This window comes from Staurois parvus, unplaced genomic scaffold (assembly GCF_062004578.1).
Source record: "Staurois parvus isolate SC_StPar_1 unplaced genomic scaffold, SC_StPar_1.0 ptg000893l, whole genome shotgun sequence".
Taxonomy (NCBI): Eukaryota; Metazoa; Chordata; class Amphibia; order Anura; family Ranidae; genus Staurois; species Staurois parvus.
In genome coordinates this window covers 637,704-781,882 of record NW_028318689.1, presented here as the reverse complement: position 1 = coordinate 781,882, position 144,179 = coordinate 637,704, and the positions used below count along the sequence as shown (strand labels likewise).

The window sequence follows — 144,179 nt, the reverse complement described above, 5'->3', positions numbered from 1 at the left end:
GGGATACAATTATTACTGGGGGGATAATACCATTTTATTATAGCAGGATACAATTATTACTGGGGGGTTAATAACATTTTATTATAGAGGGGATACAATTATTACTGGGGGGATAATAACATTTTATTATAGAGGGGATACAATTATTACTGGGGGGATAATACCATTTTATTATAGCAGGATACAATTATTACTGGGGGGTTAATAACATTTTATTATAGGAGGATACAATTATTACTGGGGGGGTTAATAACATTTTATTATAGAGGGGATACAATTATTACTGGGGGGGTAATAACATTTTATAATAGAGAGGATACAATTATTACTGGGGGGATAATAAGATGTTATTATAGGGGGGATACAATTATTACTGGGGGGATAATATCATTTTATAATAGAGGGGATACAATTATTACTGGGGGGATAATATCATTTTATTATAGAGGGGATACAATTATTACTGGGGGGATAATAACATTTTATTATAGAGGGGATACAATTATTACTGGGGGGATAATAACATTTTATAATAGAGGGGATACAACTATTACTGGGGGGATAATAAGATTTTATTATAGGGGGATACAATTATTACTGGGGGGATAATAACATTTTATTATAGGAGGATACAATTATTACTGGGGGGATAATAAGATTTTATTATAGAGGGGATACAATTATTACTGGGGGGATAATAACATTTTATTATAGAGGGGATACAATTATTACTGGGGGGATAATAACATTTTATTATAGAGGGGATACAATTATTACTGGGGGGGATAATAACATTTTATTATAGGGGGGATACAATTATTACTGGGGGGATAATAACATTTTATTATAGAGGGGATACAATTATTACTGGGGGGATAATAACATTTTATTATAGGGGGATACAATTATTACTGGGGGGATAATAACATTTTATTATAGGGGGATACAATTATTACTGGGGGGGTAATAACATTTTATTATAGAGGGGATACAATTATTACTGGGGGGATAATAACATTTTATTATAGAGGGATACAATTATTACTGGGGGGATAATAAGATTTTATTATAGAGGGATACAATTATTACTGGGGGGATAATAAGATTTTATTATAGGGGGATACAATTATTATTTGGGGGGATAATAACATTTTATTATAGGGGGATACAATTATTATTTGGGGGGATAATAACATTTTATTATAGAGGGGATACAATTATTACTGGGGGGATAATAACATTTTATTATAGGGGGATACAATTATTACTGGGGGGATAATAACATTTTATTATAGAGGGGATACAATTATTACTGGGGGGATAATAAGATTTTATTATAGAGGGGATACAATTATTATTGGGGGGATAATAACATTTTATTATAGAGGGGATACAATTATTACTGGGGGGATAATAAGATTTTATTATAGAGGGGATACAATTATTACTGGGGGGATAATAACATTTTATAATAGAGGGGATACAATTATTACTGGGGGGGATAATAACATTTTATTATAGCAGGATAAAATTATTACTGGGGGGTTAATAACATTTTATTATAGGAGGATACAATTATTACTGGGGGGATAATAACATTTTATTATAGAGGGGATAAAATTATTACTGGGGGGGGGTAATAACATTTTATAATAGAGAGGATACAATTATTACTGGGGGGTTAATAACATTTTATTATAGGAGGATACAATTATTACTGGGGGGATAATAACATTTTATTATAGAGGGGATACAATTCTTACTGGGGGGATAATAAGATTTTATTATAGAGGGGGTACAATTATTATTGGGGGGATAATAACATTTTATTATAGAGGGGATACAATTATTACTGGGGGGATAATAACATTTTATTATAGAGGGGATACAATTATTACTGGGGGGATAATAACATTTTATTATAGAGGGATAAAATTATTACTGGGGGGATAATAACATTTTATAATAGAGGGGATACAATTATTACTGGGGGGGGTAATAAGATTTTATTATAGGGGGATACAATTATTACTGGGGGGATAATAACATTTTATTATAGAGGGATACAATTATTACTGGGGGGATAATAAGATGTTATTATAGGGGGGATACAATTATTACTGGGGGATAATAACATTTTATTATAGCAGGATAAAATTATTACTGGGGGGTTAATAACATTTTATTATAGGAGGATACAATTATTACTGGGGGGATAATAACATTTTATTATAGAGGGGATACAATTATTACTGGGGGGGGTAATAACATTTTATAATAGAGAGGATACAATTATTACTGGGGGGGATAATAAGATTTTATTATAGAGGGGATACAATTATTACTGGGGGGATAATAAGATTTTATTATAGAGGGGATACAATTATTACTGGGGGGATAATAACATTTTATTATAGAGGGGATACAATTATTACTGGGGGGATAATAACATTTTATAATAGAGGGGATACAATTATTACTGGGGGGATAATACCATTTTATTATAGCAGGATAAAATTATTACTGGGGGGTTAATAACATTTTATTATAGGAGGATACAATTATTACTGGGGGGATAATAACATTTTATTATAGAGGGGATACAATTATTACTGGGGGGATAATAACATTTTATTATAGAGGGGATACAATTATTACTGGGGGGATAAGAACATTTTATTATAGGGGGATACAATTATTACTGGAGGGATAATAACATTTTATTATAGCAGGATACAATTATTACTGGGGGGTTAATAACATTTTATTATAGGAGGATACAATTATTGCTGGGGGGTTAATAACATTTTATTATAGAGGGGATACAATTATTACTGGGGGGATAATAACATTTTATTATAGCAGGATACAATTATTACTGGGGGGTTAATAACATTTTATTTTAGGAGGATACAATTATTACTGGGGGGTTAATAACATTTTATTATAGAGGGATACAATTATTACTGGGGGGATAATAAGATTTTATTATAGAGGGGATACAATTATTACTGGGGGGATAATAACATTTTATTATAGGGGGATACAATTATTACTGGGGGGATAATAAGATGTTATTATAGGGGGGATACAATTATTACTGGGGGGATAATAACATTTTATTATAGAGGGGATACAATTATTACTGGGGGGATAATAACATTTTATAATAGAGGGGATACAATTATTACTGGGGGGATAATAACATTTTATTATAGAGGGGATACAATTATTACTGGGGGGATAATAACATTTTATTATAGAGGGGATACAATTATTACTGGGGGGATAATAACATTTTATTATAGGGGGATACAACTATTACTGGGGGGATAATAACATTTTATTATAGGAGGATACAATTATTACTGGGGGGATAATAACATTTTATTATAGGGGGATACAATTATTACTGGGGGGATAATAACATTTTATTATAGGAGGATACAATTATTACTGGGGGGATAATAAGATTTTATTATAGAGGGGATACAATTATTACTGGGGGGATAATAACATTTTATTATAGGGGGATACAATTATTACTGGGGGGATAATAACATTTTATTATAGAGGGATACAATTATTACTGAGGGGATAATAAGATGTTATTATAGGGGGGATACAATTATTACTGGGGGGATAATAACATTTTATTATAGAGGGGATACAATTATTACTGGGGGGATAATATCATTTTATTATAGAGGGGATACAATTATTACTGGGGGGATAATAAGATTTTATTATAGGGGGATACAATTATTACTGGGGGGATAATAACATTTTATTATAGGAGGATACAATTATTACTGGGGGGATAATAACATTTTATTATAGAGGGGATACAATTATTACTGGGGGGATAATAAGATTTTATTATAGAGGGGGTACAATTATTATTGGGGGATAATAACATTTTATTATAGGGGGATACAATTATTACTGGGGGGATAATAACATTTTATTATAGGAGGATACAATTATTACTGGGGGGATAATAACATTTTATTATAGAGGGGATACAATTATTACTGGGGGGGTAATAACATTTTATAATAGAAAGGATACAATTATTACTGGGGGGATAATAAGATTTTATTATAGGGGGATACAATTATTACTGGGGGGATAATAACATTTTATAATAGAGGGATACAATTATTACTGGGGGGATAATAACATTTTATTATAGAGGGGATACAATTATTACTGGGGGGATAATAACATTTTATTATAGAGGGGATACAATTATTACTGGGGGGGATAATAACATTTTATAATAGAGGGGATACAATTATTACTGGGGGGATAATAAGATTTTATAATAGAGGGGATACAATTATTACTGGGGGGATAATAAGATTTTATTATAGGGGGATACAATTATTACTGGGGGGATAATAACATTTTATTATAGAGGGGATACAATTATTACTGGGGGGATAATAACATTTTATTATAGAGGGGATACAATTATTACTGGGGGGATAATAACATTTTATTATAGAGGGGATACAATTATTACTGGGGGGGATAATAACATTTTATAATAGAGGGGATACAATTATTACTGGGGGGATAATAAGATTTTATAATAGAGGGGATACAATTATTACTGGGGGGATAATAAGATTTTATTATAGGGGGATACAATTATTACTGGGGGGATAATAACATTTTATTATAGAGGGGATACAATTATTACTGGGGGGATAATAACATTTTATTATAGAGGGGATACAATTATTACTGGGGGGATAATAACATTTTATTATAGGGGGGATACAATTATTACTGGGGGGATAATAACATTTTATTATAGAGGGGATACAATTATTACTGGGGGGATAATAAGATTTTATTATAGAGAGGATACAATTATTACTGGGGGGATAATAACATTTTATTATAGAGGGGATACAATTATTACTGGGGGGATATTAACATTTTATAATAGAGGGGATACAATTATTACTGGGGGGATAATAACATTTTATTATAGCAGGATACAATTATTACTGGGGGTTTAATAACATTTTATTATAGAGGGGATACAATTATTACTGGGGGGGTAATAACATTTTATAATAGAGGGGATACAACTATTACTGGGGGGATAATAAGATTTTTTTATAGAGGGGATACAATTATTACTGGGGGGATAATAACATTTTATTATAGAGGGATACAATTATTACTGGGGGGATAATAAGATGTTATTATAGGGGGGATACAATTATTACTGGGGGGATAATAACATTTTATAATAGAGGGGATACAATTATTACTGGGGGGATAATAAGATGTTATTATAGAGGGGATACAATTATTACTGGGGGGATAATATCATTTTATTATAGAGGGGATACAATTATTACTGGGGGGATAATAAGATGTTATTATAGGGGGGATACAATTATTACTGGGGGGATAATAACATTTTATAATAGAGGGGATACAATTATTACTGGGGGGATAATAAGATTTTATTATAGGGGGATACAATTATTACTGGGGGGATAATAACATTTTATTATAGGAGGATACAATTATTACTGGGGGGATAATAAGATTTTATTATAGAGGGGATACAATTATTACTGGGGGGATAATAACATTTTATTATAGAGGGGATACAATTATTACTGGGGGGATAATAACATTTTATTATAGAGGGGATACAATTATTACTGGGGGGATAATAACATTTTATTATAGGGGGGATACAATTATTACTGGGGGGATAATAACATTTTATTATAGAGGGGATACAATTATTACTGGGGGGATAATAACATTTTATTATAGAGGGGATACAATTATTACTGGGGGGATAATAACATTTTATTATAGAGGGGATACAATTATTACTGGGGGGATAATAACATTTTATTATAGAGGGGATACAATTATTACTGGGGGGGATAATAACATTTTATAATAGAGGGGATACAATTATTACTGGGGGGATAATAAGATTTTATAATAGAGGGGATACAATTATTACTGGGGGGATAATAAGATTTTATTATAGGGGGATACAATTATTACTGGGGGGATAATAACATTTTATTATAGGAGGATACAATTATTACTGGGGGGATAATAACATTTTATTATAGAGGGGATACAATTATTACTGGGGGGATAATAACATTTTATTATAGAGGGGATACAATTATTACTGGGGGGATAATAACATTTTATTATAGGGGGGATACAATTATTACTGGGGGGATAATAACATTTTATTATAGAGGGGATACAATTATTACTGGGGGGATAATAAGATTTTATTATAGAGAGGATACAATTATTACTGGGGGGATAATAACATTTTATTATAGAGGGGATACAATTATTACTGGGGGGATATTAACATTTTATTATAGAGAGGATACAATTATTACTGGGGGGATAATAACATTTTATAATAGAGGGGATACAATTATTACTGGGGGGATAATAACATTTTATTATAGCAGGATACAATTATTACTGGGGGTTTAATAACATTTTATTATAGAGGGGATACAATTATTACTGGGGGGGTAATAACATTTTATAATAGAGGGGATACAACTATTACTGGGGGGATAATAAGATTTTTTTATAGAGGGGATACAATTATTACTGGGGGGATAATAACATTTTATTATAGAGGGATACAATTATTACTGGGGGGATAATAAGATGTTATTATAGGGGGGATACAATTATTACTGGGGGGATAATAACATTTTATAATAGAGGGGATACAATTATTACTGGGGGGATAATATCATTTTATTATAGAGGGGATACAATTATTACTGGGGGGATAATAAGATGTTATTATAGGGGGGATACAATTATTACTGGGGGGATAATAACATTTTATAATAGAGGGGATACAATTATTACTGGGGGGATAATAAGATTTTATTATAGGAGGATACAATTATTACTGGGGGGATAATAACATTTTATTATAGGAGGATACAATTATTACTGGGGGGATAATAAGATTTTATTATAGAGGGGATACAATTATTACTGGGGGGATAATAACATTTTATTATAGAGGGGATACAATTATTACTGGGGGGATAATAACATTTTATTATAGAGGGGATACATTTATTACTGGGGGGATAATAACATTTTATTATAGAGGGGATACAATTATTACTGGGGGGATAATAACATTTTATTATAGAGGGGATACAATTATTACTGGGGGGATAATAACATTTTATTATAGAGGGGATACAATTATTACTGGGGGGATAATAACATTTTATTATAGGGGGATACAATTATTACTGGGGGGATAATAACATTTTATTATAGAGGGATACAATTATTACTGGGGGGATAATAAGATTTTATTATAGGGGGATACAATTATTACTGGGGGGATAATAAGATTTTATTATAGGGGGATACAATTATTACTGGGGGGATAATAACATTTTATTATAGAGGGGATACAATTATTACTGGGGGGATAATAAGATTTTATTATAGAGGGGATACAATTATTATTGGGGGGATAATAACATTTTATTATAGAGGGGATACAATTATTACTGGGGGGATAATAACATTTTATTATAGAGGGGATACAATTATTACTGGGGGGATAATAACATTTTATTATAGCAGGATAAAATTATTACTGTGGGGTTAATAACATTTTATTATAGGAGGATACAATTATTACTGGGGGGATAATAACATTTTATTATAGAGGGGATACAATTCTTACTGGGGGGATAATAAGATTTTATTATAGAGGGGGTACAATTATTATTGGGGGGATAATAACATTTTATTATAGAGGGGATACAATTATTACTGGGGGGATAATAACATTTTATTATAGAGGGGATACAATTATTACTGGGGGGATAATAACATTTTATTATAGAGGGGATACAATTATTACTGGGGGGATAATAACATTTTATAATAGAGGGGATACAATTATTACTGGGGGGATAATACCATTTTATTATAGCAGGATAAAATTATTACTGGGGGGTTAATAACATTTTATTATAGCAGGATACAATTATTACTGGGGGGATAATAACATTTTATTATAGGAGGATACAATTATTACTGGGGGGATAATAACATTTTATTATAGAGGGGATACAATTATTACTGGGGGGGGTAATAACATTTTATAATAGAGAGGATACAATTATTACTGGGGGGGATAATAAGATTTTATTATAGAGGGGATACAATTATTACTGGGGGGATAATAAGATTTTATTATAGAGGGGGTACAATTATTATTGGGGGGATAATAACATTTTATTATAGAGGGGATACAATTATTACTGGGGGGATAATAACATTTTATTATAGAGGGGATACAATTATTACTGGGGGGATAAGAACAATTTATTATAGGGGGATACAATTATTACTGGGGGGTTAATAACATTTTATTATAGGAGGATACAATTATTACTGGGGGGATAATAACATTTTATTATAGAGGGGATACAATTATTACTGGGGGGTTAATAACATTTTATTATAGAGGGGATACAATTATTACTGGGGGGATAATAACATTTTATTATAGGGGGATACAATTATTACTGGGGGGATAATAAGATTTTATTATAGAGGGGATACAATTATTACTGGGGGGATAATAAGATGTTATTATAGAGGGGATACAATTATTACTGGGGGGATAATAACATTTTATAATAGAGGGGATACAATTATTACTGGGGGGATAATAACATTTTATTATAGGGGGGATACAATTATTACTGGGGGGATAATAACATTTTATTATAGGAGGATACAATTATTACTGGGGGGATAATAACATTTTATTATAGGAGGATACAATTATTACTGGGGGGATAATAACATTTTATTATAGGAGGATACAATTATTACTGGGGGGATAATAACATTTTATTATAGGAGGATACAATTATTACTGGGGGGATAATAACATTTTATTATAGAGGGGATACAATTATTACTGGGGGGATAATAACATTTTATTATAGGGGAATACAATTATTACTGGGGGGATAATAACATTTTATTATAGGGGGATACAATTATTACTGGGGGGATAATAACATTTTATTATAGAGGGGATACAATTATTACTGGGGGGATAATAACATTTTATTATAGAGGGGATACAATTATTACTGGGGGGATAATAAGATTTTATTATAGAGGGGATACAATTATTACTGGGGGGATAATAACATTTTATTATAGGGGGATACAATTATTACTGGGGGGATAATAACATTTTATTATAGAGGGATACAATTATTACTGGGGGGATAATAAGATGTTATTATAGGGGGGATACAATTATTACTGGGGGGATAATAACATTTTATTATAGAGGGGATACAATTATTACTGGGGGGATAACATTTTATAATAGAGGGGATACAATTATTACTGGGGGGATAATATCATTTTATTATAGAGGGGATACAATTATTACTGGGGGGATAATAAGATTTTATTATAGGGGGATACAATTATTACTGGGGGGATAATAACATTTTATTATAGAGGGGATACAATTATTACTGGGGGGATAATAACATTTTATTATAGAGGGGATACAATTATTACTGGGGGGATAATAACATTTTATTATAGAGGGGATACAATTATTACTGGGGGGATAATAACATTTTATTATAGGGGGATACAATTATTACTGGGGGGATAATAACATTTTATTATAGGAGGATACAATTATTACTGGGGGGATAATAACATTTTATTATAGAGGGATACAATTATTACTGGGGGGATAATAAGATGTTATTATAGGGGGGATACAATTATTACTGGGGGGATAATAACATTTTATTATAGAGGGGATACAATTATTACTGGGGGGATAATATCATTTTATTATAGAGGGGATACAACTATTACTGGGGGGATAATAACATTTTATTATAGGGGGGATACAATTATTACTGGGGGGATAATAACATTTTATTATAGAGGGGATACAATTATTACTGGGGGGATAATAACATTTTATTATAGAGGGGATACAATTATTACTGGGGGGATAATAAGATTTTATTATAGAGGGGATACAATTATTACTGGGGGGATAATAACATTTTATTATAGGGGGGATACAACTATTACTGGGGGGATAATAACATTTTATTATAGAGGGGATACAATTATTACTGGGGGGATAATAAGATTTTATTATAGAGGGGATACAATTATTACTGGGGGGATAATAACATTTTATTATAGAGGGGATACAATTATTACTGGGGGGATAATAAGATTTTATTATAGGGGGGATACAATTATTACTGGGGGGATAATAACATTTTATTATAGGGGGATACAACTATTACTGGGGGATAATAACATTTTATTATAGAGGGGATACAATTATTACTGGGGGGATAATAAGATTTTATTATAGAGGGGATACAATTATTACTGGGGGGATAATAACATTTTATTATAGAGGGGATACAACTATTACTGGGGGGATAATAACATTTTATTATAGGAGGATACAATTATTACTGGGGGGATAAGAACATTTTATTATAGGAGGATACAATTATTACTGGGGGGATAATAACCTTTTATTATAGAGGGATACAATTATTACTGGGGGGAAAATAACATTTTATTATAGAGGGGATACAATTATTACTGGGGGGATAATAAGATTTTATTATAGGGGGATAAAACTATTACTGGGGGATAATAAGATTTTATTATAGGGGGATACAATTATTACTGGGGGGATAATAAGATTTTATTATAGGGGGATACAATTATTACTGGGGGGATAATAAGATTTATAATAGAGGGGATACAACTATTACTGGGGGGATAATAACATTTTATAATAGAGGGGATACAATTATTACTGGGGGGATAATAACATTTTATTATAGAGGGGATACAATTATTACTGGGGGGATAATAGGATGTTATTATAGGAGGATACAATTATTACTGGGGGGATAATAACATTTTATTATAGAGGGGATACAATTATTACTGGGGGGATAATAACATTTTATTATAGAGGGGATACAATTATTACTGGGGGGATAATAGGATGTTATTATAGGAGGATACAATTATTACTGGGGGGATAATAACATTTTATTATAGAGGGGATACAATTATTACTGGGGGGATAATAGGATGTTATTATAGGAGGATACAATTATTACTGGGGGGATAAGAACATTTTATTATAGAGGGATACAATTATTACTGGGGGGATAATAACATTTTATTATAGAGGGATACAATTATTACTGGGGGGATAATAAGATTTTATTATAGGAGGATACAATTATTACTGGGGGGATAATAACATTTTATTATAGAGGGATACAATTATTACTGGGGGGATAATAAGATTTTATTATAGAGGGGATACAATTATTACTGGGGGGATAATAAGATTTTATTATAGCAGGATACAATTATTACTGGGGAGATAATAAGATTTTATTATAGAAGGATACAATTATTACTGGGGGGATAATAAGATTTTATTATAGAGGGATACAATTATTACTGGGGGGATAATAAGATTTTATTATAGAGGGGATACAATTATTACTGGGGGGATAATAAGATTTTATTATAGAGGGATACAATTATTACTGGGGGGATAATAAGATTTTATTATAGAGGGATACAATTATTACTGGGGGGATAATAACATTTTATTATAGGAGGATACAATTATTACTGGGGGGATAATAACCTTTTATTATAGAGGGGATACAATTATTACTGGGGGGATAATAATATTTTATTATAGAGGGGATACAACTATTACTGGGGGGATAATAACATTTTATTATAGGGGGATACAATTATTACTGGGGGGATAAGAACATTTTATTATAGGAGGATACAATTATTACTGGGGGGATAATAACCTTTTATTATAGAGGGGATACAATTATTACTGGGGGGATAATAAGATTTTATAATAGAGGGGATACAATTATTACTGGGGGGATAAGAACATTTTATTTTAGGGGGATACAATTATTACTGGGGGGATAATAAGATTTTATTATAGGAGGATACAATTATTACTGGGGGGATAATAACATTTTATTATAGAGGGATACAATTATTACTGGGGGGATAATAAGATTTTATAATAGAGGGGATACAATTATTACTGGGGGGATAATAACATTTTATTATAGAGGGGATACAATTATTACTGGGGGGATAATAACATTTTATTATAGAGGGGATACAATTATTACTGGGGGGATAATAACATTTTATTATAGGGGGATACAATTATTACTGGGGGGATAATAACATTTTATTATAGAGGGATACAATTATTACTGGGGGGATAATAAGATGTTATTATAGGGGGGATACAATTATTACTGGGGGGATAATAACATTTTATTATAGAGGGGATACAATTATTACTGGGGGGATAATATCATTTTATTATAGAGGGGATACAACTATTACTGGGGGGATAATAACATTTTATTATAGGGGGGATACAATTATTACTGGGGGGATAATAACATTTTATTATAGAGGGGATACAATTATTACTGGGGGGATAATAACATTTTATTATAGAGGGGATACAATTATTACTGGGGGGATAATAAGATTTTATTATAGAGGGGATACAATTATTACTGGGGGGATAATAACATTTTATTATAGGGGGGATACAACTATTACTGGGGGGATAATAACATTTTATTATAGAGGGGATACAATTATTACTGGGGGGATAATAAGATTTTATTATAGAGGGGATACAATTATTACTGGGGGGATAATAACATTTTATTATAGAGGGGATACAATTATTACTGGGGGGATAATAAGATTTTATTATAGGGGGGATACAATTATTACTGGGGGGATAATAACATTTTATTATAGGGGGATACAACTATTACTGGGGGATAATAACATTTTATTATAGAGGGGATACAATTATTACTGGGGGGATAATAAGATTTTATTATAGAGGGGATACAATTATTACTGGGGGGATAATAACATTTTATTATAGAGGGGATACAACTATTACTGGGGGGATAATAACATTTTATTATAGGAGGATACAATTATTACTGGGGGGATAAGAACATTTTATTATAGGAGGATACAATTATTACTGGGGGGATAATAACCTTTTATTATAGAGGGATACAATTATTACTGGGGGGAAAATAACATTTTATTATAGAGGGGATACAATTATTACTGGGGGGATAATAAGATTTTATTATAGGGGGATAAAACTATTACTGGGGGATAATAAGATTTTATTATAGGGGGATACAATTATTACTGGGGGGATAATAAGATTTTATTATAGGGGGATACAATTATTACTGGGGGGATAATAAGATTTATAATAGAGGGGATACAACTATTACTGGGGGGATAATAACATTTTATAATAGAGGGGATACAATTATTACTGGGGGGATAATAACATTTTATTATAGAGGGGATACAATTATTACTGGGGGGATAATAGGATGTTATTATAGGAGGATACAATTATTACTGGGGGGATAATAACATTTTATTATAGAGGGGATACAATTATTACTGGGGGGATAATAACATTTTATTATAGAGGGGATACAATTATTACTGGGGGGATAATAGGATGTTATTATAGGAGGATACAATTATTACTGGGGGGATAATAACATTTTATTATAGAGGGGATACAATTATTACTGGGGGGATAATAGGATGTTATTATAGGAGGATACAATTATTACTGGGGGGATAAGAACATTTTATTATAGAGGGATACAATTATTACTGGGGGGATAATAACATTTTATTATAGAGGGATACAATTATTACTGGGGGGATAATAAGATTTTATTATAGGAGGATACAATTATTACTGGGGGGATAATAACATTTTATTATAGAGGGATACAATTATTACTGGGGGGATAATAAGATTTTATTATAGAGGGGATACAATTATTACTGGGGGGATAATAAGATTTTATTATAGCAGGATACAATTATTACTGGGGAGATAATAAGATTTTATTATAGAAGGATACAATTATTACTGGGGGGATAATAAGATTTTATTATAGAGGGATACAATTATTACTGGGGGGATAATAAGATTTTATTATAGAGGGGATACAATTATTACTGGGGGGATAATAAGATTTTATTATAGAGGGATACAATTATTACTGGGGGGATAATAAGATTTTATTATAGAGGGATACAATTATTACTGGGGGGATAATAACATTTTATTATAGGAGGATACAATTATTACTGGGGGGATAATAACCTTTTATTATAGAGGGGATACAATTATTACTGGGGGGATAATAATATTTTATTATAGAGGGGATACAACTATTACTGGGGGGATAATAACATTTTATTATAGGGGGATACAATTATTACTGGGGGGATAAGAACATTTTATTATAGGAGGATACAATTATTACTGGGGGGATAATAACCTTTTATTATAGAGGGGATACAATTATTACTGGGGGGATAATAAGATTTTATAATAGAGGGGATACAATTATTACTGGGGGGATAAGAACATTTTATTTTAGGGGGATACAATTATTACTGGGGGGATAATAAGATTTTATTATAGGAGGATACAATTATTACTGGGGGGATAATAACATTTTATTATAGAGGGATACAATTATTACTGGGGGGATAATAAGATTTTATAATAGAGGGGATACAATTATTACTGGGGGGATAAGAACATTTTATTATAGGGGGATACAATTATTACTGGGGGGATAATAACATTTTATTATAGAGGGGATACAATTATTACTGGGGGGATAATAACATTTTATTATAGAGGGGATACAATTATTACTGGGGGGATAATAACATTTTATTATAGAGGGGATACAATTATTACTGGGGGATAATAACATTTTATTATAGAGGGGATACAATTATTACTGGGGGGATAATAAGATTTTATTATAGGGGGATACAATTATTACTGGGGGGATAATAACATTTTATTATAGGGGGATACAATTATTACTGGGGGGATAATAACATTTTATTATAGGGGGATACAATTATTACTGGGGGGGATAATAACATTTTATTATCGAGGGGATACAATTATTACTGGGGGGATAATAAGATTTTATTATAGAGGGGATACAATTATTACTGGGGGGATAATAACATTTTATTATAGGGGGGATACAATTATTACTGGGGGGATAATAACATTTTATTATAAGGGGGATACAATTATTACTGGGGGGATAATAAGATTTTATTATAGAGGGGATACAATTATTACTGGGGGGATAATAAGATTTTATTATAGGGGGATACAATTATTACTGGGGGGGATAATAATATTTTATTTTAGAGGGGATACAATTATTACTGGGGGGATAATAACATTTTATTATAGAGGGGATACAATTATTACTGGGGGGATAATAACATTTTATTATAGAGGGGATGCAATTATTACTGGGGGGATAATAACATTTTATTATAGGGGGATACAACTATTACTGGGGGGATAATAAGATTTTATTATAGGGGGATACAATTATTACTGGGGGGATAATAACATTTTATTATAGGGGGATACAACTATTACTGGGGGGATAATAAGATTTTATAATAGAGGGGATACAATTATTACTGGGGGGATAATAACATTTTATTATAGAGGGGATACAATTATTACTGGGGGGATAAGAACATTTTATTATAGGGGGATACAATTATTACTGGGGGGATAATAAGATTTTATTATAGGGGGATACAATTATTACTGGGGGGATAATAAGATTTTATTATAGAGGGGATACAATTATTACTGGGGGGATAATAAGATTTTATTATAGAGGGGATACAATTATTACTGGGGGGATAATAAGATTTTATTATAGAGGGGATACAATTATTACTGGGGGGATAATAAGATTTTATTATAGGGGGGATACAATTATTACTGGGGGGATAATAACATTTTATTATAGAGGGGATACAATTATTACTGGGGGGATAATAAGATTTTATTATAGGGGGATACAACTATTACTGGGGGGATAATATGATTTTATTATAGGAGGATACAATTATTACTGGGGGGATAATAACATTTTATTATAGAGGGGATACAATTATTACTGGGGGGGATAATAACATTTTATTATAGAGGGGATACAATTATTACTGGGGGATAATAAGATTTTATTACCCCAATTATTACCCGAGGGGGATAGTAAGATTTTATTATGGGGGGATACAATTATTACTGGGGGGATAATAAGATTTTATTATGGGGGGATACAATTATTACTGGGGGATAATAAGATTTTATTACCCATAATATTACCTGAGGGGGATAGTAAGATTTTATTATAGGGGGATACAATTATTATTGGGAAATAAAAATTATTTTATTTTAGAGAGGATACAATTATTACTGGGTAGATAATAGAATGTTATTATAAAGGGGATACAATTTTTTTTGGGGGGGCAACAATATTTTATTATAGAGGGGATGCAATTCTAATTGGGGGGTAATAGAGTTTTATTATAGAGGGGTTATAATGAATTCTGTGGGAATAATAGGATTTTATTATACGACAGGTACAATTATTACTGGAGGTATAGTAGAATTTTATTAAAGGGAATTCAAAATTTTCCCCACACTGTACACCTCAGAATCCTAATCTTCTCTTGTCTGAGGGAGGTGGCCTGAGTGTACCTGAGGACAGATCTATGCTGCAATATATGCTCACAGACGTGTAGGAGCCGCTACAGGAGTCCTTGCCCTGTTCTGGCCGATGGGGAGGTAGTGAGGGAGGGATTAAACGGCCAGAGAGCCCATTCAGAGCCTCTCTCTCTACTTCCCATGCTCCTGACAAGGATAAAGGGGGCGACTGGGGGGGGGGGGGTTACATCGCTACAATCCCACTACAAACACATACACTATATTGCCAAAATTATTGGCCCTGTCCTCCAAATCATGTGATTCAGGTGTTCCAATCCCCTCCAAATCATGTGATTCAGGTGTTTCAATCCCCTCCATGGACACAGGTGTAAACAATCAAGCCCCTAGGCATGCAGACTGCTTCTACAAACATTGGTGAAAGAATGGGTCGCTCTCAGGAGCTCAGTGACTCCAAGCGTGGTCCCGTGATAGGTGGCCACCTGTGCAATAAGTCCATCCGTGACATTTCCTGGCTACTAAATATTCCACGCTCAACTGTTAGTGGGATTATAACAAAGTGGAAGCAACTGGGAACAACAGCATCTCAGCCACCAAGTGGTGGGCCACGTCACATGACAGGGCGGGGTCAGCGCATGCTGAAGCGCACAGTGCGCAGAAGTCACTAACTGTCTGCAGAGTCAATAGCTAAAGACCTCCAAACTTGGTGTGGCCTTCAGATGACTCCAACAACAGTGTGTAGAGAGCTTCATGGAATGGGTTTCCATGGCTGAGCAGCTGCATCCAAGCCTTCCATCCCCAAGTGCAATGCAAAGCGTCAGATGCCGTGGTGTAAAGCACGCCACCACTGGACTCTAGAGCAGTGGAGACATGTTATCTGGAGGGACCAACCACGCTTCTCTGTCTGACAATCCTATGGACGTGTCTGTGCTTGGTGGTTGCCAGGAGAACAGTACTTGCCTGACTGCATTGTGCCAAGTGTAAAGTTTGGTGGAGGGGGGATTATGGTGTGGGGTTCTATTTCAGGGGTTGGGCTTGGCCCCTTTGTTCCAGTGAAGGGAACTCTTAAGGCATCAGCATACCAAGACATTTTGTACAATTTCATGCTCCCAACTTTGTGGGAAGAGTTTGGGGATGGCCCCTTCCTGTTCCAACATGACTGCTCACCAGTGCACAAATCAAGGTGAATAAAGACATGGAGGAACCAGTCTGGGGTGGAGGAACTTGACCTCAACCTGATAGATCACCTTTTGGGTTGAATGAGAGTGGAGACTATGAGCCAGGCCTCCTTCCCCGACATCAGTGCCTGACCTGACAAATGTGCTTCTGGAAGAATGGTCCAACCTTCCCATAGACACCCTCCTAAACCTTGTGGACGGCCTTCCCAGAAGAGTTAAAGCTGGAATAGCTGCAAAGGGCGGGCCAACTCAATATTGAACCCTACGGACTAAGACTGGGGCTCCATTAAAGTTCATGTGCATGGAAAGGCCGGCCAACCAATACTTGGAGCAATATAGTATATAAACAATCATACAAATAAATAAATCTGCTGATGAGTCTTTCACCTCACCCCTGATGCTGGACGCTGTTTGGTGATTTCTCTAAAACAAGAAAATATACACATGAAAATGATCAAAACATACTGACTGTTCACATAAATACGTGAAACGATCGACATCCTTTCTCATTCTTGGCCTTGAAGTGGCAATGTGTACAGAGAAGAGTCCTCCAATGGTCACATCTCCTGGCTGGTAATACTCATATTCAAACAACGGCTGTTGAGGAAAGAAAGCACAGACAGGATGGTGAACATCATATGTAGATGGCATGAGATGATTTCCTTGTAAGACAGACACGATCTCAGAGAGGACAATGAACATCAGAAATCTGTCCATGACAGAGAACAATCACCGATAGCTGTGTGTGTCCTCCGCACTGGAAGGATCATCTCCAGCACTTTATATACAATATCTGACACTGATTTACCCTCTAAGAGAAATGTCTGAGGAAAACTATTACAGGAACATAATTCTCAGTATGCAAAATAAAATCTTTATTTAAATAAATAATAATATCAATCCTCTGGTTGCTTCAAGCTGAAGGTTTAACCGATTATTGGCATACAAATGTGAGATATCTCTGTGAATGGTGAGGCACGGTGAGGCACGAAAATGGGAGCTGTACAACAATTACTCTATGAACCATCTTGTGACTCCATTCATTTGTATTGGCACCCCAACCCATAGCCTACAGCCCATAGCCCACAATAATATTTTCTTTCTTTCCCTTTCCTGACATCCCATAATACTTCGCGGACATTCTTTTTGTAGGTGGTTGCCTCTTCAGTGGGAGCTGGAGCAGTTTTTTTTTTAGCAAACAGTTTTTGCCTGTTAAGAGAGACTTCTGCATAGAGAAAGGAGTAGAAAGGTGTGTCACCTTGTGGGAGAAGTTTTCCCTTCTGATATCTACACTGATCTCCAAACTTCCCAATACCTCCAGAATGAGCAGAGCTTTGACCCTAGTCAGGCTTGTTGTTGCGCTAGGATCCTTCAGGTTTGATTTCAAACTGTCCTATCAACCAGGAGCCAGGAATACTAAACATAATGTCCTATCCCAATCCTTCAAGTAACAAAATGAGGAGCCACGACTAGTCTTTGTTATTTGACCCATCTCAAATATTGAAAGATACACTAATATGCTTAAATCAACTTTCCCCTGGAAAAACGTTTATATGCCAAGGACCAGAGTATCCACTATGTTGGGGTCATTTCTCTGAGCTGGCTGGGCATTATCCGTATAATTAGGGATGAGCTGAATGGTATGAACATTCCTTCAGTGGAAATTCCTCCAGCAAGCATCCCATTATGCATTGCCAAAGCTGACATTGGCCAAAGTCTGCGCATTTGAACGTTGGCCATTGATAGTTTTGACAGTACAAAAAATGGCCACTGCCCCAGTCTATAACTCTCCTTTACAGCAAGGAACACATGGACGGGCGACGTCAAAAAAAGAGAAAAAGTTCCCAGCTCAACTTGCCAGCCAGCTTGTAAACAAACCAAGTTAACCAAATTTTTTGTACTGTTGAATTGTTTGGGGGGGGGGGGGGGGGGCGCACTGGACACGTTAGCTGCTATTGTGCTACATGCTGGGTGTCCGGTGCACTCCTGTTCCTTTAAGGTGGGGTGGGGTCCCTCAAGATCACCTGCCCTTGGTCTATACATTAAAAACACGTGCCTCTACTATGGGGGACTCTCAAAATTTGTAGAGTTAGGATTACAGAACATCGGGGTGCCATGACGAGGCTCTGTATCTTACGTATGTATTTGCAAATATGTGCTAACTAAACCCCTGTTTTTAACGCATACTGCTAGACGGGTTAATTTGGTTTGTTTGCAGGTTGGCTGGCAAGTTGAGCTGGAACTTTTTCTCTTTTTTTGACACTGATAGTTTTGACCTAAGCTGCAGCCTACACCATAAAAGGTTGCTCTCCCAGCCTTATTTTTTTTTCTTTGTTTCTGTTTTGTTCTTTGTGTTTGAGCTTTATTTTTTGGGGAGTTTTATTTTGTTAGGGTCTTTATTCATTCATTTCTTATTTTTACAGACTCAGCAGCAGTAACAGCAAGATAATGCTGCTTAAGTCACCACAAGAGGTGCTCTTATTTTCGACAGAGCATGTCACATTATTGAGGTGTTTAGTCCACCAAAGCACCACAGTTTATGGTGCGAACAAGCACCACTCCCCCCTTTACAATCATGCCCACAGGGAGAGGTGCGGTTCTCCATTTTGCGCCAAACGTCTACATTTTGGTATTGCTCTTAAACTAATATGCCATCACCTGAGGGGGGGGGGGGTGTAGTAATCATGCATACAAGAGCCAGGTATGGCTCTCACTGTATTAAGAAGTCTTCATGTACCCCTCATTCCCCCTCCCTCAGGAATGCGTTCAGTATAGCTGTCTATGCCATCCTTTTCCCAAATAAGGCAATAGGCTTGTCTGTTGTAAGAAGATACCAATTGATTTTTGTAGAAAAGAAGCTGTTATGCTTTGTGTGTAGTCAGAGAAGTGGGGACTGTCTGCGTTTTAACATCTAGCAGACCGAGAGAAAGCGAAGTCTCCTGCGATGAACCAACAGAACTAGCAGTCGAGACCAGAAATCCCTTTTAAGCTCATGAAACTTGAAGCTGCTTAAAACCAAGGCTGACTGGCAAGTACTTTAACCCTTTAAACTCTTTTCTGTTATGTTTGCTGTGCTGTTGTGCTCTGTATATTTATATATATATATTGGTTACATCTTCTTTTTGTAAATATTTTTACTGCACCCTTTTAACCTTTTGGTAATAAATCTTACTTTCTGAAATCGTTGAACTGTTTCTATAGCTCTTGAATGTGACTTATGAATTCCTGCCACTGAAGAGCGCTACTATGAGTGTTTAACCCTTTGTATAACCGGTCTGTAGAGATATCAGTATACTGTCGATTAACCAATCATCCTAGTGTATTGCTGAGTTTCCTCTCTTTCTCTGTACAAAAAGGAGGTGGTGGCAGTGTAAAGGGTTAATTGCGTAATTAACCTGACCCAGTAACAATCACATTCAGGCTGCTGGTACATTGATTGTGGTCCAATTAGCTGGAAAATCGTTGTGCAGGGTGCAGTTGGGTGTGGCATTGTTACGCACGTGACATCGCGGTTTTAGATTGGCTAGTCCTTTGGTCACAAGTTTGGTGAGAAGGTCTGGGGTCTGACTCCGCGCCCGTCTCCCCCCCCCCCGCCCCCCACAGCTTTTGAAATAACCTTTAAATAATGGTAGGGAATATGCCCCACATTATTAACATCATGTATGGCAGGCCTAGAGGGAAAGGCAAAAGTTTCTATGTGGCGATAAGGGAGTGAGCAATCTTTGTGTCCACAGGCCAAAGCGGTGGCCATGGACGAGGTAAATAATCTGAAGGTAGGGCACATTTTCCTTTATTTTTTAGATGCTGGGTTTGCTTTACAGCCAGAGCATGTGGAGGAATTGGTGGAGTGGCTAACCAAGCCTTTATTATCCTTCTCTTCTATCACTCAGGTAAAGACTAGCTCATAGTATCACACAGCTTCCAAAGTGCCCTATTCTGCCTTCCCTTCCCCATCTACTCCTGCCATGCCATGTCAAATGTGATGAAGGAGTCTACTGAATTATTTGAGCATAGCTTGAGGCACTTACTGCAAGAGGATGTGGAGCAAATAATGGGCTCAGATGTTGAGGAGGAGAGTAACCTAGGTAGTGGGGACACCAGGCTAGGAGAGGCAATTGGCAGTGATCTTCCAGCAGCTGTTGGCTCCAGTTATGAGGAGGCAGGGGATGATGATGAGGTCTCTGAAAGTACCTTGGTGCTCAATAGAGCAGAGGCAGAAGCACAACCCTAGCAAGGCAGGATGTCATCCAGGGGCAGCTCGAAGAGAAGTGAAGGGAGAAGCTGGCCTGGCAAAGCTTCATGGCGGCAGGGCACTGTTGTAACCTGGTCTGCTCCCCACAGCTAATTTATGTGGGTATTTTTTAACACGTGTGCAGCAGACCACACCATAGCTATTTGCAGTCTCTTCCTCCTGTGTATCAAGTGTGGCAATATCATTGGCCATTTTGGTACCACATGTACGAAAAGAAATACTTACCGTTCAGCTCATTGGCAACAGCATCAGAATGCTATTCATCAGGAAAAGGGCCTCACATCTCCTGCTCCCCCTTTCAGCTGCTCCATTTCCACCTCTACACCCAGTATACATGATTCCATCTCAACAGCCTCCAGTGAGAGGGAAGATGGTATTTTAAGGGATGTCAGAGGTCTGCCTATGGATCCTTCAGTGAGGAAGAGGGTCTACATGAAACAGTACGGACTGCAATCTTGCTCTGCTTGTGCCAATCCCACCCCACTAGCTGTGGCATTGAGCAGACAAGTTGTGCTGCCCAAGCTGATTGAATGGAAAAAGAAAATAATCCCGTAACCACCCTAATGTCCAACACCTAAATGCCAGCTTCGCCAAATTACTGGCTATACAACTCCTGCCTTTCCAGCTGGTGGACTCTGCCCCCTTTTAGGTATTTGCATCTTGTGCTTTACCAAAGTGGCAGGTTCTCAGATGCCATTTCTTTGCCTGCCCTTCATCATCATGCGTACTCCAGCAAGTATAGACAGGGGCGCTATATATCATTTATGGCCCACTGGGTGACTCTGCTGGAAGTCAGGAAGGATGCAGGGCAGGACGCATCATTGGAATCTGTTCAGCCACCCCACATCCTTACAGATGCTGGTGATGGTTCCAGAGCTATCCACTCCACCTCCTCCTACTCTTCCTCCTCATTGCCTTCTCCACTGAGTCATCCTCTGATCCACCAGACCACCTAAAACATTCAGAAGGCTATTCTACAGTTCAGGCTAAAAGATACCTGAATGTGACCCACCTGGCTATTATGCCAGGCTGCTATTAAGTATCAATTAGAACTAGAGCTCCCCCTAGCAACCTAGGAGGGTGCTACACAAATGATTTTATTACTGGGTACTGAGAATTGACCACTGGCTGGAGCTTGCCCAATATGAAAATGAGCTGCAGAGCTGCCCTGCAGCAACCATGCTCTCTAAATGAGCATCGAGTGCAGCAGAGGGCTTTTTGACAGACAAAAGAATACATCTGTCAAAGGACACTGGCCGGATGACATTTGAGAAAATGAACCAGTCTTGGGCAAGCAGCAGCTACAGATGCTTCTGATCAAATAGTTGTTTACTAAAACAAAGGCACTGATATACTCTGCTCAAAAAAATGAAAGTCAGACTTTGTAATCAGAGTCTAGTATCAAGTCAGTTAAACTCCTGGGATATGGATCTGGTCAGGGAAGTAGCAGAAGGGATTGATAATCAGTTTCATCTGCTTTGGTGTTAGTGAAATTAACAACAGGTGCACTAGATGGGCAACAATGAGACAAACCCCAAAACAGGAATGGTTTTAACGGGGAGGACACTGACATTTTTTCCCTGCTCATCTTTTCTGTTTTTCGCTAGCTTTGCATTTGGCTAGGGTCAGTGTCACTACTGGTAGCATGAGGCCATACCTGGACCCTACAGAGGTTGCAAAGGCAGTCCAACTCCTCCAGGATGGCACATCAATACCTGCCATTGCCAGAAGGTTTGTTGTGTCTCCCAGCACAGTCTCAAGAGCATGGAGGAGATTCCAGGAGACAGGCAGTTGCTCTAGTAGAGATGGACAGGGCCATAGAAGGTCCTTAACCCATCAGCAGGACCAGTCTCTGCTCCTTTGTGCAAGGAGGAACAGGATGAGCCCTGCCAGAGCCCTACAAAATGACCTCCAGCAGGCCACTGGTGTGAATGTCTCTGACCAAACAATAAAAAACAGACTTCATGAGGGTGGCCTGAGGGCCCAACGTCCTCTAGTGGGCCCTGTGCTCACTGCCCGGCACCATAGAGCTGGATTGGCATTTGCCATTGAACACCAGGATTGGCAGGTCCACTACTGGTACCCTGTGCTTTTCACAGATGAGAGTAGGTTCACCCTGAGCACATGTGACAGACGTGAAAGGGTCTGGAGGAGCAGTGGACTCGCCTGCTGCATAATTTTTTCACTTTGATTTTCGGGGTATCTTTGAATTCAGTCCTCTGTAGGTCAATCATTTTCATTTCCATCAAACAATGGGGCATCCTTACGTAACTCACCCATCACCCCGTCCATGTCAGTATAGAGATCCAGCAGGAGATTTCTCCCCATTGGGATCTGATGGGTTTTCAAAGTGTTCCTTCCACTGTATATATACGTGTGCAGGGTGGCACTCAGGCACAAAACCACGTTTTAAAACGGGTTCCGCGCTCCCGACGATTTCGCCGGCAGGGGGCGCGCGCGCGCTCCCGCCAGCCTGCGGGTGACACCATTCGATCCCGGAGGGATCAATTAGATTTCAGCCAGTGATGTCTGGCTGAAATCAGATGATCGGTCAGATGATCGGTCCCTGTCCTATCCTGTCCTGTGTTGACATTTACACAGGACATGATATGATGTCATTCTTCTCTGCCTGGACACATTCCGTTCCAGACAGAGAAGAAGACATACAAACAGTGAGTAAAACAGCACATACCCACAGTTAGAACACACCTAGGACACATTTAACCCCCTGATCGCCCCCCCCCCAGTTAACCCCTTCACTGCCCTGTCACCAGTGTCACTGATCAGTGAATCGATTTTTACTGATCACTGTATCAGTGTCGCTGGCGACTTCCGATAGTGTTAGCGCCCCTCCCACATAGCGCCAGATTGCCCGCCAGTACACCAGTAATCCCGTTTAACCCCTTAATCCCCCCCCAGTTAACCCCTTCACTGCCCTGTCACCAGTGTCACTGATCAGTGAACCGACTTTTACTGATCACTGTATCAGTGTCGCTGGCGACTTCCGATAGTGTTAGCGCCCCTCCCAGATAGCGCCAGATTGCCCGCCAGTACACCAGTAATCCCGTTTAACCCCTTGATCACCCCCCCCCCCCCAGTTAACCCCTTCACTGCCCTGTCACCAGTGTTACTGATCAGTGAACAGATTTTTACTGATCACTGTATTAGTGTCACTGGTGACTTCCGATAGTGTTAGCGCCCCTCCCATATAGCGCCAGTTTGCCCGCTAATGCACCAGATTTTTTTTTACCAAAAACATGGAGCAGAATACATTTTGGCTTAAATTTATGACTAACTTTGAGTTTACAATATATTTTTTATAGCTGAAAGTAGAAAATATTTTTTTTTTTCAAAATTTTTTGTGTTTTTTTTGTTTATAGAGCAAAAAAAAAAAGCGCACAGGTTTTAAAATACCACCAAAAGAAAGTTCTATTTGTGTGAAAAAAAGGACGTAAATTTTGTTTGGGTACAGCATTGCATGACCGCGCAATTATCATTTGAATTAGTGCAGCGCTGTATAGCAAAAAAAGGCATAAATTGCAGTATCTATACCATAGATTGTAGATGCTATAACTGTCACACAAAGCAATCAATATACACTTATTGGGATTTTTTTACCAAAAACATGGAGCAGAATACATTTTGGCTTAAATTTATGACTAACTTTGAGTTTACGATATATTTTTTATAGCTGAAAGTAGAAAATATTGGTTTTTTTCAATATTTTTGTGTTTTTTTTGTTTATAGCGCAAAAAATAAAAAGCGCACAGATGATAAAATACCATCAAAAGAAAGCTCTATTTGTGTGAAAAAAAGGACGTAAATTTCGTTTGGGTACAGCATTGCATGACCGCGCAATTATCATTTGAATTAGTGCAGCGCCAAACAGCAAAAAAAGGCGTGGTCATTAAGGGGGGTAAATCCTCAGGAGCTCAAGTGGTTAATTTTTTTGAGCCGTGTATAATTTCCAATTGTAAAAATGCCTGCATGCTCTATCCCTACAAAATTGCAAACAGTCCACACTAGTTATAAACAAGTGCAGTGCTTAAAATTAATAATAATAAATAGATGCAAAGTCCATATAATAAATGAGTAAAAAAAGTGATTAAAACCATAAATAATTAATAGTTCATATAGGTGACTTAATCGTGCTCGTATAATCCTGATTGCTCTAGTCGGTGCTTGTGCTTTCATAAATGGAAGAAATACGCACTCACCGGATGCACAGTTATAATGCGCTTTATAAAATATATCCTAGTGTTGTCAGAGGATCATCAGGGCCAGGTCAGGTGTAGAAATAGCTCCCTCTCAGGGTGGATGGATCCTGGGACTTTAAGTGATGATCCAGGGGTGTCCAGAGTTCCCCTTAGGGGATGGGTGGGTGCAGCTCACAAGGTTAACAGGAGGCTCTCTCTCTGGAGGCTTGAGAATGGTACTGGGCGTCTAGTGAATCAGTACTACACAGGGGAGTCAAGATAGAAAAGTGCCCATAGTGTAGTATATTTAAAATTGTTTATTAGGGGTTAACGATGCATCCAAATTGTATAAAAGAAACAAGGTATCAGATACTGGACTAACTAAAGATGGCTGCTGGAGCTCCACGATGCTCCGACGGCGTGATGTAAAGGTGTAATTGGCTCCTACTTACGCGTTTCGTGCACCAGCACGTCTTCAGAGGGGACGCGCTGGTGCACGAAACACGTAAGGAGGAGCCAATTATGCCACGATGTCATGCCGTCTGAGCATCGTGGCGCTCCGGCATATTTACTCGTGGACGGTTAGTCCAGGTATCTGATACCTTGTTTGTTTTATACAATTTGGATGCATCTTTAACCCTCCTGTTAACCTTGTGAGCTGCACCCACCCATCCCCAAAGGGGAACTCTGGACACCCCTGGATCATCACTTAAAATCCCAGGATCCATCCACCCTAAAAGGGAGCTATTTCTACACCTGACCTGGCCCTGATAATCCTCTGATGGCACCAGGATATATTTTATAACGCGCATTATAACTGCATATCCGGTGAGCGCGCATTTCTTCCGTTTATGAAAGCACAAGCACCGACTAGAGCAATCAGGATTATACAAGCACGATTAAGTCACTGTCATGTTTCACATGACTGTCATGTTGACTGTCATATACCTTTAAATGTTATTAGTGTTTTGTCTCTGCTCCTCAATTTCCTTTAGTTTAGCTAATGTTGCATAGATAGCCCTCCCCCCTTCCCTGAGATGCATTGCAGTAAGCCTCATGGCATGGAGCAGGAAACAGCATGTTCTTTTCACCTATCGAATGTCATTATTGTAAGATTCTCTCTGTTTATGGAATAAACTTCACAAGATCTACAAGATGTCATTCTCATTGAGTCACTGACTGTGGTATCCAGCTGAGGTTGAAGTTATCGCTATCTCATCACAACTGTAAGTTACAGAGATCACACTATCAATGCTTAGATTGGAGTCAACAGAACAGTCACCTATATGAACTATTATGGTTTTAATCAATTTTTTTTTACTCATTTATTATATGGACTTTGCACCTATTTATTATTATTAATGTTAAGTGCTGCACTTGTTTATATTTAGTGTCTTTTTAAGGCTTTATCTGGATACCTTTGTGCACATCTGCTGAAATTTTTATTTGGGTTTTAGTGCGCTCACACATACCTACAACTCGCGGTCCACACTAGTTAGCTGTGTTACTAAGCTGTATGCTTGTTCTATCCTCAGTGCCCAAAAAAGCACTGTTTTTTTTTCAAATGCTACATGTCTACTCAAGCTGTTGGAAATTGTGTTGTCCAAAAAGGTTTCCTTGTTGTGGTGCAAACCAGTATGATATTTCCATCCTCAAATTGTAAAAAAATAATTCTGTTTTGTTTTCTTTTCTCGATGCTAAATGCCTGCTCCAGCTATCAGAAATTGTGGCCTGTCTAAACAGGCTTTCTAGCTGTGGCACAAACCTGTGTGCTAATTCCCTCTTCAATGTCCAAAAAAGATTATACTATTTAATTTTTTTTTCCAGATGCTGCAATATATGCCTGCACAAACTCTCAGGAATTGCAGCCTTTCCAAACAGGGTTTTAAAGCTGTGGTGCAAACCTGCATGCTATTTCCATCTTTAATTTCCAAAAAGACGCTAAGATTTTTTGTCATGGATGCAAAATGCTTGCACAGTCTATCATAAATTGTGGTCTGTTTAAACATGCTTTCTAGCTTTGGTGCAAACTCGTATGTTATTAACATTCTCAGAGTCCAAAATTTACAGTGTTTTATTTTTGTCCTGTTGATAATATATACACAGTATATATGCTGAAGCTCTCAGAAAGTGTGGCCTGTACAAACAGGCTTTTTAGCTGTAGTGCAGACATGTATGCTAATGCCATTGCTAGTGTCCAAAAAACTACAATATTTATTTTTCCAGATCCTAAATGCCTGCTAAAGCTTTGGTCTGTCCAAACAGGATTTCTAGCTGTGGTGCAAATTTGAATGCTATTGCCGTCCTCATACTTTGTACCACAAACCTCAAATTTGAGGTGCAAACCTGTATGCTATTTCAAGCTGTCAGAAATTTCAGCCTATAAAAACAGGCTTTCTAGCTGTGGTGCATACCTGTATGTTATTTCTATTCATAGTGTCCAATGTGTGAGCGAGCAGACACACCTAGCTCCAGCTCCTGCCATCCTCGCTGATTAGCCTCCTCAGTCTCAGGGTTTTACCCTTCATTCTACTCAGCAGGCTTCTCTACACTGCTCTAGTTCTTCCCAAGCCAGGCAGAGGAGAATTGGGCAGGAAATCTGTATCCTCCGAACCGTGGATCCCAGTGCCGGTGACATATGGTTGTCTTACCTGCCACTCCTACACAGGCAGCCTCAGTAGCAGTGCAGACAGAGCAGTGGATGGCTGCAGCCATGGATCCTGTACCAGACTGTCCTCCCCCTTCAGCCGATCCAGAGATGCCAGAGGACCAGGTGACTGCTACAATCCTGGCAGCCATGGAAGCCAGTAAGTCCTCTCTGATGACTAGAATAGACTCTTTGGCACAAGAATGTGGGCTGATCTGGCAGGACCTGGATATATTCCAGGGCCTTCTTACTGCTGTGGAATCCCACATATCTGAGGTTGAAAACACCATGGCCTTCACTGCCCAGATTCTGGCTGACCTCCACAAAGTCAAAGTCCTTAAGGTCCGCTCAGAGGACTATGAAAACAACGTCCTGGTGGTTGACCTCCCGGAGGGGGCTGAGGACTCCAACCCATCAGTATTTGTGGAGGTCTTCTTTAAACAACTGCTGGGCCTACAGCATGTGTCCCCAGTGTATTTGGTGGAGCAGGCTCGCAGAGTTCCTATGGGATCCAGGCCTTCTGGTTCTACACCAAGATCATTTATATTCTTTTTCCTCAACTTTAGAGATCGGGATGCAATACTGGCTGAGGCTTAGGGCGTCACCTCACTGGTCAGGGGTCTCCTGCTTGTCGTTAAGGGGGACCCTGAAGCTGGTATATAAATGCTGAGGCTATTTTATATTCCATTTTTTCTTTATATGTTTTATTGTATTTACTGTTGCACTGCAGTCATTTTATACTGTTGATTTCTAAGTGCTCTTAAAATTCAATAAAAAGAATAACAAAAAAAAAAAAAAAATAGACACTAGTTTACATTGTCCTGATGCTAAATATTTCAGAAATTGTGGCCTGTTTATTTTTTTATTTTTATTTATTAAAGGTACTTATAACGCCGTCAATTTAGGCAGCGCTTTACATATATTGTACATTCACATCAGTCCCTAACCTTCAAGGAGCGAACACTCTAAGGTCAGTAACTCACATTCATACATACACAGGAGCCAAATAACCTACCAGCATGTCTTTGGATTGTTGGAGGAAACCGGAGTACCTAGAGGAAACCCACGCAACCACAGGGAGAGCATGCAAATTCCAGGCAGGTGGTGCCGTGGTTGGGATTCTAACCGATGACCCTATTACTGTTTGAAAAGGGTTTTTAGCTGTAGTGCAAACCTGTATACAGTATTTCCATCCTTAGTGCCCAAAGAAAATATATTTTTTTTCCAATGCAAAATGCCTGCTTAGAGGATAAATTCACCTTTTAGTAAATAATACACGCACATTTTTTTGCAGGTAGAAACATATGCATTTATTATTTTTGTCTGCAGAAGCCTGAAAAGCGTTGCACTAGTGATCATGCTTTGAAGATTTATTAACATGGGGGGGCAAAGTGGGTGGAGTTTGATCGAATAAAAACAAGCTGTTATAACTAAAAAATCAAAACAGCACAAATACAAATGTTAGCAGCACAAACCAGCACAAGCACGGCACTAACTAACCAGCCCAGTTTTGTATTTTATTTGCTGTTGTAGGGGGGGAGGGGGGCCGAGTGCCCCTTGGTGACCTTTAATACGTTGTTAATAATGAAAAAACGATATATGACAGTAGAGAGTTAAGGAGCGTTAAATGGTACAAACACGGCACTAACTAACCAGCTCGGTTTTGTGTCTTTTTGGCTGTTGTGGGGAGGACCTTTAGGGACCTTTATTAAATGGTAGTAACACAAAAATGATAAACAATTGTTACATAGTTACATAGTTTGGCTAAAAAAAGACAAAAGTCCATCCAGCTCAACCATTAAAAAAAAAAGATATAATCCTATACCCACAGTTGATCCAGAGGAAGGCAAAAAACCCAGCAAAGCACGGTCCAATTTGTTACATAGTTACATAGTTAGTTTGGCTAAAAAAAGACAAAAGTCCATCCAGTTCAATCGTTAAAAAAAAAAAAATAATCCTCCACCCACAATAGATTCAGAGGAAGGCAATAAAACCCAGCAAAGCACGATCCAATTTGCTCCTGCAGGGGAAAAAATTCCTTCCTGATCCCCCGAGAGGCAATCGGATATTCCCGGGATCAACTTTCCCTATAAATGTTCTATCCAGTTATATTCTGTGTATCCAAGAAAGAATCCAGGACTTTCCTACAGCAATCCACTGAGCTGGCCACAACCAACTCTGGAGGGAGTCTATTCCACATTATCACAGCTCTCACTGTGAAGAAACCTTTCCGTGTTTGGAGATGACATTTCTTTTCCTCCAGACGTAAAGAGCGCCCCCTTGTCCTCTGTGATGACCTCAAGGTGATAGAATGGAGAGTTAGGTGGCACAAACCAGCACAGACGTGGCACTAACCAATAAGTCTGGTTTCATGTCTTTTGGCTGTTGTAGGGGGCTGGGTGACGTCATCATCTGGAAAAAAAACAATTTCTAATATCTTAAAAATAAAAGCAGCACAAACTTAAATTTTTATGGCACAAAACAGCACAAACCTAGCACTAAAGAAGCACACTGAAGTTTTTATATGTGCTGATTGTAGGGGGGCCGCTGAGCTGTGTAATATTGGGGAGGCATTTTATTTGAGAGTGGCAGTTGTGGAACATAATTTTCTTGTGTTTGAGCACTTTATTCAGCGCAAATATTTGTTAGCGAGAAAGAAATGCCCGTAGCAAAAAAGAAAGAAGAAATGGCGCAGGGCATACATGACTAGGTCCAGAATGGGGAAGGAGGAACAGAAAGGGTTAAGGCAGATCCAAGGGGTTTGTTTTGATAGTGGGGGTATTTGGTTGGTGGAAGGTTGAGAGTAGGTGGGGTTTCCTGCACCTTAGGGTGGGAGGTTCTGTGAGGGGGCGCCAGTTGAGCTGGAAGTCAGGAGTGAGAGCTTCCCTCCCGCCCTCCCTGTTTTTGGTGAGTATTGGGTCCCTCCAGGTAAAGGGGGGTTATGTTGGTTCGCGAGCGGTTGTTGGTCTTTGGAGGCGGTTCTTATCTTGGAAGGTAAAAACAATGGTGTGGGACCCATCCGTGGTATGGTGTGCCCGGGAACATTCCAGTTAACCAAGGTTTAACTGGAAGGTGGTGGTGCTGCACTGCGGACGGTATGGTTGTCTCCGAGCTGGTTGGTTGCGGCTGGAGGCCTAGTGTATATGGTTGTCCGCAGGTGCATTTTGGATTGTTTGGGGGTGCCTTCGAAGACCAACAACAATTCTTTGGGTTTCTGTTATAAGGAATGGTTGGTGTATTTAAATTTGTGTTGTTAATAAAAGGCCATGTTGGCCATTTACTCCAAAAATTGGTGTCATGTGTTTTGTAAGTATAATGGGTTAAGGGGAAGGGGGTTGGTGCGGAACGGTAATGGTGGTAATGGGGAAGTGGACGAGCCTATCTCTGGTGCAATAGTCAAGATATATGTCTATGTCCAGGGCTTTTTTTCTGTTGTAACATGGCGGAACGCCGTTACGCCACCTCCGGCAGCCCTCTCCTCTGCAGCCGTTCAGCTAACACAGAAGCCGGTCCAGGAAGTTTTCTGTCCCAATCACTTCCTCCGCCGGCATCTGTGTGCTGCTTTATACTGGAGGGGACCTGGCTGTTCCTAGTGAGGGGGATATCATCTACCTGAGCAGGTGTCCGTCATCAGTGAAGATTCCTGGCTTCAAATAACAAAAGCCTTTTGGCCCTTTGAGGGTCGCATCAAGGAGGTTAGGGGGCATTTTAGCCACATACGGATTATTTCCATCAGTGGTGATGCACACCCACAATATCACCTGAAAGTTTTTGGTGTATATGCACCTATTTGGACTTGGTTGTTTTAAGTTTTTTTATTTTTTCATTTTTTTTTTATGTTTATGGAGTATTATATGTTCACTTTTTTTATGTGTTTGCTCATAAATATACTTTTTATATGTGTGTTTTTTGGCACTATTGTATTTAATTGATCCCACATTTTATGTCACTATTTACTTTTTGGCTTAATTTAGCCATTATTTGTCACGATCGGCGTGATATTGTTGATCCCAGTTAGGGGTTCACGTTCTCATTTTCACCATCATTTGCATGAATTTATTGATCCCTATTTAGGGATTCACGCTTATTTGTGTTATATTTTATTTTGTGTATGATCCTATTTTGGACAGTGGGGGTATTGGTTCCTGTTTTTTTATACCAGGCGTGATCTCTTTTTCACTTGAGATCCCCAGAGAGGATCAATCCACTGATTTTTTTGTCACATATATATATTTATGTCACTTTGTTTGTTTTTGCCATATTGTTATTTTTATTATTACGGTAGCGCAGCATCATTTTGGTTTCATTAGTTTTTATTTCCCCATGGTATACGGTAAGGTGGGCGGCAAAGTGGCTTAGTGGTTAGCATGTCTGCTGTGCAGTAGATGGGTCATGGGTTCAATTTCCAACCATGGTGCCTCCTGCATGGAGTTTGCATGTTCTCCCTGTGCTTGCATGGGTTTCCTCCAGGTACTCTGGTTTCCTCCCACACTCCAAAGACATGCTGGTAGGTTAATTGGCTCCTGTCTAAATTGTCCTAGTTTCATTCCTGGCCATGTGGGATCTCCTGCATGGTGGGGGTTGGGGAAAGACCTGGCAACCTACCCTGTAAAATAAATGCTAAGAGAATTCATGGAAAAAGTTGCTTACGAGTGACGGTCCATGCAATCACCGAGGGTCGGATACGACTGAATGGATAGAGAGAGAGATGTATGGTTAGGTGCTAGCAGCTCCCACTCACCTAATAGCAGCGCAGGAGATCTTCATTATTTTTGTATGCTAGTGCCGGCATCCAAGGCATGTGCCCCACACCTGTTTGGGTGCCCCGGGACCGGGTCTGTGTTCATTTACTGGGGAACTCCAGAGGCCACTTTCTGGAGAGTTGACTGGGGAGGGTGGGTTCCTGCACCTATTCTCTGGAAAAAAAAGCCCTGTCTATGTCACACTAGGCGTGTATGTTTGTAGGATTAGAAAGTTTAGACCAGGGGCGGACTGACAACTCAAGGGGCCCCCGGGGCAATAGGAGATAATGGGGCCCCTGTGTCCCTGCCCACACTCAAGCCCCACCTACATATTGCAGCTCAGCTGCGTAGAGGGGACCTTTAACTATCTACCGCAGCTTAGCCTGTCTGGACGTTCTTGGCTTCTTTCTGTAGAAGCTGCTGGGTATTTCTAGCTTTAAAGATGGCTGCCACGTGGCTGCCATCTTTATGACACAACCAGGAGTGTCTTATGGAAGAAGTGGGCCTGTGTGGAAAATCATAATATGGGCCTTAATGACAGAGAAAGAAGTGCTGCACACTGCAGCAAAAATTCGGTATGGTTTTCGGGGGCTGGTTACATAGATTCCTGATGATTGAGAGGTTAATTGACTCATGTGGGCCTTCGGCTCCAACTCAGATCCTTCCTGTCAGGAAACATGGAATATCTACTGACAGAACACCCACTGAGAACCTGAAATATGACAGAAACTCCGATTAGAATCTAAGAGGGGAAGAGGAAGTGGGAACTGGAGATAAGTATAGAAGGGGGAGAGAGAGAGATGGGAAAGTGGAAAGAGGCGGGGGGAGGGAATGGAAGTGAGAAGAGGAAGGAGTGAGCTAGAGGAAGGTGAGAGAGAGAAATAACGGGGGAGTGAGAGAGAGGGGGGGTGTGAGAGAAAGGGGGTGTGAGAGGGGGTGAGAGAGAGGGTGTGTGTGAGAGGGGATGAGAGAGAGGGGGGGGTGTGAGAGAGAGAAAGGGTGAGAGAGAGAGAGGGGGGTGAGGGGGGGTGAGAGAGAGGGTGTGTGTGAGAGAGAGTGGTGAGAGAGAGAGGGTGTGTGAGCGGGGGTGAGAGAGAGAGAGAGGGGGGTGAGAGAGAGAGAGAGGGGGGTGAGAGAGAAGGGTTGAGAATGAGAGAGGGGGTGAGAGGGTGTGGATGAGATAAAGAGGGGGCTAGAGAGGGGGTAAGAGGAGGTATACATAGTGTCCCCCATCCTCAAGGCACACATGGGGTTCCCCATTATAAATTGCAGAGTACATGGTCATCCTCAGGTCACAGAGCGGACACAGAACCCCCACTTAGGGCAGAAAGGGGACCCACAATTGTAAAGCACAATAAACCCCAATTCTCAGGTCAGACAGTTTGCCCCTCATTTCATGGTGTACAGAGCCTCCATTCCCAGGTCATACAGGGGGTTCCTCAATATAAAATATACTGAGCTCCCCATCCTGAGGTCACACAGCGGTCTCAATATAAGGAGTGCAGCCCCCCATTCACATGACGGGATCCTTCATTATGAGTACACTGCCCCCACTCAGGACACACTGGGCCCCCATTATATCAAATACAGTGCTCCCCCATACACACTGGGTCTCCCACATGTTTCATCACTGTACCCCCCTGCACACATGTTCCATCACTGTACCCCCCTGCACACATGTTCCATCACTGTACCCCCCTGCACACATGTTCCATCACTGTACCCTCTCTGCACACATGTTCCATCGCTGTACCCCCCTGAACACATGTTCCATCGCTGTACCCCCCTGCACACATGTTCCATCGCTGTACCCCCTACACACATGTTCCATCGCTGTACCCCCTCTGCACACATGTTCCATCGCTGTACCCCCCTGCACACATGTTCCATCGCTGTACCCCCTCTGCACACATGTTCCATCACTGTACCCCCCTGCACACATGTTCCATCACTGTACCCCCCTGCACACATGTTCCATCACTGTACCCTCTCTGCACACATGTTCCATCGCTGTACCCCCCTGAACACATGTTCCATCGCTGTACCCCCCTGCACACATGTTCCATCGCTGTACCCCCTACACACATGTTCCATCGCTGTACCCCCTCTGCACACATGTTCCATCGCTGTACCCCCCTGCACACATGTTCCATCGCTGTACCCCCCTGCACACATGTTCCATTGCTGTACCCCCTCTGCACACATGTTCCATCGCTGTACCCCCCTGCACACGTTCCATCATTGTACCCCCTCTGCACACATGTTCCATCGCTGTACCCCCTGCACACATGTTCCATCACTGTACCCCCTCTGCACACATGTTCCATCGCTGTACCCCCCGCACACATGTTCCATCGCTATACCCCCCGCACACATGTTCCATCGCTGTACCTCCCTGCACACATGTTCCATCGCTGTACCCCCCTGCACACATGTTCCATCGCTGTACCCCATCTGCACACATGTTCCATCGTTGTACCCCCTACACACATGTTCCATCGCTGTACCCTCTCTGCACACATGTTCCATCGCTGTGCCCCCTGCACACATGTTCCAACGTTGTACCCCCTCTGCACACGTTCCATCACTGTACCCCCTCTGCACACGTTCCATCACTGTACCCCCCTGCACACATGTTCCATCGCTGTACCCCCCTGCACACATGTTCCATCGCTGTACCCCCCTGCACACATGTTCCATCGCTGTACCCCCCTGCACACATGTTCCATCGCTGTACCCCCCTGCACACATGTTCCATCGCTGTACCCCCCTGCACACATGTTCCATCGCTGTACCCCCCTGCACACGTTCCATCATTGTACCCCCTCTGCACACATGTTCCATCACTGTACCCTCTCTGCACACATGTTCCATCACTGTACCCTCTCTGCACACATGTTCCATCACTGTACCCTCTCTGCACACATGTTCCATCATTGTACCCCCTCTGCACACATGTTCCATCACTGTACCCTCTCTGCACACATGTTCCATCACTGTACCCCCTCTGCACACATATTCATCATGGATGGTATACAGGGCTCAGTGTAAACTATGACAGAGGGGCTACTGGCTCTCACCCTCCTCTCTCACCCCCCTCGCTCCACCATTCTCTAGGCAGCATATTGTACTTCCCACACAGCTAGAACTTTAGGAGGCAGCAGGTGCAGCACTGAGTGACAGGGCAGCAGACCAATCGGCTTCCTCTGCATTCAGGCGAATCAGCAGCCAGGCATCCTGCTGGGAGGCGGGACTATGATCATAGCGGTGTAGGAGGGGCTTTTGGCGATGCTGTCCTCCTCACTGAGTAGTGATATAATGTGAGCGAGTCACATGCACAGCCTACCTTCTGGCGGCGCTGCTGAGCCCATGCCGACCCCACCCAGAGTCCTCTCGCTTGTTCGGGAAGTGTCCTCCTTTCTGGCTCTCTCAACCCTCTCTCCTCTCAGGATCAGACCCAGAGTTGGCTTACTCCATCCATCCCACCCTGTCCATTCAGGAGCCTCTCAGTCCGCCTCTGCACCCTACCTTCTTTCAAAAATCATATAAACAAGTTTTCTATACGCTACACTGCTCAAAAAGTAGGGGTTGGTGCTATTCCTCCATAACTCATCCCCCGTAGAAGTGCACCAGGTTTTTTGTGACCCAGAGAGTAGGTTTATTATCATTAAGGGCTCCCTTTTAGGTCATGAACTTACGATAGCCAATGTTTATGCGCCAAATTCAGCTCAAGCGCCCTCTTTCTCAAATTATTTTGACACTCTTGATAAATTTCTGTCCCCCCATCTACTGGTGGGAGGAGACTTTAACTTGGTGGCCAACCCTTTGATAGATAGACGCTCCTCTTCACCGTCTTCTCTGGCCTTCTCAAAGTCCCTTATGAAACATCTGGATTCGTTCCAATTGATTGATTCCTGGAGAGCTCACAATGTGGGGGTGTAACGTACATGTAAGATTTGAGTAGCTGAGATGTGATCTATAGAAATATGACGATGTAGATTTAGCTCATTCTATGTTAATATAAGATGTGTTCAGAATTAAGTCAGAGACATATGGTCACCAATTAGCATCTGAAGGGACAGAGCATCCTCTAGACTGGAGGTGACTCCTGGATGCCAATAAGATTTGTCACCTTCTGGAAATCTGGAAGAAAAAGGCTCTAGACAGTTCAGCTTCATGATACAGTGGGAGACCAGAGGTGGTTCCGATGTGTCTGGGAGCTTTGACGTATATCAGCAGATCAAAGGAATATATTTCATCTCTCATAAAAGCTAAAATATTAGTTGCAGAGAGATTAAAATACTTCCTTCTGATTGGGCACACTGTAGGCTACATCTGCATGCAAAACTGTATTTGTAGCCTATGCAGAATCCCAGAGAAATGCAGAAAGCGATTATATGGTGCCTGATTGTGACTAGAGATGAGCGAATCGAAGTATCCGAAGTGGAATTCGAGTCGAATATCGGAAAAATTTCGATTCGTGCCGAATCCGAAAAATAGCCTAATTCGGACGCGCGAATCGAAATTTTTCAGAAAATGGCGGCTGACATGTGCGGCGACGGAGCGGGGATGCCTGGGAAGGCGCGCAGACAAGGCGCGCTGACCCATAATGCATTCCTCAACTACATGTGATCGCATCAGCCTATCAGCAGCCAGCCAGCCAGCACTGTGTAATGGTCGAGCTATAAATAGCGGCCATTTTGGAATTCTTCATTTGCCTGCAGTTATTGAACAGAGGCAGACCGCTCTGTACTAGGGACAGGGACAGAGTTAGGGCCACAGAAACGATAATTGGGGACAGAGAAAAGTTACTTAGGGACAGAGAACCATTACTCAGGGACACAGACTTGTTAATGAGGGCCACAGAATCGTTATTTAGGGACAAAGAAACGCTAGTTAGGGCCACAGAATTCATAATCAGGGACAGACAGAATTGTTACTCAGTGCCAGAGAATTGTTACTTAGGGCCACAGAAACGTTATTAGGGCCACAGAATTGTTACTCAGGGACAGACAGAATTGTTACTGAGTGCCAGAGAATTGTTACTCAGGGACAGACAGAATTGTTACTGAGTGCCAGAGAATTGTTACTTAGGGCCACAGAAACTTTACTTAGGGCCACAGAATTTTTACTCAGGGACAGACAGAATTGTTACTGAGTGCCAGAGAATTGTTACTCAGGGACAGACAGAATTGTTACTGAGTGCCAGAGAATTGTTACTTAGGGCCACAGAAACTTTACTTAGGGCCACAGAATTGTTACTCGCACAGACACAGAATTGTTACTCGCACAGACACAGAATTGTTACTGAAGGCCACAGAACTGTTACTTAGGGCCACAGAATTGTTACTCGCACAGACACAGAATTGTTACTCGCACAGACACAGAACTGTTACTGAGGGCCACAGAACTGTTACTTAGGGCCACAGAATTGTTACTCGCACAGACACAGAATTGTTACTCAGGGCCACAGAACTGTTACTTAGGGACAAAGAAACGCTAGTTAGGGCCACAGAATTCATACTCAGGGACAGACAGAATTGTTACGGAGTGCCAGAGAATTGTTACTCTGGGCCACAGAAACTTTACTTAGGGCCACAGAATTTTTACTCAGGGACAGACAGAATTGTTACTGAGTGCCAGAGAATTGTTACTCAGGGACAGACAGAATTGTTACTGAGTGCCAGAGAATTGTTACTCAGGGACAGACAGAATTGTTACGGAGTGCCAGAGAATTGTTACTCAGGGCCACAGAAACTTTACTTAGGGCCACAGAATTTTTACTCAGGGACAGACAGAATTGTTACTGAGTGCCAGAGAATTGTTACTCAGGGACAGACAGAATTGTTACGGAGTGCCAGAGAATTGTTACTTAGGGCCACAGAAACTTTACTTAGGGCCACAGAATTGTTACTCGCACAGACACAGAATTGTTACTCGCACAGACACAGAACTGTTACTGAGGGCCACAGAAACTTTACTTAGGGACAAAGAAACGCTAGTTAGGGCCACGGAATTCATACTCAGGGACAGACAGAATTGTTACGGAGTGCCAGAGAATTGTTACTCAGGGCCACAGAAACTTTACTTAGGGCCACAGAATTTTTACTCAGGGACAGACAGAATTGTTACTGAGTGCCAGAGAATTGTTACTTAGGGCCACAGAAACTTTTAATTAGGGCCACAGAATTTTTACTCAGGGACAGACAGAATTGTTACTGAGTGCCAGAGAATTGTTACTCAGGGACAGACAGAATTGTTACTGAGTGCCAGAGAATTGTTACTTAGGGCCACAGAAACTTTACTTAGGGCCACAGAATTTTTACTCAGGGACAGACAGAATTGTTACTGAGTGCCAGAGAATTGTTACTCAGGGACAGACAGAATTGTTACTGAGTGCCAGAGAATTGTTACTCAGGGCCCCAGAAACTTTACTTAGGGCCACAGAATTTTTACTCAGGGACAGACAGAATTGTTACTGAGTGCCAGAGAATTGTTACTCAGGGACAGACAGAATTGTTACTGAGTGCCAGAGAATTGTTACTTAGGGCCACAGAAACTTTACTTAGGGCCACAGAATTGTTACTCGCACAGACACAGAATTGTTACTCGCACAGACACAGAATTGTTACTGAAGGCCACAGAACTGTTACTTAGGGCCACAGAATTGTTACTCGCACAGACACAGAATTGTTACTCGCACAGACACAGAACTGTTACTGAGGGCCACAGAACTGTTACTTAGGGCCACAGAATTGTTACTCGCACAGACACAGAATTGTTACTCAGGGCCACAGAACTGTTACTTAGGGACAAAGAAACGCTAGTTAGGGCCACAGAATTCATACTCAGGGACAGACAGAATTGTTACGGAGTGCCAGAGAATTGTTACTCTGGGCCACAGAAACTTTACTTAGGGTCACAGAATTTTTACTCAGGGACAGACAGAATTGTTACTGAGTGCCAGAGAATTGTTACTCAGGGACAGACAGAATTGTTACGGAGTGCCAGAGAATTGTTACTCAGGGCCACAGAAACTTTACTTAGGGCCACAGAATTTTTACTCAGGGACAGACAGAATTGTTACTGAGTGCCAGAGAATTGTTACTCAGGGACAGACAGAATTGTTACGGAGTGCCAGAGAATTGTTACTCAGGGACAGACAGAATTGTTACTGAGTGCCAGAGAATTGTTACTTAGGGCCACAGAAACTTTAATTAGGGCCACAGAATTTTTACTCAGGGACAGACAGAATTGTTACTGAGTGCCAGAGAATTGTTACTCAGGGACAGACAGAATTGTTACCGAGTGCCAGAGAATTGTTACTCAGGGACAGACAGAATTGTTACTGAGTGCCAGAGAATTGTTACTTAGGGCCACAGAAACTTTAATTAGGGCCACAGAATTTTTACTCAGGGACAGACAGAATTGTTACTGAGTGCCAGAGAATTGTTACTCAGGGACAGACAGAATTGTTACGGAGTGCCAGAGAATTGTTACTCAGGGCCACAGAAACTTTACTTAGGGCCAGAGAATTTTTACTCAGGGACAGACAGAATTGTTACTGAGTGCCAGAGAATTGTTACTCAGGGACAGACAGAATTGTTACGGAGTGCCAGAGAATTGTTACTCAGGGCCACAGAAACTTTACTTAGGGCCACAGAATTTTTACTCAGGGACAGACAGAATTGTTACTGAGTGCCAGAGAATTGTTACTCAGGGACAGACAGAATTGTTACGGAGTGCCAGAGAATTATTACTCAGGGACAGACAGAATTGTTACTGAGTGCCAGAGAATTGTTACTTAGGGCCACAGAAACTTTACTTAGGGCCACAGAATTGTTACTCGCACAGACACAGAATTGTTACTCGCACAGACACAGAATTGTTACTGAGGGCCACAGAACTGTTACTTGGGGCCACAGAAACGTTAATCAGGGACACAGAATTGTTACTGAGGGCCACAGAACTGTTACTTAGGGCCACAGAATTGTTACTCGCACAGACACAGAATTGTTACTCAGGGACACAGAATTGTTACTCAGGGACACATAATCGTTTAATTAAAGAGTATGTCAGACAACATGCAGAGGAGTGGCAGAGGAGGCAATGTTTTAGGAGCGAGCAGACGTGGCAGCAGAGGAAGGGGTCGAGGCAGCACTATTCGCAGCCAGAGGCCAGTGCTCCCGGTGTCATCCAGCGGTCGTGTCTCCACCGACAACCCTGCCGTCGTCGATTGGTTGGCTCGGTCGTCTTCCTCTTCCCAGGTCACCTCTGACACCTACAGCCAACGGTCGGTGGGTACGTCAGACACAACCGTTAGTTGGCATGGCCCGGGACCAAGCCCACTGAAATCACGTGTCCTCTACCTGCCCCTGTCCTTTGGTGTTCCCTCACCAAGCGAAGTATCGCATGCTGTGGGCTCAGCCCCACTGTACAGTGAGGAAGAGCTAACAGAGGGCGGTCAGGAACGGGGGGAGACATCCGCCTTTTCAGCAGCCAGGCGAAGAAGTAGTGGCGAGGAGAGTGGCTCGGTAGCCGGTCTAGAGACAGGTCTGTCTCCTGACCCAGACGCAGCCGAGGGGGCTAGTAGTGAGGCGGAGACCCTACTTGATGATGAGGAGGTTGATCGCACTTGGCAGCCTCGTCGTCATCAGGCAATTTCTTCCGCATCATCAGGAGAAGAGGGTGGCAGCTTGGCAGCGAGCAAAACAGTCGGTGGGTTGCCCAGGAGACAGCAGCAGGGTCGCAGCAGTGTCAGTGGAGCCAAACGTCCACGGAGTAGAGCACCAGCTCCACTGCAGCCTACCACCACGGCCAGTAGTGGTGCCGGTGTGCACGGAGGAAGCAGCAGTCAGCCAGTGAGGAGTATCGGGGGCAAAGTTTCCTACTCGGCGGTGTGGCAATTTTTCGTCAAGCCGCCCGAGGAAGTAAACGTAGCCGTATGTCGACTATGTGGCCAGAAAGTCAAGCGTGGCCAGGGGGCCCATGTTGGGACTACAGCGTTGCGGCAGCATATGCAGCGTCGCCATTTGGTGGCCTGGGAAAACCGTGATAAAGATACGGCGGTTCTGCCCGCCCCAGCCCCCGCTCCATCACCCGCTCCGTTACTTGCTCCGTCACCCGACGTCAATCGCCCTCCATCAGCCAGTCAAGGCTCCAACACCTCTGCTGAGGGGAGTTGTCGCTCGTTGGCATCTTCCGCTCGTTCAGATGCTCCTTCTCCTGCTACTCCTCTTCACGGATTCCGTCAGCAGTCTTTCTTGGAATCCGTTTCCAAGAGACAACAGTTTGCGAGCACGCACCCGACGGTGCAAAAGCTGAACGTCCTCCTGTCCAAGTTGCTGGTGCTGCAGTCCCTCCCTTTCCAAGTGGTGGACTCAGCACCTTTCAGAGAAATGATGGCTTGTGCCGCGCCGCGGTGGAGAGTGCCAAGCCGTCATTTCTTCGCCAAAAAGGCAGTGCCAGCCCTGCATTCACATGTAGAAGAGATGGTGGGCCAGTCTTTGAGCATGTCGGTCTCTGCCAAAGTGCACGGCAGCGCCGACGTGTGGAGCTGTAACTATGGTCAGGGACAGTACATGTCATTTACGGCCCACTGGGTGAACGTGGTGCCGTCACAGCCGCACCAGCAACTTGGACAGGTCACGCCGCTTTTGCCTCCACGTTTGCACGTCCTTGGTCCGGCAAAGATGTCCGCCTCTACCACCTCTTCTTCCGCCGTGTCCTCAGCCGCCACCCCCGTGCCAAGTCCCATTACCCGACCGGCATATCACATGTGCAGGGCGCAACGGTGTCACGCTGTTCTGCACCTGGTATGCCTTGGCGAACGTAGTCACACAGGGGAGGAACTTCTGAGTGTAATGAACAGAGAAATCGACAGATGGCTGTCTCCGCGCAAACTGAAAATCGGAACCATGTTGACCGACAACGGAAAGAACATGGTGTCTGCTCTGCGTCAAGGAAGGTTGTGCCATGCGCCATGCATGGCTCACGTGTTCAATCTGGTTGTCAAGCGGTTCTTAAAATCCACCATCCCACTGCAAGACATCCTTAAAATGTCACGTAAACTTTGCATGCATTTCAGCCATTCCTACACCGCAAAGCACACCCTCCTTGAGCTGCAGCGGCAGAACGGAATTCCACAGCATCGCCTGATCTGCGACGTTGCAACAAGGTGGAATTCAACCCTAAACATGTTAGACCGCCTTTACGAACAGCGAAAGGCCATCACCGATTTCCTGATGTTACAAGCGGATAAAGGTACTCCCCTGTGTAACTTCGATGTCAGCCATTGGCAGCTCATGCGTGACACCTGCCGCTTGCTCAGGCCCTTTGAGGAGGCCACGCTATTCGTGAGTCGGCAGGACTATGGGATGAACGACGTCATTCCTCTGTTGCACGTCCTTGAACAAATGCTGTTAACAATGGCTGGTCAGGGTGCGGTAGACGTGGCGCACAGATCTCAACGCCACATGACCCCTGTGGGGGCAGGACAGGAAGAAGAGGAGGAGGTAGAGGAGGACATTTGTGCTCAGGAATTATTGAGTGAAATGGGTGGTTTTTCCACTCAGCGGACAGGAGTGGAGGAGCAGGAGCATCTGGTAGAGGAGGAGGAGGAGGAGACAGAGGACCCAGACGCACCGTGGCAGTATGCTGTGGAGATGGAGGCAGGGAGTCCCTCGCATTCCTTGGCACAAATGGCCCATAGCATGCTCGGTTGCTTGCGTAGCGACAGCCGAATAATAACCATCAGACAGAGGGATGACTTTTGGCTGTCCACCTTGTTGGACCCTCGCTACCGTTCCAAAATGGTGGCCTTTTTCACACCTGCTGAGAGGGAGGCCAAAATAACGTACTATAAAAACCACCTATGTAGTCAGTTGGTCTCTGCCTTTGTGCGCCAACGTCCATCCTCAGACACTGTGGGCCCTGTGCGCTCGCGTTCCGCTGCCATGGCAGCAGGGGAGGGGTGGGGTGGTAGGAGCAGTGGCAGCTCCACCAGCAGCGGCTGCCTCAGTCTGCAGTCGATGATGAGTAGCTTTCTTCACCAGCGCAGTGAGGAAACTACTAACCAGCCGCAGCAGCAGCAGCAGCATCAGGTGGACCTGGAGCAGGACCTCAAACAACAGGCTTGGGCCTACTTGGACAGCACCCTGCCAACCGAGGTAGACAATCCCCTTGACTACTGGGCAACGAAACTTGACCTTTGGCCCCAACTAGCTGAATTTGCCCTTGAAAGGCTGTCATGCCCGGCCAGTAGCGTGGCATCGGAGCGCGTGTTTAGTGCGGCAGGAGGTATTGTAACTCCGCGGAGGACACGACTGTCCACCCAAAGTGTGGAGAGACTCACGTTTGTGAAAATGAATCAGGTGTGGATTAGTCTGGATTTCAAACCACCAGTTCCTGACACAACTGACTAAATCCGCCATGAATCATGCCTCAAACATGTGCCACTTTGAGGTCTCCTCACACACTGCTGGTGTGTTGAATTTTTTGACATAGGGTGCTGGCAGATTATGGGCCTCCTATAGCTGCTGCCAGGCCCCTAATCTGCCATAGGCCCCTATATACCGCTTCCTCATGCTGCTGCCAGGTCCAGAGTCTCTCATGGGTCCCTGTACGGCCTCCCATTGCTGCTGTCTCCATCGCCACACTCTGCCATGTGCCACTTTCAGGTCTCCTCACACACTGCTGGTGTGTAGAATTTTTTGACATAGGGTGCTGGCAGATTATGGGCCTCCCATAGCTGCTGCCAGGCCCCTAATCTGCCATGGGCCCCTATATACCGCCTCCTCATGCTGCTGCCAGGTCCACAGTGTCTCATGCCATGTGCCACTTTCAGGTCTCCTCACACTGCTGGTGTGTTGAATTTTTTGACATAGGGTGCTGGCAGATTATGGGCCTCCTATAGCTGCTGCCAGGCCCCTAATCTGCCATAGGCCCCTATATACCGCTTCCTCATGCTGCTGCCAGGTCCAGAGTCTGTCATGGGTCCCTGTACGGCCTCCCATTGCTGCTGTCTCCATCGCCACACTCTGCCATGTGCCACTTTCAGGTCTCCTCACACACTGCTGGTGTGTAGAATTTTTTGACATAGGGTGCTGGCAGATTATGGGCCTCCCATAGCTGCTGCCAGGCCCCTAATCTGCCATGGGCCCCTATATACCGCCTCCTCATGCTGCTGCCAGGTCCACAGTGTCTCATGCCATGTGCCACTTTCAGGTCTCCTCACACTGCTGGTGTGTTGAATTTTTTGACATAGGGTGCTGGCAGATTATGGGCCTCCTATAGCTGCTGCCAGGCCCCTAATCTGCCATAGGCCCCTATATACCGCTTCCTCATGCTGCTGCCAGGTCCAGAGTCTGTCATGGGTCCCTGTACGGCCTCCCATTGCTGCTGTCTCCATCGCCACACTCTGCCATGTGCCACTTTCAGGTCTCCTCACACTGCTGGTGTGTAGAATTTTTTGACATAGGGTGCTGGCAGATTATGGGCCTCCCATAGCTGCTGCCAGGCCCCTAATCTGCCATAGGCCCCTATATACCGCTTCCTCATGCTGCTGCCAGGTCCAGAGTCTCTCATGGGTCCCTGTACGGCCTCCCATTGCTGCTGTCTCCATCGCCACACTCTGCCATGTGCCACTTTCAGGTCTCCTCACACACTGCTGGTGTGTAGAATTTTTTGACATAGGGTGTTGGCAGATTACGGGCCTCCCATTGCTGCTGCCAGGCCCCTAATCTGCCATAGGCCCCTATATACCGCTTCCTCATGCTGCTGCCAGGTCCAGAGTCTCTCATGGGTCCCTGTACGGCCTCCCATTGCTGCTGTCTCCATCGCCACACTCTGCCATGTGCCACTTTCAGGTCTCACACACTGCTGGTGTGTAGAATTTTTTGACATAGGGTGCTGGCAGATTACGGGCCTCCCATAGCTGCTGCCAGGCCCCTAATCTGCCATAGGCCCCTATATACCGCCTCCTCATGCTGCTGCCAGGTCCAGAGTCTGTCATGGGTCCCTGTACGGCCTCCCATTGCTGCTGTCTCCATCGCCACACTCTGCCATGTGCCACTTTCAGGTCTCCTCACACACTGCTGGTGTGTAGAATTTTTTGACATAGGGTGCTGGCAGATTATGGGCCTCCCATAGCTGCTGCCAGGCCCCTAATCTGCCATGGGCCCCTATATACCGCCTCCTCATGCTGCTGCCAGGTCCACAGTGTCTCATGCCATGTGCCACTTTCAGGTCTCCTCACACTGCTGGTGTGTTGAATTTTTTGACATAGGGTGCTGGCAGATTATGGGCCTCCTATAGCTGCTGCCAGGCCCCTAATCTGCCATAGGCCCCTATATACCGCTTCCTCATGCTGCTGCCAGGTCCAGAGTCTGTCATGGGTCCCTGTACGGCCTCCCATTGCTGCTGTCTCCATCGCCACACTCTGCCATGTGCCACTTTCAGGTCTCCTCACACACTGCTGGTGTGTAGAATTTTTTGACATAGGGTGTTGGCAGATTACGGGCCTCCCATTGCTGCTGCCAGGCCCCTAATCTGCCATAGGCCCCTATATACCGCTTCCTCATGCTGCTGCCAGGTCCAGAGTCTCTCATGGGTCCCTGTACGGCCTCCCATTGCTGCTGTCTCCATCGCCACACTCTGCCATGTGCCACTTTCAGGTCTCACACACTGCTGGTGTGTAGAATTTTTTGACATAGGGTGCTGGCAGATTACGGGCCTCCCATAGCTGCTGCCAGGCCCCTAATCTGCCATAGGCCCCTATATACCGCCTCCTCATGCTGCTGCCAGGTCCAGAGTCTGTCATGGGTCCCTGTACGGCCTCCCATTGCTGCTGTCTCCATCGCCACACTCTGCCATGTGCCACTTTCAGGTCTCCTCACACACTGCTGGTGTGTAGAATTTTTTGACATAGGGTGCTGGCAGATTATGGGCCTCCCATAGCTGCTGCCAGGCCCCTAATCTGCCATGGGCCCCTATATACCGCCTCCTCATGCTGCTGCCAGGTCCACAGTGTCTCATGCCATGTGCCACTTTCAGGTCTCCTCACACTGCTGGTGTGTTGAATTTTTTGACATAGGGTGCTGGCAGATTATGGGCCTCCTATAGCTGCTGCCAGGCCCCTAATCTGCCATAGGCCCCTATATACCGCTTCCTCATGCTGCTGCCAGGTCCAGAGTCTGTCATGGGTCCCTGTACGGCCTCCCATTGCTGCTGTCTCCATCGCCACACTCTGCCATGTGCCACTTTCAGGTCTCCTCACACACTGCTGGTGTGTAGAATTTTTTGACATAGGGTGCTGGCAGATTATGGGCCTCCCATAGCTGCTGCCAGGCCCCTAATCTGCCATAGGCCCCTATATACCGCCTCCTCATGCTGCTGCCAGGTCCAGAGTCTCTCATGGGTCCCTGTACGGCCTCCCATTGCTGCTGTCTCCATCGCCACACTCTGCCATGTGCCACTTTCAGGTCTCCTCACACTGCTGGTGTGTAGAATTTTTTGACATAGGGTGCTGGCAGATTACGGGCCTCCCATTGCTGCTGCCAGGCCCCTAATCTGCCATGGGCCCCTATACCGCCTCCTCATGCTGCTGCCAAGTCCAGAGTGTGTCATGGGTCCCTGTACGGCCTCCCATTGCTGCTGTCTCCATAGCCACACTCTGCCATGTGCCACTTTCAGGTCTCCTCACACTGCTGGTGTGTTGAATTTTTTGACATAGGGTGCTGGCAGATTACGGGCCTCCCATTGCTGCTGCCAGGCACGTAATCTGCCATGGGCCCCCGTACCGACTCCTCATGCTGTGACGTTGCAACAAGGTGGAATTCAACCCTACATATGTTAGACCGCCTTTACGAACAGCGAAAGGCCATCACCGATTTCCTGATGTTAAAAGCGGATAAAGGTACTCCCTGTGTAACTTAGATGTCAGCCATTGGCAGCTCATGCGTGACACCTGCGCTTGCTCAGGCCCTTTGAGGAGGCCACGCTATTCGTGAGTCGGCAGGACTATGGGATGAACGACGTCATTCCTCTGTTGCACGTCCTGGAACAAATGCTGTTAACAATGGCTGGTCAGGGTGCGGTAGACGTGGCGCACAGATCTCAACGCCACATGACCCCTGTGGGGGCAGGACAGGAAGAAGAGGAGGAGGTAGAGGAGGACATTGGTGCTCAGGAATTATTGAGTGAAATGGGTGGTTTTTCCACTCAGCGGACAGGAGTGGAGGAGCAGGAGCATCTGGTAGAGGAGGAGGAGGAGGAGACAGAGGACCCAGACGCACCGTGGCAGTATGCTGTGGAGATGGAGGCAGGGAGTCCCTCGCATTCCTTGGCACAAATGGCCCATAGCATGCTCGGTTGCTTGCGTAGCGACAGCCGAATAATAACCATCAGACAGAGGGATGACTTTTGGCTGTCCACCTTGTTGGACCCTCGCTACCGTTCAAAAATGGTGGCCTTTTTCACACCTGCTGAGAGGGAGGCCAAAATAACGTACTATAAAAACCACCTATGTAGTCAGCTGGTCTCTGCCTGTCTGCGCCAACGTCCATCCTCAGACACTGTGGGCCCTGTGCGCTCGCGTTCCGCTGCCATGGCAGCAGGGGAGGGGTGGGGTGGTAGGAGCAGTGGCAGCTCCACCAGCAGCGGCTGCCTCAGTCTGCAGTCGATGATGAGTAGCTTTCTTCACCAGCGCAGTGAGGAAACTACTAACCAGCCGTAGCAGCAGCAGCAGCATCAGGTGGACCTGGAGCAGGACCTCAAACAACAGGCTTAGGCCTACTTGGACAGCACCCTGCCAACCGAGGTAGACAATCCCCTTGACTACTGGGCAACGAAACTTGACCTTTGGCCCCAACTAGCTGAATTTGCCCTTGAAAGGCTGTCATGCCCGGCCAGTAGCGTGGCATCGGAGCGCGTGTTTAGTGCGGCAGGAGGTATTGCAACTCCGCGGAGGACACGACTGTCCACCCAAAGTGTGGAGAGACTGACGTTTGTGAAAATGAATCAGGCGTGGATTAGTCTGGATTTCAAACCACCAGTTCCTGACACAACTGACTAAATCCGCCATGAATCATGCCCCAAACATGTGCCACTTTCAGGTCTCCTCACACTGCTGGTGTGTTCCATTTTTTGTCATAGGGTGCTGGCAGATTACGGGCCTCCCATAGCTGCTGCCAAGCCCCTAATCTGCCATGGGCCCCTATACCGCCTCCTCATGCTGCTGCCAAGTCCAGAGTCTCTCATGGGTCCCTGTACGGCCTCCCATTGCTGCTGTCTCCATCGCCACACTCTGCCATGTGCCACTTTCAGGTATCCTCACACTGCTGGTGTATTCCATTTTTTGTCATAGGGTGCTGGCAGATTACGGGCCTCCCATAGCTGCTGCCAGGCCCCTAATCTGCCATGGGCCCCTATACCGCCTCCTCATGCTGCTGCCAGGTCCAGAGTCTCTCATGGGTCCCTGTACGGCCTCCCATTGCTGCTGTCTCCATCGCCACACTCTGCCATGTGCCACTTTCAGGTCTCCTCACACTGCTGGTGGGTTCCATTTTTTGTCATAGGGTGCTGGCAGATTACGGGCCTCCCATAGCTGCTGCCAGGCCCCTAATCTGCCATGGGCCCCTGTTGTCGCTTGTTGGCATATTCCGCACGTTCAGATGCTCCTTCTCCTGCTACTCCTCTTCACGGATTCCGTCAGCAGTCTTTCTTGGAATCCGTTTCCAAGAGACAACAGTTTGCGAGCACGCACCAGACGGTGCAGAAACTGAACGTCCTCCTGTCCAAGTTGCTGCTGCCAGGCTCGTAATCTGTCATGCGCCCCTGTACCGCCTCCTCATGCTGCTGCCAGGTCCAGAGTGTGTCATGGGCCCCCGTACCGACTCCAAATGCTGCTGCCAGGCCCGTAATCTGTCATGGGCCCCTGTACCGCCTCCCCATGCTGCTGCCACGTCCAGATTGTGTCATGGGTCCCTGTACGGCCTCCCATTGCTGCTGCCAGGCCTGTAATCTGCCATGGGCCCCCGTACCGACTCCTCATGCTGCTGCCAGGCCCGTAATCTGCCATGGGCCCCTGTACCGCCTCCTCATGCTGCTGCCAGGTCCAGAGTGTGTCATGGGTCCCTGTACGGCCTCCCATTGCTGCTGTCTCTATCGCCACACTCTGCCATGTGCCACTTTCAGGTCTCCTCACACTGCTGGTGGTTTTCATTTTTGTCATAGGGTGCTGTATGGCCTCCCATTGCTGCTGCCTCCACCGCCACACTGTGGCTCCACACTCTGGTTTTGGCCCCGTGACTGCCCAAATGAGTGAAGTGTGCGGTGATTCTAAGATCGACGGCACTCATCTGCATGTCATACTGCCTGACAGTATTATTTCTCTTCCCCAGCAGACTCCAAGGGCATTTAAATTAAAGGTACAGTGTTCAGCACTAATATTAAGTCTCTCTGAAGCCTAGAAACACCCTTTTTTAAGTTAAATTCACAGCGAATATATTCGACTCGAATCGAAATTTTTCTACGAATTCGCCGAATCAGTCGAATCGAATTTTTGAATACTTCGCTCATCTCTAATTGTGACAGCTGAACAGTGATTGGTACTGTCGTGGTTGGACTGATGCGCTGGTGTCAGAAATTCAATCCCTGACTTGGTGATTCAAACCATTCCTGGTCCAATCGACTTTGGGCATTTCAGTACCCAGAACGTCCTGTGGGCTGGTACAGGAACACCCCCCAGAGTTGATTGGCCAAGGGCTAATGTCTAGCCTACGTCCATATTCCCATAAACTGAGGACCCTGAGATATAGACAGGGTGATTTGTATGGAGCCGATTCTGTTGACTGACGGATTTTGGACTTTTTCTGACTTGCTCCAGTCACAATATAACTCTTGGTAAAAGTTTTATTTCTGTTTTTATTCCCTTTTATTTTATAGTGAATAGTCTGTGTGTCTTCTTGTATTTTTTGTATTTTCTGTACCTTTTTATGCTTTGTACATATTTTATGCACCGCCCACTTTCGGGATATTAAATCATAAAATTAATAAGTGACTTCTGGGTACTTAAGCTCGGGCTCATATCTCCGGAGAGATTAGATTGTATTGTATTGTATTGTATTTTAGTGCATTTATATGCTCGGTCAAGTTCATTGCCAATCTGTATGCATTTGCACTGTGTGTTGGCAGATTGCATGCAGATTGTAAAGGCAACAGATCTGCCAGACGGAGATCTGTGTGTGTGTGGTGTCCCAGCAGACCAGTCTGCAGATAAAACTGTTGGGTGGTGGCAAGCTACCGTTTGTGGTGTGTCTGGTGTGGGGGTGTGTGGACAGTAGAAGAGTGATTAACTCCGGGGTTCTAGCTTGTAGGATAGCTGGAGGAATCCTAAAAGGGTGTGCCGATTGCTAGGCTGCTCCTCAACCCTTAGTGTGCACCAGATTGTATATAAGATTCGTATCTGCCTGTGTGTGGTCAGCCAGCTGCATTGGAGTGCAGTCTCCCTCTAGTAGTGGCCAGAGGTAGTGCGGGCTGTGAAAATGTATCACGGCTGGTCTTATATATATTCAGATTAAGTCCCCCTTATTCCCTCTTACCCCAAGTCACGGCTGCACGTGCACGCTTCGGTTAGCTAGTCGCTGTGGGAGTGTGTGTGTGGGGTGGATCTGTGACAGGGGGCCAGGGACTATACCTTCTATTCCCATCCACGTAACTCTTATGGATTACATATATTGCTCTCTGATCCTTTTGGCCAACTCTATGAAAGCTGGTATACATTTATGTACCTGGTCGGATCACAATATTGTGGCATTCTCTATCACCTTTATAGGACTAGCGTGTCCTCCTTATTCCTGGCGGCTGAATGACTCTATGCTCACAGACTCCACCTCCAGACAGGAGGTGACTACATCAATCCAAGAGTATTTTCAGTTGAACAACACGCCTGATACCTCCCCGGCTACGCTGTGGGAGGCTCACAAAGCGGTCCTTCATGGCCGCCTTATCTCTATGGCAGCCTCCGGGAATAGGGACAGCTGGAAACAGATTCAGACACTCACCAGGGAATTGGAAACGCTTTATAGAACTCATATAGGTAACCTGGTCCTGATGAATAAGGGCATCATTTCACAAAAGCGCTTGGAATTGAATACCCTATTATCTTATAAAACCAAAAAAGCCTTGCGCTGGTCTACGGCATCCTTTTTGTTACATAGCAATTCGGCATCAACCGTGTTCGCTCGTAAACTTAACCACTCAATCCGTCCCACACACATATATAAATTACATAACAAACAGGGCAATGTCTCCTCTTTACCCCATGAAGTTTTGAATATTTATTTACTACAGGTACTTATATAGGGCTGTCAATGTACATAGTGCTTTACATATATATTGTACATTCACATCAGTCCCTAACCCTCAAGGGGGGTACAATCTAAAGTCCCTAACTCACATTCATACATACACATACTAGGTTCAATTTAGACAGGAGCCAATTAACCTACCAGCATGTCTTTGGAGTGTGGGAGGAAACCAGAGTACCCGGAGGAAACCCAAGCAGGCACAGGAAGAACATGCAAACTCCAGGCAGGTGGTGCCATGGCTGGAATTCTAACCAACGACCCGAGTACTGCCAGGTGGAAGTGCTAACCATTTAGCCACTGTGCTGTCCATACTTTTGAAGATTTTGAAGAGTTTTACTGCTCCCTGTTGGCTGCTCCCCGGGTGGAGTTCCCTCCCCATGCTGCCTCTTGGCTGGATTCTATACCTCTTCCAGCTCTTACACCCTCTCAGATTTCAACCCTTAATGCCCCTTGTTTATTGGAGGAAATTACTCGAGTAATTAGCACATTGAAAAATTCCACGGCCCCAGGCCCTGATAGGTTCTCGGCCAGTTATTATAAACATTTTGCTCCTCTTCTAGCCCCGTCTTTGATGTCTATGTTTAATGAGGTTCTGCAAGGGGGTAGGTTTCCTGATGAGATGCTTTTGGCCAATATGTCACTGTTGCCCAAACCCTTAAAGGATCACCTTTTACCACAAAGCTATAGGCCCGTTTCTGTCATGAATAATGATTTATAGATCTTAAGCTGAGTCGTAGCAGATAGATTAGCCCCAATTATTTTTTCATTGATGTCATCTGACCAATCGGGATTCATCCCTAACAGGATTATTACAGAGAATATACATCTCACTTTAGATGTTATCCAAGATGCTGATTTATTTTTTGTTGATGAGTCTTAGACAGTAATATGGACTTTGATAGTGTCCTTTGGCCTTATTTGTTTTCACTATTACAGCATTTGGGATTAAGTGATGAATTTCTCTCTGGGGTACGGGCCTTATCAGGCCACATGCCTTCAACATGGGAGGGTGCTTTGGGGTAAGGGGCTCCCTCCCCCAAAGCATCTTGTCCCCATGTTGATGAGGACAAGGGCTTCTTCCCCACAACCCTGGCCTGGTGGTTGTGGGGGTATGGGGGGTAAGTTATCAGAACCTGGAAGCCCCCTTTAACAAGGGGGTCCCCAGATACTGGCCCCCATATGTGAATGAGCATAGTACCGCTACTCATTCACACAAAAAAAGAGTAGTGTAACTAAAGACAGGAGCCAGCTAAATTCTAACTCTGGTCCTAGACTCCAGGGCTAGATATCAGAAAACCAATATGAAGGTGTTCAGGCCAGTACTGTATTTTAGGAAAGGAGTTATTTCTGAGTTTAAATAAACTAGTACATTTATCACTTGAGGGGGCCTCTTCATTTATTTCATGAAAATGGGTTAACATGATTCTTTTTGTTCCATTACTAATAAACCTCACTACAGGGGTCCAAGGATGTCTTAGTGATGTATAATGTAGATGCCACCAGAAAAACAGCAGTCCCCTTCTCCAGTTGCCATTTTGGTGAAGGCCATATTGGAATCATCATCCTCCATTTATACACCTTTACCCTAAGTGTGGGCCTTCAGAATTAAGCAAAGCCTCCGACTATCCACCTCATTCACAGTAAATCACTGAATGGCCAGAACCAGGGCTATTGCTCCTTCCCTCCCCTATAGACAATTCACCAAACTTTTTTAGACATCAACAAACTCTGGGCAAACTTTAAAAGATTTAATCATTACTATCTCTAATAATATTATTCCTTTTATTTCTTTACAATATTTGTATGAAACAGATTCTATATAGCCAACAACATGTTAGGTCAAACAATGTTTATAAAGAATATTATTTAACTGTTGAAATAACAATTAGTTTATAAGAACGTTTTCCGCAGAATACATTTTCTGGAGTTGAGATCGGGTATAATCAGCAGAATATACATCTTTGGAAAAAATATACAGCCTAATATTCCGACACTGGAAGCCAATATGGCAAATATCTCCACAGCCACCATGTATTTCCCTCTGGTGCTCAGATAGGCCGGGATCATGGCAATCCAGACACTGCAGAACACCAGCATGCTGAAGGTGATGTACTTGGCCTCATTAAAACTGTCCGGTAATGTCCTCACCATGAAAGCCAGAACAAAACTCACAGCTGCCAGAAACCCCATATAACCCAACATAGAGTAAAACCCAATGACTGACCCTTCATTACACTGAATGATGATCTTCCCAGGATAGGAGTCCATGTCATACTCTTGGTAGGGAGGAGACACTGACAGCCAAATAATACAGATCAGAACTTGAATAGAGGAACAGGTCACAACTACAGAATTAGCTACTTTAACTCCCACCCACTTCCTCCATACACTGCCGGGTTTGGTGGCTTTGAAGGCAATGCAGACGGTGATGGTCTTGGCCAGAACAGAAGAGATAGCAATGGAGAAGAAGATCCCAAATGACATTTGTCTCATCATGCAGGTTATATCCACAGGATATCCGAGGAACAAGAAGACACAGAGGAAGCTCAGCAAGATGGAGGCCAGCAGGATGAAGCTCACAGTCCGGTTATTGGCTTTCACAGTCGGTGTATCCCAGTAAAATATGAAGACTCCAAAAATGATTATTGTTATTACACAGAACAGTAGAGATGTGAATAAGAAAACTAAAACCAGCACATCATTTCTATATGACAGAAACTCAATTGTCTTAGGAATACATATCACTCTTTTGATGTCTGGCCACTCTTCATCAGGACATTTGTGGCAAACATCACTGTCTGCAAATAAATAAAAAAGCACATGTGTACATTGAAAGAAATTGCCTCCATTGCTGACCTCTTCTGAAAATACTACTAGCCTGGCTTTCATGTTGAAGATTTCAGAACTTTCTGAGTCATTGACTTGAAAAAGTATGTAGAATACAGTAGGTGTCAGGAGAGTGTAATGCGCCTGTTCTATGGCAGCTGCTGGCCTCATTCCAGTATCCCAGTTTGGGCTGAGCTGCTCTCTTCTTGTCTGACTGTCCACCTACAGGGTGATTGATGATGACACAGCTTCTGGGTGGAGACTAAACTTGTTTTAAGCCTGCCAAGCCCTTAGTGTCATGCTTGTGATCAGTGGTGTATTTAGGTTTGGTGCTGCCCTAGGCAACGAAAAAATCGGCACCCCCCCACAGAGAGACATTGAGCAAAAACACTCCTGCCTTCCACCCGAAAGAGCCTTCCACTACCACTGCCCCCCCATACACCAGCCACCATCCCCCATGGTGAGAGAGAGAAACTCACCTTAACAGCTCCGGACATCCCCAGGAACGTGAGCTTGGCTGTGCAAACACCGTCATGAAACCCGCAGCCTCTCTCAGAACCCACCAGGTCCCCATGCTGCGCGTGTCCCTTCTTCCTTTTTCTGAGGGGCAATGCTGCCCCCACTGAGAAATACTGCCCTAGGCAAATGCCTTGTTTGCCTTGTGGTAAACACACCCCTGCTTGTGATAGTGTTTCTAACATGTGCTTCAAGCCTTGTTCCCATGACTTGGCCTTTACCTTTGCCTGTTACCCACCCTGCCAGCTAGTTAGTAATGGACTGTTCCTGCCGTCCACATGTACGGAGCTGGTCTATGGGCATGATTGGTGTCAGGAGCAGCCTATTCACAAGACTGATAGCGTATGGGGGGGGGGCAGGAGAAGCAGGGACCTGCCTTGTGCTTGGATGATCAGTGGATTAGGTAAGTGTATCTTTTCGAGTCGCTAGACAAAAATGGGCAGTTAACCCATGCAGTGCGGGCACAGCCTCACTGCATGGGAAAATAATAATTTTGCCTGCAATTCTTCTTTAACCTCTTCACGCCAGTGCCTCTTGGCCCTTTAAGGGGTTTCAGACTCCGGGAGGTGGGGCAAGGTTTTAGGATCATGTGACCGATGTGATTTGCTGTCACACCAGTCACATGATCGGAAAAGGTCCTGATCGCCAGGGGAGATTGGGACCTTTCCGTGAGACACCGACACATTTGCTGGGAGCTCGCAGTACATATTTTTTCTCAAATGATACGCAAATATACCGGCTGGGCCTTGACGCCGAGTGGCCGCACATTTGCGTACGGTCGGCGTCAAGGAGTTTAGTACTCCTCCTCTCTTTAGTTCCACTTTAAAAACGAATGCAGCTACTACATCATGTTCTTGGATTTCCATACACCTAATTAGTACTATTTTTTTCCCTACATTGATACAATACAATAAATAAACACCTGTTGTGTTGGAAATCTCCCCTTCAGGACATGGGACACAATTGTAGCAGCAAGAATGAAGTGATTGTTTAAAAGCTTTATAGAATCCAGGTGGACACTTTTCGTTGCATCGCGAAGAGGGAACCTCAACAAATAGAAATATCTAATGTATAAGTAATGTATACAGCAATAAACAACAATAAATATACCCATGGCATATGATCAGTGTCACAGAGCTGGTCCTTCCCCCCATCCACTAGGCTTGCCTCCTGCCACCCCCTACCCCTCAGCAGCCCCTCACTCTTCTGTCCCGTCCATGCTGGGACTTCTAGTCCTCCTTGTCCCTGACACAAGCAGCCCCAGCGGCCCCTCACCCCCCTGTTGCCGGCAATCTCTCCCCCTGCTGAGGGAGCATCCTGCTTCCCTGGCTGGACTTTGGAAAGTCTGCCCCCCTGCTGTGATAACCCACATACAGGCTCCCTCCTGTCACCCCCCTCCCTGTCCCCTTGTTCCCGTGCTCTGTGCCCGACAGGGACAAAGGCCGCGTTCCCTGTGTGGGTCCAGAGATGCAGGGGGGTGGGGCCCGTTGCCGTGGCGACCCGACGCGACGTCTCGGGTTACAACGGCAACACGCCCGACTCTGTACTTAAGGCAGAGCAGGGCGCCGGCCCCGTGTTTTCTCACCTAGCTACTGTGTTTGAGTGAGGTCTGTGCTGTGTGCCAGCTTCTTCTCAGCTTCCATCCCCGGCTCTCTTCTCCTCTCACTGGCTGACCTGACTGCCAGTCTGCTGCTGGATCCCTCCATTGTGTGGGGTTAACTCCGTGCTGCCTGGGTCTCTACCCTGGAGGACTTAACCCCTTGCTGGATCCCTCCCCTGTGTGGGGTTAACTCCGTGCTGCCTGGATCTCTACCCTGGAGGACTTAACCCCTTGCTGGATCCCTCCCCTGTGTGGGGTTAACTCCGTGCTGCCTGGATCTCTACCCTGGAGGACTTAACCCCTTGCTGGATCCCTCCCATGTGTGGGGTCAACTCCGTGCTGCCTGGATCTCTACCCTGGAGGACTTAACCCCTTGCTGGATCCCTCCCCTGTGTGGGGTTAACTCTGTGATGCCTGGATCTCTTCCCTGGAGGACTTAACTCCTTCGTTCCCTGTGAGCCTGCGAGCTGGAACTCTACCTGCCTAGACTTAACCCTTGATGGATCTATCTCCTGTCTGGACTCAAACTCTTTGTTCTCCGTGAACCTGCCTGGACTTAACCCTTCTCTGCCTGGAGCTGCCTGTTTGGATTGACCCTGTGTTGCCAGTGTGGACTGTAACCCTCTGTATCGGGCTCCCTGCATCTAGTAAGTGGACTAACCCCATGCTGCCCAAAAGACTGAGCCCAATTCCCCACAGGAACCCAAAGTCTCCCAAAACCGCCACTCCCGGTCCTACTGAACCCTGTGGACTACCAGCCCCCTGTTGTTCCATATTGCCTTACAGAGAACTTTACTGTGTTGCTGTGTCTGGTGTGGATCTGTGGACTTACGGAACTATTGTCTGTGCCCTCAAAAACCTCCCCAATAAATGCCCGCACGTCGGGTTCCGTACAATCTGTCTCCATGTGCTCTTTCCCTGCGACCCTGGTGCGTGACAATCAGGTAATCGGTAAAGACCAGAGGGCCAGAAGTATGTAGACCCACAACATTGCGATCTCACTATAAAACAAATCTGTTGCACATAAGAGGGCTGGATGTGATTCAACTATGATATACAGGTGTACCTCGGTTTACGAATGCCTCGGATAGCGGAATTTATGGTTTACAAATGAAAATCCATTGAAAATAATGCCTCGTGTATGATTTTTTTTCACAATACGAAGCAAGTTTCCCCAGGATGCATTGCGCCTGGGAGGTTTATAGCGCTGGCCCCGTGACTTTAACCACTTCCAGTCCGGACACTTTCACCCCCTCCCTGTCCAGGCCAATTTCCAGCTTTCAGCGCTATCACACTTTGAATGACAATTGCGCGGTCATGCAACACTTTACCCAAATGAATTTTTTAGCATTTTTTGAGACAGATAAAGCTTTATTTTGGTGGTATTTATTCACCGCTGGGCTTTTTATTTTTTTTTATGTAAATGAAAAAGTCCAAACATTTTGAAAAAAAAGCATTTTTCTTATAAAATTTTGCAAATAAATAATATTTCATTATAAATCTTGGCCAAAATTTAATCTTTTTAGTAAAAAAAAAATAACCTTGATTAGTTCATAACCAAAAATTATAATTTGTAAACATTTTTTTTACATTTTTTTATTTTTTTATATTATTAGTTATGTGTTTTTTGTACTGTCACCCTAGCAGTACAGTGTTACCATGGTAAAAGCTGTAAAAGCAATCATTTCTCCTTCTCTCTGGCTGCATTCCTGAAGCCATTGAGAAATACTGTGTGAGCTGTGATTGGTTACAGCTTGTCACATGGTACAAGGCTGTTGTGAATGGCCCTGTACCATGTGATCTCTGTGATCATTCACATATTTCACACGTAGTAAGCAATGATGTCAGAAGTGACATCTTGCTTACTATTCTGCATGTGATCGCTGATTGGCCAATCAGCGATCACATGATTGGGACCTTGCGCAGAGGTCCTTTACGATGATCGGTGTTCCACTGTGTCTGGAGGACACAGCGGGCACCGGATCGCAGTGCTACGCACTCCCAGGGAGCGAGCACAAGCAGGGTGCAGGGAAGCCATTTATAAATGGCCACCAGACCCTGCACTGCCACCGCCTGGCCGTTTATATACAACAGCCGGACAGGAAGTGGTTAAAGTGCACTTTATAAAGAATTTTGAACAGACAAGACTTTTTTTTTACTTTTTTCTGACCTCCGGGAACGGATTAATTGGTTTTCAATGCATTTACAAATTTTTTTTGCAATATGAAGCAAGTTTCCCCAGGATGCATTGCACCTGGGGGGTTTATAGCGTCGCCCCCGTGCATCCTGGAGTCTGTGGGTAGCACGTGGCGTCGAGTGTGGAGGTGTTGGAGCGGTTTTTGCATTGAGTTTTGGAGCCATTGTGGAATTTTTAAATCACGTCCCTGTACAGTATTTATGCCATTAAAGTGCACTTTATAAAGAGTTTTGACCAGATAAAATACTTTTTTAAACTTTTTTCTGATTTGGTTTTCAGTGCATTCCTATGGGAAACCGCATTTCGGTTTATGAATTTTTTCGCAATATGAAACTTCCCGCAGAACGCATTACATTCGTAAACCGAGGTGCGCCTGTAGTCTGTGTAGAGCAGCTGGCAATGACAAGGAGGACGAGGATGAGCTGGATGTTGTTGGCGAGTGAGCTTACAATGAGATGGATTCTGATTGGGAGACAATAGTAACATGGCCAGCTATACTGTAGATTTCTCCTTCTCTCCATTTCCAATGAATATGTCTGTCAGATAATTGCCTATCCTAGAATACTTTATTCTTTTTGTCAACACCCTTTAAGTCTCTATAGTTATGGCAGTCTTAGGCTGGCCATACATTTTACAATTTTCTTGAGATTTTTTGGTTTAGATTTACCAAAAACCATATAATAGGAGGTCAAACCTAACAATGCTTTCAATTGTAATTAGGCCGGCTCTTGCACTACATAGTTGTAGGTAAATCTAAAGGAAATTGGGCAGTAATTGGACAGAAGATTGTATAGTGTATGGCCAGCCTTATGCAGGCCATAGACGGGCCAAAAATCGGCCGATTTTTGGGCAGAAAAAAAAAAATCAGCCAATTTACGCACCATTAGTGGGTTAATTGGTCGGCTGTTTTTCAGGGTTTTGCCACATTTTTTTTATTGGTAAAGTTGGAATATTGGGCAAATCAGCTGATCGTTTTACAAATAAAAAATCTGCACGTGAGCCATGACCTGCAAAAAGAAGAAAGAAGAAGAAAAAGAAGAAGAAGAAAAAGAAGAAGAATTCCAGTCTGCTATTATATTTTATATGAAAAGTCTTGCGGTTGCAACAATGTATCCATTTGTATCCGAATAAAAACATCTGTATCCGAAATGGATACAAATGGATACAAATGGATACAAATGGATACATTGTTGCAAGCGCAAGACTTTTCATATAAAATATAATAGCGGAGCTCTCTGCAAGGGACAGAAGTAATTAAATGCCGGCCGTAGACGCGACAAAAATTGGCCGATTTGTTTTTTTACCGTTGGTGGTAACGTCAGCCTATTGAACAAACGATTTTTCATTTTTATTTTTTTTTAAAAAAGGCCGGTTTTCGACCCGTCTATGGTCTGCATTAGTCCTCTAGAAGCTTATTATAGCAATACAGATATGCATTGTCCAGGGGGGTGGGGCTAATAAGTCCCTTATCTAATGTAATGAATGGGCTGTAGCAAGGACTTTCCATAATTTTACTGAAGACTTTATATTTTAGCATTTTTTTCTATTAAAATAGATAGTCCTGAGCTCCTTTCATGAGCAGAGTCCTTGTTCTGCTCAGAAACAAGCACACACTAGTAAAATATGTGATTTGCTACAAATAGGCTGAAAATTGGTTACCATGAGCTATTTATGATCCGCCATCAGAAAGAAAACATATCTGATCATTAGTGATTACCGAAGAGGATCAAAACGTGTGAATCTAAACATGATCTCACCACACCAAGTTTCCATTTGATGTCTTCCCAGGAAATATAGTGAAGTCCTTCCCCTTCTGTCAGATTTCCATAGAAGGCTATAGGTTGTCTATCAATGGATTCTTTACCTAAGTAAAACACCAAATTGTATAGATACAGGCGTGATGAAAGTTCCCCTCTCTCATTGAACATAACATTGTTCCCCATAGGATCTTCATAATGTAATTTCTTCATATACTTGAGGAGCTTTGAGATAGGAACAAAGGAGAACATTTAACATTTCTTTGAAATAGTTGATCTGACAATTGATCTGTGACTTTATCAGAGACACATTCAGGATGTTTTACTAAAAGGGTAGGGAATGCTTACTGGGTGAGGTTGAGCTGCCACAGATTCTTAATAAATTCAGTCATTTTTATTGGTAACAGCAACAAACACATACAAAGCTCTAAAAAAGCCTGCCAGGGGTTCGACTGACAGAATAGACTGTAGTCACATGTCTATGGATGGCTGGGAGTCATCTCCAAAGCATTGATTCTTTCCTGTTGGTATTGTGGAATACTTTGCCTAATTCAAGTGGGTATTGTGGAAGAAGCTTCTTCATCCAAGTGGGTATTGTGGAAGAAGCTTCTTCATCCAAGTGGGTATTGTGGAAGAAGCTTCTTCAACCAATTGGGTATTGTGGAGGGCACTGCTTCATCTCAGTGGGTATTGTGGAAGAAACTTTTTAATCCAAGTGTATATTGTGGAAGAAGCTTCTTCATCCAAGTGGGTATTGTGGAGGGCACTGCTTCATCTGAGTGAGTATTGTGGAAGAAGCTTCTTCATCTAAGTGCGTATTGTGGAAGAAGCTTCTTCATCCAAGTGGGTATTGTAGAAGAAGCTTCTTCATCCAAGTGGGTATTGTGGAAGAAGCTTCTTCATCCAAGTGGGTATTGTAGAAGAAGCTTCTTCATCCAAGTGGGTATTGTAGAAGAAGCTTCTTCATCCAAGTGGGTATTGTAGAAGAAGCTTCTTCATCCAAGTGGGTATTGTGGAAGAAGCTTCTTCATCCAAATGGGTATTGTGGAGGGCAGTGCTTCAGCTAAGTGGGTACTGTGTAGGGCACTGCTTCACCTGAGTTGGTATTGTGGAAGAAGCTTCTTTATTCAAGTGGATATTGTAGAAGAAGCTTCTTCATCCAAGTGGGTATTGTGGAGGGCACTGCGTCATCTGAGTGCGTATTGTAGAAGAAGCTTCTTTATCCAAGTGGGTATTGTAGAAGAAGCTTCTTTATCCAAGTGGGTATTGTAGAAGAAGCTTCTTCATCCAAGTGGGTAGGGTATTGTGGAGGGCACTGCTTCATCTGAGTGGGTATTGTAGAAGAAGCTTCTTTATCCAAGTGGGTATTGTGGAGGGCACTGCTTCATCCAAGTGCGTATTGTGAAAGAAGCTTCTTCATCCAAGTGCGTATTGTGGAAGAAGCTTGTTCATCCAAGTGGGTATTGTACAAGAAGCTTCTTCATCCAAGTGGGTATTGTGGAGGGCACTGCTTCATCTGAGTGGGTATTGTGGAGGGCACTGCTTCCTCTGAGTGGGTATTGTGGAGGGCACTGCTTCATCTGAGTGGGTATTGTGGACGGCACTGCTTCATCTAAGTGGGTATTGTGGAAGAAGCTTCTTCATCCAAGTGGGTATTGTGAAGGACACTGCTTGTATTGTGGTATTGTGGAAAAAGCTTTTTCACCTAAGCGGGTATTGTGGAAGAAGCTTCTTCATCCAAGTGGGTATTGTGGAAGAAGATTCTTCATCCAAGTGGGTATTGTAGAACAAGCTTCTTCATCCAAGTGGGTATTGTGGAAGAAGCTTCTTTATCCAAGTGGGTATTGTGAAGGACACTGCTTGTATTGTGGTATTGTGGAAAAAGCTTTTTCACCTAAGCGGGTATTGTGGAAGAAGCTTCTTCATCCAAGTGGGTATTGTGGAAGAAGATTCTTCATCCAAGTGGGTATTGTAGAACAAGCTTCTTCATCCAAGTGGGTATTGTAGAACAATCTTCTTCATCCAAGTGGGTATTGTGGAAGAAGCTTCTTCATCCACATGGGTATTGTGGAGGACACTGCTTCATTCCACCGGGTATAGTGGAAATGGCTTCTTCCACAATACCCATTCGGAAGAAGCAGCACTACTGGAGAATGAAAAACATCATTGTATCACCCTGAACTGAAGAAGTGTTTTTTAATGAAATGAGGAAATTCAATGTACATTAAACCCGATGACTCCAACCTATTCTTAGACTACCTGTTCTAACTCATTCAGTTCAACACCCACCCAAGAACCCCACAAAGGATCCAGGACTGGAACCCCATGGCATCAAAATCAATCTTTTTTTTCCTGTGTGGAAACAGGGTTTTCTGTTTTTTTTCTCCAGCCAAAAAACGTTGATTCCAGTCTCTGTGTGTATGGACACATAGGAGAACATGCTGGGGGGGTTACTAGCTGTAGAAAAAAACATCAAAAGCCAAAAACAACCGCTGTAAAAACTTCCCGTGTGCATGAGGACTAAAGCTCTGAGCTCTGTTGAATGTAACTTCAGCTCCCTGCCCATTTTTTTCTGACAGCTCAGACAAGCTTGTAGGCAGGTGCAGTCTACTTTTTCCACTGTGGGTGGATCTGCACTAGAGTGGTACTACAGCTGAAAAGGAAGTCAGGAGAAACCTGGTTTCTCCATGGTTTCCTGGTCCACTGAGGCAGCGTTCTGGTTGGCTATGCTGCATTCAGGTGACCCTGGTGGCTATCTTGGGTCAACAGAGCCTTTTTTTTAAGTGCCTACCCCCAGGTTTTGGAGAACTTTTGCAAAGTGGGCAGTGTAAGGAAAGAGCGCAGTCTGTCAGGGAAAGTGATTAGCGGCACGGAGAGGTTCCAGGTGAGTAGCAACAAGCTATGGATATGCCATCCTGCACTGGGACCCCCTCTTTGGGACTGGACTGTCAAGGCCACACTCCACCCTCTGAGACAGATGCTCTTGGTGCATCAGAACCTACTTCATTCCCAAGTTTCATGGAACTGTGAGTGCTTCACAGCATGGCAATTTCCCACTGGGCTGCCTGTATAATTGAGCCTTTCCTGCAATAAAAATGTTGTTAATTGCAACCTGACCATGCTGCATCCACCCACAAGCTTTAAAAATTCTGGATTTGAATGGATGTAAAGATTAGAATACTGCAGATAAACAGGTACAACTTATATACTATAGAATGATTTGTTTCCTCTCTGTGTATCACCTGAGGTCAGTCACTTCACTGGGTACAGTATATGTGAGGGTTTACAGCCACTTTAATAGTGAAGATTCTGGTCATCCTCCTTTTCTCCCGCCCCTCCCCATTAAACTGGCTTTTTTTGCCTGGGAGCAAGTATCTTTTTTCTGAAAGGTATCCTCTCCCACTTCCACATTTATTGCCTAGGGAAGAAGTACATCAACTTGGCTTGTCAGCAGCCTCCTGGGACATGTCACACGTTCCAGCAGCAGGACCAGTCTGACAACGCTGCGTGATCTCTCACATGTGCAATAGGGAGGCAGCTGTGAGAAATATGAAAGTTATCCAAGATGGCGGCATCGGGGATCAGAAGCCCATGGAGACATTTGTTTCAGTGCAGACAGTGCTGGACTCCTGCACTGGTAAGGACCACTTTGTTAAAGGTATTTGTAGCTGCTTACCTTTAAGGTGGTTGTAAAGGTTCAAGGTGTTTCCTTCATGCATTCCCCCTGAGGTCATCACAGAGGACAAGGGGGCGCTCTTTACATCTGGAGGGAAATAAATGTCATCTCCAAACACGGAAAGGTTTCTTCACAGTAAGAGCTGTGAGAATGTGGAATAGACTCCCTCCAGAGTTGGTTGTGGCCAGCTCAGTGGATTGCTGTAGGAAAGTCCTGGATTCTTTCTTGGATACACAGAATATAACTGGATATAACATTTATAGGGAAAGACCCCACATGGAAGAAAAATATATTTGATATATATTTTAAAAATATTCTTCCCAAATATATTGACATATATTTGAAATACTACAATTTTGGCCGTATTCAATATATTTCGAAATATATTTCAATAAATAAATATATATATATATATATATAGACATACTGTATGTTGAAATATTTGTAAATGCATTCCAAAAATGTAGATTAATTGTATTTTTAAAGACAAACAGTATATTTGCAAATGTATTTTTAAAAATATTTTTCATATATTTTGTAATACAATCACATTTCAACATACAGTGTATATGTATATATTGAAATATATTGAATACGGCCAAAATTGTAGTATTTCAAATATATGTCAATATATTTGGGAAGAATATTTTTAAAATATACTTAAAATATATTTTCCTTCCATGTGGGTTGATCCAGGGAATATCTGATTGCCTCTGGGGGGATCAAGAAGGAATTTTTTCCCCTGCAGGAGCAAATTGCATCGTTCTTTGCTGGGTTTTTCATTTTGCCTTCCTCTGGATCAGCTGTAGATGTAGGATTATAACTTTTTTTTTTCTATGGTTGATCTGGATGGACTTTTGTTTTTTTTCAGCCAGACTAACTATGTAACCTTCTGTGTGCAGCATCACCCCCAGCTCCCCTAATCCCCCTCTCGATCCAGCAATGTGCACAAGGGCACTGGCCCTCTCGAGTCTCTCCCTCCTCATTGAGTGAGACACCAGCGAGAGCCATTGGCTCCCACCACCAAACACAGCCAGTGAGCCAATGAGAAGATAGCATGGGCGGGGCCATGCCACATCTGTGTGAATGGACACGCAGAGAATCGGCTTGGGAGTGAGAAATTAGCCTGCTCAGGTGCCCCAAGCTGCTTGCTATGGGGCATTTGGCAGGAGTGAGACACCAGCGAGAGCCATTGGCTCCCACCACTTTCAAACACAGCCAGTGAGCCAATGAGAAGAGAGCATGGTTCGTGCCACATCTGTGCGTGAAAGGACACACAGAGCAGCGGCTTGAGAGTGACCCTGCTCAGGTGCCCCTTCAGCAAGCTGCTTGCTATGGGGCACTTGGCAGGAGTGAGACACGAGCGAGAGCCATTGGCTCTCACCACTTTCAAACACAGCCAGTGAGCCAATGAGAAGAGAGCATGGGTCGTGCCACATCTGTGCGTGAAAGTACACACATAGCAGCGGCTTGAGAGTGATCCTGCTCAGGTGCCCCTTCAGCAAGCTGCTTGCTATGGGGCACTTGGCAGGAGGAAGGGGCCAGGAGCGTCATTGAGGGACCTGAGAATAGGAGGATCGGGGCTGCAAAACCATTACACAGAGCAGTTAAGTATGACATGTTTGTTAATAACTAGAAAATGTGTCTTTATCACTTTAATTATTTAAACAGAAACCGAAGTTCCCCTTTTCAGATGAAACAATACATAGCTTACTCTGTTATGTACTTTGAATGGAAATTGCGTATTCAGACTCATCATATGTAGAGCATTAGCCAGAGCGTACACCGCTATGTAGGCATAGTAGTGCCCAAAATAAGTCGTATAGCTAATGTTACAAATCCGGTTGCAATTTTCTGGAATGATGCCATAGATTTGTTGAAAACGATCATTTTTGTTAAGGTTTTCAGACAGACAATTACAGTAAATTAGCGACAGATCTTCCAGAAATGGATCATTTGGGAGCTTGGATGGATCCTCGCGCTCTATAAAAGCCTTCAGACCAGGGATAGACTGAGATGAAAATGAAAAATAGAAACTGCAGTTCATTGATTGAAAAAACTCTTTCATCGGTTCCAGGAGAGTCCACGACTTATAGAGAATTAAAGTAGCATTTCCCTTAACGTGGTCTAAAAGATGAACGAAATACATATACTCCTTGTAAAACTCACCACATATTATAATAACCGTACTCACAGTGTTTCTAAGGATCTTTGAGGCCCTTCGGAAGTCTCTAATGATGTTTGTCAAAGAGATGACGTATTCGGTACAGACGCCATGTTGGGTCAAGGCTTTCCTCAGCTCGTGTTGTTCTGCATCTCCGACGACTTCATTTGTAATGATTATGCCAACAAAATTCCAACCAAAATGTAAAAGGAATTTAATAATAGCAGCATAATGAATCCGATCATCGGGAACAGTCCGGTAAAAGTTGGGGTACATTTGTCTGTCACTTAAGGAAGGTTCCATGAAGCTATAACTGACCTAGATGGACATTTTTAAAGATTTTTAAATGATTTGCATTTTAATATTTTTTTAGCACAAAATGTAACTTTGATACATATTTTAATATCCTAGAGGAGTATTATTACTTGTCAAATTTAAAATTTGACTGTTCAACCAATTTGCTACCAGGGAGCTCACCATTACCCAGGGGCTGTTGCAGTGGCTGAGGATCAGACTTTTCTCTTTGGGAATACGGATTGGGGTGAGTCAATCCGGCCAGCCAGGCAAGTGGAGGGCAAGTGGAGGGGGATTCCTGGGAGCCCCACTGATCTCACCCTCCCTCCATCCCTGCCTGATTGGAGGGGAAGTCTGAAGGAGCAGGATGATGATCGGCCTTGGTCACAGATCAAAATGGTGACCATGCACAGCCCAGATCACTCCCTGGCAGTCAGATCAAAAAAGCCACTACAGTGAACAGAGATGGGGGTTCGAGAAGGTCTGAGCCTGGCTCACTCATCATCACTGACTATCCGCTCATCTGCTCATACTCTTCATGTCCATACCAAGCAAACATGGCACTTTTGAACCCATTACCGATCATGTAACACATTTATACACCATGCAGGAAGTGGGCTTTCTTCCTGGGTGCCGAATATGTGCGTTCCTGTGTTTGTGCTGGAAGCAAGTCCCATTGCATTTCCCCTCAGCACTGAGACCAAGCTGTCACCGAGCTGGAGGAACCGGCTCCCAATCATGTGATCACTATTGTGAAGACCCATCCTAGTGTTGATTCTCCTTTGGAAATAGGAAAAAAGACATTGTATCTAGAGCATGTGGCCCTTTGCTTGCCTTTATTCAGCCCTTGGGACACTATTCCTCCCACTAATACAAGACACTATTCTGCCAACTGACATCAACAATGGGGCACCATATCTCCCACTGATAACAGCAATGGAACATGATTCCTCCCTCTGACACCAACGATGGAGCACAATTGCTCCCACTGATACCAATGATGGGGCACTATTCCTTCCACTGACACCAATGATGGGACACTATTCCTCCCACTGACACCAATGATGGGGCTCTATTCCTCCCACTGATACCAATGATGGGGCACTATTCCTCCCACTGATACCAATGATGGGGCACTATTCCTCCCACTGACACCAATGATGGGGCACTATTCCTCCCACTGACACCGATGATGGGGCACTATTCCTCCCACTGATACCAATGATAGGGCACTATTCCTTCCACTGACACCAATGATGGGGCACTATTCCTCCCACTGACCCCAATGATGGGGCACTATTCCTCCCACTGACACCAATGATGGGGCACTATTCCTCCCACTGACACCAATGTAGGGGCACTATTCCTCCCACTGACACCAATGATGGGGCACTATTCCTCCCACTGATACCAATGATGGGGCACTATTCCTCTCAGTGACACCAATGATGGGGCACTATTCCTCCCACTGACACCAATGATGGGGCACTATTCCTCCCACTGACACCAATGATGGGGCACTATTCCTCCCACTGACACCAATGATGTGGCATATGGAGAGCATGTGTAAGGAGAAGATCATGCGGGACGCTGGAGGTCCAAGCTGGAGGAGAGGAGGAACTGCTGATTGCTGACATTGCAGACATCGCTGACACCACTGACAAGTCTGGTGGACAGCCCTGCGAGTGGGTGGGCCAGAGTATTGCTGTCCAAAGTGATCTCTGAATGAGGAACCATGAAGAAACATCTACAGAGAGACCATCTGTCACCTGACCAAGGCTGCAGATCGGGGGAGAGAGTTGCACAAGACATTACCAAATCCAGTTACATCCTGCTCAGCCTGACTACTTTTGTTTTTCAAGTCACATGTGTTAAGGCCCAGGTTGTTCAGCCTACTAGTTACTACATATCCAGCATATCCAATCACAAGGGACTACTGCACTGTCTGCTCTGCTGTATTATTGCCCCCATTACAGTCTGTGCATTCGCCAAGGTGCTCCTCCACTGCTGCAGTTTACTACTGTGGCTCATGGAAGAACTAATTTCTACAGAAGTGTGTTTTGCCCATTTTTAATCCTTGTTAAATTTTACACCTCACCCTGTGTCTGCCAAAGGGGTACCTTTCAAATTCAATATCACTTAAAGGAGCAGCTCCCTTCCTTTGTATTTACCCTCTATTAAGAAACTTCTACATTTGCCTTGAGGAAGATTTGAATCCTTTTGTGCACCAACTAGGGCCCCATCAAGCACACCAAATATCTGACACTACAGTTATAGAGACATTGGCTTTAGTTTTAAGAGCTTTTCTTTTCCTCAGAATTAGACTCAGACCTCAGCCATTCAGAGCCCAAATTGAGCCTCTCTGCTTGGTCCTTTTTTTGACTCACTGTGGAGGAAACATCTCAGAACTTGGGCTATCGTTTAAATTGTGCCTTGCAGGACATCTAGAACTGATTGAAATTATGCTATGTTGTGTGATAAAAAAGCATGAGCAAATGAATGCTAAAACTCCTGCGCTGGACGATGAGCTCCACAATGTCAGTAACCCCACATGGAGTACATTTTGGGAATGCAAGCCTTGCTGCCCTCAACGGACTGGGGAAATCCAAAGGAGCTGTGTGCAAAGAAAGAAACAGAGGGCGCACGGGCCTAGTGCATTACTTTCTAAAAATGAGATTTATTGAATAAAAGTAGTATACTCACAAAAGAATAAAATCAAAGGCACCTCACAAAAAAGACAGCGTGGTCCAATCTCCCTAGATGGTGGCTGTTGGGAAACTGTAGGCCTCCAAATGGCTGACACATTTTAACCTCTTGCCGTCCGCCTGCTGTTTATAAACGGCAGGGCGGTGGCAGTCCAGGGTCGGGTTGCCGTCCATAAACGGCACCCGCCTTTTCTAGCTGTGCGCGCTCCCTGGGAGCGCGCACCACCGCGATCTGGTGCCCGCTGTGTCCTCCGGACACAGTGAAACACCGATCGTCGGACGGGACCTCTGTACGAGGTCCCGATTATGTGATCACTGATTAGCCAATCAGTGATCACATGCAAAGTAGTAAGCAAGATGTCACTTGTGACATCATTGCTTACTACGTGTGAAATCTGTGAATGATCACAGAGGTCACATGGTACAAGGCTATTCACAACAGCCTTGTACCATGCGACAAGCTGTGACCACTCACAGCTCACTCAGTAATTCTCAATGAGTGCAAGAATGCAGACAGAGAGAAAGAGAAATGATTGCTTTTACATCCTATATGGGTGTAAAAGCAATCAGTGTAAAAAAAAAAAAAAAATCTTCATCACCCTCCACAAGTAGTACAGTGTCACCATGGTGACAGTGTACTGCTAGGGTGACAGTATGTAAAAAAAAATAAAATAAAATAAAAAATAATAATATAAAAAAATAAAATAAAATGTAAAAAAAAATGTTTAAAAATTATAATTTTTGGTTATAAACTAATTTGGATTTTTTTTTTTTACTAAAAAAATAACGGAATAAATTGTGGCTAAGATTTATGATGAAATATTATTTATTTGCAAAATTTTATTTAAAAAAACACTTTTTTAAAAAATTTTTGAACTTTTTCATTTACATAGTAAAAAAAATAAAAATCCCAGCGGTGAATAAATACCACCAAAATAAAGCTTTATCTGTCTCAAAAAAATGGTAAAAAATTCATTTGGGTACAGTATTGCATGACTGCGCAATTGTCATTCAAAGTGTGATAGCGCTAAAAGCTACAAATTGCCCTGGTCAGGAAGGGGTAAAAGTGTCCGGACTGGAAGTGGTTAAGGCAGAACCTCTTCCTCAGAGTCCTGAGTGTCTTTTTTGCGATGTGCCTTTGATTTTATCCTTTTGTGAGCATACTACGTTTATTCAATAAATCACATTTTTAGAAGGTAATGCACTAGGCCGGTGCGCCCCGTTTGCTTCTTTGCACTATGCTATGTTGGGACCCTCACTTGAAGTTACTAGAGTAATAGCCGGTATCTTATGCATACATTTTCCTGTTGCTTACATTTGATCTCAAGACAACCAAAATATCAGTTCACTCTAAGCTGTGTGAGTCTATTTGTATGCTTGCAGCCAGAGGATTCTTCTAGCCAGAGGTTTAAGGTGGTGTCCGCAGGGGTTGGGCTTCCAGAACAGGGACAAGAAAGACAGTAGAAATGGGCAGACTGATTTGTATGAACTGGTATATGTCTTGGATCGCAATGATTGGTTTGTAATAATCAACAGTAAATTTTTGGTGCAAAAAGATAAAAAGCAGGCGCTATCCGGAGATCTCAAAGCGGCTAGAACACCAAAAGGTAACCAAGAGAAAACCTTCCAATAAAGTACATAAAAACATATATATATAAAACCATATATAAGGTGCAGCGCTATAGTAGTAAATGGCATATATCACATATAAGGTACATACAAACACTGAAGTGCAAATGACAAATCACACTGGGGTGAAATTAAGTGAGTTGAAAAATGTCCCAAAATAAATCAAACGTGGGGATCCAAAAGATCCTAGTAGGTGCGTGGGATAAGATTCTGTGTAGCACACGGTGAATCTGAGGAAAAATTGCGCACTCACCAGAGGTGCGTCAAAAAAACGCATGTAAGGTTTATCCTATGATATCAGATAGCGACCATCCGTTGCCAAGATGGAGATAGAATCCTACACCTTCCAATCGCACCTTGAGCGTATACTTCAAGATTCATATGCGTGTCTCAGGTATGTCACCATCCGGGGTCCCCTTTTAAGGTAGATTCTGCAAGTGGGAACTCTCATAGAAGAGAGCCCAATAAGGGACACCACATAGTGTGATACCATATAAACTGAATTTATTTAAAGGTACAACATGAATGGTGAGGGTAAAATGCAGATAAAATGCAAATGAAACACTGACCAGGTAATATTTAGGATGACCACATGCGGTGGTCAGACGTCCAGATACTGCAGCCCCCCTGACGTGTTTCGTGCGGTGCACATTATCAAAGGGTCCAGGTTTTATATATATATGTTTTTATGTAGTACATTTTTGGTAGTTTGTGCCATTTTTAACTTCCAGTAATTCTTGATGACCACCCAATGCTACTTTGGGCATCCTTTCATTTTGTCCTTGGGCATCCTTTCATTTTGTCCTTGGTCAGCTCACCCTTTTTCCAAGCCAGTAGGGAATGTTTCTGTCAGATATAGTCCTCATACAAAAGCATTAAGATAGCTCAGTGATCATCTTTTTCTCAGAGATACAAGGATTCACCAAACAAAACTGGGAGAAGAGGAAAAATGAAACACAAAATGCCAAGTTTATGGCCTGAGGCAACCCGGTTCTTGTCAAAGAGAAGAAGCTCCCAGCCTGAAGGGCTGCTGCCCTTCTAGGCAGTGCAGCTGAATTATTTTTCAGGAGCTCATTGAGGTCCCAGCTAAGCTAGAACTGGGGGGGAAGGTACTGTTCTGAAAATAGCTGTAGTTAATCAAGGGATCCTTTTGTGGATCTGTTCTGGAAAGCTCATGGGAGAAATCTGTCTGATATTGGAAGGAGGCATTCAAGTATTCAGGGACATTGTGAGTACAGACCTGATTGTAGGATCCTAGTGAGTGTGCAGTGCTACAATTCCTTGTGCATCAGTGCCAGAAGCTTGCTTGAATTGAGACATTTCTTATGGTGTCTCAGTGCTGCTCATTCCCTTAGCTGCTACTAGAGGGACTGTACTAAGAAGCTTTGAAAAAGTGGAGAGTGCCATCTTACTACTGTACAGTGTTTCTGGAGCATCCCACAGCTTCCTGCATCCCATCCCGGTTTATTGAGCAATCTTCAAAGAATAACCCCTAGACCAGAGTTTCTCAACCAGGGTTCCTTGGAACTCTAGGGTTCCTCCAGGGGTTGTTAGGGGTTGAGCAATTTATGCCTCTAAAATAAGTCCAACCTAACACCAATGATCATTTTAGTTATCCACAAAAGGGTAACTCTTCCTAATAACCACAAATGTAAGGAACATTCTTCCCACTGATTATCACTAGAGATGAGCGAATTATTCAAAAATTCGATTCGGCTGATTCGCGGAATTTGCGGGAGAAATTCGATTCGATGCGAATTTATTCGCCGCAAATTTAACTTATTAAAAGGGTTTCTAGGCTTCAGAGAGCCTTTATATTAGTGCAGAACACTGTACCTTTAATTTAAATGCCCTTGGAGTCTGCTGGGGAAGAGAAATAATACTGTCAGTCAGTATGACATGCAGATGAGTGCCGTCGATCTTAGAATCACCGCACACTTCACTCATTTGGGCAGTCACGGGGCACGACGAAGAAGAAGAAGAAGAAGAAGAAGAAGAAGAAGAATGAAAAGAAGAATGAAAAGAAGAAGAAGAAGAATGAAAAGAAGAAGAAGAAGAATGAAAAGAAGAATGAAAAGAAGAAGAAGAAGTATGAAAAGAAGAAGAAGAATGAAAAGAAGAATGAAAACAAGAAGAATGAAAAGAAGAAGAAGAAGAATGAAAAGAAGAAGAAGAAGAATGAAAAGAAGAATGAAAAGAAGAAGAAGAAGAATGAAAAGAAGAAGAAGAAGAATGAGAAGAAGAATGAAAAGAAGAATGAGAAGAATGAAAAGAAGAATGAAAAGAAGAAGAAGAAGAAGAATGAAAAGAAGAATGAGAAGAAGAATGAAAAGAAGAATGAGAAGAAGAATGAGAAGAATGAAAAGAAGAATGAAAAGAAGAAGAAGAAGAATGAAAAGAAGAATGAGAAGAAGAATGAAAAGAAGAAGAAGAATGAAAAGAAGAAGAATGAAAAGAAGAATGAAAAGAAGAATAAGAAGAATGAAAAGAAGAATAAGAAGAATGAAAAGAAGAAGAAGAATGAAAAGAAGAAGAAGAAGAATGAAAAGAAGAATGAGAAGAAGAATGAAAAGAAGAATGAAAAGAAGAATGAGAAGAATGAAAAGAAGAATGAAAAGAAGAAGAAGAAGAATGAAAAGAAGTAGAAGAAGAATGAAAAGAAGAATGAAAAGAAGAAGAATAATGAAAAGAAGAAGAATGAAAAGAAGAATGAAAAGAAGAAGAAGAAGAATGAAAAGAAGAATGAAAAGAAGAAGAAGAAGAATGAAAAGAAGAAGAATGAAAAGAAGAATGAAAAGAAGAAGAAGAAGAATGAAAAGAAGAAGAAGGATGAAAAGAAGAAGAAGAAGGATGAAAAGAAGAATGAAAAGAAGAATGAGAAGAATGAAAAGAAGAATGAAAAGAAGAAGAAGAAGAATGAAAAGAAGAAGAAGAAGAATGAAAAGAAGAATGAAAAGAAGAAGAAGAATGAAAAGAAGAAGAAGAAGAATGAAAAGAAGAATGAAAAGAAGAAGAAGAAGAATGAAAAGAAGAATGAAAAGAAGAAGAAGAAGAATGAAAAGAAGAAGAATGAAAAGAAGAATGAAAAGAAGAAGAAGAATGAAAAGAAGAATGAAAAGAAGAAGAAGAAGAATGAAAAGAAGAAGAAGAATGAAAAGAAGAAGAAGAAGAATGAAAAGAAGAAGAAGAAGAATGAAAAGAAGAATGAAAAGAAGAAGAAGAAGAATGAAAAGAAGAAGAAGAAGAATGAAAAGAAGAATGAAAAGAAGAAGAAGAAGAATGAAAAGAAGAAGAAGAATAATGAAAAGAAGAATGAAAAGAAGAAGAAGAAGAATGAAAAGAAGAAGAAGAATGAAAAGAAGAAGAATTAAAGTACAGCAAAAAGTGTATCTGCAGAGAGCTCCGCTATTTCTGACAGTTCTCTGGCAGTTCCTTCACATTTACAGCGGTTGAAACATTGTATCTATTTATTTCCGAATAAAAACATCTGTATCCTAAATGGAAACAAATAGATACAATGTTTCAACCGCTGTAAATGAACTGTCAGAAATAGCGGAGCTCTCTGCAGTGACACTTTTGCCGGCTGATCGGGAAAAATTCGATTCGTGCACCCGAAGTTTGCTAAAATTCGGATTCGATGCGAATAGAATTTTTCCTGATATTCAAAACGAATTCCACTTCGCCAGGTTCGATTCGCTCATCTCTAATTATCACACTAGTGAATCATGAGCTATAAATATAGCCATTTTCAGCAGGGGTTCCATGAGACCAGAATGTTGTTTCAAGGGTTCCTCTGTGTTGAACCGGTTGGGAAAGGCTGCCATAGACTGTTAATAGAGCCAGAAAAAGTGACTGTTGCTGTTTTCCTAGCTGCACCAATCTGGAAAAGAACCTGTGGCAAACCAGCGAGCCCCTAAGAGGTGAGCCCTACTTACAGTAGGTAGAACAATAAAATTAATTTCCATTTTACAAAGCTGCACAGATTTTTAACATCTACTAGTGACCCTTGATTGCATAGGCTATTTTCTGGAAAAAAGTGACCTTGACCTTTAAAACTCCATTCTGTCAGGTTTTTTTTTTGCTATCTCTGCCCATGTTGGAAAGATTTCCCAGCACTTTATGTCTTGGTGGTGTAACAGGAAATGAAGAAAAAGCTTCCCAAGTGGAATATACTCTATGTATCATCAAGTGCCCACTCGAAGTCCATTCTCCTTTCCAACAAATACATTGCTCAAAAAATGAAACAAACACTTTGAAAACCCATCAGATCTCAATGAGGAAAATTATCATGCTGGATATCTACACTAACATGGACGGGGTGATGTGTTTGGAATGTAAGGATGCCCCATCATTTGATGGAAATGAAAATGATCGACCTACAGAGGACTGAATTCAAAGACACCCTGAAAATCAAAGTAAAAAAATGATGCAGCAGGCGAGTCCATTTTGCTGAAATGTCATTGCAGCAACTCAGAATGGTCCTCAGTAGTTTGTATGGCCCCCACATGCTTGTATGTATGCCTGACAATGTTGGGGGAGGGTCCTAATGAGACCACGGATGGGGTCCTGGGGGATTTCCTCCCAGATCTGGACCTGGGCATCAATGAGACTCTAGACAGTCTGAGGTGTAACCTGGCATCGTCAGATGGACCGAAACATGACATCCCAGAGGTGTTCTATTGAATTTAGGTCAGGTGAGCGTGGGGGCCATTCAATGGTATCAATTCCTTCATCCTCCAGGAACTGCCTGCATACTCCCCCCACATGAGGCCGGACATTGTCCTACACCAAGAGGAACCCAGGACCTACTGCACCAGGAGGAACCCAGGACCCACTGCACCAGCGTAGGGTCAGACAATGAAATCCCCAAGGATTTCATCCCGATACCTAATGGTAGTCATGGTGCCATTGTCTAGCCTGTAGAGGTCTGTGTGTCCCTCCATGGATATGCCTCCCCAGACCATCACTGACCCACCACCAAAACAGTCATGCTGAACCATGTTACAGGCAGCAGAACGTTCTCCACGGCTTCTCCAGACCCTTTCAAGTCTGTCACATGTGCTCAGGGGGAACCTGCTCTCATCTGTGAAAATGGCCAATGCCAATCCAGCTCTATGGTGCCGGGCAGTGAGCACAGGGGCCCACTAGAGGACTTAGGGCCCTCAGGCCACCTTCATGAAGTCTGTTTCTGATTGTTTGGTCAGAGACATTCACACCAGTGTCCTGCAGGAGGGCATTTTGTAGGACTCTGGCAGTGCTCATCCTGTTCCTCCTTGCTCAAAGGGGCAGATACCGGTCCTGCTGATGGGTTAAGGACCTTCTATGGCCCTGTCCAGTTCTCCTAGAGTAACTGCCAGTCTCCTGGAATCTCCTCTATGCTCTTGTCTCCTGGAATCTCCTCCATGCTCTTGAGACTGTGCTGGGAGACACAGCAAACCTTCTGACAATGGCAGGTATTGCTGTGCCATCCTGGAGGAGTTCGACTGCCTGTGCCACCTCTGTAGGGTCCAGGTATGGCCTCATGCTACCAGTAGTGACACTGACCCGAGCCAAATGTAAAACTAGTGAAAAACAGTCAGAAAAGATGAGTAGGGAAAAAATGTCAGTGGCCTCCACCTGTAAAACCATTCTTGTTTTGAGGATCATCTCATTGTTGCTCATCTAGTGCACATGTTGTTAATTTCCTGAACACCAAAGCAGCTGAAACTGATGAACAACCCCCTCTGCTGCTTACCTGACTAGATCCATATCCCAGGAGTGTCATTGACTTGATGCCAGACTCGGATTAAAAAGTGCTCCTTTCATTGCTTGAGCAGTGTATATAGATTAGAATGTTACTTTGTCAAAGGATATGTTACCATAGTGTTAGTAGATTTCGATAATCCTGTCAATGTCTCTGAACATTAATATTATTTTATTTTGAAATCTACAGTCTGCACTCACATGCGTGTATCTGTAGAGGCTGAGTAACCGCGCCATTGCCTGGGATGCCTGAAAATTGGAATCACCGATAAAACCAGCAATTTCACCCTGCTTCCGGCAGTTATAGTTAGGGGCCTCTTTCACCCCTGATAATATCTGTAGAACGTAATTTATGGTTTTCTTTGTCTTTCCACAGCTGTCATATATGTGATAGCCCAAGGTAATATTGGGTAGAAGCTTCATACTCTTATTAATCTCGTTGATAGCGAAGATGAACACCAAGATACTTCTATATTCATTCAAATCAAGTCTGAAAAACAAGGGAAAGATACTGAGAATATTCCAAGAGACCATTTCAATTTATCTACAAAAATGGCATGAACTAAAAACATATATATATATATATTGTGGGAACTCGCTTCAAATGGTAGAGCTCTTCTTGTTAAAGCACACAGCAACTCGCTTCTTCTTAAGGGCCTTTTTGCCCAATTTTATTTAAAAGAAAGTTCAAATAACAAATGCTTCCCACACGGGGTATCCAACATCAAACCAATTCAGCCTTCTGGCTCTTTCAGCTACACAGCTTTATATCTGTCTCCTACAGACTCCTTCCACAAGGTTGTTTTTGCACACAGCTATGCTGGCTCCCACCTCTACTAGGTGTAGCCCACCTGACTCCACGGCAGAGACCTCCTGTCTGCCGGGGTGGAGCCCTCCTGACTCCTATCTGCCAGGGTGGAGCCCAGAATCATGGCCTGGCCTCCCCTAAAAGGCCTGCACACACCTGTGCAATCAGCACGCTGGCTGCTCCCAAAATATGGGCCCAGGATTGGAGATTTAATCCCTCCCAAATCTCTAAGAAATCTCCAGGCTACAGGTCCCAAAACAGGCTTTACAAACCAAAGAGGAAACTGATAAACCAGTTTCCTCTGCATTATGAGATCTGCCTGGAGCCACTCAACCTGTATAGTTGAGAATCCTGGGTGTCCATCATGATTTCCATCGTGGCAGGATACCGTACTGCCACAATATATATATATATATATATATATATATATATATATATATATTTATCATTTTTTGTATTAATTAATGTCCATTCAAAAGAAACAATAGTCTCAATAGTCTCAATTTTTTTATTTACTTATTTTTCTTTTATTGCTGCTTTTTTCATGGAGCTCCATGGTGCAGTTGTTTGTCGAAACCCTGTGAGCACAAAAAAAACCTTAGCTGAGTTAGTTGGCTCTGAGGAAGAGATTGTGGTCTCAAAATGCGTTAGCCAGTTGGTCATCCAGGGTTCCATCGTATGGACTCAGATGCTGCTTGGATCTATTATCTTGTTCATGTGATATGCCTGTGTTTTTACGTCCAATCTTTCAAGGCTTCCTGGAACTTGGCATGTCCCCCAGGCTCTGATGGCTGGTCCTCCATTGTTATATAGACTTTCCACCTAATAGCAATGCTATGTGACCCATGGAAATTCCCTGTTCCTGTGTCCCTCAATGTACTCAAAGAACGGGATTTAACAGAGCTGGCTGCTAATCTGGTGGATGCTGGAGGTGGAAGGCGATAACCAGAGAGGAATCCATTCTGATAGGATCGTTTGATCCTTAAAGCGTGCTGGCCCTCTGGGGTCTAAGTAAGGAGGTGAGGGGGCATTTTGGCCGTTAAAGGGTTGGCACGTGTGAATCACGCACACTGCACATTACTTTTGCATGAAGAGTGAAGTGGGAAGACCACCACAAAGCATTGCATTATTATTATCAATTGTTTGGACTTTTCTTGCAACTGAATGTTGGTTCACGTATTTTGAGCACTGTATATTTTTTGCCACTATATTGTTTTATGATTATATTTGTCACTTTTTGCACTAGATATTCCCTACGAGGGAATACACGCATGACACTATTATATATTCATTGATTATTTTGGATATATACTCTTAGGGGGTGTATATTGAGTTTGTTTATTGTATCACTTATTCACTGGATATTTATATATATATATATATTATTTATTAGCGCTGCACTGTTTATTTTAATAGAAGAAGAAGCTTCCCTTCCTCCCCTTCGTGCTTTGGTTTGTATTCTCACGGCGGTGGTTGGTCTTTGGAGGAGGAAAGAATTCTGTATGGAGACAGATTCGGGACCCTTCAGTGGTATGGGGACCTCGATACATTCTAGTTAACAAGGGGTTAACTCAGAATAGGTAAAATGGTGGTCACTGCGGATAAGTAGGATTGTCCCCGAGCCGGTGAGTTGTGGCTGGAGACAAGTAGGCTTGTCTTTTTTATATGCTAAAAAAAGTCTGAAGAAAATATTTAACCCCTTGACGCCGACGTAACACAAATATGCGGCCTCACGGACCTGGGCTTTTTTCCGTGGGGCCGCATATTTGCGTACCTGTCTTTGTGCTGGGAGCGCGCCGCTCAGCGCACTCCCAGCACCAAGACCGCGGTGTCACTGAGAGCCCCGGGTCCCGTTCTAACGATCGGGACCCGAGACTCCCGAATCCGGGTCACGTGATCGCTGTGATAGCCTCTGATTGGCTATCTCAGTGATCAATCACTGTGCAGCCCGGCCCCCTTGTTTTCTCTCTCTCTATGAATGGAGAAGAGAGATACATTGTATCTCTCGAACTCCTGACACAGAGAGAGAAAAAAAAGTTTGTAAAAAAAAAAAAAAGATAAATAAATATTAAAAAATAAAAGAAAAAATAAAGAAAAATACCTAGATCAAGGTTTGATCTAGTTCAGTACCAGGGTTAGTGTTTGGGTCAAGGTCAGGGTCAAAGGTCAGGGTCAAAGGCAAAGGTCAGGGTCAAAGGTCAGGATTTAAAAAAAAAATTGGTATCAGTGTCAGTTAGTGTTAATGTCAATGTCAGTGACAGTGTGTTTTATATAAAAAAAAAGACAAAAACAAAATGCGCACTGTTGTTTCTGGACTATACTACGGGTACAAACAACAAATAACATACACATATATGGTATCGCTGCGATCGTCAAGAACTGGAGAATGTATTTTGAGTTGTTCTTTGGTGGTAGGTTATGGTCGTAACAAGAAACACACAGTTAAATTTAAAAAAATGATTTTTTTTTACTATTTTGGCCCAGTTTTCCTTTAATAATAAAAAAAAATTAGGAGCTATCCATGACCATTTACCACCAAATGAAAGCCCAATTTGTCCTGAAAAAAACAAGGTATAATCCACCTGGATGTACAAAGTAGTTGTGACGATATGTACGGTTTTACTAACACGTCAACGTTGCAGAATTGTGCTTAGGCATTTAGATTTGTTTTACCCTCAGGAGGGAAGGGGGTTAAAGAAATAGATATTTTTAAAAATATTTTCATATATTTTGTAATAAAAACACATTTCAACATGATATATATATATATATATATATATATATATATATATATATATATATATTTATTGAAATATATTTAGAAATACATTGAAAATTGTATTTCAAATATATATCAATACAGTCAGGTCCATAAATATTGGGACATGGACACAATTCTAACATTTTTGGCTCTATACACCACCACAATGGATTTGAAATGAAATGAACAAGATGTGCTTTAACTGTAGACTGTCAGCTTTAATTTGAGGGTATTTACATCCAAATCAGGTGAACGGTGTAGGAATTACAACGGTTTGCATATGTGCAGTTAAAGCACATCTTGTTTGCTTCATTTCAAATCCATTGTGGTGGTGTATAGAGCCAAAAATGTTACAATTGTGTCCATGTCCCAATATTTATGGACCTGACTGTATATTTGGGAAGAATATTTTTAAAATATATTTCAAATATATTTTTCTTCCATGGGGGTAAAGAGGACCTGTCACTGCTTATTTCTATCACATGTTTACATTTCTTGTGATAGGAATAAAAGTGATCAAAAACACTTTTTTAAAAGGGATAGTAACATTTAAAAAAAAATGTAATAAAAACAAAAATGAAAGTGCCCCTGTCCTTGTGTGCTTGCGGCAGTGGTGAATGCATACAATGGTCGTACCTATGGATGTAAACGGTGTTCAAACCACGCATGTGAGGTATCGCTGCAAACGTCACAGCGAAAACAATAATTCTACTGCTAGATCTCCTCTGTAACCTCTAGAAATGTTTAAATTGTCACCTATAGAGATTTTTGGGTACCGTAGTTTGGCGCCAATTGAGCAATTTTAACGTATGACATGTTGGGTATCTGTTTACTAGGCGTAACATCATCTTTCACATGTTACAAAAAATTGAGTTATATATTATGTTTTGGGTTTTTTAAAATCCATTAACCACTTCCCGTCCAGCCCATGTATTTAAACGGCCTTCCCGCTTCCTGCTTGTGCACGATCCCTGGGAGTGTGCTGCACCGCGACCCAATGCCTGCTGCGTCCTCCAGACACAGTGGAACACAGACCTGTGTGAGGTCCCAATCATGTGATCACTGATTGGCCAATCAGCGATCACATACAGAGTAGTAAGCAAGATGTCACTTCTGACATCATTGCTTACTACATGTGAAATCTGTGAATGATCACAGAGATCACATGGTACAGGGCTATTCACAACAGCCTTCTATCATGTGACAAGCTATGACCAATCACAGCTCACACAGTATTTCTCAAGTGGCGGCAAGAATGCTGCCAGAGAGAAGGAAAATGATTACTTTTACAGCCTTTATGGGTGTAAAAGCAATCAGTGTAAAAAAAAAAAATCTTTATCACCCCCCACAAGTAGTACAGTGTCACCATGGTGATAATATATAAAAATGTAAAAAAGTTTAGAAAAATTATAATTTTTGGTTATAAACTAATTTGGGTTATTTTTTTTTTTTACTAAAAAGATAACTTAATACATTTTGGCCAAGATTTATGAAGAAATATTATTTACTTGCAAAATGTTATAAAAAAAAGACTATTTTTCTAAATTTTTTGACTTTTTCATTTATATAGCAAAAAAATAAAAATCCCAGTGGTGAATAAATACCACCAAAATAAAGCTTTATATGTCTAAAAAAATGCTAAAAAATTCATATGACTATGGTGTTGCATGACCGCGCAATTGTCATTCAAAGTGTGATAGCGCTGAAAGCTGAAAATTGGCCTGGACTGGAAGGGGGGAGAAGTGTCTGGACTGGAAGGGGGGAAAGTGTCCAGACTGGAAGGGGGGGGGAGTGTCCGGGCTGGAAGGGGGGGGAGATTGTCCGGGCTGGAAGAGGGGGGGAGTGTCCAGGCTAGAAGGGGGGGAGGTGTCCGGGCTGGAAGGGGGAGTGGCCAGGCTGGAAGGGGGGGAGTGTCCTAGCTGGAAGGGGGAATGTCTGGGCTGGAAGGGGGGGAAAGTGTCCGGGCTGGAAGAGGGGAGAGTGTCCGGGCTGGAAGGGGGGGGAAAGTGTCTGGGCTGGAAGGGGGTGAAAGTGTCCGGACTGGAAGGGGGGGAGTGTCCGGGCTGGAAGGGGGGGTGTCCGGACTGGAAGGGGGGGAGTGTCCAGGCCGGAAGGGGTGAAAGTGTCTGGGCTGGAAGGGGGTGAAAGTGTCTGGGCTGGAAGGGTGTGAAAGTGTCCGGACTGGAAGGGGGGGTGTCCGGACTGGAAGGGGGGGAGTGTCCAGGCCGGAAGGGGTGAAAGTGTCTGGGCTGGACGGGGTGAAAGTGTCTGGGCTGGAAGGGTGTGAAAGTGTCCGGACTGGAAGGGGGGGAAAGTGTCCGGACTGGAAGGGGGGGTGTCCGGACTGGAAGGGGGGGAGTGTCCAGGCCGGAAGGGGTGAAAGTGTCTGGGCTGGAAGGGGTGAAAGTGTCTGGGCTGGAAGGGTGTGAAAGTGTCCGGACTGGAAGGGGGGGAAAGTGTCCGGACTGGAAGGGGGTGAAAGTGTATTTTTTCACCACAAAAAATTGCGTTTGGAAAATCTCAGCGCAAATACAACGTGACATAAAAAAATTGCAGCAAATTGCATTTTATTCTCTAGGGCCTCTGCTAGAAAAATATATCATGTTTAGGTGTTCCAAGTAACTTTTCTAGCAATAAAACATCGATTTTTACATATGTCAGAATCGGCTCGGTAAGGAAGTGGGTGGCCTCACATACTGGACAAAACCTTGACCAATCTTGCATCTCTACACGGATGCTAGCACACACCTGAGCACTTCGTCTTGATCCTGCATGGCTCTTTGCTGGCATGTGAATGAGGCCTAGAACATCCCCCAACACACTGTGACCCACAGTAAATGCTTAGTGGCCCCCGCTCAGGCTAACAAGGTCCGATGAATTGGATGCCGCTGACTAGTGAGGGTGCGAGCTGGGGAAAGCTTCATCCAGATACAAAGCACGCTATAGAAAAAGGAAGAGATCCCCCGACCACCGCACACCTTGCTCGCCCCAAGTGGTTAGCAGGTAAAATCAGCCTCGGCTCGATTCATCCAAGTCATGGCCCCCAACATGTTTTGACTTGCCACCGGGGCCGGGACGAGGTGTTTGATGGCCGGGCCATTTCTTCCTACTTCTGTATCCCCCAATGCACACAATATACACATAACATACAAATGAGCACTACAATCATAGTAATGCTCTTGATGTACACTATATTGCCCCAAGTATTGGGCCGCTGGCCTTTCCATGCACATGACCTTTAATGGCCTCCCAGTCTTAGTCCGTAGGGTTCAATATTGGCCCCCTGCCTTTCCACACACATGACCTTCAATGGCCCCCCACTTTTAGTCCGTAGGGTTCAATATTGAGTTGGCCCCACCCTTTGTAGCTATAACAGCTTCAACTCTTCTGGGAAGGCCGTCCACAAGGTTTAGGAGGGTGTCTATGGGAAGGTTGGACCATTCTTCCAGAAGCACATTTGTCAGGTCAGGCACTGATGTCGGGGGAGGAGGCCTGGCTCACAGTCTCCGCTCTAATTCATCCCAAAGGTGTTCTATGGGGTTGAGGTCAGGACTCTGTGCAGGCCAGTCAAGTTCCTCCACCCCAAACTGGCTCCTCCATGTCTTTATGGACCATGCTTTGTGTACTGGTGTGCAGTCATGTTGGCACAGGAAGGGGCCATCCCCAAACTCTTCCCACAAAGTTGGGAACATGAAATTGAGCGTGGAATATTTAGTAGGCAGGAAATGTCATGGATGGATTTATTGCACAGGTGGCCACCTATCACGGGACCACGCTTGGAGTCACTGAGCTCCTGAGAGCGACCCATTCTTTCACCAATGTTTGTAGAAGCAGTCTGCATGCCTAGGGGCTGATTGTATACACCTGTGTCCATGGAGGGGATTAGAACACCTGAATCACATGCTTTGGAGGGCGGGGACAATACTTTTGGCAATATATATATATATGCAGTGAAGGAAATGCGTATTTGCTCCCCTGCTGATTTTGAATGTTTGCCCCTCACACAGAAATGATCGGTCTAAAAATCGAATGTTCGGTGCAGGGGCAGACTAACCATTTAGAAACTGCCCAAGGGCCCAGGGTCAGCAGGGGGCCCCAAGAGATGCCCCTGGTACCTTTTTCATAGACTTTTTTGAGTTTGGGCAAGGACACAGGGGCCCCATGATCCCCTATTGCCCGGGGGCCCCATGAGTTGTCAGTCCGCCCCTGGTTCGGTGTATTGTAACACTGAGAGACAGAATAGCAACAACAAATTCAGCAGAAATGCATGTCTAACAAATGATGACTGATCTGCATGTTCATGAGGGAAAGAAGGATTTGATCCCCTATCATTCAGCAGGATTTCTGGCTCCCAGGTGTCTTTCATACAGGTAACAAGCTGAGATTAGAAGCAGTCTCTTAAAGGGAGTGCTGCTAATCTCATTGTGTTACCTGTATAAAAGACACCTGTCCACAGGAGCAATCAAACCATCAGATTCCAAACTCTCCACCATGGCAAAGACCAAAGAGCTGTCCAAGGATGTCAGGGACAAGATGGTAGACCTACACAAGGCTGGACTGGGCTACCAAACTATGGCCAAGCAGCTTGGTGCGAAGGTGACAACAGTTGGTGCAATCATTCACAAATGGAAGAAACACAAAACAAGTATCAGTCTCCCTAGGTCTGGTGCACCATGCAAGATCTCACCTCGTGGAGTGTCAATGATCATGAGAACAGTGAGGAATCCTCCCAGAACTACACGTGAGGATCTTGTCAATGATCTCCAGGCAGCTGGGACCACAGTCACCAAGAAAACAATTGGTAACACACTACAATCTTCCTATGCAGGCAGTATAGCAGCGTGCATTCAGACGCATCAGAAAAAAAAGATGTTGTAACACTGTGTTTTAATATTTAAACACATATTTGTTTAAAAAGATGTTAAACATGGCTGCAGGTCACATTAGATTCATTTTTTATTAATCGCATTTAAACTTCTTTTAATTTCCACATTTATTTTGTTCGGTCCTCTTTTAGCATCATATTAAAAATGCACAAAATAATAATGAAAAGAAAAAATCCTGTATAGCAGTGTGCACGGGGTTAATTCAGAATCATCTGGGCTTCAATTCTGTAGTTAAACACTCAAGCAAAAAAAAAAAATGATGTAACAATGTGTTTTAATATTTACATGAATATTTGTTTAATCAGGTAATAAATATGTTTGCAGGTCAAATTATAATTATTTTTGTACTTCTTTTAATTTCTAGTTTCTAGAAATTAAAAGAAGTACAAAAGAAATTAAAATAAATTTAGTTTCTAGTTTCTAATTACCTGTAGCTAAGGAGGCTCTCCAGAAAAAAAAAATTGTAGCCCTGTGTTTAATTATTGAGATAATTATTTGTTTAATAAGAATTTAAATATGGCAACGGGGTGAATTGTGTGTCATTCAATTATCAATAATCAATCTTAACATAAATGATATTAATAATTATTTTGATCATTTTGGCCTCCAAGTACTGAAAATGTGTAATCATGGTGGTGGAATGACCAGGATTCTGGTCCTTTGTCATCTTTCTCTGCATTTAATATCTGGGCTTCAATTACCTGTAGCTAAGGTGTAGCTCTCTAGAAAAGAAAAAAAATTGTAGCGCCTTGTTTAATTATTTAGATAATTATTTGTTTAATAAGAATTTAAATATGGCAACGGGGTGAATTGTGTTTCATTTAATTATGGATCTTTGTTATTAGTGAACCCTGCAATAAGAAACGCTGCAAACTGTGCAACCAAATCATCCATCAACAAGTGTCAGACACTCAAAGGGATCTTCAATATCTCCGGATCCTACAGCTGCACCTCCAGTCATGTGGTGTACCTCATCCAGTGCAGAAAATGCAGAAAAGGATCTTATGTTGGCGAAACAGGACAGAAGTTGCAAACAAGGATGAATCTGCACAGACATACCATCAAGGAACATAAAGAAGATGACTTCTGCACACCTGAGGGACACCATTTCACACAACCAGACCACACAATGGGAGACCTCAATGTTTTAGTACTTAACCACTTCCCGACCGGCCGTTGTATATAAACGGCCGGACGATGGCAGTGCAGGGTCGGGTGGGTGTCTATAAACGGCCTCCCCGCACCCTGCTTGTGTGCGCTCCCTGGGAGCGCGCAGCACCGTGATCCGGTGCCCGCTGTGTCCTCCGGACACAGTGAAACACCGATCGTCGGACGGGACCTCTGTACGAGATCCCGATCATGTGATCACTGATTGGCCAATCAGTGATCACATGCAAAGTAGTAAGCAAGATGTCACTTCTGACATCATTGCTTACTATGTGTGAAATCTGTGAATGATCACAGAGGTCACATGGTACAAGGCTATTCACAAAAGCCTTGTACCATGTGACAAGCTGTGACCAATCACAGCTCACTCAGTTCTTCTCAATGAGTGCATGAATGCACACAGAGAGAAAGAGAAATGATTGCTTTTACATCCTATATGGGTGTAAAAGCAATCAGTGTAAAAAAAAAAAAAAAATCTTCATCACCCCTCACAAGTAGTACAGTGTCACCATGGTGACACTGTACTGCTAGGGTGACAGTATGTAAAAAAAAAAAAAAAAAATAATAATATAAAAAAATAAAATAAAAATGTAAAAAAAAATGTTTAAAAATTATAATTTTTGCTTATAAACTAATTTGGATTTTTTTTTTTTACTAAAAAGATAACGGAATAAATTTTGTCTAAGATTTATGATGAAATATTATTTATTTGCAAAATTTTATAAAAAAAACACTTTTTTTCAAAATTTTTGGACATTTCATTTACATAGCAAAAAAAATACAAATCCCAGTGGTGAATAAATACCACCAAAATAAAGCTTTATCTATCTCAAAAAAATGGTAAAAAATTCATTTGGGTACAGTGTTGCATGACCGCGCAATTGTCATTCAAAGTGTGATAGCGCTAAAAGCTGAAAATTGCCCTGGTCAGGAAGGGGGTAAAAGTGTCCGGACTGGAAGTGGTTAAAGGAAATTTCAAATCCATTCAGGAAAGAAAAACCTTTGAACTAAGAATGATAATTCTACTTGACACCAGAGATAACGGCCTGAATTTGGACCTGGGATTCCTCAATAATTATCCAACAGTGTTATGACTATTAGCTGTAGCTTGACTCCCTCTGTGTGAGTGTAGTATCCCCCCCCCTCCCCCCTGGCTTTGACTGCATCTTATCTCTAGCCTCCTTTTTTTTTTTCTTTTTTTTTTTCATCTCTTCTAACATTCTGCTAACTTTGTGAGTAGTACTGCTTAGACCTTGAAGAAGGGGACATTCCCCAAAAGCTTGTCCTCAAAATTGTATGTTAGTGCAAATAAAAAAAGTATCACGGACAGTACTCAATTGTTTCTATTCCATTATCAATAATCAATATTAACATAAATGATAAAGAAGTCAATATTAATAATTATTTTGATCATTTTGGTCTCCAAGTACTGAAAATGTGTAATCATGGTGGTGGAATGACCAGGATTCTGGGCCTTTGTCATCTTTCTCTGCATTTAATATCTGGGCTTCAATTACCTGTAGCTAAGGTGTAGCTCTCTAGAAAAGAAAAAAATTTTTAGCGCCGTGTTTAATTATTTAGATAATTATTTGTTTAATAGGAATTTAAATATGGCGACGGGGTGAATTGTGTTTCATTTAATTAACAATAATCAATATTAATATAAATGGTGACCAAATGATCAAAATAATTATTAATATTGACTTCTGTATCATTTATATTAATATTGATTTTTCATGGTGATGGAATGACCAGGATTCTGGGCCTTTGTCATCTTTCTCTGCATTTAATATCTGGGCTTCAATTACCTGTAGCTAACCTGTATCTCTCCAGAAAAAAAAAATGTAGCCCTGTGTTTAATTATTTAGATAATTATTTGTTTAATAAGAATTTAAATATGGCAACGGGGTGAATTGTGTTTCATTCAATTATCAATAATCAATCTTAACATAATTGATAAAGAAGTCAATATTAATAATTATTTTGATCATTTTGGTCTCCAAGTACTGAAAATGTGTAATCATGGTGGTGGAATGACCAGGATTCTGGGCCTTTGTCATCTTTCTCTGCATTTAATATCTGGGCTTCAATTACCTGTAGGTAAGCTGTAGCTCTCCAGAAAAAAAAAAATGTAGCGCCGTGTTTAATTATTTAGATCATTATTTGTTCAATAAGAATTACAATATGTTACACATTGACATTCTTTTTTTTGTTAAATTTCAGTAAAAAGATAATGATTGAACTAGAAATAACCGGGATTCTGAATGCGATGCTCAAAAAGGCCCCATAAATCAGTCTATTGAGATTTGGGCAGAAAGCGGTCCTATCGGTGACCGGCCAGCCCACTTACCCCTCACAAATGTCACCCCACCAAGAGTGCGAATCCTGATAGTGTATTTTGGTGGTTCTCATATGGGCAGAAAACAGTCCTCCGATGGTCAGATCTCCCGGCTGGTGATATTCATACTCAAAGAGAAACTGCGGTGCGGCCAGCTTGCATGGCGGCGGAGGGTTCCGGGTTGGATCTCCATGCGATGACACTTGTAAGATGAAGATAAGTACGGAGGAGGCTGTGAGGAGCATTATGGAGGAGATCATATCACAGGATACGACGAGCACAAGGACAGATCTGCAGTATCACAGGGCTCACAATCAGCACTTTATATATTCTTCCTGGGACTGACTTACATCCCTCGGCTGGGAACTGATAAAAATACTCACAGCAGTATATAGTCACTTCTTTTTTTTCTTACTTTTTTTTTGCTTTTAAATGAAATTATAACCTTTGCAATATATACAATTTATTTACAGTTTCTTGTTATTCTTCATTACGGGCTTAAAGTGTTACTAAGGCCGGCCATATATGCGTCGAAATTCGACCGATTTTTCGCTCTGTTAACCACTTACCGTCTGGCTGCTGTATATAAACAGCCGGGCGGTGGCAGTGCAGGGGCAGGTTGCCATTCATAAACAGCGCCCGCCATTTTGGACTGTGCGAGCTCCCTGGGAGCGCACAGCACCACGATCCGGTGCCCGCTGTGTCCTCCGGACACAGTGGAACACCGATCGTCGTATGGGATCTCAGTGCGAGGTCCTGATCATGTGATCATTGACCAATCAGTGATCACATGCAGAGTAGTAAGCAAGATGTCACTTCTGACATCATTGCTTACTACATGTGAAATCTGTGAATGATCATAGAGATCACATGGTACAGGGCCATTCACAACAGCCTTGTACCATGTGACAAGCTGTGACCAATCACAGCTCTCACAGTATTTCTTAATGGCTGCAAGAATGCAGCCAGAGAGAAGGAGAAATGATTGCTTTATGGGTGTAAAAGCAATCAGTGTAAATAAAAAAAAAATCTTCATAACCCCCCACAAGTAGTACAGTGTCACTATAGTGACTGCTAGGGTGACAGAATGTAAAAAAAAAGACATAAATAATAATATAAAAAAAAAAAAATTTAAAAATGTTTTTAAAAATTTATAATTTTTGGTTATAAACTAATTTGGGTTATTATTTTTTTTACTAGAAAGATAACGGAATACATTTTGGCCAAAATTTATGAAGAAATGTTATTTATTTGCAAAATTTTATAAGAAAAACACTTTTTTTCAAAATTTTGGGACATTTTCAGTTACATAGCAAAAAAAGTAAAAATCCCAGCGGTGAATAAATACCACCAAAATAAAGCTTTATCTGTCTCAAAAAAATGCTAAAAAATTCATATAGGTACAGTGTTGCATGACCGCGCAATTGTCATTCAAAGTGTGATAGCACTGAAAGCTGAAAACTGGCCTGGGCAGGAAGAGGGGGGGGGGGGGGAAGTGTCCGGACTGGAAGGGGAGGGAAAGTGTCCAGACTGGAAGGGGGGAAAGTGTCCAGACTGGAAGGGGGGGGGGGAGTGTCCGGACTGGAATGGGGAGGAAGTGTCCAGACTGGAAGGGGGGGAAAGCGTCCAGACTGGAAGGGGTGAAAGTGTCCAGACTGGAAGGGGGGTGAAAGTGTCCAGACTGGAAGGGGTGAAAGTGTCCAGACTGGAAGGGGGGGAAAGTGTCCGGACTGGAAGGGGGGTGAAAGTGTCCAGACTGGAAGGGGTGAAAGTGTCCAGACTGGAAGGGGGGTGAAAGTGTCCAGACTGGAAGGGGTGAAAGTGTCCAGACTGGAAGGGGGGGAAAGTGTCCGGACTGGAAGGGGGAGGAAGTGTCCAGACTGGAAGGGGGGGAAAGTGTCCGGACTGGAAGGGGGGGAAAGTGTCCGGACTGGAAGGGGGGGAAAGTGTCCTGACTGGAAGGGGGAGGAAGTGTCCAGACTGGAAGGGGGGGAAAGTGTCTGGACTGGAAGGGGGAGGAAGTGTCCAGACTGGAAGGGGGGGAAAGTGCCCGGACTGGAAGGGGGAGGAAGTGTCCAGACTGGAAGGGGGGGGGAAAGTGTCCGGACTGGAAGGGGGAAGAAGTGTCCAGACTGGAAGGGGGAGGAAGTGTCCAGACTGGAAGGGGGAGGAAGTGTCCGGACTGGAAGGGGGGGAAAGTGTCCGGACTGGAAGGGGGGGAAAGTGTCTGGACTGGAAGGGGGAAGAAGTGTCCAGACTGGAAGGGGGTGAAAGTGTCCGGGCTGGAAGGGGGGGAAAGTGTCCGGACTGGAAGGGGGGGAAAGTGTCCGGACTGGAAGGGGGTGAAAGTGTCCAGACTGGAAGGGTGGAAAGTGTCCAGGCTGGAAGGGGGGAAATGTCCGGACTGGAAGGGGGTGAAAGTGTTCGGACTGGAAGGGGGGGAAAGTGTCCGGACTGGAAGGGGGAGGAAGTGTCCGGACTGGAAGGGGGGGGAAGTGTCCGGACTGGAAGGGGGGGAAAGTGTCCGGACTGGAAGTGGTTAATGGGTCAATGGCACCAGCCAATTTTCGTGGTTCCACCCCTTTTCGGTGATCGGGCATGTTGGAAAATTCGTGAAAAACGACCGATTTTTTTGCTCAATGATGGTCAAATCGTATGATTGTTTTTCCAAAAAGAATAGGTGCATGAGCCGTGAACTGGAAGGAACAAAAGTTTTGCCTGTTATATGGGGTGAACTTTAAGACTCGGTCGGCTGATTTTCAAAATCATTGATGGTAAGCATCGGATTACCGAGAGAATGACGTTTCCCATTTTCGGATGAAAAATCGTCCGGAATTCGAACCATGTATGGCCTGCGTAACCCCAAAACAGTACAATCAGTCTGTAGATGCAGTAAAGCATGCTTGTTATATTCACTGTGGCACCTAAGGGGTTAATCTTCCGCATTACGTGCAAAGGTGGTGAGAACCCAATTTGTTTGTAAGATATAAATGCGCGGTTACGCCGATTAAATAGATACCTAACATATCATGCTTTAAGCTTGCGCACGGCCACGCCATGGCGACAAATGGAGTAGATTTTACTATTCGTAGGGGAAAATTTGAAATACTTCACTTTAGATTTATAGTGAATGTCTAAGGCTAGACCAGGGGTGGGCAACTGTGGCTCTCCAGCTGTTGGTGAACTACAAGTCCCATCATGCCTCTGCCTTTGGGAGTCATGCTTGTAACTGTCAGTTTTGCAATGCCTCATGGGACTTGTAGTTCTACAACAGCTGGAGGGCCACAGTTGCCCACCCCTGGGCTAGATCATGATGTGATGATCGCAGAGATATCTCAAAACAGTGGCTAAATGGTTAGCACTTCCGCCTGCCAGTACTCGGGTCTTTGTTTCGATTCCCAACAACGGCACCACCTGCCTGGAGTTTACATGTTCTCCCTGTGCCTGCTTTCCTCCAGGTACTCCAGTTTCCTCCCACACTCCAAAGACATGCTGGTAGGTTAATTGGCTCCTGTCTAAATTGTCCCTAGTATGTGTGTGTATGAATGTGAGTTAGGGACCTTAGATTGTACGCTCCTCGGGGGCGGGGACTGATGTGAATGTACTATATATATGTAAAGCGCTGCATAGATTGACAGCGCTATATAAATACCTGGAATAACATGCGTGGGACGATTGCTGTTTGCATGCACGTGGGACTGATTCATGCACTTGCCCTTGTGTGAGCACAGGTGGTGGGGGCACTTTAATGTTTTGTTATTTTTTATTTTTTTGTCTTGATCACTTTTTATTGCTGTCACAAGGAATGTAAACCTCCCCTGTGAAAGCAATAGACACACGGCAGGTATTTTTATGGAGGGATCTGAGGTCTATTAGACTCCAAATCCCTCATCTTCATGTGAAAGCATTCAAAGCACCAAGATCAAGTCCAGACCTAAATCTAATGGAGAGTCCGCGGCAAGACTTGAAAATTGCTGTTCACAGCAAAAAAGTCCCTCTCTAGATGTGAGAAGCTGGTAGAGACGTCCCCAAAAAGACTTGCAGCTGGATTTGCAGCCAAATGGGGTCCTACAAAGGGGTGGGGGGGGGGGCTGAATACAAATGCCGACACACTTTTCACAGATTTATTGGTCACAAATGTTGGAAACCATTTCCCAATTTCCTTCCACTTCACAATTATGTGCCACTTTGTGTTGGTCCATCACATCCAATCCCGATAAAATACATTGACGTTTTTGGTTGTAACAGGACAAAATGTGGAACATTTCAAGGGGTATAAATACTTTTTCAAGGCACTGTATACTGATGTTTCTTATTTGATTTGGCCAAAAGGACAGTACAAAAAACCCTAAAATAACCCCCTTTTGGAAAGTCCACAGTATTTAGCAAGAGGCATGGTGAGCTTTTTGAAGTAGTATTTTTTTTGTCACAATTGTTTGGAAAATTAAGAAACTAAATAAAATGTGTTTTTTTTTACAAAGTTGTAATTTCATAAAGTTATTTCTCACACACAGCATAGGCATACTTATAATTACACCTCAAAACACATTCTGCTATGCCTCCCGAGTATGAGGATACCACATATGTGAGACTTTTTCACAGTCTAGCCACACAGAGGGGCACAAAATCCAAGGAGCACCTTTGGGCTTTTAAGGAGCCTAAATTGTGTAAGACTTTTTCACAGCCAATGCACACAGAGGGGCCCAAAATCCAAGTAGCGCCTTTGGGCTTTCATGGAGCATAAATTGTGTAAGACTTTTTCACAGCCTGTGTCCACAGAGGGATGCAAAATCCAAGGAGCACCTTTGGGCTTTCAAGGAGCCTAAATTGTGTAAGACTTTTTCACAGCCTATGCACACAGAGGGGCCCAAAATCCAAGGAGCGCCTTTGGGCTTTCAAGGAGCATAAATTGTGTAAGACTTTTTCACAGCCTATGCCCACAGAGGGATGCAAAATCCAAGGAGCACCTTTGGGCTTTCAAGGAGCATAAATTGTGTAAGACTTTTTCACAGCCTGTGTCCACAGAGGGATGCAAAATCCAAGGAGCACCTTTGGGTTTTCAAGGAGCATAAATTGCGTAAGACTTTTTCACAGCCTATGCACACAGAGGGGCACAAAATCCAAGCAACACCTTCAGGATTTCTAGGGGCATAAATTACTAATTTTTGGAGGCTCTGGAGCACCGGTTGAAACACCTCAAAAATCTGTAGAGAAAATACCCAAAAGTATTTACTAAAAGGCATGGTGAGTCTTTTGAAGACATTTTTTGGCCAGAAGTTTTTAGAAAATGAGGAAAGATAATTCATTTTTTTATACAAATTTATCAATTTAACAAGATATTTTTTACACAGAACATGGATGTTCCAAGAATTACACTCCAAAACACATTCTACTACTTCTCCCAAGTGAGGTGGTACCACACACATGAAACTTTTTTACTGCCTGAACTGATTATGTACTGGACATTGTATCACACAAATCTTCCAACTGTGTCAAAACCAAGGCACTGTGATGGCCTCCTCTGTATGCGTGGTCAGGGGAAATAGCTTAGTGTAGCATCACCTATAACAGTCCACATTCCTAAAAGTCAAGTAAACCTAACCTACTGATATGTGGCTGCCCCAGGAATGCCGTGTTCATTGGCTAGGAATTACAGAAGGCTAAAGAAATCAAGAACAAAAGAGCTCAGTCCTGGCTGTGGTCCCCTGAAGATGTGTTCTGACACAAAATTTGTTGGTTGGGGCTTACTCGTGACGTCATCACGCATGTGACGGTGCGAATGCAATGTTGGATGTATCGCACTGATTACTCTTCAATCTTTGTGCATATGTTTACTTAATAAATCTGTGTTTTTCTTCAATAATGGGTCATGGAGTTTGTGTTTGTTCTGTCTGAGTGACTGAGGTGGATTCCTTGGAGAGAGTCTTACAGGTTGCCACATCCCAGGCTGATGCTGCTGATCCCTTGGGTCTATTTCATCCATGGTAACGCAGCCTCCTATGGTATAAGGGTCGGATCTTTTTGGTAAGGAGTTTTGCACACTTGAAGTTGGTGAAGCACTTTAAACCATATTGTATTCCATATTGTGATTGTGTCCAGCTCAGTGGATTGCTGGAGGAAAGTCCTGGATTCTTTCTTGGATACACAGAATATAACTGGATATAACATTTATAGGGAAAGTTGATCCAGGGAATATCCGATTGCCTCTCGGGGGATCAGGAAGGAATTTTTTTCCCCAGCAGGAGCAAATTGGACCGTGCTTTGCTGAGTTTTTTTGCCTTCCTCTGGATCAACTGTGGGTATAGGATTATAACTTTTTTTTTTTTTTACATTGAACTGGATGGACTATGTAACTATGTATTTGGCTTGACTCCTTACGGCACCAGTTTTGGACATTCCGTCAATTGTTTGGGACTTTTAAATTATTTAATATTTATTTATCTGGTTTTTTCCCTATTGCACTTTATCTGATTTTTTATGGTATATTTGATTATTTATCTATTTCACTTGATATGTGTCTATGAATTTTTTTTTGTCACATGACATGTATAGATTAATTTCTTTTTTTACATACATATTATTTGATTCAAGTTGTATGATAAATTCGGTCATTGCACAGGGTATCACGTTATTAATTATTATTATTAACACAACAAATTAATTATTAAGAGACAGTGCATCTATTTTTAGTTTAACCCCTTTGTGCCGACATCACACAAATATGCGGCCTCACAGAACTGGGCTTTTTTCCATGGTGGCCATATATTTGTCTTTCTGCTGGGAGCGAACCGCACAGCGCTCTCCCAGCAGAAAGACCACGGTGTCACTGAGAGCCCCGGGTCCCGTTCTAACGATCAGGACCCGGGACTCCAGGTTACATGATAGCTGTGATAGCCTCTGATTGGCTATTACAGTGATTAGTCACTGTGCAGCCCGGCCCCCCTTGTGTTTTCTCCCTCTATGAATGGAGGAGAGAGATACATTGTATCATTATATACATCCTATTATACATTGTATCATTATATACATCCTATTATACATTGTATCATTATATACATTCCATTATACATTGTATCATTATATACATTCCATTATACATTGTATCATTATATACATCCCATTATACATTGTATCATTATATACATCCTATTATACATTGTATCATTATATACATTATATTATACATTGTATCATTATATACATTCCATTATACATTGTATCATTATATACATCCTATTATACATTGTATCATTATATGCATAATATTATACATTGTATCATTATATACATCCCATTATACATTGTATCATTATATACATTCCATTATACATTGCATCATTATATACATTCCATTATACATTATATCATTATATTCATTCCATTATACATTGTATCATTATAATCATTATATACATTCCATTATACATTGTATCATTATATACATTCTATTATACATTGTATCATTATATACATTCCATTATACATTGTATCATTATATACATTCTATTATACATTGTATCATTATATACAATCCATTATACATTGTATCATTATATACATCATATTATACATTGTATCATTATATACATGCTATTATACATTGTATCATTATATACATCCTATTATACATTGTATCATTATATAAATTCCATTATACATTGTATCATTATATAAATTCCATTATACATTGTATCATTATATACATTCCATTATACATTGTATCATTATATACATTTCATTATACATTGTATCATTATATACATTCTATTATACATTGTATCATTATATACATGCTATTATACATTGTATCATTATATACATTCTATTATACATTGTATCTCTCTAACTCCTGGCATAGAGAGAGAGAAAAAAATGTTTGTTAAAAAAAAAAGAAAAAGATAAATAAATAAATAAATATAAAAAAACATAAAAGAAAAAAATAAAGAAAAAATACCTAGATAAATGTTTGTTCTAGTTCAGTGCCAGGGTAAGTGGTAAGTTTGGGTCAAGGTCAGGGTCAAAGGTCAAAGGTCCGGATTTAAAAAAAAAAATTGTTACCAGTGTCAGTGTGTTTTAGGTAAAAATAATACAAAACAAAATGCGCACTATTGTTTCTGGGCTGTACTCCGGGTACAAACAACAAATACCACATATGTGGTATCGCTGCGATCGTCAAGAGCTGGAGAATTTATTTTGGGTTGTTCTTTGGTGGTAGGTTATGGTAATAACAAGAAACACACAGCTAAATTAAAAAATATATTTTTTTTTTACTATTTTGGGCCAGTTTTCCTTTGATAATAAAAAAAAATCAGGAAATTACCATTTACCACCAAATGAAACACCCAATTTGTCCTGAAACAACATGGTATAATCCACCTGGATGTACAAAGTAGTTGTGATGATACGGACGGTTTTACTAACACATGTCTCAACGTTGCAAAATTGTGCTTAGGCATTAAGATTTGTGCTACCCTTAGGCATGAAGGGATTAATGTATAAGATGTGCCTTCCAATCAGATGTGGGATTCTAAACTACACCCTCTAGGCTATTCTTTAGAAAAGGGAATTTTTTTTGGGGGGGGGGGGTGCATGCACAAAGCCGTCTGGACCAGACATGTCTGTTTGAGGCTCCTCACTTCTCGGGAGCACACAGCCTCTTGCAGGTAACACCGACCCGCTTCTAAGCATCAACCGCCGTCCCCTATCTTGGATAATGCCCTGACACCCACAGGATGGTCTAGGGAGATGCCCGATCAAAATCAAAGCCGAAAACCATCCAGGAAGTTCTAGCGTGAGCCTCAAACAAGATGGCGATGGCATTGGCCTCCCAGCCACACACCCCGCAGTCTCCTAAACTTCTGCAACCTATCCACACCTCGGATGGTGAGTCTGACACAGACCTGGGGATTACCCCACTTGCATCCCAGTCTGATGTGGCACATCCTGACCTACTTAGACAGTTTGAAAGGATGCTCACTAAGGCACTGAAACAGACCTCTGGCCATATTACGAGTCGATGACTTAGACATTCTCGCTCACAATCACACAGATGAGCTTGAGGCTCTTAGGGAAGAAAGTCATGCTTAGAGGATTTTGAAAATAGGGCCTGGTGCTTAAACCTCTGCATCTCCTGACTTCCAGAAACCATCGCAGATGTGCAATCTACTATCCAGGAACTGGCACCATCCACTCCAATCAAGAAGGCTGGAGATGGACAGAGTTCACAGAGCCCTGGCTTCACACCAAACAGATGGACCACCTCGTGATATTTTTGCTAACTGCACTACTATCACACTAAAGAACAACTGTTATCTGCTGCACACAACAAAAACTCTCTAGTCTTCCAGGGCCATACTTACCAACTCTTTTAAGATCTCTCCCCGCTCACAGTAGCCAAACGGCAAGCTCTGAAACCTCACCTGCAGGTTTTACAACAACATCACATTGCCTATGGGGGTTCCCATTTTTTTATCCGATTTTCTTAACAGATTCGTGACTATACCTGCAGATCTTCTGTTGATCTCCAAACAACCCTCCACAATCTGAATCTCTTACATTCAGGTACACTTTCAGATGGATCTCGATGTTTCTTGGCCTCCTGTTCACCTCAGAAGCTTCAGACCTCCCCTAGAGCTAAAGCCAGCACAGCTCTCATAAGCGAGGAGGCTGCTCTTCACCTGCTCTCACTCATCTGGACTCCAGGGACTGACCCTAGCAGTCGAACCACTTGGTCCTTCATTTCCCAGCCTGAGCCTTACCCTTGTTGGAGACTTGACCTCCCTAGTCAGTTTACCTTACAATGACTCATAGGGACTCTCTGCTGTCTTTTGACCCCCTCAGCGCCACATACAGGTGAAACTCGAAAAATTAGAATATTGTGCAAAAGTTCATTTATTTCAGTTCAGCAACTTAAAGGTGAAACTAATATATGAGACTCATTCCATGTAAAGCAAGATAGTTCAAGCTGTGATTTGTCATCATTGTGATGATTATGGCTTACAGCTCATGAAAACCCCAAATCCACAATCTCAGAAAATGAGAATATTCCATGCAATCAATAAAACATGGATTGTACATAGAACAATATCGGACCTCTGAAAAGTAGAAGCTGCATATGTACTCAGTACTTGGTTTGGGCCCCTTTTGCAGCAATTACTGCCTCAATGCGGCGTGGCATGGAAACTATCAGCCTGTGGCACTGCTGAGGTGTTATGGAAGACCAGGATGCTTCAATAGTGGCCTTCAGCTCTTCTGCATTGTTCCGTCTCATGTCTCTCATCTTTCTCTTGGCAATGCCCCATAGATTCTCTATGGGGTTCAGGTCAGGCAAGTTTGCTGGCCAATCAAGCACAGTAATCCCACGGTCATTGAACCAGGTTTTGGTGCTTTTGGCAGTGTGGACAGGTGCCAAATCCTGCTGGAAAATGAAGTCAGCATCCCCATAAAGCTGGTCTGCGGAAGGAAGCATGAAGTGCTCCAAAATCTCCTGGTAAACGGCTGCGTTGACCCTGGACTTAATGAAGCACAGTGGACCAACACCAGCAGATGACATGGCTCCCCAAATCAACACAGACTGTGGAAACTTCACACTGGACTTCAAGCATCTTGCAGTGTGTGCCTCTCCATTCTTCCTCCATACTCGGGGTTCTTGGGCCTCTCCATTCTTCCTCCATACTCGGGGTCCTTGGGCTTCTCCATTCTTCCTCCATACTCTGGGTCCTTGGGCCTCTCCATTCTTCCTCCATACTCGGGGTCCTTGGGCCTCTCCATTCTTCCTCCATACTCGGGGTCCTTGGGCTTCTCCATTCTTCCTCCATACTCGGGGTCCTTGGGCCTCTCCATTCTTCCTCCATACTCGGGGTCCTTGGGCCTCTCCATTCTTCCTCCATACTCGGGGTCCTTGGGCCTCTCCATTCTTCCTCCATACTCTGGGTCCTTGGGCCTCTCCATTCTTCCTCCATACTCTGGGTCCTTGGGCCTCTCCATTCTTCCTCCATACTCGGGGTCCTTGGGCCTCTCCATTCTTCCTCCATACTCGGGGTCCTTGGGCCTCTCCATTCTTCCTCCATACTCTAGGTCCTTGGTTTCCAAATGAGATGCAAAAGTTGCTCTAATCAGAAAAGAGGACTTTGGACCACTGAGCAACAGACCGGGTCTGTTTTTCTTTAGCCCAGGTAAGATGCTTCTGACATTGTTTGTTGTTCAGGAGCGGCTTGACAAGAGGAATACGACATTTGAAGCCCATGTCCAGGATCCGTCTGTGTGTGGTGGCTCTTGATGCACTGACTCAAGCCTCAGTCTACTCCTTCTGAAAGTCCCCAACACTTTTGAATGGCCTTTTCCTGACAATCTTCTCCAGGCTGCGGTCATCCCTGCTGCTTGTGCACCTTTTTCTTCCACACTTTTCCCTTCCACATTACTTTCTATTATTGTGCTTTGATACCGTACTTTGGGAACATCCAACTTCTTTTGCAATTCCCTTTTGAGGCTTTCCCTCCTTATGGAGGGTGTCAGTGATGGTGTCAGGTCAGCAGTCTTTCCCATGATTGTGATTCCTACTGAACCAGACTGAGAGACCATTTAAAGACTCAGGAACCCTTTGCAGGTGTTATGGCTGAATGAGCTGATTAGAGTGGGACACTTTGAGCCGAGAATATTCCACCTTTTCACAATATTCTCATTTTCTGAGATTGTGGATTTGGGGTTTTCATGAGCTGTAAGCCATAATCATCACAATGATGACAAATCACGGCTTGAACTATCTTGCTTTGCATGTAATGAGTCTCATATATTAGTTTCACCTTTTAAGTTGCTGCACTGAAATAAATCAACGAATGCACCAGATTCTCATTTTTTGAGTTTCACCTGTATGTATGGCTTAACCCCAGGCCAGTCTAGCTGATTGACATTCCTGGCATGAAGACTCACCATTTAAAGGGACTAGTCTGACTATACCCACTTGCTACCCCTCACTTAGCATAAAATACCCCTTCATCCCTCCACCTTCCCACATTCCCCTTCTACTGTACACTCACTCCCCCCTCCCTCTCCCTCCCTACCCCTCTTATCCTTGATATTATAAGCTAGTCCCTATGATCCCTTGGAGAGCCCATAATATTATTCCATATCCATAGTCCAACTTTTGCTTTTTTTCCTTTTCTTTGATTACCTAAAATGACACAGAGGGGTTTGTACTGTCCTGGCATTTGGGGGGATTTGTATTGACTTGGCATTTGGGGGGATTTGTACTGTCCTGACATTTGGGGGGATTTGCACCGTCCTGACATTTGGGGGGATTTGTATTGTCCTGACATTTGGGGGGATTTTTACTGTGCTGACATTTGGGGGGATTTGTACTGTCCTGACATTTGGGGGGATTTGTATTGTCCTGACATTTGGGGTGATTTGTACAGTCCTGACATTTGGGAGGATTTTTACTGTCCTGACATTTGGGGGGATTTTTACTGTCTGACATTTGGGGGGATTTGTACTGTGCTGACCTTTGGGGGGATTTATACTGTGCTGACAATTGGGGGATTTGTACTGTGCTGACATTTGGGGGGATTTGTACTGTGCTGACATTTGGGGGATTTGTACTGTGCTGACATTTGGGGGGATGTGTACTGTGCTGACATTTGGGAGGGATTTGTACTGTGCTGACATTTGGGGATTTGTACTGTGCTGACATTTGAGTAGGTATTTGTATTGTCCTGGCATTTGGGGGGATTTGTACTGTCCTGATATTTGAGGGGGATTTGTACTGTCCTGATATTTGGGGGGGATTTGTACTGTTCTGACATTTGGGGGGATTGCTACTGTCCTGGGATTTGGGGAGTATTTGTACTTTCCTGACATTTGGGGGGGATTTGTACTGTCCTGACATTTTGGGCAACAAGAAATGAGAGGCTGACGGTAGCCTGAACAGCATGATTGATGATGGTTTATGAGGCTTTTTCTTAGAAAGTCAATCATTTATAAGTTACTTTTTAATGCTTTCTATGCCACTATGCCTATTGTTACACCACTGCTACAGGTCATCTGATCTCAGAATATACAGTATCTCCCCGAAGTGAGTCCCCCCCTCACATTTGTGTCAATATTTGATTCTCTTGATTCTCATGGCAAAGAACTCTCTGAAGATCTGAAAAAAAGAATTGTTGCTCTACATAAAGATGGCCGAGGCTAAAGGAAGATTGCCAAGACCCTGAAACTGAGCTGCAGCACGGTGGTCAAGACCATACAGCGGTGTAACAGGACAGGTTTCACTCAGGACAGGCCTGGCCATGGTCCACCAAAGAAGTTGAGTGCACATGCTCAGCGTCCTATCCATAGGTTGTCTTTGGGAAATAGACGTATGAGTGCTGCCAGCATTGCTGCAGAGGGTGAAGGGATGGGGGGGTCAGCCTGTCAGTGCTCAGACCATACGCCGCACACTGCATCAAATTGGTCTGTATGGCTGTCATCCCAGAAGGAAGCCTCTTCTAAAGATGATGCACAAGAAAGCCTAAGGACATTACTGGAACCATGTCCTTTGGTCTGATGACACCAACATCAACTGATTGGGTTCAGATGGTGTCAAGTATGTGTGGCAGCAACCAGGCGAGGAGTACAAAGACAAGTGTGTCTTGCCTACAGTCAAGCATGGTGGTGGGAGTGTCATGGTCTGGGGCCGCATGGTGGTGGGAGTGTCGTGGTCTGGGGCCGCATGAGTGCTGCCGGCACTGGGGGGAGCTACAGTTCATTGAGGGAACCATGAATGCCAACATGTACTGTGACATACTGAAGCAGAGCATGATCCCCTCGGAGACTGGGCCGCAGGGCAGTATTCAAACATAACCACCCCAAACACACCTCCAAGACCACCACTGCCTTGCTAAAAAAGCTGAGGGTAAAGTTGATGGATTGGCCAAGCATGTCTCCAGACCTAAACCCTATTGAGCATCTGTGGGGCGTTCTCAAAAGGAAGGTGGAGGAGCGCAAGGTCTCTAACATCCACCAGCTCCGTGATGTCGTCATGGAGAAGTGGAAGAGGACTCCAGTGGCAACCTGTGAATGTCAGAGCCTGGAATCGAACCTGGGCCTTCTGTGGTGAGAGACAGTGTTTCGTCTCACTGAGCAACCTGGAATGCTGGACAGCTCCCTTGACAATTCTTTGGATGATCCTGCCTTTTCCCTGTTTTGTCTTGAACCTTGAACTGCTTGCTCCTCCCATGAACTTCCTATAAAAGCCATGTCTCTGCACTTCCTGGTTGCCAGATTATTGTGCCTTACCAGCCAATATCCCACTTACTGTTCCTGCTGCTGTCTTCAGCTACGTTACCGACCTTTGGCTTGCTACTGACTACGATTCTGCCTCATCCTATCTACTACCATTGGTGACCGACCCTTGGCTTGTGACTGACTCCACTTCTGTTTGATCCCTGAACTGTTTGATCCGCTTTTGGTTTCCAGCCTGCTCATTCCCTGGAGGGGTGATCCTGAGATCTGCGACCTGGCATTCACACGCAGCCAAATCCATCTCCACCATTAGGAGCTCTGGGGAAGACCGGTGGATGCTTAGACCCCGCACCTCAGGTGAGCCTGCGTCATTCCCAGGGTGGGCTGCTGGTGTACCAATCCTGCTGGTTTCAGGTAAGCCTTACAACTGCTGTAGCAACTGGTCTCTGAACCTGACCTTATATCGTGACAGAATAATCTGGAGGCCGCTATAGCAAGTGTTGTGAATCCTCTTAGGCAGCAAATTGCTGAGCTGCAGAAATTTGGGGTTACCCATCAGGGAAAAGTTGCTAAACTGGAAAGCATTGTGGATAGGCAAAAGGGAGAGATTCAGCCTCTGCAGAGGCAACTGCTGAACCGTGATGATCCTAGCTCACATATGCCCCAGCCCCAACCATCTAAGTTTAATGGAGACCGCCGCCACTACAGGGGTTTCCTTAATCAATGTCGTGTATATTTCCAAATGTATCCTGCTGCGTTTCCTTCAGAGAAAAAGAAGATAATGTTTATTATTGGGCTTCTTACTGGGGAAGCTTTAGCTTGGGCCTCCCTTTATATAGAGCAAAACCATGGCATTCTAAATAATTTTGATACCTTTTTGACCGCGATGAATCAGGTTTTTTGATGATCCCAACTGTTGTGCTTCTGCCAAAGCAAAATTACATAGTCTTAGGCAGGGTAGACGCTCGGTCACTGAATACACAGCCGAGTTCAGAAGTTGGGTTGCAGATACCACTTGGAACCCTGCAGCACAAAAGAGCCAGTTCCGCCAAGGGCTTTCTGAACAGGTAAAGGATGAGCTTGCCAGAGGTGATACTCCTAATGATCTTGAGGAATTCATCCAATTGTGTATCCAAATCGATCAAAGACTTACAGAAAGGAGAAAGGAGAAGCTGGGAATACTTGGAAGTAATAGGGGCATGCATCTCTCTGCTAGTCCGTTTGTTCAGCAGGATTCAAGAGTCTCTCTGGGTTCTAACACTCCTGAGCCTATGCAGGTTGATGCAATCAAGAGATCCATCTCCATTCAGGAGAAAGAGAGAAGACGTTCAGAGAATTTATGTCTTTATTGTGGGGATTCTGGTCATTATGCAATTAATTGTCCTAACAAGGTTAGAAGAACTATTGCTGTGACTGATGTGATTGAGCCTGAACACATAAACTCCATAAGCCAGTCTGTCTCCCCACTGATTTCTGAAGAGAATAAAGTGAACTCTCTACTTTCTCACTTTGTTATCCCTATTAAACTTGTATTTGAGGGCCATGAAATCTCCTGCTCAGCTATGCTGGACTCCGGGGCGGGGGGGAACTTTATGGATATAGAGTTTGCCAAGAGCAATAATATTGAAGCAAGAGACACATTTACCCCTATTGATATGGAGACAGTTGATGGGTCACCCTTATCTTCAGGACCTGTTACCCATAAAACGGTCCCCCTGAAACTGTTGTTTGAGGCTGACCATTGTGAGACCATCAGCTTTCAGCTGATTACATCACCCAAGTTTCCCATCATCCTGGGCATTCCTTGGTTCTCCACTCACAATCCTTCCATCAACTGGGGAGCACGGACTATAGATTTTACGTCCTCCCACTGTGAAAAACATTGCAAAAAACCTTGCCGACCAAGTTCATCACCGACCAAGGAAGCGCAAGGTGATATAGTGGCTACCCAGTCATATGGCAACTTGCCCACACATTACCATGAGTTCCGGGACGTCTGTGACAAGAAGAATGCAGATCTATTACCCCCTCATCACCCATATGATTGCCCCATTGAGTTGCTCCCAGGGGCAGAAATACCTTTTGGCCGCCTCTTCAATCTGTCGGAACCTGAATTAAAAGTACTCGGGGTGTGGATCGATGAGAAATTTGGAGAAGGGCTTTATTAGACACTCAACTTCTCCAGCGGGGGCAGCCCTGTTCTTCGTTGAAAAGAGAGACTCCACCTTGCGTCCATGCATTGACTACAGAGACATGAATAAAATTACTATTAAAAACCGCTATCCATTACCTTTGATCTCTGAAATGTTGGAAAGACTTCGCTCTGCCAAGATCTTTACTAAGCTTGATCTATGAGGGGCATATAATCTTGTCCGCATTCATCAAGGAGACGAATGGAAGACTGCCTTCAGAACTAGGTATGGGCATTTCGAGTCCTTGGTGATGCCGTTTGGACTTTGCAATGCCCCTGCAACATTTCAACATTTTGTCAACAATGTTTTTCGTGATCTGTTGGACCAATTTGTGATTGCCTATCTAGATGATATCCTTATCTTTTCCAATAATTGGGAGGAGCACCGCAGACATGTTTGCACAGTCTTTGAAAGATTAAGGAAGAATAGACTCTACATTAAAATGGAAAAATGTGAGTTTGAACAAACCCAGATCCAGTTTTTAGGCTATATCATTTCTCCAGAGGGTATGAGCATGGATCCTGAGAAAATCAAAGCAGTGGTAGATTGGTCAGCACCTGGAAATGTTAAGGAAATTCAACGTTTCGTCGGGTTTGCCAACTTTTACAGAAAATTTATAAGAAACTTTTCTAAAGTGATAGCTCCAATCACACAGCTTACAAAGAAAGGGGTACCCTTTGTGTGGACCTCTGAGGCACAAGCTGCGTTTGAAAAACTAAAAACTCTTTTCACTTCTGCACCAATTTTGGTACATCCGGATCCTGAACTACCCTTTACAGTGGAAGTGGATGCCTCCAATTCTGCCGTGGGAGCGATCCTGTCTCAGCGAAGTGGTGAAAAGATGCAGCTTCATCCTTGTGCCTTCTTCTCCTGTTTGATGTCCTCAGCCGAAAGAAATTACGACATTGGGAATAAAGAGCTACTGGCAATTAAGGAAGCCTTTTCTGAATGGAGGCATCTGCTAGAAGGAGCTAATCATCCTGTAACTGTTCTCACAGACCATAAAAATCTGGAATTTATTCGTTCGGCCAAGAGATTGTCTTCTAGACAAGCTCGCTGGTCTCTATTCTTTTCCAGATTTAATTTGTTATATCATATCGACCGGGATCGAGGAATGGTAAGGCCGATGCCTTATCAAGGATGCTGTCCGAGCCTCTCCTGGAGGGCAACTCCGAATATTCCATCCTAACACAAAAGAACTTCCTAGGGGCCACAAATGCAAAGACGTTCTTGAGTCTTCTTAAAGAGGGGTATGAGACTGACCCACTTCTCAATGATCCTCCTAGGGACATGAACCTGGTGTACAAAAATGGCTTTTGGGTTCAAGGACATCATCTTTATGTACCTGAATCTGTTCGGGTGGAAGCTCTCAAGTTGGTTCATGATTCCAAACTTGCTGGGCATTTTGGAGTTACTAAGACCGAAGAACTGTTGTCACGTTCCTTTTGGTGGCCGGGGTACAAGAAGGATGTCAAACGCTATGTGGCCTCATGCTTGACCTGTGCACGCAATAAAACTCCCCAAGCCTCTCCTTTTGGGGTTGCTTCAGCCACTCCCTGTTCCATCGAGATCATGGGGGTCTATTTCTATGGATTTTGTGGTAGATTTACCTCCCTCAAAAGAAATGACCACCATTTTGGTGGTGGTTGACTGTCTCACAAAGATGGCCCATTTTGTTCCAGTGAAGGGGGTGCCCACTGCTGAACAGACTGCAGAACTAATGGTTCGAGAAGTATTTAAACTGCATGGAATCCCTGATGATGTGGTGTCTGACAGAGGTGTGCAGTTTACTTCGAAATTTTGGAAAAGCTTTTGCTCAGCCTTGGGTGTTACAATCAATCTGTCCTCTGCTTTTCATCCCCAGTCTAATGGTCAGACTGAGAGAACTAATCAAACAATGGAGCAGTATCTTCGATGCTTTGTCACTTATCTTCAGGATGACTGGGTGGACTGTCTTCCCACTGCAGAGTTTGCATACAATTCTAAACATAGTTCCACCTCGCAAAGTCCCTTTTACTTAAACAACGGTTACCATCCAGTTTTTATTCCTGATCTCCCTATCACAACTCCAATTCCTGCTGTTACCAACAGACTAACTACATTGCAGGAGATTCAGGAGAAATTGATTGAGACTTTGAGGGAAGCTCAGGAATATTACAAAAAGGCTGCTGACAGACACCGGAGAGCACTTCCTACGTTTCATGTGGGTGACAAAGTTTGGTTATCAACGAAGAATCTGAAGGTGCATGTGCCATCTGCTAAGTTGGGTCAAAAGTTTGTTGGTCCTTTTCAGATTTCTGCTCAGATCAACCCAGTTACCTTTCGCTTAAAACTTCCTGACAGTATGAAGATTCACCCGGTTTTTCATGTATCGCTTTTCAAATCATTTCATGAAAATCCTTTCTCTGGAAGAATTCTTCCACCTCCTCCACCTGTTGAGGTACAGGGCGAAGAAGAATATGTGGTGGAGAAGATTCTTGATTCTAGGATGTTTAGAGGAAAGTTGCAATATCTGGTCCAATGGGAAGGATATGGGCTAGAGGAAAATTCTTGGGAGCCTGAGGAAAATGTTCATGCTCCTAGACTAACAAGAGAATTCCACCAGAGGTTTCCCCACAAGCCTGGTCCTAAGACGTCCAGGGGACGTCCTGTGAGGAGGGGAGTACTGTCAGAGCCTGGAATCAAACCTGGGCCTTCTGCGGTGAGAGACAGTGTTTCTTCTCACTGAGCCACCTGGAATGCTGGACAGCTCCCTTGACAATTCTTTGGATGATCCTGCCTTTGCCCTGTTTTGTCTTGAACCTTGAACTCCTTGCTCCTCCCATGAACTTCCTATAAAAGCCATGTCTCTGCACTTCCTGGTTGCCAGATTATTGTGCCTTACCAGCCAATATCCCGCTTGCTGTTCCTGCTGCCGTCTTCATCTACGATTCTGCCTCATCCTATCTACTACCATTGGTGACTGACCCTTGGCTTGTGACTGACTCCGCTTCTGTTTGATCCTTGAACTGTTTGATCCGCTTTTGGTTTCCAGCTTGCTCATTCCCTGGTGGGGTGATCCTGAGATCTGCGACCTGGCATTCACACGCAGCCAAATCCATCTCCACCATTAGGAGCTCTGGGGAAGACCGGTGGATGCTTAGACCCCGCACCTCAGATGAGCCTGCGTCATTCCCAGGGTGGGCCGCTGGTGTACCAATCCTGCTGGTTTCAGGTAAGCCTTACAACTGCTGTAGCAACTGGTCTCTGAACCTGACCTTATATCGTGACAGTGAAGCTCTGGTGACCTCCATGCCCAAGAGGGTGAAGGCAGTGTTGAAAAATAATGGCAGCCACACAAAATATTGACACTTTGGGCCCAATTTGGACCTTGTCACTTAGGGGTGGAGTCACTTTTGTTGCCAGCGGTTTAGACATTAATGGCGGTGTGTTGAGTTATTTTGAGGGGACAGCAAATTTCCATGTTATACAAACTGTACACTGACTACGTCACATTGTAGCAAAGTGTCATTTCTTCAGTGTTGTCACATGAAAAGAGAGAATCAAATTTTTACACAAATGTGAGGGGGGGCTCACTTCTGGGAGATACTGTATATATGTATACAGTCCGGGGGAGGGGGGACTCACTTCTGGGAGATAATGTATAATTGTATAGGGATTATAAATATTTTCCAGGTCAAAATTTCTAATTTTAGCACGTAAAATAAATGAAAAATCATTGAATATGTAGATACAGAGTTAAAATGCAGCACTGGATTGTCAAGGTGTCTCCGCCATGTTCCCTATGACATCATTGCTAGCATTTGGTTCGGCACTCCCCTTTTAGTAAAGGAAAAGTGAAGATTTGACAACTCAAATCTTTTATTTTCAGACTGGCGGAGGGAATGTCGGGTGAAAGTGAAAGGAACGTAGCGTTCACCCTTTTCATACGTAGACTGAAAGTCGCAATAAAGAACTTTTTGCTACTAAAGAAGAGATGTTGCCGCATATCGGGAAATCCAAGTCTTGTGAATGTTGGGTGGATGTCCACAAATTCTGATTAATTAACTAGTTGCCGACCGCAGATAGCCGAATGACGGCTGCACTGCGGCCGGCCAGTTCTGAGTGGACGTCATATGACATCCTCCCAGAACGCGCTCTCCTGCGCACCCCAGGGGGCGCGCACCCGGCGATCTCCGTGATCGCTGTGTCCTACGGACACAGCTGATCACGTGATGTGCTAAAAGGCCAATCACAGCGGCCTTTTACCACATGATCAGCGGTGTCCAATGACACGCTGATCAGAGGGAAATGCAAGTGCCGGTTCTCGGCTGCACTTTCCTCACGCTGTCAGATCGTGAGGAAAGTACTGCCGAGAACCGGCAGTTGTCAGAGCGAGGATCGGCACCGATCATCAGGGCACTGATGATCAGTGCCCTGATGATCGGTGCCCAGCAATGCCACCCGCAAGTTCCGCCCACCTGTGCCCAGCAGTGCGCCCACTAGCTCCGCCCACCTGTGCCCAGCAGATCACCCACCTGTGCCCAGCAGATCACCCACCTGTGCCCAGAAGTACCATCTACCTGTGCCCAGAAGTACCATCTACCTGTGCCCAGAAGTGCCACCTACCTGTGCCCACCAGTGCCACCCACCTGTGTCCAGCCACCTGTGCCCACCAGTGCCACCCACCACCCACCAGTGCTGCCCACCATTGCCACCCACCAGTGCAGCCCAGCAGTGCTGCCAGTCAGTGCCACCATTCAGTGCAAAGCGGTTGTGCCAGTCAGTGCCGCCAGTCAGTGCCCAGCAGTGATGCCAGTCAGTGCCGTCTATCAGTACCCATCATCAGTGTCACCTATCAGTGCCGCCTATCAGTGCTGCATATTCGTGCCGCCTATCCGTGACACCTCATTAGTGCTGCCCATCAGTGCCGCCTGTCAGTGCCCATCAGTGCTGCCTCATAAACGCACATCAGTGAAGGAGAAAAATTACCTGTTTGAAAAATTTTAATAGAAACAAACTTTTTTTTCAAATTTTTTGCACTTTTTTTATTTATAGCGCAAAAAGTAAAGCGCCCAGTGGCGATTAAATACCACCAAAAGAAAGCTCTATTTGTGAGAAAAAAATGATCAAAATTTCATATGGGTACAATGTTGCATGACCGCGCAATTGCCAATCAAAGTGCGGCAGCGCTGAAAGCTGAAAATTGGCCTGGTAAATAAGGGGGTATAAGTGCCCGGTAGGCGAGGGGTTAATAAAAGAAACAAGCTTTGGCTTTACTTCCTCTTTAATAGTGTGATAGTTGATAAACCACTTCAATAATCAGCATTTTTTCTTTGTTTCTGTTAAAAAAAAATTCCAAATAACCTTTCTTCATAAATTTAGGCAAAAATGTATTCTGCTCCATTTCTTTGGTGAAACTACGCCAAATCAGTATTTATTATTTAGTCCGTAGGAAAGTTATAGAGTCCACAAACCAGTACAGTATATCTGACAATCCATCAATCCTGATGTACTGACGGCCAATCTCATTTCTAGAAGCCCAAAACCGCCAGGATGGTACAAATACCCCCCAAATTACTCATTTGTGGACGATTCAGAAGATTTCATTTTTTACATATTGTCATCAGTCCAGTACAGCATTATCATATAACTGGTGTGGTGGTGATCAGGGACACTGACTGGTGATAGGATGTAAAAAAAAAAAAAAAATTTTTTTCTATTTTTTTTTTTTCTTTTTTATTAAAATTTTCTACTACTTTTCTTTCAACACACTGTGACCAGAGCAATACAATCTTACTAGGTTTTCTTTTTTTTTTTTTTTTCATTTTTATTAAAATTTTTTTCTTTTTTTTTTTTGCTATTTTTTTTTTCAACGCCTTGTGACCAGAGCGATACAATGTTACCATAGTAACATTGTACTACTCTGGGCAAGTGATCAGGATTTTTTTTTTTTTACACATTATAATTGCTAATACCAATGTGTTTTAATTGATATTAGCAACCATTGTTACTGAATTAAACCGATTTTCATTCAGTATTTTTGTTCTGATTAGCTGTGATTTGACAAAGCTCATCACATGATACAGATGGGCTGTGATTGGCCCTGTCTGTACCCTGCGACCGTGTGACCAAAACCAAATGGTTTTTTAACATTTATCAATTTTTGTTTCCATTTGTATTACATTTTCTATTTTTTCACTATTTTTTTTTTCAACACACTGTGACCAGAGCAACACAGTGTTAACATTGTACTACTCTGGGCAAGTGATCAGGATTTTTTTTACACATTATGATTGCTAATACCAATGTATTTCATTAATATTTGCAACCATTATTACTGAATGAAACTGATTCAATCAGTCTTTTGTTGTGATTAGCTGTGATTGGGCAAAGCTCATCACATGATGCAGATGGGCTGTGATTGGTCCTGTCTGTACCATGTGACAGTTGTGACCAACACCAAAGGTTTTTTTTTTTTTTCAAAATTTTCATTTTTTTCATATTTATTACATTTTTTTTTTTTTTTTTTACTATTTTTTTTCAACACACTGTGACCAGAGCAACACAGTGTTAACATTGTACTACTCTGGGCAAGTGATCAGGATTTTTTTTTACACATTATGATTGCTAATACTAATGTATTTCATTGATATTAGCAATCATTGTTACTGAATGAAACCGATTAATTTAGTCTTTTGTTGTGATTAGCTGTGACTGGGCAAAGCTCATCACATGATGCAGATGGGCTGTGGTTAGCCCTGTCTGTACCCTGTGACCGTGTGACCTTGTACCATGTGACCAAAACCAAATGTTTTTTTTCAAATTGTTCATGATACAGATGGGCTGTGATTGGCCCTGTCTGTACCATGTGACCATTGTGACCAATCACAACTAACAACACAATTGTATACAATGGATGGCATGAAAGGAAGCTGGTGACAGATCACACCGCTCTGCGTCTGCGTGGGTGGGACCTTCTGATGGGACATCATACGACGTTCACTCAGCAGGAGGAGTATCCTGCTCAGCCGTCAATCTGATATAGGGAAGGTGGGAAGATGGTAAAGATTATTGGGAAAATTTTGGGCCAACATCAAATACATTGGCCATGAAATTGCTTACAGCCTCACTTTCGTAACACTTTTGTTCTTTTTTTAATTATCACTGGTCAATTTTTTTAAAAAATATTACCAGTGGTCAAGTGTAAGTATTTTTGTTTTGTTTTTTTTGCCTTTTAAATATACAGATAATTAGTTCACTCTTGTCAGACAATATCACCAAATGAAAGCATTGCTCCCCCAATAACTAAATAAATAAATGCCTCAGATTTGTATCATAACTAATAAAATGTATTGTTGAATTATAAGGTCTGTAAATGAAATGTAAAAATTTAATTGGAAGAGTAACTGTGTAATAGCATTACTATCAGTTTGATCAGAAATGTCATCTTCTATAAACTTTTTTTTTTTTTTAAATCTTATAGGGATGTCTACTGTAAGCCATCTGTATATTCAGAGAAAAGAATTGTATGAGCACCTGCCAGACTGCGCTCCCCCTCCCGTCATCCTCCCCCTCCCTCCATCCTCACCTGGCTCTATCAGTATACAGTAGTTGTATCCATACACAGAGGACGTTGTCACCTGGAGACATAATTACAGAGGGGGACACATTCATAGAAAGACAGATCACAGCTGCTGAACCTCCTCACACCCCTCCCTGCAGAGACGCCCCTACCAGCTAAGTGATGATTATTGATTACAGTGATGGCAATGTGATGGTTTTTATAGCTGTATTGGCTTATACCTGATACAATGATTTTATTATAGTATCATCTGTACCTTCCCGGGGGACACCGACACCCAACACACAGCACATGAGAGACACAAGAAAAGTATCTTAACCAAGGGAACAGTGTTACACAAGTTATGTCTCATCAAATCATTTAGTAAAATAGATACATTTTAATAGACAGACAGACAGACAGATAGATATTGTGGCATTTTTCTATTCTTTTGTATGAATATGTACGTTTGCCTAGGATGTTTCCAGTCCCAGCTGGTAGTTACTACATCACCCACCATTGATGAGCCGTACTTCCAAGAATGTGTGCGAGGGGAACATAGACATACAAGTCCTCACCAAGGCGAGCTGGAAAGCCGCACTCTCCACTATATATAAGCTCTACTGTTTCAGTCTCCGGGAACTTGACCAAAAAACACTCCATCATTGGTATCCTACCCCCTTCATGTTACCTAAATAATACCTGACATGGTCCCCTAGGTGCTGGTGACTATGTGGAGAAACTGGATTTTTCCCCATATTTTATGCACCCTTACTGGAATGCTATCTACTTCCTAGCCTCTAATATTATAGGGCACTTAGATCTCACCTGACACTGTCCTTATATTACTGAATTTAGGTACTTTACAAATACCCTCTAATGTTACACTTTGTGGTTCTCTACCTACTTTTTGCAGCTGAACGCAACATTGTTAGAATATGGAATTCCCTTTCACAGCCCAGTATGGTCAACACTCTTAGAGATTTAAACTACCAATGCGAAATGGAAAAAATACCAGAATTAAAAAAAATTATTAGCACAAAAAATTCATTCTAATTTGGTCCATATGGCTAAATAACGCAGATTGTACTTTATAAGATTGATGACATGTACTTACATTGCCTTGTATTGCTGACTGGAACTATTTCCTTGTATTGTTAGTCCACTCCCGTGTTTGATTACCCTCCTCCAATATTTCTCCTCCTTCTACCCTGCCTTAACCGCAAAGCGGAGTTCCACCAGGAAAAAAAATAAAAGTCAGCTGCTACAAAAACTGTTCTCCACCATTACTATGGCTGTAAACTTCCGTTCAGTCTACTAATTCTATGTGACCTGCTGTTTGCATTACTGTTTTTCTTCATGTCATTTATGCTCCTGTAATTTGTATGACTTCATTCTTCTGTACACCTTTACTGCTTTATGAATTTATTGATATAGTCGGATACATCTACATACAATGATAAATATAATGAATGTGACACTGACAAATGACATCACAATCATCTTCTAAGAGAACGTGTTTAATATTTACCTTTATGGAAGGTGATGACAGAAATCTTCCCTTTCTTGAGTGATGGGTGGTTTTGGTATCTGACGGTTTAGGATGTTTTTGATACTTTGTCCCCCTCTGGTCACTGTGGTTCCTCCTCAATAAGAGACTACATTGTTCTGTAGTGATGTAACGGCTGATGGGAGGAATCACTACACCCAGCAGGGGACAAGGTTTCCAACAAACCCAAAGTATCTGATACTAGTGGCATCCATAGCTCTTCAAGAGAGACTCAATTAGACTGACCATGTCCTGAAGAGGTAAGTATTAAATATTTAAATTCCCAAACACGAGTACAATACTAAAATAAATAATAATAGAGATAATGCCATAACTACAGGTAGCCCAGTGTTGCTCCATACATATCAGCGGATAACTGTCTTTGTATTCAGGTCAGGTCTGAACAGAATTATGTAACATTTTGGGAAGAATATACAGCCAAGAAGTCCAGAACTTGATGCTATTATAGCAAAGACCTCCACAGCCACCATGTATTTCCCTCTGGTGCTCAGATAGGCCGGGATCATGGCAATCCAGACACTGCAGAACACCAGCATGCTGAAGGTGATGTACTTGGCCTCATTAAAACTGTCCGGTAATGTCCTGGCCATAAAAGCGATAATGAAGCTCACAGCTGCCAGAAGCCCCATATATCCCAGGACAGAGTAGAAGCCGATAACTGAACCCTCATTACACTGAATGATGATCTTCCCCTGATAAGAGTGAGTGTCTCGATCCTGGAAGGGGGGAGAAATAGACAACCAAGTGACACAGATTATGACTTGGACCAGTGAGAAGACACAAATGATACAATTGGGCAGTTTGGTTCCCATCCATTTCCTCCAGGGACTCCCAGGTTTGGTGGCCTTAAAGGCAATACACACCATGATACTTTTGGCAAGTAGAGAAGAGACGGCAACTGAGAAGATGACACCAAAAGAGGTGACACGCAGCATGCAGGTCACATCTACTGGATGGCCGAGGAACAAGAAGACACAGAGGAAGCTCAGCATGATGGAGACAAGGAGAAGATAGCTCAGGTTCCGGTTATTGGCTTTAACAATGGGGGTGTCCCGGTAATATATAAATATCCCCAATATTAAACCAGTCAGAAGGCAACAGAGGATGGAGACGGCTGAAAATACGGCAACTATGGTGTCATCAGTGTAGGAGAGAAATTCCACCACTCTTGGAACACACCGATCCTTCTTCTCATTTGGCCATTCATTGTCAGGACATTTCATGCAGTTTTCACTGTCTGCAGGAAGAACAATACAAACACAATGAGCATCGGGGTCAGAGCTTCTGAGGAAATGAACTGTCTTGTGTTGTCTCACAGCTAGCAATAGGATCTCCATCAGTTAATTGTGGGAGATAGATAGATAATAGATAGATTTGCTCCTGTAGGGAAAAAAATTCCTTCCTGATCCCCCGAGAGGCAATCGGATATTCCCTGGATCAACTTTCCCTATAAATGATATATCCAGTTATATTCTGTGTATCCAAGAAAGAATCCAGGACTTTCCTTCAGAAATCCACTGAGTTGGCCACAACCAACTCTGGAGGGAGTCTATTCCACATTATCACAGCTCTCACTATGATCATATCCCCCCTTATGTATTATACATGGAGATCATATCCCCCCTTATGTATTCTACATGGAGATCATATCCCCCTTATGTAGTATACATGGAGATAATATCCCCCATTATGTATTATACATGGAGATCATATCCCCCCTATGTATTATACATGGTGATCATATCCCCCCCTTATGTATTATACATGGATATCATATCCCCCCTTATGTATTATACATGGATATCATATCCCCCCTTATGTATTATACATGGAGATCATATCCCCCCTTATGTATTATACATGGAGATCATATCCCCCCTTATATATTATACATGGAGATCATATCCCCCTTATGTATTATACATGGATACCATATCCCCCCTTATGTATTATACATGGAGATCATATACCCCCCTTATGTATTATACGTGGAGATCATATCCCCCTTATGTATTATACATGGAGATCATATCCCCCCTTATGTATTATACGTGGAGATCATATCCCCCCTTATGTATTATACGTGGAGATCATATCCCCCCTTATGTATTATACGTGGAGATCATATCCCCCCGTATGTATTATACGTGGAGATCATATCCCCCCTTATGTATTATACGTGGAGATCATATCCCCCCTTATGTATTATACGTGGAGATCATATCCCCCCTTATGTATTATACGTGGAGATCATATCCCCCCTTATGTATTATACGTGGAGATCATATCCCCCCTTATGTATTATACGTGGAGATCATATCCCCCCTTATGTATTATACGTGGAGATCATATCCCCCCTTATGTATTATACGTGGAGATCATATCCCCCCCTTATGTTTTATACGTGGAGATCATATCCACCCCTTATGTATTATACGTGGTGATCATATCCCCCTTATGTATTATACGTGGAGATCATATCCCCCCTTATGTATTATACGTGGAGATCATATCCCCCCTTATGTATTATACATGGAGATCATATCCCCCCTTATGTATTATACATGGAGATCATATCCCCCCCTGATGTATTATACATGGAGGTCATATCCCCCCTTATGTATTATACATGGAGGTCATATCCCCCCTTATGTATTATACATGGAGGTCATATCCCCCCTTATGTATTATACATGGAGGTCATATCCCCCCTTATGTATTATACATGGAGATCATATCCCCCCTTATGTATTATACATGGAGATCATATCCCCCCCTTATGTTTTATACATGGTGATCATATCCCCCTTAATCTCCTCTTTTAAGTAGAGGATACATTCAGTTCCTCTAATCTTTCCCTTCGCTTTTTTCCTCCAGTTCCCCAATGTTCTTTTTGTGAATTGGTGCCCAAAACTGAATTGCATATTCTAGATGAGGTGTTAATAATGATATGTACCTGGGGGGGGGAGGGGGGGGATGATATCTCTCTCTCTGGAGTCTATATCTCTCCTAATACAAGAGAGGATTTTGCTCACTTTAGAACCCGCAGCTTGCATGCCATTAGTAAGCTTGTGATCTACGAAAACCCCTAAATCCTTCTCCATCATTGACCCCCCAGATCCTTCTCCACCATTGACCCTCCAGTTGTACCCCCCCCCCCCAGTATGTATGATGCATGCATATTCTTAGCCCCCAAGTGCAGAACATTACATTTATCAACATTAGCCCTCATTGGCCCCATAGTCCCCATAGTCACACAGAGCATTGAGGTCGGCTTGTAAGTTGGAGACATCCTGTAAGGACGTTATTCCCGGCACAGCTTGGTGTCATCTGCAAACACTGAAATGGGATTTATAATCCCAAATCCTATATTGTTTATAAATATATTAAAAGTAACGGTCCCAACACTGAACCTTGGGGTACCCCACTAATCACACTGAACCTTGGGGTACCCCACTAATCACACTGAACCTTGGGGTACCCCACTAATCACACTGAACCTTGGGGTACCCCACTAATAACACTGAACCTTGGGGGACCCCACTAATAACAGTGAACCTTGGGGTACCCCACTAATAACACTGAACCTTGGAGTACCCCACTAATAACACTGAACCTTGGGGTACCCCACTAATAACACTGAACCTCGGGGAACCCCACTAATAACGCTGAACCTCGGGGGACCCCACTAATAACGCTGAACCTCGGGGAACCCCACTAATAACGCTGAACCTTGGGGGACCCCACTAATAACGCTGAACCTTGGGGAACCCCACTAATAACACTGAACCTTGGAGTACACCACTGACAACCCTAGGTCATTCAGAGTATGAATCATTACCCACTACTCTTTGAATACGATCTTTTAGCCAGTTTTCTATCCATTTACATTCAGATTTTTCCAGCCCGTAGACTTTACCTTACACATTAGCCGTGTGTGGGGAACTGTGCAAAACGCTTTTGCAAAATCCAAGTGTACAATGTCCTCCGCCACCCCTTTGTCCAAGTATACCACATCCACTGCCACCCCTTTGTCCAAGTATACCACATCCACCATCACTCCTCTGTCCAAGTATACCACGTCCACCGCCACTCCTCTGTCCAAGTATACCACGTCCACTGCCACTCCTCTGTCCAAGTATACCACGTCCACAGCCACTCCTCTGTCCAAGTATACCACGTCCACAGCCACTCCTCTGTCCAAGTATACCACGTCCACAGCCACTCCTCTGTCCAAGTATACCACGTCCACAGCCACTCCTCTGTCCAAGTATACCACGTCCACAGCCACTCCTCTGTCCAAGTATACCACGTCCACAGCCACTCCTCTGTCCAAGTATAATATGTCCACTGTCACCCCTCTGTCCCAATATCCCACATCCACTCTTTCCAAGATTTTGTTCACCTCTTCATAAAAAGAAATCAGATTTGTTGGACATCTTCTGTCTTTCATGAATCCATGCTGTCTGTTGCTTAAAATATTTTTTTTCCAGCAAGAACTCCTCTGTGTGTCTTTTATTAAACTCTCCAGTATCTTCCCAACTATAGGAGTTACACTAACAGGTCTATAATTACTTGGGAAAGATTTTGACCCCTTTTTAAATATTGGCCCCACATTGGCCTTACACCAATCCAGTGGTACTATGCCAGTCATTAAAGAGGCCCTAAAAATGAGAAACAATGGCTGTGAAATGACAGAGATCAATTCTTTAAGGCCCCGTGGGTGTATGCCATCCGGTCCAGGGGCTTTATTCACCTTTATTCTGTCTAAATATTTTTGGATCATATCAATTGTTAGCCAATGTGGATCATCTGGAGCTGTGTCAATACCATACCCATTGAGGACAAGAGCCCCCCCCATGCCCCTTTGTATACACAGAGCTGAAGAAGGGATTTCATACATTGTCCTTCTCTTTGTCCCCAGCCACCCCCTCTAGATGATTCTGTAAAGGGCCTACATGCTGGGACCGGACCTTTTTTACTATTAATATATTTAAAACATTTTTGGAGGTTTGTTCTGCAATGTTTTGCCTCCCTGAACAGATGAGTTTTCAGGGATCACCTAAAGGCATCTAGAGTAGGGGATAGCCAGACAGATTGAGGTCAAGAATTCCAGAGGATGGGAGAGGAGGAGGCAAGAGATCTTGAGAGCAGGAGATCATGAGAGGAGCGGAGAGGAGAGGATGGTTTGGGAGATATCTGTATACAAGACTGGTGATGTAGCTGGGGGTAGAGTTGTGTATAGCTTTGTATGTTGTTGTTGTTAGCATTTTGAATTTGATTCACTGGGCAATCGGAAGCCAGTGGAGGGATTGGCAGAGAGAGGTGGCAAACATTGAGCAGTTGGTAAGGTAGTTGATTCTGGCAGCAGCATTCATGATAGACTGGAGAGGGAATAGCCTATGGAGAGATCGGTATATGAGAAGGGAGTTGCAAAAGTCAAGGCAAGATATAATAAGGGAGTGAATGAGTAGCTTGGTGGTTTCATTAGTCATTTCATTAGTTAGAGGATCAAGTGCATCCACTGAAGATGAGAGTGAACTGTTGTAGACAGAGGTGGCCGGGTTAGGACAGGAAATGGGAGAGATTTTGTCATAGAGGTGGTCAGTAGCAGAATAGAAAAGAGAAGAGTGAAGGTTTCTACAAGTAATCATTTGCTGCTTGGGGGGATAGGTGGTTGAAAACAAGTATACTGTGAAACTGATAAGGTTGTGATCAGAGAAAGGACAGGGGGTGTTGGTGAAGTTGCCAGGAGTGCAGAGATGGGATTATACAAGGCCAAGCGTATTACCATCAGAGTGAATGTCCATTGTGTTAGGTCACAAGATGAGGTTAAGTTGAGAAGTTGAGCTGTAGCCAGGCTGTTAACACTAACGGATGGTAAAGTCACCAAGAATGATAATGTGTAATTCAGAGGAGAGAAAGTAGGGTAGCCAAGTCCAAGGTGCTCTGTGGGGATAGAAGGAATGCAACTCCACCTCCTTTCCATCCACTAGGTCTGGGTGAGTGAGTCCAGTGGAGACCACCATAGGAGAGGGCAGCAGGAGAAGCCTTTAGTTATCTCAGCACAGTCTAATTAGCCCTCCTAGTTCTTATCTGAAGACTACAAACTGATTAGTCTTTATTTTGTACAGAACAGGATAGAGGATTCTTTCAGTAGATTAGCAAAAGAGAACTGGACAGAGCTGACACCATTAAGTCCACAAAAGTGCTGGGTATTGTCAGCCCACAATAGGACTTAAGAAGTCAGAGCATTTCTAGCAGGTCCACAGGTAATTTACTGTTGGACCTTTAAAAAGAACAAAATGCTGAGAAATGTTCATGTCCCGCACATTTTTTTTACTATGATATACACTTCAAGAATTCAGTTTGTCAAATTTTGACAACAAATTTAACATTCACTGGGCATGTCCAGAACATTGCCGAGTGAGCTCAGACGCAGGCCACCCCCTGACATGGATGGTGTATGCTGTTTCTGGCCAGCTCTGTGCTTCAGCGGAGGCTCTCCTTCCCTGGCCAGCTCCAACCAAGCTGCCCTGAGTTCCTCCTGCAGCCCCTTCTGGCCAGTTTGGGAACCTGGAGTTGATGCCAGTTGAACCAGGCGCTGTCCAACCCATCCCACCGGGTGAGTAGAGAGTACCTGAAGGAGAACTTTAGCCTGGGATGGGGGGCAGGAGGAGGCAGGAAAGAGGGAAAGTGGGAGGGGGCCAAGTCACTGCACCATGGGCTTCTGGGTTGTACTTGTCCCCTGGGCCAAAAGCTTTCAAGCTTTCAAAACTACAAGCCGATGGTTATAAAGACTGTCGGAACTTGTAGTTTTTTCATATTTATTTATTTATCGAGTTTATATAGCGCCAAAGGGTTTGCTCAGCGCTGTACAATAGAGGGGGGGACAATACATGAAACAGTACAGTAACATCAAACAGCACACAAGCGGTAAGAGGGCTCTACTCTTTCGAGCTTACAATCTAGGAGGGAGGGGGTAGTGGTACAGGAGGAAATGGCTGTGGGGGATGGAGTGGTAGGAGGAGGGAAGGGCAGCGGCTGTTAGGTGAGGGTGGGGTAGGCTTCCCTGAAGAGGTGGGTTTTCAGGGAGCGCCTGAAGGTGACAGTCTGATGGATTGGGGTAGTGAGTTCCTGAGGATGGGGGAGGACCTGGAGAAGTCTTGCAGTCGTGCGTGGGAGGAGGAGACCAGGGAGCAAGATAGGAGGTCCTGTGAAGAGCGACGGGTACGGGTAGGGTGGTACCTGGGAATCAGGTCGGTGAGGTAGTTAGGGGCAGTGTTGTGAATGGCCTTATAGGTCAGAGTGAGCAGTTTGAATTTAATGCGTTGGGCAATGGGGAGCCAGTGGAGGGAGAGGCAGAGGGGGGTGGCAGAGGTGGAGCGGCTGGTGAGGTGGATGAGTCTGGCAGCTGAGTTCAGGATGGTCTGAAGCGGGGAGAGTTTGCACTGGGGTAGGCCGGTGAGGAGGGAGTTGCAGTAGTCAAGGCGTGAGATAATCAGGGAGTGTACGAGTAGTTTAGTGGTGTCTGGGGTAAGGAAGGAGCGTATCTTGGCGATGTTGCAGAGGTGGAGCCTGAATGTATTTGTAAGTGATTTGACATGAGGTTGAAAGGAAAGGTTTGAGTCCAGAATGACGCCAAGGACCTTGGCTTGCTGGGCGGGATTGATGGTGGTGTTGTTGGTAGTGATGGAAAGGATGGGGGGGGGGGCGCGGGAAGGGGGAAAGACGAGAAGCTCGGTTTTGGAGAGGTTGAGCTTGAGGAAATGGAGCGACATCCAGTCAGAGATGTCGTTTAGGAGGTGAGTGATGCGGGCAGAGAATGTGGGGGTGAGGTGAGGGGTGGATAGGTAGATTTGAGTATCATCAGCGTAGAGCTGGTAGTTGAAGCCGTGGGAGTGTATGAGTTTGCCAAGGGAGGAGGTGTAGATGGAGAAGAGAAGGGGTCCAAGGACAGAGCCCTGGGGGACCCCAACAGAGAGGGGGAGGGAAGAGGAGGTGGCACCGTTGTAGGAAACGCTGAAGGAGCGTTGGGATAGATAGGACGAGAACCAGGAGAGAGCGGTGTCTCTGATGCAGAGGGAGAGTAGTTTATTAAGGAGGAGGGGGTGGTCAACTGTGTCAAAGGCCGCGGAGAGGTCTAGGAGAAGGAGGACAGAGTAGTCGCCTTTGGCTTTGGCGGTTAGTAGATCGTTGGTGATTTTGAGGAGGGCAGTTTCGGTGGAGTGTAGGGGACGGAAGCCGGACTGTAGTGGGTCAAGGAGGTTGCTGTCAGTTAGGTGGGCGCTTAGGCGATCGTAGACCAAGCGCTCAAGGAGCTTGGACGTGAGTGGCAGCAGGGAAATTGGTCTGAGGTTGTTGAGGTCAGTGGGATCCAGGGAGGGCTTTTTGAGTATGGGGGTGATGTGCGCATGTTTTAGGGGGGAGGGGAAGACGCCAGTAGAGAGGGAGAGATTGAAGATGTGGGTAAGGGAGCGGATGAGGGAAGAGGGGGGTGACCGGAGGAGTTGAGAGGGGATAGGGTCCAGGGGGCAGGTAGTGAGGCGGGCTTCTGAGAAGACTGAGAAGATATGCACAGAATACTGTGAATGAGTGACATGGCCGGGCGGACAGAGCCCCCATTTTTTTAAATTGTTACAGCTAGTGGAGGGGGGCGGTCCGTTCATTACATGCTACATGTTGCACCCTGAATATAGCTGTGACATGTAACATGCTACAAAAGGTGAGCTTATCCTTTGAGTATATTTGAGTTCTAGATAACGCTAAAGCCACTCTTGTTAAATGCAGACATAATTTCTACAAATATGGAAACCAATGTGGTCAATCTCTTGCTAGAGTGCTTAGACAATGGAAATCCAAAACATATCTACTGGTAGTACGCCACTACTGTAACCCACCTGTTCATGCCCTCTGAGATAGCGCAAGCATTTAGGGAGTATTTTGCTTCCTTATACATTGTCACTCCAGCCCAGAATAGATAAATGTGCTTGGTGATATACTCAGAGAGAGGATTCTGGATTATGGTCGGAGCACCAGAATGCCTTCTGGAAACAATCTATAGCCTTGCTTAACCAATAAATTCTCTGGATTTTTCCCAGGTCATCAAGCAAATGAAAACTGGCAAAGCACCAGACTCAGATGGCTTCTCCCTGGCCTAGTAAAAGTGCTTTCAGGAAAAACCTGCTCAATACCCTTTCTCATGAACACACTGTACACCCAGAAACACTAACAGCCCATATCTCAGTGATCACCAAAGAATGAAAGATCCCACTGGATGCGCCAACTAAAGGCCTATTTCTCTGCTCAAGCTTGATCCAAAACTATTCACTAAAATCTTAGCTACCCATCTGATTCCTTATCTTAATAACATTATCCATTTTGACCGGGTGGGCTTTATGCCGGACAGAGAGGCATGTGATGGTATGATCCAAAGACTTAATGTTATACATTCTGTCCTGCCAGGGACTACTCCAACTCTCCTTCGTTCTACTGATGTGAAAAGGCCTTTGACAGCGTGAATTTGTCCTTCATCAGGGTCACACTGGAAGACATAGGCCTTAGTCCGACTATGAGAACGTGGACGGAGTCACAGCACAGGTGCTAATGGATTGCTCGTCTCCTTTCCCTGTTACAAATGGTACAAGACACGGTTGTGCCTTTTCACCTCTCATTTTCCTTTTAATGTGTGGACCATTTCTACACTATGTTAGGAGTAAGCTGAACATTCATAATATCTTGACTGGGCATAATGCCATAAGGTCTCTACTTATGCAGATGATTTGCTCTTTTTTAGCAGTTAACTGGATGTCACCATTCCCAACTTGATGGCTGAATTTAGACGTTATGGTGAATTATCTAATTTTCAAATAAATTATCAGAAGTCTGAGGCACTCAGCTTGAACCTGTCGGAGGTCATGCTACAGAGACTCAAATCCTTTGCTTTTAGGTGGCCATCTTCCAGAGGATGGGAGAGAAGTTCTGAAGGCGAGTGTGGGAGGAGGTAACTGGAGAGCAGGAGGTCTTGGGAGAAGAGGACGATATTTGCAGATGAGGTTGGTGATGTAGCTGGGGGCGATGTTGTGGATGGCCTTGCATGTTGTGGTTAGTATTTTGAAATGATATGTTGGGCTAGTAGAAGCCAGTGAAGAGATGGGCAGTAGTCATGGATTGGTTAGTAAGGTGCATTAGTCTGGCAGCAGTGTTCATAGCATACTGAAGGGGGGATAGCCAGTGTAAGGGTAGGCCAGTGAGAAGGGAGTTGTAGTCAAGTTGGGAAATAACCAAGGAGTGAATAAGCTGTTGTGTGGTGTCTTTAGTGTGGAAAGGGCGAATTCTGGAAATGTTCCGGTGTTTGAGGCTGCAAAATTTAGCCTGATATTGGATGTGGGGGATGAAGGAGAGGTCAGAGTCTAGGATTACACCAAGCACCACCTAGCATGTGTGGAGGGACCATTGGTTGTGCCGTTGATCTCAATGGTAAAGTCATGGGGAGGGGATACAGAAGGAGGAACTATTAGAAGCTCAGTTTTAGAAAGATTGAGTTTGAGGCAGCGGTGTGACATCCATACTGATATGTCACTTAGTAAACTTGTGACCTGTAAGGGGATTGAGGGGGTGAAATGAGGAGTTGAGAGATAGATCTGGGTGTCATCAGCATAGAGGTGGGATTGGAAGCCAATAGAGGTTATCAACTGGCCTATAGAAGAGATATAGAGGGAGAAGAGGAGGAGCCGAAGGACGGAGCCGTGGGGGACCCCATCAGAAAGAGGAAGAGGAGCAGAGTAGATGGTATTGTATGTGATACTAAAAGTGCACAGAGATAGGTACCAGAATACCCAGGAAAGAGCAGAGTCATGGAGGCCAAGGGAGTGGAGTTTGTTGAGGACGAGTGGGTGGTCAACTGTGTCAAAGGTAGCAGAAAGGTCTAAGAGTATGAGTATGGAGTAATGGCCATTGGTTTTAGCAGTTAGCAGGTCATTGGTGAGTTTTAATAGAGCATTTTCAGTGGAACATTGCGGGAGGAAGCAGAACTGTAGGGGATTGAGAAGGTTGTTGTCAAGGAGGTAGCAACTCATACAACTGTGGATAAGGCATTCAAGAAGCTTGGAGGCAAATGGCAGCAGGTAGCTGGGTCTTAGGTTATTCAAACAGGTGGGGTCCAGTGAGGATTTTTTAAGTATGGGGGTGGCCAGTACATGTTTGAGCGTGGAGGGAAACATGCTTGAAGAGAGGGAAAGGTTGAAGATGTGGGTTTGAAAGTTTAGGATGGAGCAGGAAGGTGGTCATAGTAATTGAGAGAGGACAGGTCCAGGGGAAAGGTGGTGAGGTGGACAGAGGAAAGGAGTTTGGCAACTTCCTCAGTGGTAATGGGGTTGAAAGAGGAAAGTGTTGATTGTGGTGTTGGAGTTGGTGAGTTGGTTGGTAGAGAAAGCTGGATGCTGGCTATCTCATGACGAATTGTGTTGATTTTGTTATTGAAATGATTGGCAATATCCTGGGCAGTAAGCTAGTTGGTGGCTGGAGGCAGTGTGGGGTGAAGTAAGGAGTTAAAGGTAGAAAAGAGTTGACAGGATTTGGATGAGAAGGTTTTGATGAGACTCGTGTAGTAGGTTTGTTTAGCAGTATGGAGGCAGGAGCTGTATTTGAGAAGGAGGGATTTGTAGAGGGTGAAGTCTTTCAGGGATTTAGTTTTACTAAATACTCGCTCAAGAGCACGGCTGCATCTCTTGAGACTTCTGGTGTCATCTGTTTGCCAGGGTTGTGACAGGTGAGGCCTGGTTCTGCGTGTAGTGAGAGGAGCATGGTGTCCAGGAAGGATGACAGAATGTTGTTGTAGGCAGAAGTGCCCAGGTCTGGGAAGGACAGGGGAGCGATTTCATCATAACGGCAGTCAGTAGCAGGATGAAGAAGGGAAGGGTTGAGGTGGCCAAGTTTCCTGCGGGTAACCGTTTGCTGGTTGGAGGCATGGGAGGTAGGAGACAGGGAAAGTGTGAAACTGAGAAGGTTGTGGTCAGAGAGAGGAAAAGGGATGTTGGAGAGGTTACAGGGAGTGCATAAGTGGGAGAATGCGAGGTTGAGGGTGTTGCCATTGGAGTAAGTGGTGGCTTGTGTCCATTGTATTCGGTTAAAAGAGGAGGTTAAGTTGAGTAGTTGAGAAGTGGCTGAGGTAATAACATTGACTGGAAAGAGATGCCTGTAGCAAAAAGCAAGAAAAAGAAAATAGCGCAGGGTAGACATGACTTAAGAGGGGGGTAGGAAAGACAAGAAAGGGTTAAGAGAAAAGTAGGTGGGAGTTAGAAAATGGGCAGGCTATTTGATTGGTGACGGGAGTGCAGGGTGGGGTCTTCGGCACCTTTGGGTGTGGTTGTGGGGGGGGGGGGGTCATCCTATTCAGTCCAGGGATAAGGCATCGGTGGAGCGAGCTTTCCTCCCACCCTCCCTGGGGGGTGTGTGTGGGTGGTTTTTTTTTATTCTCGGTGTGTTCTGGCTCCGGGGCGGTTGTTGGTCTTTGGAGGCGGCACATACTTTTAAGCTAAAGCGAATGGTTGGGACCCATCGGTGGGATGGTGTGTTGGGACCCATCGGTGGGATGGTGTGTTGGGACCCATCGATGGGATGGTGTGTTGGGAGCCATCGGTGGGATGGTGTGTTGGGAGCCATCGGTGGGATGGTGTGTTGGGAGCCATCGGTGGGATGGTGTGTTGGGAGCCATCGGTGGGATGGTGTGTTGGGAGCCATCGGTGGGATGGTGTGTTGGGAGCCATCGGTGGGATGGTGTGTTGGGAGCCATCGGTGGGATGGTGTGTTGGGAGCCATCGGTGGGATGGTGTGTTGGGACCCATCGATGGGATGGTGTGTTGGGACCCATCGGTGGGATGGTGTGCCAGGTGTATCTGATCGTCTGTGCGTCTTTAATTTTTTGCGCTATAAACAAAAAAAATATTTTCAGGAAAAAAACTATATTTTGGACATTTTGCTATAAAACATGTCCAGTAAAAAAATAAAAAAAATCTAATTTCCTCATAAATTTAGGCCAAAATGTATTCTGCTCCGTGTCTTTGCTAAAAAAAAATCTCAATACGTGTAAATTAACTGGTTTATGTGAAAGTTATAGCGTTTACAAATCGCGGGATATATACTGGAATTGTTTGTTTTTTACTAGTAATGGAGGCGATCAGCGACTTATAGTGGGAGTGCGGCGGGCATTCTGACACTGGGGGGGGGGGGGGACTGACTTGGTGTTACTGACATCCCCAGTGATATCAATACAGTGATCAGTGCTAATAAAAAGCACCAACACTGTACTAACGGCACTGGGCAGGAAGGGGTTACCATAAGGGGTGATCAAAGGGTTACCTGTGTGCTGTGTTTGTGTTTCACTGCAAGCATGCTGCTATGCAGAGCCATACAAATGAGTGTGCAGGAGCTGACAGAGGAGAGATCTGTGTTGTCTATACACAGGTCTCTCCCCTGTCGGAGATACTCGGTGATCACCGGGTACCAGCAAGTAATCACCGGCCAGGACCCGATGATTGACAGCCGAGGCTGCAAATGGCGGTGCTACCCAGAACTGTGAAATCACATATATATACATGATTGTGCGCACCCGTTCCGAGCTGTAGCAGTATTTCTGCTATAGGGCGGCACGGAACCGGTTAACTACATTGGTAAAGTCTGCCGAGTCCAACAATCACTTACTAACAAATACAAACCGGAAATGTTGGATATCTCTCCTTCTGGACACGGGGAACACTCATAGCAGCATTTATATATGGAAGAGCCAAACTTTTTTCTGCTGCCGGGTACACAGGGATCTGAGCATCGAGATACCGGAACCTGAAATCAGAAATTATTATTATTATCATCATAATTATTAACCATTTCAATACCGGGCACTTTTACCCCCTTCCTGCCCAGGCCATTTTTCAGGTTTCAGCGCTCTCACACTTTGAATGACAATTGCGCGGTCATACAACATTGTACCCAAACTAAAATTTTATCATTTTCTTCACACAACTAGAGCTTTCTTTTGGTGGTATTTAATCACTGCTGGGGGTTTTATTTTTTGCTAAATTACCAATAAAAGCCCAAAATTTTGAAAAAAAACCCTCACGTTTTTCTTTGTTTCTGTTATAAAAGTTTGCAAATAAATAATTGTTCTTCATAAATTTAGGCCGAGATGTATTCTGCTCCATGTCTTTGGTGAAAATAACCCAAATTAGGATGTATTATTTATCCGTAGGAAAGTTATAGAGTTCACAAACTATGGGATAGATCTGAAAACGATCAATCCTGAAGTACTGACAGCCAATCTAATTTCTTGAGGTCCAAAAATGTCAGAACAATACAGATATCCCCCAAATGTCAGGACAGTACGGATATCCCCCAAATGTCAGGACAGTACGGATATCCCCCAAATGTCAGGACAATACAGATATCCCCCAAATGTCAGGACAGTACAGATATCCCCCAAATGTCAGGACAGTACAGATATCCCCCAAATGTCAGGACGGTACAGATCCCCCCCCAAATGTCAGGACGGTACAGATATCCCCCAAATGTCAGGACGGTACAGATCCCCCCCCAAATGTCAGGACAATACAGATATCCCCCAAATGTCAGAACAGTACAGATATCCCCCAAATGTCAGGACAGTACAGATATCCCCCAAATGTCAGGACAGTACAGATATCCCCCAAATGTCAGGACAGTACAGATATCCCCCAAATGTCAGGACAGTACAGATAATTAAAAAAATAGATGACTTGAGGTCTCCCCCAAATCTGTACCAGACCCTTATCTGAGCCTGCAGCCCGGCAGGTCAGGAAAGAGAGGGGGGTGATTGACACTCCCCCCCAAACCACACCAGGAGGACACATGCCCTGAACATGGAGGGGTGAATTGGTGCAGGGGGCTTCCCCCCACAAAGAGAACAGTATGATCTGGCGCTTAACTAGGACCAATGGTAATGCAAACAATATGTAAGGGAGTCCTTATAAGTCCTAATTACTCTGACAAAGTCCCTTTAAGGCCCAGAATTCCACAATATACAAAAAATCCAAAGAGTTGCCGGTGGCAGCCGTCCACAGGGAGTGACCAGCTATGTAGGGAAGGACAGGAGGTGCCAGCTAAGTGCAGTATGTGTATAAAGATGGTTTATTAATGCTTAAGGACCACCCTATAGCAGATATACTGCTCCAGGGCGGCATCTGTGCACAGAATCACATGTGTTTATATTTATATATATATATATATATATCTGCGTGGGTTTCCTCCGGGTACTCCGGGTTCCTCCCACACTCCAAAGACATGCTGGTAGGTTAATTGGATCCTGTCTAAATTGCCCCTTGTATATGAATGTGAGTTAGGGACCTTAGATTGTACACACCTTGAGGGTTAGGGACTGATGTGAATGTACAATATACATGTAAAAGTTCTGCGTAAATTGACAGCCCTATATAAGTACCTGAAATAAATAAATAAAGAAATATATGTATGTTATTTTGCATTTCCTGGTAGGGGGCGTGCCTGAGCCATTTGCGCCCACGACTGTCCATCACCGGGTCCTGGCCGGTAATTACCCACCGTCGTCCAGTGATTACCGAGCATCTTCGACGGGGAGGAAGATTGTTTTGTTTACAAACTTCCTCCCTGTCAGCTCAGGCACACTGCACAGCACTGCCATCCAGAGCAGTGTGATTACAGTGAAGCACACACCACCGCCCCCTAGTAATACACTCCCAGCACACAGTTAACCCTTTCGCCCCTCATGTTAACTCCTTCCTGCCCAGTGCCATTAGTACAGTGTCAGTGCTTTTTATTAGCACTGATCACTGCATTGGTGTCACTGGAGATGTCAGTGACACCAAGTTGGTTCCCCCCCAGTGTCAGAATGTCTGCCGCATTCCCGCTAAAAGTCGCTGATTGTCGCCATTACTAGTAGAAAATAAAATCTCATTATCTATACCTCCATTTGTGAACGCTATAACTTTCATGTAAACCAATTAATTTACACGTATTGGGATTTTTATTTTTAGCAAAGACACGGTGCAGGATACATTTTGGCCGAAATTTATGATGAAATTTGATTTTTAAAATTTTTTTACTGGACATGTTTAATAGCAAAATGTCCAAAATCTTGTTTTTTTTCTCAAAATTGTTGGTCTTTTTTTTTGCTTATAGCGCAAAAAATAAAAAATGTACAGGTGATCAAATACCACCAAAAGAAGGCTCAATTCATGGGGAAAAAAGGATGTAAATTTCATTTGGGTGCAGCGTTGCATGTCCGCACAATTGTCAATTAAAGTAGCGCAGAGTTGTAATGAAAAAAATGGCCTGGTCAGGAGGGGGGGGATCCTCTGGAGGGGGAGGGGTTAAAGAGGTTAAAACACTCACAAGAGGACTACAAACTTCAGACGTATCAGATTAGTAGGCCCTTAGCTCACTGCTTTAGCAGGGTCTGCCGCTGTCATCTGGGATGGAAGATGGGAGAATGGAGTCGGGATGCCCTGTGTATGTGAGGAAGTGCACCGGAACCCACGTGGAACGCACGGGCAGAAGTGACGTCACTGGAAGGAGGCGAGGATCGGGACCAAGAAGGAGGCGAGGATCGGGACCAAGAAGGAGGCGAGGATCGGGACCAAGAAGGAGGCGAGGATCGGGACCAAGAAGGAGGAGAGGATCGGGACCAGGAGGGAGGAGAGGATCAGGACCAGGAAGAAGGAGAGGATCAGGACCAGGAAGGAGGAGAGGATCGGGACCAGGAAGGAGGAGAGGATCTGGATCAGGAAGGAGAGGATCAGAACCAGGAAGGAGGAGAGGATCGGGACCAGGAAGGAGGATAGGATTGGGACCAGGAAGGAGGCGAGGATCGGGACCAGGAAGGAGGAGAGGATCGGGAACAAGAATGAGGCGAGGATTGGGACCCGGAATGAGGCGAGGATCGGGACCAGGAAGGAGGAGAGGATCGGGAAAAAGAAGGAGGCGAGGATCGGGACCAGGAAGGAGAAGAGGAACGGGACCGGGAGAGGATCGGGACCAAGAAGGAGGAGAGAATCAAAAAATTTAATCTATTTTAAGGACCCCGTTTTCCCGGGACTGCGCTGAATCCGCTGGTCAGGTGCAATGCTTTGGCCAATTACAATGCGTCACCAGAGCGCATTGCACTGTGGGGCATATGGGCGAATGGCCCGTTGAACGCCCCAGATGTTCGTATGTTCAGCGAACACTCAAACATATAGACCATCCCTACAAGCCACCAAGGCTGTATGCCTGTAGGCAGGTGCAGTCTGCTTTCTTCACTGTAGGTGGCACCCGACACATCCTGGAAAATAGGTCAAAAATAAGTCAAAGGAAAATCATTTTTTTCTATGGTTTCTTGGCTTCTGGAGGCAACATTCCGGTTCGCTACTATGTGTCCAGGTGACCTTTGGTGGCCATCTTTGGTGACCCCCATGTTTTGTCACATCCCGTCTATTAGGGAAAGTGATAGTGGAAGGGAAAGGTTCCTGATGAACAGGAACAGGCTAGCACCCTCCTAGATATCTAGAGGGAGATGGAGTCAATTGGTAGTTGGGAGGGCTGAGCAGCAGTCCAGGTGTAATATTTAGCAGGGTGAAATTAAGTCAGGGCTGAGATGCTCTGTAGAGCAGTTCCCTGACACCTCACCTGATCTAGAGACTTGGGGGAGTCTCTAGAACTCAGTGGGTGAGGTGGAGCTAGTTTGCACTGTTGAGGGATCCTGGCCAATCCTGAACAGAAGGCTTGGCATGGGGCCAGGATAGCCCTTAAGAGTGACCAATCCTGCTCAGCAGCAGGGAGAGTTTGGGTGGAAGATGTGTGAGAGGCTGAAGAGCAGGAGCCTGGGAGGGGGTTCGGGTGGGAAGGGGCTTACCTATAGGCATTAGTCCTGGAAAGGAGGAAAGCTCAGGACTTCACCAGCCCCCAGAGCAAGGATCACTTTTGCAGTAGGGAAGGAGCAGCCCAGCAGAAGGCCTGAGAGCATCAACCAAACCACCAGCTCATAGGAGGACTGAATGAGTGGGCATGCACCCCCTGGGCCAGAGAGGGGAAGGAGCACTCTAGTGAGAAACTGGATTAGCTTTCTTCCCGGGACTGCCTTACATTTAAAGTGACAGGCACTGGATCCACTGCTCAGGGATTCCTTCAGACAGCTGGATAAAGAAGTATCTAGGGTCTGGGGTGGTCCACCAGGAGAGGTTGGCTAGCTCTCCAATAAGATGATTCTTTGTTTTAAAGAGACTTGTACAAAGTTCCAGGAAGATTGTCCTCAATTGCAGTTCCTTTGGGCATCCCATACACCCCTTACCCCACCCAAGTTCAAAATCCCCTAATAAAACAAAAAAACCCAAGATCAAGGACTGGTTACTGTCTCTGGAGTGCAAGTCTGGAAGGAAATGCATGTTGCCTGGGTGTGCAGGACTATAGGGGGACCCAAATCTCTAGTGACTAGTGAAGGGGTTAATGCTGCACTAGGGACTCGCAAACCTGTGCTGCAGCTTCCTTTTGGGACCGGACCACATTCTGCCTTCTAAAGACAGATACTGTTGGTGCATCTTTACACATCGCCCCTCTGCCAAGAACTGAACTCTGAGTGTTACCCTTAGCGGCGCTCTCCCGCTGGGGTTGTTTGTAGTTTACATTTTTCTACAACACAAGTTCTAATTTATCTGCAACTGGACTCTGTGTTTTTACTGCTGCACCCACACACGTGCCAAGATAAGGGGTGGTATAAATGTTATGGGGGCCCATGCCATTTTTTCTTAAATGGGACAGTACACAGCTTTGTGTAAGCAAATGGCATGGGATCCCACCAAAAATCATAGGAAACCCTTATCCCTGCATTCAGCCTGGGTCACCAGGAAATGGGCAGTCCTCCCTTTCTGGCCATGTCCAACCTGAGCTTCTATGAAGCTGTTCTGTCACTGATCTTCCTATAGCTCCATATTCTGCACATGACTATATTGAGGTCCCCGACTGCTCGTAGCACTAGGGTCATGACAGGTTGGCTCTCACCATTTAATGTATCTAAATCTATCCCATAATAAAATAAGTCATTGTTCAGAATCTCCCATCAACCGTGATACTGACTGATGTCACTGCCCACCGAATAATATGCACTCCCCGGCCACTTTATTAAGTACACCGTACCAGTAGAGGGTTGGACCCCCTTTTGCCTTCAGAACGGCCTTCATTCTTCATGGCATAGATTCAAGAAGGTGTTGGAAACGTTCCTCAGAGATGTTGGTCCATATTGACATGATAGCATCACGCAGTTGCTGCAGATTTGTCAGCTGCACATCCATGAAGCAAATGTGGAGGCCATTGTAGTGCAGTGACCTCATTGTCATGGTTAATGAACCAGTTGGAGATGGTTTGAGCTTTGTGACATGGTGCATTATCCTGCTGGAAGGAACCATCAGAGGATGGGGACACTGGAGTCATAAAGGAATGGATTGGGGCGCATGCGCGGCCGGCTCTGAGGACGGACACTCACTGAAGAGAGCTCCGCCCGCCCGCCAGCCTAACGCTGGCACACTACGACCCCAGGGAATTCTAATTAGCTCCATAGAGCCATCAAACCCTCGCCATCCAACAGGGCTGTGACCCGCAGGAGGAAAGCGCCAGGTCACCCTGCAAAAATGATACGTTTTTACCCAGCTCTCACTCCCTGCAACCAAGATGGCGCCGGTCCCCTGCAAAACGGCTCATCTGCCCAGCAATAGCATCAAGGGGAGACCACAGACCACCAAGCTGAACATTATCCGGACCCCAGGCTTAAGGGACCCCTCTACCCAGGAGACCCCGGTGAGTCCTCCCCCCCCCCCCCGTCTCCTACAACTAGCAGCCCGGCAAAATCCAGACCTAGGCTGGATATGGGATCTCCCCCTGACAGACAGCTGCATTCTTTCTCTCCTACCCTAATTTCTGATGCTGCTCCATCTCTAATTGAATCCTATTCTGATTTTGACCAACCTATCACGGAGATTTCCATGAAGAACATGCTCCTTTCCCTGCGACAAACACTACAAAATGATCTGACGGCTTCACTATCCCAAATTTCCAACACGGTTCAAAACCAGGAAAAACGCATCCGCCATATCGAGAAAAAATTAGGAGAAATGTGCACCACACATAACAATCTTATAGATGCACATACAGACCATACGACAGACATCGAACAAATCAACCTCAAACTGGCAGATCTAGAAGGTCGCTCCAGGTGGAACAACATCAAATTCCATGGGATTCCAGAATCCATAGCTACAGATGCCATTGTCCCTTTCATACAAAATTATATGAAAAATCTTATTCCCACCCTCACTGACGTGGAATTGGCTATAGATCGAGCACATCGAAGCCCCAAACCAACATTTTTACCTACGACGATTCCCAGGGACATATTGGCGCGCATACATTTTTACCATGTGAAGGAAAAAATGATGATTGCAGCCAGGAATCCGTCCTCCATCCCTTCAGCCCAAGCAAACATTAAATTGTTCGCAGACTTGTCCAAAGCCACACTAAACAACCGTAAAAAGCTCGTCAACATAACCAAAGCATTACGGAACCACAACATCGCATATCAATGGGGCTTCCCTACGAAACTCAATGTCAAATACCAAGGCAGATTTTTCACAATTAATTCCCTAGAAGCAGGCATTGAATTATTAAAGTCATGGAGCATTATACCACCCGACTCCCATCAACCGGCATCCAACTGACTACAACACATGGAAACTGAGCGGATATAGCCTCCACTCAGTTGCATTATTATCTCCACGCTCAATTCCCTGGGCACCAATTACTAACACACAAGCTGGCAATCGGCCCCGATCGATCGAACAAACTGTTCATCCAAGCTCGTCCCCAGCATGAGCTCTCGGAAGAGTCATGCTTCCTCATGCCTCCTTCATACACAGTAGAAGATACTGCTACACATGTTACTTGCGTTGTCTGCAAGTCTTTCTTACCCTCATTTTTACCCCTGTTTTTACCCCAAGCTACCAGTCTTCGACAGCGAGAATTGTCCCTCTCAACATCGCTCTCTGCACAGCTGAACACCGAGTCCACAAAAGCAGCAGTCCCATCTTCACAAAATTGCACATCTGATGGTCCATCGTCTCCACCACAGAAAAGTCCACTCCTCTTCATAGCACCTGAATTACCAAAGCTACGACATTCAAACCATCTACAATCAACAAAATGATAAATATATCTTCGCTAAATGTCCGAGGTCTCAACTCTCCCTTCAAAAGATCCCTGCTTTCAAGAGAACTCCGCACCATCCAACCTGACATCGTATTCCTACAAGAGACCCACTTCGCCTCTTCCAAAATCCCTAAATTCAACATTCCTCAGTTCTCCACAATGTATATGGCAACGAATCCTAAAAAAAGAACGGCGTCATTACAACTATAAGAGACTGCCTGAAATTCCAATTTATTTCAGAAACAGCGGACCCACAAGGTCGCTACCATATATTGATATGCAATATCAACAAAACTACATATACATTGGTGAACGTATATGGCCCTAACACCAATCAAATTCAATTCTTTAACAAACTTAACTCCACCATAAACCGACATAGAAAAGGCAGACTACTCATTGGCAGGGACTTTAACATCATCGGTAATCCTCTTCTGGACTCCTCATCCAATACAAGATCTTCAAGACGGACCTTCAACCAATTTCTCCATTCCAACGATCTGCACGATGTCTGGAGATGTCAACACAGTACAGAAAAGGACTATACCTACTTTTCTCCATCCCACTCATCCTACTCTAGAATAGACTTCTTCCTCACCGATAAATGGACACTGCAGCACATCACCTCCTCCAAGATTGGCATTATCACGTGGTCAGACCACGCTCCGATCACAATCTCTCTTGACAGCAAACAATATTCGACTATACCCCGACTGAACTCGTTCCTGCTGAAAAACCAAGTCTACAAGCAACAGATAATTGATGCGCACAAAACATTTTTTTAATTTAACGATACCCCTGATATATCCATAACCACTTTACGGTCAACATATAAAGCATACATGAGAGGTATTCTGATACAACTAAACGCTCGCATTAACAAAAACAGAACCCAACAAATAGATAACCTCCTAACATCAATCAAATCAAATGAAGAAAAAAACAAAAAATCTCAAGACCCAGCAATCTCTGCGTCTCTGACAGCAGATAGAAATAAATTAAGATCCCTTTTACTCCAGAAATATGATCTAAATCTCCAGAAAATGAAAGTGAAATTCTACTCACCTGGTAACAAAGCCAGCTCGTTGTTAGCCAAATCGGTAAAACAAAAACGTCTGAAATCCAAAATAGCCTCAATTAAACACCCATCTACAAATACCCTAAACACAAACCCACAAGATATAGAGAACGCTTTTGCAGAATATTACCAAAATCTTTATAACCTTAAAAACGACCCTAACACCATTCAACCAACGACCGCGACCATACAGCAATTCCTCCAAACAACCAATCTTCCTCAGCTATCCACAGAAACGTGACTCCATTTCCACCCCGATATCACCCAAAGAAATAGACCATGACCATTAAAACACTACCAATTAATAAATCACCAGGAAATGACGGTTACACTAACGAATACTATAACACCTTGCCACAGAACTATCGCCACATCTGACCAAACTCTTCAACCACGCTGCCACCACAGGCTCATTTCCCAAAGACATGTTGCAATCCATCATAAGGACTATACCAAACCTGGCAAAGACCCCCAACTAGTTCAGAACTATAGGCCAATCTCACTACTCAATACCGACATAAAACTCTACGCAAAAATTATATCCAGAAGAATTCTTCCCTACCTTCCCCTGCTAATACACCCGGATCAAGTAGGTTTCATCCTAGGTCGACAAGCACCCGATGCTACCAGGAGAATTATTTCCCTCCTGCATAATTTAGAAAGTACTAAGACCCCCTCTTTCCTCCTATCATTGGATGCAGAAAAAGCGTTCGACCGAATACATTGGCAATTCATGAAACTGACACTTCAAAAATTTGGCATCACAGGTTGGATGATGAAAGCCATCTTGTCATTATATTCTCAACCGTCCGCTAGAGTTCTGACAGATGGCACATTATCCAATCCCTTCGACATATCAAATGGTACAAGACAAGGCTGCCCACTCTCCCCGATAATATTTACACTCCTTATTGAACCCCTAGCTTCTAAACTGAGAGAGGATAGAACATTCACAGGAATTACACATCTTAACATGGAACACAAAATCAGCCTATTTGTGGACGATATAATATTTATGGTAACCAACCCTAAAAAACCCCTCCAAACGATTCGCTCACATCTATCTACTTACTCAACAGTGTCATACTATAAACTTAATGAACCCAAATCTTCCATACTTAACTTTCACATCTCAACCCAACTCCAAACCCAACTGACCAAACAATTCCCGTTTACATGGGAAACTAACAGCATTCCTTACTTAGGAATTAGACTCACACCAGCGACAGACCATCTATACACAGCAAACCACAAAATATTGCTTGAAAGTATACCCCGAGAACTAAACACTCTACGCACCTCAGAACTCTCCAAACTAGGCCGCGTGGCGACCCTAAAAATGTATATTTTACCCAAAATCTTGTACATATTCTGTACACTTCCCCTACCAGTTCCTAATTCATTCTTCACTAAACTACAAACAATTCTTACAAAATTCTTATGGAACTCAAAAAAACCGAGATGTACCACCAATCTTCTCATCAGACCTACAACCAAAGGAGGAGCAGGACTCCCACACCTCAAATCTTATTGCACAGCTACCCTCTTAGACCAATTATACTTCTGGTGGAATCCTTCGAAGGAAAAAATCTGGTCCATATTTGAAACCCTCCCCTTTCAACCACTTAAACCCCAAAACATTCTTTTGATCCCTCCGTCCAAACGTATAGAACCCCAACTAAATCATCCCTGCATTGTAGCCTCCCTACAAGCTTGGCAGAACCTTCTACTCACTAAATTCAAAGACACTAAACAAATACCCACCCCAACCAACATACTACACCTCCTCATCCCCTCACTGGATCTATCACAATGGACAAAACAAGGAATAACCAACATAAGGGACCTCTACACCAATCAATCTTTGTATCCCTTCCAAACTCTTCAATCCAAATACAATATTCCTACTGCTGAAAATTTTACATACCTCAGAAATCGCTCATTGTATACCAACAAATAACCTACCCCACAATACTATAATACCAGCTACAGCCTACACCTTCCTCACCAAACCCCAGTACCCGGGTAAAGGTATATCCACTTTCTACACGCACCTCACAAACTCACAATTCACTCTGCAAACAACTTCCCTAACCAATTGACAGAAAATCCTTTCAACCCAAATAACTTTAAAGTGTTGGGAAAATACCTTCAGCGTCACCTATAAAGCTACCCAATGTAGCTCCCACTGGGAGTCATACTTAAAAATACTCCACCAATGGTACCTGACTTGGGTCAAACTTTCCATCTACTACCCGAAACAATCCTCTACATGCTGGAGACTCTGTGGTGAGCCAGGCTCAACAATCCACATTTTGTGATCATGCAAATCACTTCGTTCCTTCTGGAATGCTACATTCCAGTTAATTTCTGAAATACACAAATTTCTATTAGTCCCGAACCCATCACTAGCACTCCTACACATTGGAATTGAGAAACTCCCTCCACGCTCCCGAACAATTATTACCCATATACTCTTTGCCGCAAAAATTAATATTACTAGACTATGAAACACAAATAATACCCCCACAATCGCCTCATTGATTACAGACCTTAACACTCAATGCCAAATGGAAAAACTATCCACAATCAACACTTCCTCCTATCACACATTCAATCTCCAGTGGACCTGATGACTAAACCACCCTAAATGTATTACAACCTTGATGACATCTCAGGAAATGAACTCACACCCCGCACTTACACTGGTATCAACTCAATTCCCCAGTTATATTCCTCCCTCCCCAGCCCTACCCTCCCCCACCTCTTCACCACCATCCCCCCCTAATTCCCCTAACTCCTCACCAAGGCACTTCAAAGGCACACGAATACCTCTGATGATATTGCTAAACAAGACCAATACCCCATCTGTCCAGAGGGCAGATCTACAACAAATTGATCAACCATATTTGTCTACTGTAATGTTGTATGATTGAACCTTATTGCTTTTCCCTGTTTTTCCCTGTTTTATCCATGTTTATCCTTGAAAACTCAATAAAAATATTGAAACATAAAGGAATGGATTTGGTCAGCAACAATACTCAGGTAGGCCATGCTCATTTGGTACTAAGGGGCCCAAAGTGTGCCAAGAAAATCTCCCCCACACCATGACACCACCACCACCATCCTGAACCATTGATACAAGGCAGGATGGATCCCCCACACCAGGACACCACCACCACCATCCTAAACTGTTGGTACAAGGCTGGATGGATCCGCCACACTAGGACACCACCACTACCATCCTGAACCGCTGATACAAGGCTGGATGGATCCATGTATTCATGTTGTTTACGTCACATTCTGACCCTACCATCTGAATGTCGCAATTGAAATCCGGACTCATCAGACGCAACGTTTTTCCAATCTTCTATTGTCCAATTTTGGTGAGCCTGTGCAAATTGTATCCTCTGTTTCCTGTTCTTAGCTGACAGGAGTGGCACCTGGTGTGGTATTCTACTGCTCTAGCCCATTTTCTTCAAGGTTGGTGTTAGGGATCCGGGTATGACCAGAAATGTGTGGACTGACACAGGGAAACACAGTCTCCAGGTATAGTATAAACAATACAATTTATTAAAGACTAAATACATAAACGCAGTGCAAGACTAAGCATAAACACAGTGCAACCAAACCTCCAACAGATAACAATAGGAACAATACTAAACGTAGTCGGGCAGGCCGGGTCGGTAGCAAACGGGCAGGCAAGATACAAGGTGCCAGGGCTCCCAGGTGTGACCAGAGGTGTGTGGCTGACGCAGGGAAATGCAGACCTCAGATATGTTATAAACAATATAATTTATTAACACTAACAATACAAACATAAACGCAGTGCAATACTAAAACATAATACAGTGCAACCAAACCAAACCAACCACCCACAGATAACAGTACATACAAGCAAGCGTCGTCAGGCAGGCCGGGTCAATATCAATAGGGCAGGTAGGTACAGGGGGAGCAAGCGGAGATTGGTCGGGGTCACAGGCCAGGTTCAGCAGGTAGCAAGCAGCGTAGTACAGAGGGTCAGGCAGAGGGATGGTCAGGGTCACAAGCCAGGGATCAGAACAGGTAGCAAGCAGCGTGGTACAGAGGGTCAGGCAGAGGGATGGTCAGGAGCGAGCCGGGATCAGAGCAGGAGAAGTCAGCAGTGGTTCAGAAACAGGATGCAGGACAGAAACAGGATACAGGGCCCAGGACGAACACAACACCAAGGCAGAGTCTGTGGGTCTGGCCATCCCTTAAATACCCCAGCATAATCAGTTCCAGGTGTTAGCTGGCTGCAAAATTGAGTCTCTGATTGCTGGGAGCATCCGCTGGCCAGCCCTGGTACTGCAGATCAAAAGGCAGGTGAGTCCCACCATTGCTGGCCAGTCCATTCCTGACAGTACCCCCCCCTCAAGGAGCGGCCTCAGGACGCTCCAAACAGTCCTAGCTGGGAAAAATGTTCCACCGCCCGGGTCTGGTAACTGGCGGGATATCAAAGACTGGCACACCGGGCAGGACTCCGGGCAGCGGTACACCGGGCAGAGGCACATCGGGCTGGACTCCGGGCAGAGGCACATCGGGCTGGACTCCGGGCAGAGGCACACCGGGCTGGACTCCGGGCAGAGGCACATCGGGCTGGACTCCGGGCAGAGGCACATCGGGCTGGACTCCGGGCAGAGGCACATCGGGCTAGACTCCGGGCAGAGGCACATCGGGCTGGACTCCGGGCAGAGGCACATCGGGCTACCAGGCGAAGCGACAGGTCTCGGGCCCTCAGGCGGAGCGGCGGGCGCCGGACCCCCGGATGGAGCGACAGGTCTCGGGCCCTCAGGCGGAGCGGCGGGCGCCGGACCCCCAGATGGAGCGACAGGCATCGGGCCCCCAGGCGGGGCGACAGGCATCGGGCCCCCAGGCGGGGCGACAGGCATCGGGCCCCCAGGCGGGGCGACAGGCATCGGGCCCCCAGGCGGAGCGGCGGGCGCCGGACCCCCAGGCGGAGCTACAGGTCTCGGGCCCTCAGGCGGAGCGGCGGGCGCCGGACCCCCAGATGGACCGACAGGTCTCGGGCCCTCAGGAGGAGCGGCGGGCGCCGGACCCCCAGATGGAGCGACAGGTCTCGGGCCCTCAGGCGGAGCAACAGGTCTCGGGCCCCCAGACGAAGCGGCGGGCACCGAGTCACCAGGCACGACAGTGGGCACTGAGTCATCTGGCAAGACTGCGGGCACCGAGTCAACTGGCGGAACAGCGGGCATCGAGTCAACTGGCGGAACTGCGGGCACCGAGTCGTCTGGCAAGACTGCGGGCATCGAGTCAACTGGCGGAACAGCGGGCACCTAGTCGTCTGGCAAGACTGCGGGCACCGAGTCGCCTGGCAAGACTGCGGGCACCGAGTCGTCTGGCAAGACTGCGGGCACCGAGTCAACTGGCGGGACTGCGGGCACCGAGTCAACTGGCGGGACTGTGGGCACCGAGTCGTCTGGCAAGACTGCGGGCACTGAGTCGTCTGGCAAGACTGCGGGCACCGAGTCGTCTGGCAAGACTGCGGGCACCGAGTCGTCTGGCAAGACTGCGGGCACCGAGTCGTCTGGCAAGACTGCGGGCATCGAGTCAACTGGCGGAACAGCGGGCACCGAGTCGTCTGGCAAGACTGCGGGCACCGAGTCGTCTGGCAAGACTGCGGGCACCGAGTCGTCTGGCAAGACTGCGGGCACCGAGTCGTCTGGCGGAACAGCGGGCATCGAGTCAACTGGCGGGACTGCGGGCACCGAGTCGTCTGGCAAGACTGCGGGCACCGAGTCATCTGGCAAGACTGCGGGCACCGAGTCGTCTGGCAAGACTGCGGGCACCGAGTCGTCTGGCAAGACTGCGGGCACCGAGTCGTCTGGCGGAACAGCGGGCATCGAGTCAACTGGCAAGACTGCGGGCACCGAGTCGTCTGGCAAGACTGCGGGCACCGAGTCAACTGGCGGAACAGCGGGCACCGAGTCGTCTGGCAAGACAGCGGGCTCCGAGTCAACAGGCACGACAGTGGGCACCGGGTCATCAGGTATCGGATTGTCTGGCTCGACAGCGGGCATCGGGTCACCAGGTATGACAGCGGGCACTGGGTCACCAGGCATCAGGTCATTTGGCTTGCCAGCGGGCACCGCGTCA

The 144,179-nt window shown here is 43.7% G+C and overlaps 2 protein-coding genes across 2 annotated transcripts; both read right to left on the bottom strand.

Moving 5' to 3' along the window:
- Nucleotides 1-55,025: 55,025 nt before the first annotated feature.
- On the bottom strand, nt 55,026-90,455 carry LOC149442382 (vomeronasal type-2 receptor 26-like). The gene is made up of 4 exons (XM_089656173.1): nt 90,223-90,455; nt 78,452-78,740; nt 57,409-57,532; nt 55,026-55,942 (listed from the first exon to the last, which is right to left on the bottom strand). Exons 1-4 carry the CDS (start codon nt 90,453-90,455, stop codon nt 55,035-55,037), a joined length of 1,554 nt encoding a protein of 517 aa, XP_089512299.1. The 3' UTR covers nt 55,026-55,034.
- A 25,115-nt stretch (nt 90,456-115,570) lies between these two features.
- LOC149442381 (vomeronasal type-2 receptor 26-like) lies at nt 115,571-116,970 on the bottom strand. Its single transcript, XM_089656165.1, has one exon. It carries the CDS (start codon nt 116,953-116,955, stop codon nt 116,077-116,079), a length of 879 nt encoding a protein of 292 aa, XP_089512291.1. The 5' UTR covers nt 116,956-116,970; the 3' UTR covers nt 115,571-116,076.
- Nucleotides 116,971-144,179: the final 27,209 nt, after the last annotated feature.

Bases quoted from the DNA above. Each gene is read 5' to 3' on its own strand.
- LOC149442382 (XM_089656173.1), bottom strand. From the start codon at position 90,455: ATGCTCCTCACAGCCTCCTCCGTACTTATCTTCATCTTACAAGTGTCA. The intron at 57,533-78,451 runs GTGAGTGCAGAC...CTATTTGTTGAG, and splicing joins GCCTCTACAGATACACGCAT to GTTCCCTCTTCGCGATGCAA. The intron at 55,943-57,408 runs GTGTTTATTTAT...ATTTATTTGCAG, and splicing joins GGAGATTTCCAACACAACAG to ACAGTGATGTTTGCCACAAA.
- LOC149442381 (XM_089656165.1), bottom strand. From the start codon at position 116,955: ATGAAATGTCCTGACAATGAATGGCCAAATGAGAAGAAGGATCGGTGT.